At 39.9% G+C, this 144,179-nt stretch overlaps 7 protein-coding genes across 10 annotated transcripts in view; 2 read left to right on the top strand and 5 right to left on the bottom strand.

Moving 5' to 3' along the window:
* Positions 1–13,154: 13,154 nt before the first annotated feature.
* On the bottom strand, positions 13,155–20,656 carry LOC131281697 (hormone receptor 4-like). Its single transcript, XM_058311044.1, has 9 exons — positions 20,467–20,656; positions 18,767–20,112; positions 17,421–18,652; positions 16,829–17,246; positions 16,188–16,443; positions 15,259–16,106; positions 14,620–14,812; positions 14,384–14,499; positions 13,155–14,303 (listed from the first exon to the last, which is right to left on the bottom strand). The coding sequence occupies exons 1-9, from the start codon at positions 20,636–20,638 to the stop codon at positions 14,223–14,225; spliced, it is 4,662 nt and encodes a 1,553-aa protein (XP_058167027.1). The 5' UTR covers positions 20,639–20,656; the 3' UTR covers positions 13,155–14,222.
* Positions 20,657–72,802: 52,146 nt separating this feature from the next.
* LOC131293696 (O-acyltransferase like protein-like) lies at positions 72,803–78,898 on the bottom strand. Its single transcript, XM_058321771.1, has 11 exons — positions 78,880–78,898; positions 78,684–78,835; positions 75,226–75,457; positions 75,056–75,158; positions 74,609–74,986; positions 74,027–74,183; positions 73,873–73,949; positions 73,658–73,774; positions 73,426–73,576; positions 73,020–73,349; positions 72,803–72,937 (listed from the first exon to the last, which is right to left on the bottom strand). The coding sequence occupies exons 1-11, from the start codon at positions 78,896–78,898 to the stop codon at positions 72,803–72,805; spliced, it is 1,851 nt and encodes a 616-aa protein (XP_058177754.1).
* Positions 78,899–79,558: 660 nt separating this feature from the next.
* Positions 79,559–84,267, top strand: LOC131293695 (regulator of hypoxia-inducible factor 1-like). The gene is made up of 9 exons (XM_058321770.1): positions 79,559–79,595; positions 80,166–80,308; positions 82,156–82,366; positions 82,440–82,714; positions 82,790–82,962; positions 83,031–83,187; positions 83,250–83,443; positions 83,512–83,995; positions 84,085–84,267. Exons 1-9 carry the CDS (start codon positions 79,559–79,561, stop codon positions 84,265–84,267), a joined length of 1,857 nt encoding a protein of 618 aa, XP_058177753.1.
* A 2,181-nt stretch (positions 84,268–86,448) lies between these two features.
* Positions 86,449–87,602, bottom strand: LOC131281306 (multivesicular body subunit 12B). The gene is made up of 4 exons (XM_058310584.1): positions 87,145–87,602; positions 86,920–87,065; positions 86,686–86,852; positions 86,449–86,601 (listed from the first exon to the last, which is right to left on the bottom strand). Exons 1-4 carry the CDS (start codon positions 87,600–87,602, stop codon positions 86,482–86,484), a joined length of 891 nt encoding a protein of 296 aa, XP_058166567.1. The 3' UTR covers positions 86,449–86,481.
* A 1,606-nt stretch (positions 87,603–89,208) lies between these two features.
* LOC131293694 (adenylate kinase 8) lies at positions 89,209–90,418 on the top strand. Its single transcript, XM_058321769.1, has 5 exons — positions 89,209–89,316; positions 89,380–89,506; positions 89,782–89,964; positions 90,019–90,258; positions 90,366–90,418. The coding sequence occupies exons 1-5, from the start codon at positions 89,209–89,211 to the stop codon at positions 90,416–90,418; spliced, it is 711 nt and encodes a 236-aa protein (XP_058177752.1).
* Positions 90,419–95,808: 5,390 nt separating this feature from the next.
* On the bottom strand, positions 95,809–137,319 carry LOC131282617 (homeobox protein extradenticle). 3 transcript variants are annotated; one of them, XM_058312124.1, is made up of 8 exons: positions 137,112–137,319; positions 135,825–135,959; positions 118,792–119,075; positions 98,821–98,973; positions 98,519–98,699; positions 98,342–98,452; positions 97,231–97,378; positions 95,809–97,161 (listed from the first exon to the last, which is right to left on the bottom strand). In XM_058312124.1, the coding sequence occupies exons 3-8, from the start codon at positions 119,039–119,041 to the stop codon at positions 96,880–96,882; spliced, it is 1,125 nt and encodes a 374-aa protein (XP_058168107.1). In that variant the 5' UTR covers positions 119,042–119,075; positions 135,825–135,959; positions 137,112–137,319; the 3' UTR covers positions 95,809–96,879. The 3 variants fall into 3 exon arrangements, with proteins under 3 accessions (XP_058168107.1, XP_058168105.1, XP_058168106.1); XM_058312122.1 differs by lacking the exons at positions 135,825–135,959; positions 137,112–137,319 and adding an exon at positions 126,331–126,457; XM_058312123.1 differs by lacking the exons at positions 135,825–135,959; positions 137,112–137,319 and adding an exon at positions 126,331–126,456 and having other exon boundaries at positions 98,860–98,973.
* A 5,116-nt stretch (positions 137,320–142,435) lies between these two features.
* LOC131286614 (pre-mRNA-splicing factor 38B-like) overlaps positions 142,436–144,179 on the bottom strand; it is a 2,085-nt gene continuing 341 nt past the window's right edge. Inside the window, exons 2-7 of one of the 2 annotated variants that reach the window (XM_058315605.1) lie at positions 144,069–144,179; positions 143,886–144,010; positions 143,681–143,816; positions 143,506–143,612; positions 143,222–143,450; positions 142,436–143,155 (exon numbers count right to left, since the gene is read on the bottom strand). The exon at positions 144,069–144,179 is cut by the window's right edge and continues 111 nt beyond it. In XM_058315605.1, coding sequence (XP_058171588.1) covers positions 142,794–143,155; positions 143,222–143,450; positions 143,506–143,612; positions 143,681–143,816; positions 143,886–144,010; positions 144,069–144,179 — 1,070 coding nt within the window. In that variant the 3' untranslated portion in view covers positions 142,436–142,793. Of the gene's footprint in view, positions 143,451–143,505; positions 143,613–143,680; positions 143,817–143,885; positions 144,011–144,068 lie in introns of both variants that reach the window. The other variant, XM_058315596.1, reaches the window with a different exon arrangement.

The following is a 144,179-nucleotide window of genomic DNA, read 5'->3' as shown; positions in this document are numbered from 1 at the left end:
GGCCGACGTGGAAATATGGCCAACAACGCTAACGCCGGCGGAGGAAACCGTTTTCATAACGCGCATGCCGGCAATGGGAAGAAGAAGAATGGGGGCAGTGCGTTGGTTCGGGATGAAGTCGAAGGAGAGAGTCAGTCGAATTCGTACTACAATACAGGCAAAGAGCAAGGGCCATATTTCAACGACAGAAGAATAAACTACTGATACAAACAATATTGAACGACTTGTTTCTATGAAGAAGAAACATAAAGCCTTTTCCAATTAGAGATTCAAATCGCAATCAAGGATGCAAAACTTAATCAGGAATTCGAATCTCAAATAGGAAATCAAAAAGGGCTAATAAACTTGAGGGAAGGTGTGTTGCTTTTGAATATTGTTTCTTTTCAATGCAATTCAATTCAATTTCTTTCAATTCAATAATAATAAATATTCACTTATGCGTCATGCATTTCTTTCATATTCGTTGTTTTAGAATACCTAGAATTCTCGTTGTAGTGAGTACAGCCTTTGCCTCGACACACGGGATGGTATGCCTTGATTATTGCAATCTGTGCCGTTGAAGCCCTAACTGCGGCCTGTAATGCGGTAATAGCTGCCTTTTTTCCGCAAACGTGGCTTTAGAAATGCGATTCGATGCTCTCTTTCTAACACTGCATATCTTCAGCCATTTGCAGGCATATCGGAATACTCCCAAACGTATGTAATTAATCGAACACTGGTATCTTGTGAACTGGGAAAAGACCAAAATTATCCAGTGCTCGATCAATTGCATACTTTTGGGGGTGTTCCGTATGCTTACCAAATGTCTTAGAAAACGGTGTGTTAGAAAGAATGTATTGAATCGCTTCTAAAGCCGCGTTTGACGAAAAGAGACAGCTATTACCGCATTACCGGCCGCAGTTAGGGCTTCAACGGCAAAGATCCCCATAATCAATGAAGATCTTCCCATGTGCCGAGGCAAAGGCTGGGTAAGACGGTAAATGAGGCCCCGGCCTGGATCCCCGTCTTCCTGCTGGTTCACATTTGCGCCTGAAGCTATGCAACATGCGAAACATTATGGTAAAAGAGTCTGTGACGACAGCATGAATGAAGCTGAACTATATTGTTACAATCTTTCCACTAGCGAGCAGCATTCTTATTTTCGTTAGCAAATTCCATTGATATGGGCCTACAAAACCGATTGCTTTGTGTAGCACTGTTAAACCAAACCGGGTTCTACTTACTATTACATACTTTCAACAATACAAAGAAGTAGTGGAGAAAGTGCTGTTATGAAAACTATACTGTCGTCGTGTCTTCTAAACTGTATCACTTCTTCTAAACTGTATTTGTTCAACTTCGTTCTGGGGCGCTTCTGAGGTTTGCAAACATCGTTCAATGACTTCTGTGTTTTACTTGGCCTTAATTAATTAATTCTGTGTTTTACTTGGCCTAAACATTATCAATAATGTCATCATCAGAACAATTGATGTTGTCTTTAAAAACATCCAATATGTTTAACTCAGACCGCATCCATCCTACAGTAGTACGATCAAACTTAATTGTAACTTGGTGAACTTACACCTAAAGCTGTTTTAGTTTTAGCGAGGATTGACCGGATACGAGTAATTAGTGCTTGCTGAAAAATGTCTGCAGACTGCATCCGAGACTGCTTCAAATTTTGGAGAACAAAATTCATTGCACTTTCATAACGTCGTTAACTGATCGGTCACACCCGAAGAGCTCAACAAATTCTTGGTTCTTGATCACTACCATAGTAACTGTCCGCCAAAACAATTGTAAACTCACTGAGAAGAACAAAACGTTTACACTCTGTTGACAAATGTGATAAACGACTGATAAGCGTGTTTATCACGGTAGAATAAAGAACTTATCTGTTTAGATTATGTTGTTTTCAATTAGTTTTCAATATTTTATTGATAGAGACCAGGAACGTCTAGTAGAAGTTTTTTTTTTTAAACCGATGGAATTGATCCGGGTACATGTCGAAACTAAAACATTGCTGAATACTTTAAAATAAGATATATTTTGTTTCTCAACACTTACGAGGGTTGCCTTTTAAGTTTCGGGATTTGGAAAAACTGGTGATGCAATCTGTTTATTAACAATTTTATCGTAAAGTTTGACTTTTTTGAGGTTATTCGTTCTCAGAACGTTTTGACATAGGAGAGCTATTTGTGTTGTTAAAAAAATGTTTAAAGTTGCAATCGACACTAGTCTTTTTTGAGAGATTGACCAATTGCGTGGGATCCAACGCGGACAAATTTTTTTGACAGTTAAATGTCCATGCAATATTAAGTATATGCTGGTCCCAGTAATACCTAAGGTTGTCTCTATCTCCGATAAGTGACATGACGATCTTGCAATATCCGTTCAAGCACAGCATCAATGTTTTTCAGAACAACAACTGATTTTGGACGACCTTCACGAAATTCATCTTGGAGTGAACTCCGACCACGATTTAATTCTCCAAACCATCGATAAATACTGATCATTGATGGAGCTTCATCGCCAAAAGATGAATTAAGTTCATTCATACACTACTGCTGTGACAATTCACGTCGAAAGTAGCAAAAAATAATCGCACGAAAATGTCCACGACCAAATTCTACAATTTGGCGGACATTGACACTTTTAACATTTTTTTAACAACACAAATGGCTCTCCTATGTCAAAACGTTCTGAGTACGTATAACCTCAAAAACGTCAAACTTTACGATAAAATTGTTAGTTGGTAGATTGCATCACCAGTTTTTTCAAATCCCGAAACTTAAAAGGCATCCTACGTATTAGAGCATAACATCTTGAAACATTTGTTTGCTGCATCACCAAAGATGAAAAAGTGTATTTTTCTCATAATGCCACACAGTTTTCCCTGGCAAAAGCGAGCAAGACATGGTAAAGTACATTTTTTATTTTTCATGAAAGCTGAATTACCCTTTCCAACAGTGGCGTCTCGTCCACCTGAACAACTTGTGCACTGCACAGTCATGCATTTTTAAAACGAATCACAAAATTAATTGTTTAATTATGGTATTGTTATTTCCACCTGCCACAGTTGCGTTCAAAATCTACTTAACGCTTTACAATGCTGCGCTGGGCACTACTGCTGGTGCACCGCTGCTACAAACATGCATCTTTAATCAAATAAGAACAGTTCCCCTAACCACATTCTCATTACCGACGGTGAAGAAGCGTTAGTTTTCTTATTAGCAAGAGTCGAAATCCAGTTGGAAAGTCGATCAGTTTTGTTTACGGGAGGAGTCTTCTGCAAGGTGGGCTCACTAGCCAATCGTTGATTCACAGACATTAACTAACCGCGGATATATTTATCGAGTGGATATTGACATTCGTGAAGTAAATTTGGAAGAAAATGAAAGTTTGGAATAAAATCAAGGAAACAAACGCGCAAATATAGCCAACAATTTAAAGCTAATTAAAAAATGTCCAAGCAGGCACGCTGGACTGGGCAATACTGCTGGCGCACACAGTTTTATTCGAAAGATTTTTCATGCAATTGTTCTATTTAGCGTGAAATTACCAGTCAATTTGTATATCGACATTGAGCAGGCATTGTAGATGAGCTTTTAAACTTCTTTTTAAGGTAGATTTATTTAGTAGCAATTAAAGGTTGCAGAACTAAATAGACCATTCATGGTTCCTTAAACTATTTACTTTTCTCTACATCATATTCTACTCAACATCTTGACAAAATTCGTTGTCGTGTTTGTATTCTGGTTCTAAGAAACCACGTTATATGGTTCACCTAAGTTAGTATTACTTTTTATGTAGGTGCACAACCATCTAATTTCCTCACGAGACGCCACTGCTTTCCAATGATGTATAATACATTAGAATAATAGTTTAAATACTCTTAACACGTTGACTGCCATGGCTATCATTTTTGATAGCCAGCTGTCATTAGTTCTAAAAAGTTTTTGTCCCATAAATAAATGAAAATGAAACATAAAGAATATAGTAATATTAAAAATAAATTCTTTGGGAAGCTAAGTTTTGGTTTAGGCTTCGAAAATCGTTGGTTTAATAAATGTTATATACAAATTTTATCATAAAAGATTGTACAAAGAAAGTGTGCTAAAAACGCTTGGCAGTCAAGGTGTTAAAGCAATGGCCATCAGGTAATCAATAAAAGTTTGACTTTGACAGATTATTGATCGAAATCTACTCGAGCTAAAATGCTAAAATCGGTCTATTGATAAATCGCCACCAGCAATCGAGTCTGTTAAACGTCAGAACTTATAGAGGGGTCTACATCGACTCTGATCATTGAATCGGATTTCTATAGCCACGTTTGCCGAAAAGAGGCAGCTATTACCGCATTACCGGCCGCAGTTGGGTTTCAACGGCACGGATTCCCATAATCATGGCACACCTTCCCGTGTGTCGAGGCAAACGTTGCTGGTGGTTGCTGGTACTGGGCAACGGGAGAAAAGATGTAGTTTGAACAGCCTGGGAGCCACAAGAATCTGTTCGTCGTGGTGCTGATATACGAATCGTGGAAGGAAGATACATTCATGCAGTATACGCGCAAGGAGTGGGTCGAGAAGAAGCATCTGGACAATTTTCCGCTGGACGGCTCCATCGGAGCAGTCAAACGGTTCATCGTGATGCACGGCTTGAAATGCGTTCAATTATAGATCACTTTGACACACAAGTTACCAGAGTCCCGAAGAACTTGCTCGTTCGCGCAATCATAAATGAATTAATTTTGTACAAGAACGCAAATTCGATGACTCTATGTCGACACTGGGATACAATGAGAAAAGGAAACCGTTCATGAGGAAATCAACGGAAAAACTGAATTGATAATTCAAAATGCGAAACATTTGAAACGGTTTTAGACATATTTCGCGAACTGTTTCAATGACTCTCTCTCAGAATGTTTCATTGAGTCAATAAACTGAATGAGCACTCTCTAGCTCCAAACTTTGAAAGTATGTGCATTCAGCTAGAGGGCGCTAATTGTTGAAATATTAAAATAAACGTAAAAATTGAATTGAAAATTTTAAAGAAGAAATATTTCAAACGGTTTTAGAAATATTTCGTGAACTGTTTCAATGACTCTCTCAATGAATGTTTCATTGAGTCAATGAACTGAATGAGCACTCTCTAGCTCCAAACTTTGAAAGTATGTGCATTCAGCTAGAGGGCGCTAATTGTTGACATATTAAAATAAATGTAAAAATTGAATTGAAAATTTTAAAGAAGAAATATTTCAAACGGTTTTAGAAATATTTCATGAACTGTTTCAAAGACCAGCGCTCTCTAGCTAACAACTTTGAAAGTATTTATATACATACATGGAGCTAGAGGGCGCTGATCGTTGAAATATTGAAATAAACGGAAAAAAAATTGAAAATTCAACAAAAGAAACATTTCAAAGGGGTTTAGACATTTGTCGCAAACCGTTTCAATAATCAGTGCCCTCTAGCTTCATGAAATATAAATTTTGGTGCGGTAAACATGGTTACTAAAGCAGAGCTGTGCCACACAATCTGCAGCGCCATCTAGCGCAGAAATTTATGATTTTTCCAAAACAATTTCACTTAGCAAAGACACATGGTAATTCACATCGATAAGTTCATTATGAATCACGATAAGTTCATTCAAATCTTCACACAATTTATTAGATACAATTTAAACGTTTTCAAAAATAAACTGAACAACAGTTTTTACATGCGGTACGTTTTCCCGTCCTTGTCGGTACACGTGTATTTACTGCAACACGCTGGATAATCTTTGCTAAAATCTTGACCTGTTAGGACACATTCCGGTGACTCAACATGAGATACTCCGCACCTACAACGTAATACATCAAACATTCACATTAGCACAACACCTTAGGAGACGGCGAAAAGTACTTACGAGTAGAAGGAAATGGTAAATTGCGAGTCGCACGACATCTCTGCGCATTCACCTTTGAGTTGAACCGTTTCGTTCGGTTTCAGGCTAAGTTCCCGGTGCGAATCGTAGCATGCCCCTGGGTAATCTGAAGAATTGAAATACAAAAACGTTGCTAGTACCTCGTGCTAGAGAGGTTTATAGGTTTATATTTTACGGCTTCACGTACCAGGATGTGTCGCATTTGCCATTAGGTATGCTGCTGCCTCCGTTTGCCCTATCGCCATGCTAGCCACCGTCACTCCAATGAACAACACAAGCTGACACAACTTGACCATGATGCTGCCAAAGAGATTACCAACCGCCACAAAACGCAACAGACGCTCGAATGGCCGTGAGACTCGGGCGGAGGTGATAGAAGAGCCAAACAACCTGTTTTTCCTGATTCTGCGTCAAACGCCTTCGTCTTCGATACAGGGTAATTCCAAAACGGTCCGACAAGTACACAATTTTTGCAAGTGTGTAACAAAAAGCAAAGTAAGCTAAGCTGTCACACAGGCGTTTGTATAGAAAGCGCTAGAGCATGTCGTACGTTTCACCGAGCGGAAAATATAATCGACCCATTCGAGAATCATTTCCTTTTCGTCCCGGAAATTTCTAATTTTAATTTTCATTTCTTTAATTTAAATACTGAAAACTAACATTCGACCAAACACCCTCTGCGTGGTTGCATTAACACTTGACGTGCGTTGTTCCCACAAAAACCTGGGATCAGGGGGGGCGTGTGGCGATTCACTATGTGGACACAGATAACCTCGCTGACCGCACTCATATTTTGATGCTCGTATGTTTGAAGAAAACATTGATTCACAACCACTTCTCCAGCAGCTAGACACCTCTATCAGAAATGTAGATCGTATAGACAATGTGTTCAAAAAACTTCTCAACAGTCTCGGAGATTGAGCTATTATGATTGTGATATAAACAGGTAGCTGAAATAACCCAAAATGAGCCAAAGGCGAGCGCCAGTTTTGTTTCACATGTTAGCAAATTTATTTATCATATTTTGACGTTCATACTTCCTATATGCTCGACAAACGTTCATATTCGGTACCAATTGCTTTCTATTCTCCTTATCTTAATTTAATTCGTTTGATTTTTACACAAAATTTGAGTTTTAGTTTTCTTAACGCAAGTTCTACTACTCGGTCTCCATTTCCATCAGTCATTATTACAGTGTTTTATTAATTAATTTACGATTTTATTTACTTTTTATGCTTACCATTACACTTTAGAGTATAGCAGTTGTGTGTGTTTTTTTTAAATAATTCAGTATGCTGTTCTTTGCGCTTGTATGTATGTGTGTTTTGTATGCATGCGTTCGTTAACTGCGCTGATATAAGCGGGCGCCTTTTTTCCTTTTCAGACAACCCGCCTATTGTGTCCCTAGTTTCCCACAATGGAATTCTAATGTTTGCAACGCATTTTGGTTTATCTACCTTTACAATGCGTATCGAAGCATTTTCGACACCGACATAATTTCGCTCATACATAATTGTCAACAATCAAACTGCTAACAAAACTGGTGTTAGTTTTCTCATCTTTTCTTTTCTTTTCTCTATTTTTTTTCGGTGTACGGCTTTTGTTACGGCGTACTCTAAGTTTCCCATAAATTATCGAGCATATCGTGTTTAAGTGGCAGTCTTTCATCCAAAATGATGCACTCTTATTTCCTGTTTACTTGCTATCGTTAATGTATCTTTACGATCTTGCCAGCCTATTGTTGCTGGCTCGTCTCTCACGTTTCAGCTCTCTAGCGACTTTATCACTTATCGTTATCCAGTTCTTTGCAATATTTATGTTGAATGTTTTTTTTTGTTTAATATTTTGGTTCGTTCAGCTACATCAAGTATGAAATAGCATGCTTTATCGAATACTCATTATAACATTTGTCCACGCGTTCCGAATGTGACATGTATTTTGTGAATGTGAATTTGTTTTTGATGTATTTGTAACAGTTCCCAGTGTTTGCTTCGATAAAGAAAAGAATTAAAATTAAAGACGGCTAAACAACATGTCACTAGGTAAGAACTTTAAAATGGAAAACTCAACATCTGTCTCTCGAGTGGCTATGATTTCGTTACTCTATTTGTATTCTAAATGTTTGTCGTGTTTCCTATTTTAAAACAAAACACACTTACTTGTACATTTAAGTGAGTTTTCCTCACATGCCATAGGGACTACGTAAAAGCGACCAGTTCAAAGGTTCAAAAGAATATAGCAGCAACATATGGATTGTTTCAAACCGTTTATTACATCTATAAGTTTACTTCTCTATAGCGAAAGCCATAATACTACCACAGAAAAACTGTACTGGTGGTGTGTTTTGCTGCTGTTTTTCTTCTACAAGTGGCCTTACTGTTGCTGATAAATGGCAGTTCTGGTTAACATTTTGTTGGGCAGTATTCGGCGTTTTCTTTTTATACAATGGTGAATAATTAAGTGCAGTTGTGTTTATGAGTCTTGCGGAGAGGCGCGGTGACACTAAACAATGAAATGTATTTACTTTATAGGTATAACACTAGGAGAAGAAATTAGCCGAAGAATGTACAAAAGTGATACTACTAAAGCTGAGCTTTATATGAACGAGAAATGTGCTCGGTTTGGGAGATGATTTTAACTCTGCGAGTAGTAAATCATAAAATCAGCTCAATTTATTGCTACTCCAAACAATAACTAGACGAACGAAGCAAATGGTAAGCAAAGCTTTCGGCTTTTCCGATGATGTGCTTTCGGCTTTTCCGACTATATTCACATTCACAACTCTGCTGCCCGCTTCTCTAATGCTCTGTTGTTCTGTCTTCTCCAACTTGTCCTGGTAACTTTGAACCACCTTTCGCGCTCCGTTTTACAACAATTTACCCTAAAGGCGAACCAAAGTATCACTTTATTCGCGATTACAAAATAATAAGCACCTGCATATAATGTGTTGTGTGGTGTATAGTATCGGCATGGTATGTTTACTTGTGTCTCTAGTCGCTATCCTCTAGAAGGATGGTGTATTTTTCAGTTTTTGGCTTACTCTACAGTCGTTTTAATCCATCGGAAGAAACAGCGAGCACAACTAACGAGATACGGATTGAGAGGCAACTTTTAATTCGCAATCGAAAAAAGCCGAAAACACTTATTCTAAAGCCAATACAAAACTTTTCTGAACAAGATGGGAGAACATTTTCATCCGCAGTAGCTTGCGTCATTTTCGATTATTGCTATTTTATTTTTTACCATTTATTGAAAGTTCGTTCAGTCCAGTTCAGTTCGGGAGCATGCATCCCTACATGCCGTTTTACTCGTTTGACCTGATAACCTAATTCTGCATGATGGAAGCATTTTTTTTCAAATTCTCAGCATATTCATTGTCAGATTCGTTACTAACATGGCCTATCAAATGACACGTAAACACAAAGTAGGAGGAACAATTTATTGATGAAAACTATTGAAATTTTATTTTATAAGTGGATGTGTTCATTGTGGGTTATATCGAGTGTGGCCCGTAGATAAAGATACGTTGGTTGTGTTATGGTGTCGCTGGTAACAATGGTTTCTTTCGCTAGGATTCGGTGTGATAGTGCTTAACAACAATAATGATGCTTTGTTTGTGTGGGTGCGCTTTGTCTTTGCAATGGGATGTTTATGAAATGACTGCAATATGCTGCGGATCATTACAATACTCTATATAAGAAAAAAATCTATGTCTCTTAAGCATTCAAGTGTGTTTATATGAATAGTCGCTGACATCTGTAAACCCTGTTTCTTTCATGCCTTTTTTGCAGTTATAGAAACATTCTGTTACTGCTACTTTACATGTTGAGCGGATTATAAGATCAGCAGTGGCAATACACGCCATCAGCTTTTCTTCTATTGATCAGAGAAATGTATGCATTAGCTGTTCTAAGTACGAGCAGCTCCTCATACTCTATGTCACACACCACTTCTATGCAGTGTATGTCTATGTCTGATTTTGTGTGTGCTTTCATCATGCTTTACCCCAAACCGCAAAACATGGCTTTTGTTTTACTGCGCGTTGAAATCCATATGGTTTGTATATTCTTAAAACGTCTATGGGTTTCCTTAGGGCAAGCCATCAAACCTTTTATGTCGTATTAGTCAGCTTATCGATGTACACACACACGCGAACACACAAACATACACACACATACACACACACAAAGACAAACACACCATTAAAACGTAAAAACAACTAAACAAACAAACAAAAACAATTCTATGATCTAAATATTTGGTTCTCTTGTTGTCTGCGTTTAACTTTTTCCTGCCTATCTTTGTTACTTTTCTTCTAATGTAAACACAATTGGGTTGCGACTCAAAATGGCCAGTATTGTATGAAATTCTTAAAAATATGTTTTCTATATTTTCGCTATATACTTTGTGAACGATAGCTTGTGATCATAACAGCATTAATTCACTAGTGAAAGTATACTGCTATCGAAACGTTTAGCTCATATAAACAAAAACAGTATGAACGCTCAGGACGATACTAAACAACGTTCAGATCTAAGAATATGTAAGTGATAAAATACGTTTCATGTAGTGTTACCAACAAAAAATGTGGTACTAATCATATGCAGGATTTATGTTTTGTTTGATTTCAAACGACTATAAATAATTTATCTAAAACTGAGAGATAAAAACGAAGACATCCTCACTTTCTAGGAATAATTCTATAAGTAACGCTTAACATAAACTTACTTTAACTAATGATAAATCTACTGCAGCAGATAACGCATCGTGTCGCTTTAATCTAATATAGAATGCGAAATAAAAACTAAAAACTCATTATCTTTCATACGTAGAGTGTACTTATGCTCGCCTAGGATTAACTGGTATTCTTCTTCTCAGTACACCTGGAACCTAAACGTTTTTGACTATGATCGTATGTCGAAATGAGGTGTATGAAAACTGTAGAAACATAATCTTAAACTGTATCTTCGCTTACTATCGCCTTCGATCTCACCCCAATCAAGAGCATCACTCCTTACGCCTCGGTTTGGTTGTTTTTTTTATACTGTGTATAGTTTAGTGATGATGATTTAAACCATGATCAATAAATACGAAACAAAATAAAAGCATCGCTGTGAAGACAATTGAACGCAGTTTAAAATTTATGATCGGAAACAACATATATTTGTAAAAAAGTTCGTTTCCAGGACACATTCAATTACGGAATTGTCGGTGGATATTGCCTGCCATGTAACTTTTTCTTCGTTTTTAGTTCAACTAATTTAGTTCGCATATGTAAATCGTGAATTCAATTATTGAAGAAAGCACTCCCAACTTCTTGCAAATTATCTACACAGTATCCAACAAAATGTTGAACAATAATGGGTGCACAGAAACATCTTGAATTATTTAATAAACATCGGCTAAACCCATTTTCCATGCTAGCGACAAAACGAATTTTAGGAAAATAATAATTTTACTTTTTCTTTTGTTATTTTTCTTCAATATTTCATACTTTTATTTAAAAGGTTGTATAGCAGTACGTTGTGCGTCTAACCATTTCAAAATGTTCCATTATCTTGCGTTCGCTTTTAAAAAGCGATGAAGGAAATAAAACAGAAAGAGAGAGAGAGAGAGAGACAGAGAGTGAGAGATTGGATAAAACACAAATCATGGTTTGTTAAGTTCATCTAAAATCGTTGTCCTACAAAGGCAAGGAATTGACTATTGCCTTTTGCAATTTTCCTCGAAAGATACATTCATTGTTGAAAACAAGGAGAAAGTTGATTTTTTTATAAGATTGTCCTTATAGACGACCTCTCTGACCCTTTGTGCCCATCCCGCATCTACACCAATAAGGTAGGGCTAGGATGGGAGGGTTTCGGAAGGACAAAAAAGTAGATAGTTGGTTTAAGCCTTACATCCGTTTTGATGCTGTCGTTTGAATAAACAAGTAACAAAACATTAGATTACCTAAGTGCAATTCTATGGTTGGTAAATACTGTTCGCCTCTAACTGTGTGACAAATTAATAGCATTCGAATGCACTCTCCATACTCTGGCAGTATACACACGCACAAAGGGCAGGGTGCTGGTAGCTGTTCTTCAACTATTTATTGGCAGTGGAGTTGCGACAAATAAAGCACCCTACAATTTCTTTCTATGTTTGGACTGGCTACAACCACTTTAAATTTGCTTACGGTGTACTCATTTTTCGTGTGTAACATTTGTATTGTTTTTTGTTTGTTTGCTGTTTGTTCGCATTTTACTGCGTCTAGCTACGTATAAATAACGTGTTTCATCAGGGTGGTTTCTTTTGGTTTTTTTGCGCATTTCTTTCACGATTTTTCTTACTTATGTATCTCTCCTACTCCATGTGGCTGCAATTGCTGTCCCAGTACCACGCGTACTAATTAATTATGTCAATATAGAAGGCATTCTTTTTCAGACTTCCTAGTACTGGAAAATTTATTTCCTTGAATGTTTAAATGTTCCGTTTTATAAATGTTTTACAATGTGCCTATGTGTGTATATAGGCATATATATATATATATGAACTATATACATATCCTGACAACATGTAATGGGTGCATTTATCGGTAAGGATGGTGTGGTTAAATTTTGCATTACAATTATTTCCGATTCTTCTACTTTCTTTCCTTCTTGTCAGCTACAATTTGCTGTTTGCTGATCATAAGAAAATCCCTTTCCGATGTCCATTAGTTATGAAGAAATTAGAAGAAATTCGTTTCTATACAATTATATTCAAACGTCTGCTATATTGTATCAGCTTCGTCCAATCGCCTTTTGTAATCCTGCTGTTCCTCTGTTCATATAATCCAGGGCCTGCTTCGTTTTGCAACATTCACCAACAAATGCTACATCAATTTTCCTCAATATGCCATTCCAATGGACCATCATCCACGTGGATCTGCCAAATATATGTTCGATCCATTGAGCTTTTATGCTATTCAAAGAATGCAAATGTTTATGCTCTAACCTTTTGGTAGAACTGAAAATCGCTTTCATCCCCTATGCTCCATTCTTACATGAAACCCTGCGACAAGGCAACTGATAGCATTCATCGATGCAGAGAAAACTAAAACAGGTTACAAAAAAAGAAAAAAAAATGAACACACAACTAAAACACAGTCTCGATCCATTTCTCTCCATTGCATTGTCCACTCAAATAAATGCATCACACACACAGACACACACACACATACACACACACACACACACACACACACACACACTCATTGTGCCTTTCAATAGATAACAAAAGGCATACGTTCGAAACAATAGTTTTTTTCTTTTCCTTGTTTTTCTTTGACTAAAGCTGGATGCATAGGCTTTTTCAGTCATTTGACATCTTCTCAGGGAACTATCACTGAATCGTTGCGAGCGGCACAACGAGATCTAGCTCGCATAGGACGGAAAATTACGGGCAGAGAAAGAAGAATCATTAACGCATTTGGATGCAAGTATCCACATGTGGTTGGTCAGAATACCAACCTCCACCCGCACCTCTTCCCTATTGGAACGGTTAGTCTGAGTACAGATCCGATCCGAGCCTCGTACCTTGTACTCTATACCAGAGATGGCAGATAATCACCACCGATAGAGCAGTAAGGGTTTCGGCAGACGGCTGCCAATCAGTGGCTGCCTTCTTCGCATTACTATGGCCTCGAATATCCTCGAAGATTATTCATCAGGTAACACTGTTTTAATAACAAATATTGTTACGGCATTGGTATTGTTGCTATCGACCACAATGCCACTATTACTATTATGATTATTTCTATTACAATTACTGTTATTTATATTGGCAGTGGGTGTGCCCTTCGCGCCGTTGTTGCTATCGGTGCTACTGTTGCTGCTTGTTCCGTCGTTACTACGAGTACTACTGTTACCGACCGCCGACACACTGGGCACAAGCATGGATGATTCCGATGCTCGTACGCGCGAGTTTGTTGTGGAAACCAAACCGAGAGTATCAAGATGTTGCAGGGGCTCACTTATATTTACCTTCGCCGGCGTGAAGCCGCTAGCGCCAGCGCCGATTTGCGTCGGTGCGGGATTGCCATTGCCGTCAACAGCGGTATGAGTTTGCGAGCGGTTTGTTGAACCACCCCGTTGTTGTTGGGTCGACCAATTTGGGGGGCTGCAGGTGGAATTTTTCTGACTATCAAATGTTTCACCACCAACTGCACTCCGATCGGCCAGCTCGGAAACTGCCAGTTGCACGTTCGTGCCTAAACTGCATTCGGCATTCGGCTGGGATGACGGTTGTCTCAGAGCTGCGATTGCTGGTCGCATCATCCCACGCTCGATCATCTGCTACCTGATGTTGGCCGAGTTGAGGACGAAGGGCACGTAAAACATTTTGCTCTCCAGGAGCAAGCTAGCTGCAGTTTGTATCTGAAACAATAACAAACGATCCATTTTATGACTTTCTTTTATGACGTCCGACCCGGCATACTCCGGTCTAATAAATTTACCTCTGGGATATGGGCCAGCAGATCGCCCAGTCGATTGGGATTATGTGGCATGGTGTGCTGTAGATAGCTTCTAAGTACTTGGATGTAGCGTTCTTGAATGCTTTCTAGCTCCACCTCTGCGTACCGAGGAGCACACACCATAGGAAAAAAGGATTGAATAAGACATATGAAAAAAAGATTGTTTTAGGATTAATAACCTGATGCGTTTTTTTTTTAATTAGGCGGTTTTTCATTACCTTTGTTAAGTAGAATGTATACTTTCAGACAAACATACTCCTCCATTTTTAGCTTTATCCTACGAAACATGATCGTAATTTGCGTCATTTTCTCCACCATCTGGCCAACATCAATCTTTAGCTGCTCGATTGAAATCGGATGTCCCATGAGGGTGGTAAGGCATGATTGCAACGTATGCAGGTGGGAAGTTATCTTAAGAAGGAACACAAAATAGAAAAATTAGTACTCACAGATTCCACCATATAAATCCAGCTCTTATCATTATAGATATTCATTTTAATGTGAATATGGTATTGTTAATATTGAACTCGATATTATGAACCTATTTAGCAGTAAAATTATATAAAGAGTATTCTTATGGTCTGTACGGATGAGTTAAGAACAAATTTGAAAGTATGTATTAAATGAATCGTCGGCTAGTGATAATGGCTCACTAACAACATCAGTCACGGTTCATGTAGAAATTCACCAAAAAGTAAGTTTTCTGAACATTAATGAGGTTGCAATTTTTTGACTCGTTAAAAATGGTATCGAAAAGCAACACCTTAGACCAAGAGTTTGTAGCTGTGTGTTAGATAAGAGTGCCAGCTAAGCCATTTTTTGCTTTGATGATAGAAAGTAAAAAAATAACACCCTACCTCTTCCGTAAATTCTGGATCATTCTTGTCCGGCGCCAATACAACATTGCTAGGTTGCGTTTGCACCGGATTAATGCTTTTCTTGCCGTGCATCGCCTGGTAGGCAGCAGTCGTCAGGACCAGGATCTCGTGCCACTTGTCAGTCAGCAGCTTGGTGTGAATCTCTACCGGTATATCGGTGTAGAATGGTAGTTTGCGCGTCCACGACACCAGCTTATGCACGATCGAGTCACCAATGTTGCATAGCTTGTCGCCAATCTCCGACTTGTCAGCGAGGAATTCACTAAAATGCGGTAGGGTAGCTATGTCTTCCATAGCATCACAGTCTATAAGGGTATGTATCATGTTCAAGGCTTGCTCGTATGAGATCGACCGATCCTTGGACGAGCTGACGGCATTATCTAGCCGATGGCGTAAATGCACTATCTCGCTTGGATTGGTAAGGGCCGTTTTCAGGATGGTGCCATTCACCAGATGCGACGACAAGTGATTCAATCCTTCCGACTTTACCATCGCTGGCGACGTCGTCGAGGGCAGATGCTGCTGCGGGTGGGAAGGATGCTGTTGGTTCTGCTGTTGATAAAGGCCCGTCGACTTCGTGCTGTCTCCATCGGAGCCTACCCCACCGCCACTGTCATGGGGGCCGCCACCAGCACCTACACCGATACCTAGACCGCCGGCACCACCACCAAAGCCTGTAACAGTACTTCCCAGCCCGCCGGCACCTTGCATCAGTTTTGCGTTGGTTGCCTTCTGGTTATTTTTCTTATGTTTCTTATATTTAACTTTGTACAGATTATAAACCGCACCACTGTTACGTCCACCGGGCATCCGATCCTCTCGTACCGCTAGCCAAAGGAAAACAAGTGAAATAGAAGGAAAACATTACAATTTTGCGTACGGGAATACCGCATTGCATCGCGACTCACCTTGCAGCACCATTCCTTGCTCGATGCACTTTTTAAACCTACAATACTGGCAGCGGTTCCTCTGGGCTTTAGTGATCTCGCAAGTTCCATCGGCCACACACGTGTACACTCTGCGGTTCTGCACGGTCCGTTTGAAAAAGCCCTTGCATCCTTCACACGTTATAATACCGTAATGTAGTCCCGTCGCCTTATCCTCACAGATCATGCACACCAGCGGTTGGTCGTCCTCGTCTGGAGGCATGTCGTCCAGAAGCTCCTGCAAAAAACAAAATGAATAGGTTTGAAAGTGGTGGTTGAGATAGGTGGCACTTACGCCAAAATTTGGACAATATTTTCGCTTTTTTCGGTCCCTACGCTCTTTTCGCTACATTGCGTTCTTGTAACTCGTTTGCGAGGAAAACTTGAGGAAAAAATTGAGAAACATATAAATAAAGGAGTGAAAGGAACGAAAAGAAGCAAATGCAGTGGAAGGAGAGAATGAGTTTAAACGAGCAAGAAGAGCAAAAAGAGCTAAAAGAGCTAAAGGAGCGAAAAGGAGCAAAAGAGGCGAGAGTCGCGAAAGGAGCTCTGCTCCACTCGAAAAGCGTTATATGCCCGCTCCGCTCTTCAAAAAGAGCTGGTTTTTACAACACTTTGCTTACCTTCTTGGGCCCCCCGGGAGCTCCACCGAGGTTCCAGCCTAAACTTTGCTGCTGTTGAGCTGTGAGATTGAGGGCCTGCTGCTGCTGCTGTGTCTGATGCGGTCCGGTCGGGAATTGGCCATAGTCACCGGCCCAAAGACGCTCCATATTGAGGGGTAACCCAGTACGGTGGTGATTGGTGTTTTGCCACTGCGTGTGCCCAACCACAACGGCCGCCGCCGCGGCTGCAACAGCTGCTGCTGCTGCCGCTGACGTTGTAGGCACCACGGATTGCCCTAAGCTCAACAGCAGATGGGCCGCTTCTTCGTTGTTACTGCTGGGGGACACGTTGCTTTGGGAATTGCTGCCATTGCTGCTGTTGCTATTGTTACTACTGGTACTGATACTACCGATACCATTGTTTCCCGCTCCACCATTGCTTTGATTGTGTTGTTGCTGTGCTCCAAGATGGTGTCCAGCCGTCGTTACTGTATGCTGCTGTTGTTGATGTTGATGTTGATGTTGTTGTTGCGGTTGTTGCGGTTGTTGTTGTTGTTGTTGTTGTTGTTGTTGTTGTTGTTGTTGTTGTTGTTGTTGTTGATGATGTTGTTGCTGTTGTTGTTGAAGTTGTTGTTGTTGCTGCTGGTGCTGCTGCTGTTGCTGCTGATGATGATGATGATGCTGCTGCTGTTGCTGATGATGATGTTGCTGTTGATGTTGCAAGAGCTGATGGTGGTGGTTCGTTTGATGTTGCTGGGTACTCCCACTATTACTTCCAACGGTTGAGGATCCTTGGGACGATCCTGCTGACCCGTTACCAGTGGAACTCCCATTATTGGATAACGAAGGGTTATGCACGTGTACGGGAGCATCGTAACTCCACACCATCGTACGAACCCCACAAGATTCGCCCATAATGACCGTCGGTGTGACACGTGGCGGTGTCTGTGACGCATTCGGGCCCGGGCTGGTATGGTGTTGCGGCGACTGCTGCGATTGATGCGGATGATGTGGTGAATGTTGCTGCTGCTGCTGATGGTGTGGAGATGATATTTGGCTTCTTATAGGTGGTAGCGGTCCACCGATCACTTCTGGCTTAACCCCGTTTATACGGTGCGCTGTAGCTCCTTGTGTTACAGCTTGGACAGCGGCGGAGCCCGGCCAAACCATTCGATGGTGTTGCTGCTGATGCTGTTGCTGGGCAGCAAGCAAGTTAGCAGCAGTCGTCGCAGCCGGCAAGGAACTGGCTTCATTTTTAACACGAAACAGTATCGCGGCATCACGAATAGGATGCCGGAGTTGCAGAGCGGCAGCGGCCGCCGCTGCCGCAGCCGCTGCAGCCGTGGACGAGGGTGTTACAGCAGTCGTACTGCTTGCCGTGGGACTGCCAATCGGACCCGATCCTGTGCCATTCCCCCCGCTGGAGGAGCCGGTTGTCCCCATAGATGCGGACTGATGCTGCTGAAGCTGCTGCTGATGGATGGCCAAACCGCGCTCACGCTTTATGATCACATGCGTTTGAGGTGCATGTTGTTGATGGTGTTGCTGCGAACCGGCACTGGATGATGCGACCTGTAGCGGGCTGCTAGGTGGCCGATGTGGCTGCTGCTGTTGCGGAGACATTGGGGGCTGCATATGTGAGGTGCTACTATTAATCATCGACACTGGACTAGCAGATTGCCGCACCACGGTCGCATGTGAAGATACAGGTGTTCCCGGAGGGTGCGGCATACGCTCACGCTTGATGAACAACTGCTGTTGTGCATGCTGGGCAGCAAAGTTGTGGCTGTTCATCTGCCGATTGTTATTGAGCATTGTTGAACTAGCAATTACCATTTGATGCTGATGCTGGTGTTGATGTTGCGCGTGTTGTTGCTGATGCAGTTGATGCAGCTGTTGCTCCTGGTGCTCCTGGTCTAGCTGCTGCTGTTGTTTGTGTTGCTGTTGTTGAGACTGATGCTGGCGCTCTTTCTTTATTCTTATCTGCTGCTGCATCGCCTGTAGCATCTGTTGTTGCGTTATCAAGACATGCTGTTGCTGGCTAGAGCCGCCACCACCAACAGCAGGCATCGTTGATTCAACAATCTGACTAGATGCAATCTTTGGAGACATCGGAACACCCCCCGCCATCGACTGATGAGTGAAGATTGCAGACTGGGAGGATGACGTTGTCGAGGTCGTTGTCGAGGACGTGGACAAGGAACATGCAACTAATGCTGCGGAGGAGTTGTTGCTGCGGTGCCTGCTAGGCTCGCTATCACTCCCGTGCGCATTGAGGCCTTCGCGATTGGATACACCGTTTGGTGCAGTGTCGCTGCCGGCATTACGATCGACTGTCGCCTCGGCATCACCCGAGGCCGGTAAGACTGGTGGTGCCGCACCGGTCAGGTCGGATGAGGGAGACCGAGCGGTGGATGGGAGGACCGACACTGACGAGCATGATGATGATGTCAAAGAAGCTGTTGCAGTGGAGGAGGAGGAAGTGGGAGGAGGCGGTGGAGGTGGCGGAAGAGGCAGCGACTGCTGCTTCCGCATTCCCAGCGTCACTAGTGTCGTTGCCGCAGCCGCCACGGCTGCAGCGGCCGCAGCTGCATTCGTCACACCTCCGCCTTCCGTGCCACCGCCGCCACTTGACGGCGCACCTTTGATACGTGACGACGGTGGGGTAACAAGGACCGTCACATGTGGCCTTTCACCGGGTCCAACAGTGTGAGCATTCGTAACGTGCCCATCATCCTTACGATCGTCGTCTGCTTCGCAGCTTCTCTGCTGTGACTGCTGTTGATGCAGCAACTGATGCGAGTTTTTAATAGTTACGTTATTGTTGTTATTACTATTGTTACTGCTACTACTTCTACTACTGCCACTACTACTGGTACTATGGCCGGTGTAGAGCTTGCCGCCAGCGAGCCGTGCAGCAGTGTTGTTGGTTCCGTTGTCATTAGTAGTACTCGCGGTGCTACTACTATTGCCGTTGCCAGCTGCACTATCACTAATGTTGGTGCTCGTGAGGCCCGCAGTAGTAGTAGTCGGTGGACTCACCGAACGGCATTGCCGTTCATCGGCCACCGAACGTATCACACTTGCTCCGCTACTGCTCCCGAGGCTCGTAGCACCGGTATTCCTGGACGGTCGCCCTTCTACGGACACTGCGGGCGATGAATCGGGCGACGTTCGGTTGCTGTTGTACACGTCGTCCTTCAGAGCGGCGTCGCCATCGCCAGAGCAGCCGGCAGCAGCCGCGTTTGTTGCAGTCCCGTTATCGTACATCGGTGGCTTTGTTGGTGGTAACGAGGACGCTGCATTATTGACGCAACAAACGCTGCGACGCTCGTCGCCGTCCTCCGGTCCGTTTCCATTGTCCAATCGGCTTTGATGATGGCCTGTTCGGATCCTGCCGTTACTGCCAACTTCGGCAATCGACGTGGTATCGTGAGGCTCCTCAGTCGTGGATGGTGCTACCGGGGAAGGTGTGACATCAGCTCCGCTTCCAGCAGATTGTTGTGACAGCGGATGCGGATGCGAAAGCGGAAGCTGTTGCTGATGAGGTTGCTGTTGCTGTTGCTGTTGCTGTTGCTGTTGCTGTTGCTGTTGCTGTTGCTGTTGCTGTTGCTGTTGCTGTTGCTGTTGCTGTTGCTGTTGCTGCTGCGGCTGCTGATCACACATCTTGGGTGACAGAGGCTGCAGAAGATCTGGCGAAGATGTGCTCGTGTCGGCTATCGATTCACCGTCGCTGCTACATCGTGAGTCGACTTTTCTTCGCTTTAATTTCAAATCTTGAAAAAGGCTCATTTTATCGAGCTCGCTGTATGGTCCACGGCTCAGTGTCATAATTCCTGCGAAGGCCAAAGAAAGGATAAAATAAATTAATTAATTTTGCTCTTTGCACTAATTATTGCAACAGGTTGAGTGTGGTCATAGGCTGGTACCTTTAAAAATGACATGACCAAACAAACAATAATATCCTACACCATATAATCTATCTAACTTTAAAGCATATCCACTATTTAGGTATGACACGAATCAACTCTTTTTTTTTCTTTTTTTTATGATCTGGTACATTATAATTCATTATCGTTTTATAATGCGTCTGCTTAAGATGCTGTTGAACGATTGCGAACAGTACACCCAACACTTTGCGCCTGGCAAATGCATCAACAATGCAACGCCCTGAGAATACCAGAACAACGTCGACAACAATCCAGTCATTTGTATTTCCGCAATTGATAACAAGACAGCGTGAAAGGTTAAAGTCACCGGGAAAGATAGAGAAACACTTGTCCGTCGATAACCGATGCCTCTCATAGCCCCCTTAAGGTTATGGTCGGGATTGTAATATGAACGCAACGCTATATTTGCACTACGTCGGTAACTACATACATCACTCGTGAACCATGTTTCATGAGTTTATATAACTTCATTTAAATTTAAATAGCTATATTTAAAAGTTTATTTTGAAGATCAAACACAAAAATCATTACAAACATTGAAACGAACATATTTTTTTTAAATCAACACAGAAGTAGACAGCAGAAACATACTAAAGTGTGTGCCAGAGCTGTTTACTGTCACAATCGACAGTCGTGAGTAATGTAACGACCGACTAGGTATGCTTTTATAATCAATAAACCAAATAGTTAATGCTTGCATTTCATTGTACATTTATTGGCTTACCAAGAACTTATGGGTGGACTTGTATAAACATTAATTTTGATATATTTAATAAATTTCACGTTATACATTCTTGTTAAACGATTGCTTAAGGCGTTGACGGTCATTTCATAACTACTACGTATCCATAGGAGTATCAATATTATTGCTTTAAATCGGACGAACGCTCACTGATGCACTAGCCAAGCCATCGCCGCCAATCGCATGGGAAGTGTCGTAGTAAACCGTTAGTACAAACTTCCGCGATCGCAAGTCGCCTTGAACGCGATGCACTCTCGATTTACATTTGTAACTTGTTTGCATGAGCACGACCGAAGAGGCAAGCTGAACCGTAACTGGTCGACAATGACTGTTAGGTTAAAGTAAATGAACGAGAGCCATGATCGCCATTACCATTGAACTCTCACTTGGTCGTCTCTGGGAGGAATGCGATTGTGACATGTGCAAAAACAGAGCATACGGTAAAATTTTACTACCTTGAGGCCAGCGCAAGAGCAGAAATTGTGGAAACAAAGCTGCACTGGGCTCAATATATGGAATATCAGGAATACTTGTACGCACAACTAATAGGCCCCACGAGAGTTAGGGCTGTGGGTTCGAATCTCGCTTAAGACAGTTCGATAAGAACAAGTAAAAACAGCTTTTAATATGGTAAGAATAGCAAAAGAAGGTTAGTATTACGAATACCATTTCCAATCCCATTACAATTTCGCAATTCGTTTTACGACGGCACATTGTAATATGATTGTAGATCAATTGTAGTATCATCATTGGAGGTAGATTGTAGTATCAACAGTCAGCCTTTCGAAATATTGTGGGTTTGAACTAGTGTGAGTAAAATTAATCAATTCAGAGGGAGTGAGTTGGAATGGGGAGTCAATTCTTTATCTCACTCAGAATGATTCATTTCTTTTTTGTGTTCCAAGAATCATGACTGATGATTCACGTGCATAGAACCTGCGACAAAAAACGGAGCCTTAACACCCTTCTACCCGACACTTTGGGCTTGGCTGAGCAACAAATCATTCCTTGGGATTCTGAGAGAGCCAAATCTTTCTGTGTCAGTTAACTCACAAATAAGCCAAAAGAAATAATGGTAATTTGAATTAGTTCACTCATTAAGAAGAAAGATCAACTCATTCACTCACTCTGGCTCAGTTTGCACATGACTAGTTTAAACCCATGACTTCAAGCGCAATCTGGAAAATGAACTGAAACCAATCCGACAGAATATATATAAAAAATCCTTAATCCTACTGCACATTCTCTAGCATTATCCGAGGCATTCTAGATGCGAAAGGCGAAGAGGAGCATTTTGTATGGTTCAGGCAAATGATAATTTGCCTTACAAAGCGTTTTTGGTCCTTCCGATTGTTTAGGTTATGGTAAAGTTGTGAAGGAAGTTAGTAAATTTTTTTACCGAGATAATGTTTTTTTGCATGATTGGTTATTGGAAACGTAGTAAAGTACCTCGTTCATACAATAAAAAAGGAATAAGATATTAAAAGAAAAAGCTAATTTGTTGATTTGATAGTGTGAAGACTGGCTTTCTTAATTCACTGTATATATCGCACTGCACTGAAGTAAATAAGTCAGTTTAATGCAAATGTTTGAAAATCAGCCCACCGCCGAAAATACCGGCAAATTATGTGAAGCATGGAAAACTATCAGTTGTCATAAATATTCCGCAATGAAGAGAATGTTCGTTGGTCTAAATCTTTGGAAGTAGGTTTGGTACGATTATCGAATAGATCCTGGTATTAAAATGAGTCATAGTTTTGGTGGGACTTCAATGCCATGGGCAGCTCTATATTGCGACGGAAGTTTAAATTGACATAGATCTCAAAAAGGATTCCAAAATTCTAGAAATAAACTTAATTGAACAAGACCCTATGATGGGCCTTAACTTTTTTTTTGGTACAGCAGGATAACAATTAGACTACGATATCGTGGTGGATCAAAGATTTTACGTAATAGGCCCGGAAAGTACCGAAAAGTTGTGAAACTGGTTGAAATAAAATTCCAAACTAGAAAAAGTACAATTGAAATGGAAATTCTGAAAATTATTAATTTAAATAATTTATTTAACCCGAAATTCAACCGATTACGAAAGAAAACATGTTGTTGATTTACTTCTTTTTACTTCGCTTAGTGCACATAGCATACATAAAAAAAATATTACAAAACTTATCATATGTGTAATAAGGTAGTCCACCTCATACTTGTACTAGTAATGCAACAAACTGACCTACGATGCTCACCAAGAAAAATCAACAAGTACTTGTCTGATGTATCAGTACCTCCCGATTCGCGATAGAACTAACCTACCGCAAAATTCAACCCCCACCAGTCACACAAATTGCAACGGAATGTTCAATCGCTGATAGTCTTACATATACTACAGACAGCACAACCCTCAGCACACAGTGTGTGTATATGTAATTTGTACGATCCCGCGTTCAGAGCAATCAACTTCTTAGACTAGCAAAGTGCTTGCATAAAAAACATGCGGTAGGTCATCAGATTCATTAGTTACAGAATTATATTTCCTTTAAAAACGATTTAATAGTAAAAATAGTTGAAGAGTGATCATGTTAAACATTTATTACCGCAAAACCTTTTCTATAAATAGGTACAAAAAATGTTTGTAATCTTCATTTTCTATTCTGATTTACTTTTTTCTATTCCTAATAACTGCATTCATCTGCATTTACATGTTTAAAATGGCGTATTCCCGAAAAAAACCAAACAAAATACACTAAGAAAGAAACAGAGCATTATGTTTGGTATTTCGTAATTTCACGAACATTATGAGATTAGCTTTTATAGACTAGAAGTCATACTATGAACTGCCATACATATCTATGGCCTTTATCCTATAGATGTCTTTGTCAACATGAGAATGAGGAAACCGAATCTAACGTCGCTGAAATCAACCATTCAAGTTGTAACATTGACCGTTTCAAACGCCACTTCACTGACGATATGGAACAGCACATTACAAAAATGCATCACAACTAGTTGCCCTTTCTAAATGCAACCAGCCTCTCACACACCGAACTCGCCACTCAGGAAAAGGCCTTGGTGTCTAACGCTATAACTAAGTTCAACGAACCCTGTACTAGGCGGCACTCGTTCATGCGCATGTAATCGTACGTTAGACATCAATCCCCCCTCCAATATTCACTGCAGTAAGCAGAGCTCCACCGAATGCACCGCCAGACGGCGCTCACGATGTTGCATCGACGATGGTGGCCCCGATTTAGGCACCGATGAGTGCGTCTAATGGGGAAGTTCCGAGCATCGCGGGAGGAAAATGAGCTCTACTATGTGTTTCAATTAGACGAGACGAGCTAGGCGGCACGAACGAATCGCTTTGGAGCGAATGCCGAGCACGAAAACGTGTCATAAGCGATTCCAACGAAAGAACCAATCGAAACGAAAGCGCTAAGCGACGAACTCCCATCAATGTTCACGTAAGCTTTAAGTTATTTTGATCCAAGCGTATGTACTAGCTTGGGTAAATAAAATGCAATATGACATTTTTATCTCGAGATTAGCGCTTATTTAATACACATGTACATTAAAAACTAATTTTACCTAAAGATGTCATTTTCGTCCGCGTTGCACTGCCTTGTAGAGTCTCTATCGAAAACGAATGTGTCGCCAAAGCTCAATAAAGTTTGTTAGGTTGTTGGGTTCAACGCATATATTTCCTTGTTGACATGTTCGTGTTATCCTTTTCACAAGCGACGCATCCTTGCCGAGCACGTTTAAAGAAGAGAACGCTTAATTCCATTTAAATCACTTTTTCACAGGAACTTTGTTTCCGTATTCACTGTTGGAAAACAATTTTTCTGCAGTTGCGGAAAAGTTCCAGTTGTTTAAAAAGCGTTTGCCCTTTTTTCTAGGTGGACATTGCAATGCTTCATGTAAAACTAATTACATATTTGAACACTGTAGATTCCAGCACACGGTTGATTTCTTTGATAGTTTCACCAATCAAAAACGGTAGACATCTTTTTATGGTTCGGCAGTATCTCTCCGCATTGCACTTTGACTTTTAAAATTAATAACGATTCGTTATTACGGTACAGTGAAACTTTTTGTGCCACGCGCAATCATCAAACTGCCATTTAGGAAATTTAAATTTTGTAAAACGACAGGATCACATCACTGCATTTTGCACTGAATGTTTTGATGTGTTATTTACAACTTTTGATCACTCGGATTAACGCTGTTCATCATCTTGAAACACGCAGTGAGGGAGTAGATATGAACCACGTGCAACTACAATTTTTAAACGTTTTCATTCTGAAGTGGGGAAAATCAGCCATAATGTGTCACTTCCGACTGGTTATCCAAGATACACGCGTTTTTTTGCTAGCATTGTTATGGCTTTGCCAACTGCCTGGCCTGCTTCCGCACGGACGATTCATATTAGGGCAAAAGATAATTCCCGTATACCGTATGAGATCGCTTTTTGGGAGCGAATGCAGTTTCACAGCTAGCAGCAAAATGAATTCCGCATTCTTAGCGACACTATTATGCACAGCACTCACTTTCTTCACACCAAACCGACGTACTGCCGAGTAGACACAACCGTTGCGAATCAAAATGACTGTTGGTGTTTTTACAAGAGTTTAAGGTCAAAATCGTAAATAAAAACCCACAACAACGACGTCGGCGCGGGTTGTGATAAAAATTAAATGAAATGGCAAGCAATATCGTCTCGCCACCTACACAAGCGCCATACTCGATCGTTCAACAAGACGGAGGAACAGTGGGACGGCTGCTGCTTGATGTCGCAGAAATGAAGAAAGCGGGACTTTTGCTTTCTTTGTGTCGCGAGAAAGTAAACATTGTTTCACCTTGATTCACCAACATTTCCGACAGATCGCACGCTGCATCTTGCGGCGATAAAGTCAGGGTCAAAAGTGCACCAGCATGCAGGTAAAGACAGTTGCCACTTTTTGCCACTTTGTGATCACTGTACGCATCCTTGATGAAGTAGCTCGAACCACCATAACAACTTTTTCAGGGGCAGCAGCACCATGGGCAAGGTCCAGCAAATTTCCCCCCCGATACTTGAGCAACAGAACACACCGTAATATAGCCAAAAACTGTATCAACAAATGCCGACTTTTCACAATTTCCACAAAAGGCACATTTTCGAAAAGTGGGAAAAAGGAGTAACCAAAGTTTTCACTTTCGACAGTCGTAACGGTTGTCGTTGTGGTTGCACAAACGGTCAAACCATCGCAGCATAAGAAACTGTTTCATCGGCGGCATTTCTGCAGGCGCCGGGCGAAACTGAAAAACGTGTACGGATCGAAGCAAAGTAGGTTACCGACTGAATCGTCCGAACCGTGCTGCCTGTTCTCGGCGTGAGCCGCGCGAGTGGCGAATGAAAACGAAACACGCTTCCGTCAGTCAGCTGCTGCTGCCCCGCAAGGGTGCTGCCCCCCATCGCAGTCCCTCCCCCCAAACTATCCCCACCAGCCCTAGGGCTCCCTCCGAAGAGTAGACCCGACCCGAGGCGACCAGGAAAAATCGCGCGCGCGTTCAACGAAGCAACCAACTCGCCTCGCGGATCGCCCAGCGAACCGGGCATCTGAGCAACGGAACGTTTCTCACGCACACAGCCACTACCACCGGCCAGCGGCCCAAGTGGCACGAGGCAAGAGACGTCGATGGGGCATCTGCATTCAGCATCTCGCATCAGCAGCACTTTGCCAGCGAAAGGGATCCCACCAAGCTTCGGCGCTGAGAGTGAAACAGCGCAGCTAGCGAGAAAGTGAGAGTGGTGAGAGCGCACGGACCGATAGGGTAACGGATTCAGTGTTCGGAGTGCGTACGGCGACGGAGGGCGGATGGTGGGGCATAGTTGGGTCGTACCGCTATTTTTATTTTTCCCTTTTAAATGGCTACCAGCGCCGGCTAGCGCGTCACCCACCATCGTCGAGCGAGCCCCTTTCCACCCGGTGCGGAAGCCGGAAGTGAGAGAAACCGCGAGTAAAATGAGGAAGTAAGTTTAACTTTCCAGTCGGGGCGCGCAACAAAAGCGATGACAAGTGCAAACAATTCGCCAGCCACAAGAAATGTGTGTCTCAAAATCAAGTGCACCATGGCTTAGCTGTTAAGAACTCGCAGAGTTCCGACGGACGCTTTTTGGAACAGTCAATTTATCTTAATGCCTAGAAGTAGAGATAATCCATCACCTGCCTAACCTATATGTATGAAAAAAGTATTCTGAAGTGGGGCGTTGAAGCCTTTTGTATCTGCCATCTACATTGAGAACTTTTAACATGGTTTACGTATTTTCTAACCAAACAGTTTCACTTCACCGCACGGAAAACCACCACTGTGTGACCCACTTGACCGTCTTTAGCAGGAACAATGTTGTTTGTTAATATAACCCTCGCAGCTGCCTTCACTGCTTCCACTTCGTTTTAGGGTCGCCGGTTTATTTTTACAATACATAAAAGCAATTGGCAAACACCTACAGTCTAAAGGGCCCCGTTTTGCAGGAAAGCAGCAAAATAAAAACAATATCAACGTGCATAAATAGCCGTTGTGCCCATTTTCTAGCATTGCTTACGTCCATTTTTTTAAATGAACTTCTCTATCAATTGGTAAAACCCAACAGGGGCTTATTATTACAAACATCAACAATTTTTTCGATGTGTGTTCCTAATAAGCAACACGATATTGTTATAGAGAAAAGAAACAAAACCAGTTTAAAGCTAAACTGTCAGCTTGACTTCAACTTATTGATCAGATGAAATAGAATGAATTTATCGTCAAACCTATTCCAGAACAGCTCATCTGAAATCTTCAAACAGCTGCTCAGTGTTAGGCAACCACAAATAACTAACAGTGCAACGAACAGGGGAACCGATGATCGGTTTACATAATGCTCTTCAATTGCGTCTAACGCTACGTGGCGTTTACTCTTACAATTACCGTTGAAAAAGCCATGAAAAGAAAGGAAAACCGACCGCGGAAAAGGTAGTGAAAATGGTCGCTCTTGGGAATGGCGGGTTGTTGCCCAGAAAAGGCTTCCAGTTGTCGTAATGATCAACTGGGAAAAAGGAAAAAGAAAGAAATTACCGTACCTGAGATGGAGATACAATTGCACTAGAGCGTGGTCGTGGGAAGAGAAAAATGAAACAAAATCAATGGACACGGAAGAGATCTTCAGCTTGATCGCACCACAACGCGGATGGCTCTCGCGGTTGAGGTTAAGCTTGCCTCCCCCGCCAAAGCTCGGCCCACCCCACCTCTCGGTGTAATGAGGAAACGAAAATCGAGATCAAAAGGGAATCGAAATAATCAACCCGGAGATACCTCATTTCCAACAGAGCTGACTGGAGCGACTTCCTCTTGAAGGATGGAGAAGGTGTGCCAACTCGAGAGAAAGTGTGGATGAGTAAACGGTAACGTGTACAGCTTTCGAAGGTGAACGCTCTGTAGGAAAAGGTGAGCGAAAATTCTGCTTTCGTGGCACCAAGCCGAACTTTAAATAAACTATAGGTTAAAGTTACTAATAGTTACAGAAGGTTACCTTCGATATTAAGCAAACAATATTGGAGCATAGATAAGCGTTGTATAACAAACCATTTACGGTTCACAAATTTAGTGCAACAACAATTTGAAGTAAAAATATGAGAAAAACTAAGCTCGATTTCCTGGTCACGTTACGTAACTCGCTAAACGAGATTGTCGCGCGCAGAGATGAACCGAGTGCGAAAGAAAGTGTAGGATATAGGAAAAAAGGAAATTCAGGTTTCCGCGCCTTCCTAGCCTGGCTCACATACATCCATTTCCCTCTGGTTGTATGTCTCGTTGTGCATTTCTTATGCGAACCGTACAAAACTGTGGTCTAGAGGCAAGATACGAGATTGAATGTCTCTAGACGATTGCATAGGAAAAACATTGATCTCTTCCGCGTTCGTGACGGGGACTTTTCCAGGACCAGGTGTTACGAGGTTACAACCTGCTTGAGCGATTGTCGTAGTTGACATTTCTCCGTTCAACAACAAACGGGTATCCATACACATCAACTCCGGTCGTGAATCTGATTATGTTACCAAATCTTGCTTCCGTCGAGCAGAGTTGTAGTTTGCGGAACAAAATCAGAAAGTTAAGTTCTTTCTCATGAAGCTTCCGTACCGTACAGTTCCAACATTCCTTTCGTTAGTTTTAACGTAAAATACAGTTTTTTTTATTCAAAACATTTTTTTCACGCATCTTAACATTGACATTTTTGCTACTTCAACACTATTTTCACTTCCACCATTTTCATTTCACGCATACTTATGTTAAATAAATGATCAATTATTTCACATAAGTATGCTTGAAAATAGCGTTAAAGTAGCGCCTTTTTAGCATCATACGCATACGTTGTCTAGTTATGAACGAGATTAAAACAACATAGTTTTTCCTCCTTTTGAATTGAATTTTTAGTTATACTCTCTGTTTACAGATTGCTGTTCTCTAAAAAGTATAAAATAACACAGTGAAATGTCAACGTGAGACATTTACAATTAAAGCTTTATTAAACAAAATAAAATCCCTCTAAGTATAAGCAGGTTGCATTTAAATTCCATACCTTTGCGAGTGTGTTAATTGTTAATCTTTCTGCGAAGAAAGTTAAGTCTAGTAACTTAAGTGTAGCTTAAACGTGCTAAGAAAATGTAGCTTAAGCGAAGATGGAATAATTTGGACTGAGCTGAAGAAAGCAAAGCGTAAGGAAAACCGTGCCTAGCGAGGGGCAATGTCTGGCCGAAGCAGAAAAGCGAAAAGTTGAAACCATGCTTTACGTAACTGATCGTTGACTTCACTTTCAACTTCCTCAACTGCCAACTTCTGCTATTCGTATTTTTACTTCCTAGTGCTTCCTCGCCCGGGTTGCTCAGTTTCGCTCGAGGGCAGGGATAGATCCCTTTTCCTGCTTTCCGTTCATATAACCATGGCCAAGCAGCTCTCTGGAGCTTTCCTGAAGCGGGGAGCCGCCGCTTAGCGGTCGCACCACACTTTCCTTTTCGCTCATGGACACAATCCGTTACCGAGCGTTTACCACCTCTTCTCCGCGGAAAACCTCTCTTTTCTTTTCCCTCTTACATTAATGTGCATCGCACTTCGATCATGATATTTGCGCGGCCAGTTCTTTTAGCTACCTCTGTACCAGTGGCTGAGATTTGCCGAGAAGAGAAAGCCTTTCTTTTCGGAAGGCATAACCTGGCCTTTTGTCCGCGGTTGGATGTCGTAAAAAGTTTCACTTTTCATTCATGCTGTTACTGCTACAAAAAAATCATAACCCGTGGCTTTTTCGAAGGTAGTTTTATAAATTACTCATTCCTTGCACGTGCTGCAGACAAGAACACCTCTATGAAATGAAGAGTTCAGAAGTCAAATGTTAAGTGCTTTGTTTTGAAAAAAAAAAAAAAAATACGATTATAACACTATCCCAACTTCTAACATTTTTTAAATTTTAAAAATTTAAATGACAACTTTCTTTATCTAAACATGAAAATAATATTATTCAATAAAAGACTAATTTGAATGCGTTCGCTGTAATCCTTTTGTGTTGCCGCGATTGCATGAGCAAGGAAGGCACGTTTGGAGAGTTTCGAGGAAGATTAAACTTGACTTTCTCAAAAAACCTCCTCCAATGCAGGCAACGCAAGTTCAAACACATACACATATGGTTGTAGCACGTTGTTATAGTCAAAGTTTTGCATGTGTTTCCCCTATGCTATGGTATTCCGTTCGCTTTGGAAGGGTACGTACATTTTAGCTTTAACAGCTTAAGCTGCGGATAGACGGATGCAATATTTCACTGCAATGAAATAAAATTTGACATTTCTACCAAAAATGACAGTGAATGCAATATTCCGATGCTTAACCACCCCGTTTGGATCTTTGCAACATTGCAATGAAATACGGATAGCAATATTGCAATGACTGTCATTTTAGGTAGAAATGTCAAATTTTATTTGATTTTTAATATTGTATTCGTCTATCCGCAGCTTTACAGAAATCCTGCACCTTAGCAATGGAAATAAAAAATTAAAAATACAGAAACGAAAGTAACGCTGTGAAATATAGTATGCGCCGAAACGAAAAAGGATGGGCTAGTAATATTGTGAATATTGTGCGTAATGTGTGTTAACTTCGACTGATTCACCTCTGTTTACTATCCTTCGTGCTAAATATAATTAAGCACATTTGAATATAGGATCATGAAGCCTTCATCTAGCGACTACTTCGGCTGGAACAACTTCGAGGCCTCTAAACTTAACCAGAGTTAAAGTATTCAAGTGTGTATCATGCGGCACACCCCACCATTTGTTCAATAGTGATAAAATGCTTTTGCGACTCATCTACAAGCAAACATATTTTTTCCCTCCCTCCTCTGTTAACATGACTTGATCGAGACTTTATCCCCAGCATAACAGTTGAGATATTACATAACTATACCTAACGATCCGACGGATCGGTTGGTTAGGTATCATTCTCTTACCCTTTCTCTAACTCTATTCCGGCATTTGTTTTTACTACACATCTTGTACTACTCTTTTATGTATGTTGAATTTGATAAAGAATGCCTCAATTGCATCTTATTGGCATTTTTTATTATCTAGAAATAATAATTTACCTAGAAGATATCTATCTTTTTATTGTTATACGACATTGCCTTTAAAAGTACTACACTTCAAATTGTGAGCAACTTACAATTCCAATATAAATATAAAATATTTATATATAAGGTGGTATATATATAAGGTGGTATATATATTATATTATATATAAGGTGGTATATTCAAGGTATATAAATCCAATTCCTTGCCAAGTTGTATATAAAGCCCATTGGTGTTAGTATATTTATTGATTTCCGCATTTTTCTAATCCTTGCTAACTATTGTTCAGTATCCGATGTTTACAAATGTTCTAAAACATCTTGATAAAATTATCATAACACGGATATGTTCATCGATCATGCTGAAAATTAAGTAACAACAACCGTTCAGCAAAGTTTCACTTTTATTAAAGCAGTTTTACGCGGTTTGTAGGTAAAGTATTCTACCATATTTCATAAATGCAATGCTGTAATAGCCAGACTTATCATTAGCCTTCCCTAATAAGCAGGTTAGTTGGTTTTTGACAGCAAACTAATTAAACCAAGTTCATGGCTGATTTGTCTATTCCAAAATTATTAGCTTACACGTTGCATATCTTTGGTACTTTCATTCATTTATAATTGTACAAGCTTACCCAACGAACTTCGCCTCGTCCAATATTAATAACTCGTTAATATGTTGTTATAACGCTATAACGCTAATAAATGTTATAAAATTCTGCTAAACGATTCTTGACTTCGTCTTCATCGACTTACAACACGATCAAACAATTTATATGAGTGCAATGGGGCAATGGCATTTTTAAAGGCAGCTAAAATTGCACGTGCACTCAACCAATCGTAGTTTCGATACTATGCGCCAAATTTCAGATAAAAATTTGTAATGAGTTCAATTTTCAATGAAGTGTATTGCAAAATAGGTGGGGGAATTTGTTCATTTCTAATTGCTAGGTGTCCTAGTGCAGGAACACTCACGTTACAATTCACGATCCAGTACAGATCTAACTCGATAATTCTGATTTTCATTTGTAATTTTCGAATTTTTCGTTTTCCCTAAATTTTGTTTGTCCCAAAAGGAACAATTTAGGAAGGTTTTTACAATTTTTCCCATTTTCTGGATTTTCCTTAGGGAATTTCCCATTCCCCAACTCTTCCTTGGTTAAAAAGGAACATCATCCCAAGACATCTTCAAGATTGGCTCAGCCGATTATGAGTATTAGCGTCAAAAACTAACACACATTGGATTTTATATGATTTTTCGCATGGAAAAAGCTTTATTTATGTTTTCTGGTTTTCTTTCTTTTGCTTGGAAGTTTTTAAAAACATTCATTCTTATAAATCCATCATTGAGTCAAACGAAAGCAACCACCTGAAGACTTCGTACTTTTTTTTAAAAGGAAAAAGCCGTTTTTACAACTTTTTGAATTTTCCGGCTTTTTCTTGGGTAAAAAGGAACAAATCATACGAAGACGTCATCAAGATACTGTACCTTGGAAATTTTCAAACTTTTTATTTTTCTAAAACCTTAATTGGACCAAAAGGAATAAACCATCAGAAGACTTCGTTGGGATTAGTCCAGCCGTTTTGTAGTTTTCGTTAGGGAGGTAAATTTAATATTTTAATATGGAAAAAAGCCGTTTTTACTGAATTTTTGGGTAAAAAGGAACAAATCACACGAAGACGTCATCAAGATTGGTCCTGCCGATTTTGAGTTTTAGCATCACGAACAAACAAACATATATTTTTATAGATATAGAGATTTTATTGTACAACAATATTCACCTGTCGCCAACATCAAAAATAATGTTCTGCTTCATCATAAAATTTCGACACAACAAAAATAAATGTTTGATTATTAATCTTTAACTTGCCAATCTTGTGAAATAATTTAACTTTTGCCATACCATAAGAACAAAAACATTAAATTAAAAAAACATCATACCTACAACATTGTTTATTTTAAGCAAACTCCCTAAAACAAACGTTTTGGATATAGTTAACAAAACATTGCTTTACTTTGAAACTATTATCATTGAAAAAGTTGCTATACGAAGTGGCGAAGAGCACCAAACCACACCCTTGGATTCGTTTCTTTACTAAAAAAATAGTATTTAAATCGCGATGCCCGTCAAACAACACGACGTCGCTTCGGACGACTCGACGAGACGGCTTTGCAATTAATACGATTTCGTAGCAACACTGGCAAAGCGAACCACCATCGGCATCGGCACACGGTAGCGGGAGAATCGCAGCGATGCTCTGACTAACCTAGTTTCGTACTTTAGGTCAAAGACCTAGCATGAGGTCGACACCGTGGCAACGTTCGTGTAGTGGAATTCTACAAACAACAGCCTCGCCTGCTTATTTTCAGTGCAGTTTGCTTGCGAGCTTTTCTGGTTTTACAATAAGCTACCCTAGATGTTGGGCCCCCCCTGGGAAGAGTTAAAAACCTGGTAGAATGCAATGTTACTCAATTCCATACGAAACAATTTACAAAGGTAGAAAGTAGTACATTAAAAGATCGAACTCATCGAAATAATGCAAAGCAAACATCGGCAGCAGATGAGCTTCCATAATTTGAGCTACAACGAACAATATAAACACACCAATGCGAGAGCTAAATATGACGAAACTCAAAGTACATTTCGCACCCAAACCAGGTAACCAGCGAGTAGTGAGCACGATTCCTAGTGTTTATACCGAATAGGCCCGCCACGTTTGGACGCGTGGAGAGATGGGGAGGGGGGGGGGGGGCATAAACGAAACAAACAAAAAAGTGAAATCAACCCAGTTCAATGAACTTTTCCTTACTATATAACCTCTAACGATGGCGGTGGCGGTAGTGAAATGTCGCGCTTTTCTCAGGGCACTTCGTGATGATGATCATGCGCCTCCACAGGGGTGGGAAAAAAACGACAATTGTAACCGCACGCTTTTATTCAGAAGCAGCAACAATAACAGTAAGAGTAACGGCAACAGCAACAACACAGACACACACAGTTTGCTCGAGATTGCGGAAACGGTGGAGCAGGAATTCATGCAACACTTTTGAGACGGCTTACATGAAACGAATTCATTGGCAGGGTCGGCTAAAAAAGAAAGCTACATTTGCAATAATGTGAACGAACCTTGCAATAGCTTATTGAAACATTAAAAATTTTCACTAGAACGTTTTGAACCACATCAAGCATTTTAAGAAACGTCGGAAAAGAAAACAAAATCAGTCTACGAAATGTGTCCGCAAATTTGAAACAGAAAAGTGCACATACAGCTCTCTTACGTTGCAAATAAGGTAAAATTTTAAGAAAACAATCCTCATTTAGCTCATTATTTTTCCCCATTTTGTAATGGCGTCTGTCATGACTTTTGAGCGACATATAAAACAAATATTCTTTTGCGATACACATTGATTACATATTCCCCAAATTACAAACAAGAACTTTCAAACATGTCTGGCCTTTGGTTGGATTGAATAACAACAATGACAGGTGCTCACTTTGATAAATCATCGGCGGTCACTTCATGATTATAAAAATTCAAAAGAGAAGGCGCAACGTGTGCTATGTGTGTATTTTTGTTTTTTTAGGCGACATCGAATATGCTAAACATCTTGCACTTTCACTTTACCAGAAACGTGAGCAAACTCCCTCCTACAGCAGCCAAACAAGTAAACAACGGGCTTACCAGTTTATTCACTGAGCCATGAGCTCTCCTAGTGTGCGTGATTTGCAGCGCCAGGTCAAGCGATGCAAGTTTTTCAGTGAATTTTCAGATTGCTTGCAACGATGGGTTCGCGGCGTCGGTGGAAAGAGCAGGATGGAAAGCCAAAACTGTTCCCCACCAAATCGCTGGGGCGTTACGAAGATACTTCCTAGCTCTCAGCTTTATATAACAAAACACTTCAATGGCAAGAAGGACCACTAAGGTTGTGGCGTCTCAGGTCATTGACACAGCGTAACGGTGACGATGCGTTGGTTAGGCTTAAAAGTCACGGTTTGCTGGTTAAAAACATTAAACATAAAATAACACCCTTATTTGCGCTGTGTAGGGACTCCAATACAACATATCATGAGGGAAAAGAATATTTTAAACAAAACAAATGAGTTTAATCTTAAAATTTAAACAAACGTATGTCTAAACAAATTGAACTTATATACTGCTTAGGAGCTGAACCTAAAAGATAACACTTTGCTTGAATATCTTTTTGTGAATAGTGGATAATTCCAAACTATAAAAAGAAAAGAGCAACCTTAAAAACAGAAACAAAAGGTAACAACGAGGAAATATTTAAATGTTAAGTGAGAGTGGCGAAAAAAACATCGAGCTCGGCTTGCGAAGCTGACACATTCACATGAACAGCGCGGGGGGACTGGAAGAGATAACAATCTTCAACTTTCACTTCCAGGTACATGCACCAAAGCGGAACCAGAAAGCTAATGTGGACAGGTGAGACGAACAACGTTAAAACAGGCGGAAGTTTCAATGTCTAGTTTAATGTATTTCCTATATTTGCACTGGAAACATCGAAACGAATTACAATATCCATGAAATTAATTCAAAGTTTGTTTTTTTTTTGGAAACTACGCAAACAAGATATGTTTCATAGTGGGTGAGAAAATGTACAGACATTTTGAATTCAATCCACGTCCCGTTATCGCATGGTTCGTAGAAAAGAACAAAAATAGAAATCTGTGCAAAATAAAAGCAATCAAGAGTAGTTATAATTTGCCATTTTGACATTTCTTGTTGCGACCCTTTCGAATGGGACTAAATATCGAGTTCAAGGAAAAATAAAAACAAAATACTGTCATGGGAGGCCAACGAAATGAGCTCTTTAGCAAAGCAAAAACCTCTTTTTGTTCTTAAGGATCTTAAGGGTCTCATTTAGGCCAGGGAGAAATTGAAGTCTCCGCATTAGGAAGTCAAGGATATAGTCGGTTTATTTATTGAAAATCCCAATCCTACTCACAATTTTATTACCTAGAACATAGGTTTTATAGTGCCCATCAGAAAACCATCCCTGGAATTTGAACCATCCACTTCTATTTTCAACTTTTCATGCATGTTTTGCTCAATCATTGATAATTGACATTGACTCGTTCATGTTGTAGGGTGACGTGATGAAGGAAGGTACTCTTTCTTCAATGATGTTTAATGTTAATATTAAATAATAAAAACTCCAGCTGAACTTAATTATAGCTACTTCTTTATAGCATTTACAACCAGTGAACAATCATCAGTCTGCACTCAGCTTTAAATTAAGGTCCAGTGGATGTCTGAAAAGGGTATGAAAAAGTATAACATAAATAGTTTTATGTTGTGTGATCGTCAACATTTTCGCCAGACAAGTTCATCAATGGCAACGTGGCATTCACCACTCAAACAGTGCGCTTCGTAACAATTCATTGCACTTTTGCGCCTCGTGGTGTGTATCATTCCTCTTGCGTCTACGATTTTGCTAGGCGAGAGCACTACAACCGCACCCTCCCATAATGTGGACGGTCTATGATGGTTTTGTCAACTTAAGCTTAACTGCACACCCAACCACCATGGTAAAAGCGAGTCGACTAAGTTGCCATCACACTAAGTATCACACCAGCACTTACACTGTCCCAAGAATCAAGTACCAAAGCTTTTTCACCGTCTCCCTCGTCCTACGCTGCCCTAAAGTATGTGCCTAGATGCGAACGACAGCGTCGAGGCACCATACTTACACACGTATAGGTACCGTACTAACACACAGCGTTTGGCCAGTTGTGTTAGTGCTTGTGTTCGTGCCCCCTAGAGAAAACTATCAGTAGTAGTAGTCGTCCAACGTGCACTAGCATTTTTATTGTAGTAGTTTTGAGATAGGGTGTTGAGAATTGAGGTCGGTTCAATAACACCTTAATGAAATGAAACGAAACGTTCGGACGTCGCTTTCCGTGCGCTCGCGAACCAGGCGCGAGCTGTGTTACATCACTCTCTTTCTCGTCGCTCGTCCGACGCCTTTCATCATGTTCCTCCGCCTTCTGCAACCACCTGCATACTTTAGGTTTGTTTCCTCCAATTGAACGACGCCGCTCGAACCTCATCGGCAACACCCACGGAGACTGTTCGGGACGAATGCATGTGCATCACCCAACAAATGAAGCAGTTTGAGTAAGTTAAATCACCATACATTTTGGGAAAACTCAAGTGTCTGTAACAATTGCGTGAAAGTTCAATGAAGCTACAAACCCTTGCAGCAATGGCGGGGTTAACATCACAGCGCTGAGTGAAGCTAGGATCTAAATGTCGATTCTTGGATTTCTTGGATACGTTTGTCTCCAATTTTCTGCACAGCTTACGAACTTTTAGTTTACAGTGCACAACTGTGTTGTGGAAAGCATCGAATGTGTATTTCTGGCCATCTACAAAACAGGCAGTTTGCTTTCCATTTCCTTCTACACGCTAAACGAACTTTACTTTCACGTCGCCATTGACTTTTCATTGTCGGCCATGAAATTCGGGGTTCGCAATCGCTGCGTTCATATTAAACCCAACAACATTATGCTGCCGAAGCGACGCAATATACAACGAATACCGCTGGATAGCGGAACCGACAATCTTAGCGCAACGGTGAAAAAACAATCCCTTTCCATCCAACCGTATATGTTGTGCGTGCGTGTGTGAGAGAGATAGAGTATTTGTGTGTGTGCGCGAGTGTAGCTGGAGAAACCGGTTATTCCACTTTTACTATCGTTTCGAGCGTCCACCATCAGCCATAAGGAACAGAAAAGGGGGAACACGGTGTAGTTGGCGACCGCCATTTTAGTCAGATTGTCATTTTTCGTCCACTAGCAGCAGCTTGGCGAATCCCAGCTCCTTGCGGCGTAATCGCATAACCATGACCACGATAGGGTGATGACGCGCTCCGGTCATTCGAAGAAAACAGGAAAGGACAGGGATCGTTTTATCGGTGTAAAGAGAGGACAAAGTCATGTGTAGTTCGAATTGGTATTGCTTGTGGCTTTCTCCCTGCAAAATGAGCTTTTTCCTTCTTCCGGTTGGTTACACGGGTCTGTTCGTTCGATGCGCTGGATCGGTAGAAAAGATGAATGTCAAAATTTGAAGTATGAAATATTGAGGCATTGGGTTTGCAACGGCTATGCATACTGCGCTATAATCGCTATTATCGTTGCCACTATCTGTCAATAACTCACCCATGACTGTACTAGCACATCAACTTTTGTCTCTAATGCATCCGTTTGTCTCTAATTCAACAACTTTTGGCTTGTGTTGCTTTCGTACTGATTTTAATGTTGTCCCTATTTAAAAATATGGTTAATTCAAATAAATGTAAACATGAAGATAATTTTTTGTACTAAAAGTTTCCTAAAGTTTTCCTAAAGCTAAAATAAAATGAGTCAAATGAAATGTTTGATACTGAGCAACTATTGAGAAAATACAGCATATTTATGGCAGCGATTATAAACAAACAAATGTTTACCAGATATAAAAATATGTTCTGTGCAGATTTCGAAATGGGATAGACAAAACTGTACTCGAAAAGTAGACCAAAAATATATGTTAATGCATGACACGAGTTGCTTTTAAAGTATGAAGTAATTGATGTTTATTATTGTTACAGCGTATTTATATACGAAAGCCACACTAACACTTTTTTATTGTAATGTTTTCGGACAGTGACAGAAACTGATGAATTAGAGACATACTCAGATGCGATGCGAGACAAAAGATGACGATCTATTTCAAAACATGGTACACCTTTGAGACAACACCACTTGTTTTTGAGATAAAGTTTAGTGATACAAACAGCACTGCTGTGCAGTATGTTGTACCGTACTTCTGCTGTAGTTTCTAGAAGTTTTAACATACAAACGAAACAAGCAAGAGCTTCGACTACGAAAGAAATAAGGAATTCGACTTTGACGCAGTGCATCTACGAAATCTACACGCACTTACTTTGAAGAAACTCAAAGTAACAACAACCATGCAGCGAACCCAAGCTATGGAACATGTCAAAAAAAAAACTATCAATGGTGTGAAAGGTTTAACTAAACTCACCCGAAAAAGAGAAAGTGCACGAATGACTGAGTATTTCGTCCAACTTCACCTACACACTCGTTAGCGTACTTTCGATTCATCGTGTTATGCCAAACATAAAACGGGGAAAGGCCAATACCCTCCAATAGGGTCGGTCATTTTACCTTTTTTTCGTTTTTGCAGTACCTCAACTCGTTCGTCGAGCAGCGGAAGAGAACATCCAAACGTAATATTGAAAATTTTGCGTAACGAAAGCATGGAAAGCAACGGTAATGTTAAAAAAATCCTACACAGAGCCACACACACGCAACCCTTCTTGTAGTATGGGTTTTAGAGTTTAGTTGCTTGCATCGACTTGAACCCCACGATCATGGCCAAAGCCAAGTCCGGCAAGACCGTCATGAAAACTGCCCGTGTGTTTCCGACAACGCCCCGTGATCCGTTTCGTTTCTCTTACCGATCGTGCATTAGCCGGGCATTCAGCTACTTTCTCTTTTTCGGGGCAAAGCTGCGGACAACTTCGTAAAAAAAAATATTAACCACTCTCAACTTTAAAAAGCTTTCAAAGGGCACGTATTGCTCGACCGATGAATCGTACATTCCCGCTCCTTTTTCGCAGCTTCTAATTGCGCTGTTCCGAAAGTTTTTTACCAAATTTAATCTTCGAATGGATTGAACATGGTGAATATCTTGCTATAGTTCTGTCCGGAACTGCGAACACTACCAAAGCATTTCACAATTCTTTCAAAAATGATCTAGGAATTGTGTTGTTGCAATGTTAACATAGGAATTGACAGAAAAACGTTAAACAATCAATTGTTCGTAATATAAAAGTATTTATATTACCATTAATTTTGTTCTGTGGGAAACACAGTTCCACTGCCAACCACTAGAAGTCGATTGTACTTGTAACGCATTGCTTAGTCGATAGAGCACTTTCTGTTTACGTAATTACTACAAATTGAGAAAACTTAAACGTAATATTGACGAAATTATTTATAAACATTCTGTTTAAAACCATAATGTACTGTAAGGAAATGTAGTGTAATTCATGCTGAAGCTTCTTAAAAGCTTAATTTGCAGTTAAAACGATTAATTTACCAACCAGAATCCAATTTAACGATGCAGGTTGGATAAATTAATTACTTTCGAAAGATGTAACCTCATGTTCTGCTTTAGACCACAATGTCACTCGCGTTTACATAAGGAAGGATAATCACATCAACTCAATCATTAATTAGTTATTCATTAATTAGACCTTTTTAGACCAATCATTAATTAGACCTTTTAAGCAGAAAACTTTCAAATAATATGGACCTGTTAAGTAGAAACATATCTTGCAATCCATTCCAGAAAAATAATTCAAATCCTCTTAGTCCGATTCTTCAACTCCTCTTCTACTCCCAAAACATAATAAAGCCACAGCAAAAATCTTAGATTATTGTCAAAACAATTATTTTAGAGAGCACTTTTACCTCGTGTAATTTAACAAAGTGCGGGAATTCGACATCGATAATGAATCATTTGTGTGTTATGGATCCAGAATATGTACAACCTTCAGTTCATTTAGCTGGAGCAGTGTCATACTAAATAAGTAAAGAAAACATGATCGTTTCGCCTAACACATACAGTAGTGCGTTTCGCCCTACATATGAGGATGTTTTCATTTGTATTTCCACAACCAGAATGTAGGGTTTATCCAATTCATTCCAGTATTCTTTGAGTTACATATTGAGGTACTTGATGAATGTCTGTTTGACTGCAATATATGCTTGCAATATAACACTTGTTATGGCTTAAACTGTCGTAGAGAATTCTTACATGATTTTAGGCATGATTAGCATTATCCTATATTCTCAGTTGAATCTTATTCTAGAATAAGATGTGAAACTCACATAGAATGTATTAGACACGCCAATGTACATCTTCTATTACTTCATTTTGTGTGCTTTTCCCGCTAATTTCCCTAGTGATCAAAGGCAACATTTAACAGTTATTTGATTAGCACTCAAGGTGGCCTAAGGGATTTTAAGGTATTTTTCGCATCATTTCAAAATAGTTCAACGATGCCAAGCAATGCGTTGTCCGCCAATCAAAAACGCAGGAGGAAGTCGGCACTATTTTAAGAAAGCGTGCGGTTCACAGTGTAAAATGACCGAAACATGCATACACCTACACGCTATGTTCCCGTTTTGAAGCATACTCGCTGAACAGGAAAGGGAAAAACAGGTTTCTTTAAGAAGCGCACTCTCACTTTGGCTTCTACTGAATCGCACAGAACCCGCAGCGATGAGTAGAACAGCGCGTCTGTGCTAGAGGGGCGTCGTAGGTCCCAATGCAATCGACAGGCAATGATAAAACGGAAAGAAAAGGGGCAGGGAACGGCACGCAACGGCAGACGCTTGAATGAGGAGAGCGAACAACATAAAAAAAGAAGAAAAATCGAAAACAACCAGACGTTTCGCGAGACTCGCGAGAGCGGCTTGGCCCACGAACACGCGAGAGCCGCGAGACAGCGAGATGAAGACGGAGCTACGAAGGAAACAGAGAGTGCAGAGTAACATGGCGCTCTGTCGTTTGTACAACGATTCCCGTTCGTCGGAAAATAGGTCAGCCATTGAACCCGGACCCCATTGCTGGTCGAGCGCGAGTACGGAGCGACGTTGTTGGGGAGTCGTTATTTATACTTTTATGTTAGCTATGTGCACCTACACACACTCGCGTAGCGCTCATAGCGCTACGACAGCGTTATTTCGAGTTCAAGCGAACCATGTTTCAACATTCAACTGCCTCCTATGTTTTACGGAAAGAAAACTTCATAAACTAATGCAATGTGTGTTGTTGTCACGTCGGTTCGGCAAGTTCAACGCCGTAAACTGAAAACTTGAGATATTACGAAGCACGGAGCTTTTCGATTGTAATCCGTCTTCTTGCATATTTCCATCGCTGCTTCCACACACAATAGCGTAAATTGCATGCCTATGATGCATAAGCCTATATTGTGCAAGCACACGCTAAAAAAATGCAACAAAAACATAAAATAAAACAAAATTTTAAAACACTCAATAAAATTTTAAACAGCAACAGTGCTAAATAGAAGGGATGAAAACCAACACCGGTCTAACAACAAACGCATTTCCAATGTACAATCGATTTTGTTTCTGTTTTATGTCCCGACTTTCAGAGAATAGACATTTACAGTTGGTAAGTAACGAATTGTATCCGTTTTTCGTACCTTTGAATAAAATGTTTTGATACAAAGTTGGTTGCATTGATACAAAAAAAATGTAACGTTGACTAAAAATTTAAATGAGAAAACATTACACAAACCACCTCAACCAATTAAGATTCACAGCTTATGGCTAAGAATAGCAAAAACCAGTTTTATGGACTGTTTTATAACCACCTCGACGGCGCGGGTTCGAATCCCAACCGAGACCGGGACCCTCCCCTGTACGAGAGGACTGACTATCCAGGTACAACAGGGAAACAAGTCTCGTAAGCCCTTAAACGGGCAGGCATGACCAAGAGGTCGTTACGCCAAGATGAAGAAGAAGACTGTTTCATAAACGTGTGTCATAACAAAATTTAATTGTTATTTTGGCTAGCAATGCGGGGAGTAGTTCTTATGTGTATATTATTTCAAAAGGATCGCCGTTGGAGTTACCGAAACTCTTCAAAAACTTTCTAAAAGACCCAGCAGTACGTGAAAAGTTTCTCATATGCCACCTATTTTTCGGAGATTTATTTCATTTACTCCATTGATATTTATAAAAAAATATTTAACAAAATTAAAATGCAGACTGAATGCAAGGAAACAAGAAACGTGCATTAAACATGAAAGACATCACAAAATAATTAAAATTCCATTCTTTACAAGTCCTGTACAATGTTTGAAAATAAAGCTGTGCCCGCAAGGGTTAACTGCTTCGCGCACCATGCACTCCTCCTGCTCAATCTTCTAACTTCTAACCCAGTGGAAAGGGTGGACGTCCATGGAGACGCATGGTACTTCGTGGGCTATGCAGGGACCATATCTACGAGTCTGTTACGAAATTTTACCCTCTTGCCAAATGCCATTAAACTTGAAGACCTTTGCTCACCACTGTGCGCTCACTAAGGTGTGCAACCTCGCATTTAACTAGCTCCACGCCACACACAGCTGCGACTCCGTACATTCACTACCATCTGTGATGAATACCGTGTCGTGGTAGCGAAACGGCCGTGAACCACAGCTGCACACGTCTCTCTAAGAATCTATCTACTGCTACCACGGTTTATCTTTGAGAAAAAAAAAGCAACAACTATTGCATCAGCAACGGAAGGTTTGGTGACCATATGATTTTATGAAGAAAATCCATCTACTGAGGTTGAGGAAATTGTGGAAATGTTCTCTTGCACGCTGACCGATCAGTGGAAGGTTCTAAAAAAATTCAAGTGATACATCACACGATGGTTATGATAACAGAAGCCATGAAAAAAATCATTTGATTTTAAAGACTTCGGAAGAAAACAAAACCAAACCTTGGCAACGAGTAAAGATACCAAATGTATGGAAATCTTTGCCTTTAACCCCTTTATAAAATACCAGCATTACTTTACACAGTAGTATTTATTTAGAAAAATAACTGTCTCGGGTTCCTACGGGCTTTGGCAGAGATTGAGGATATTACAAGCGAAAATATTGACTTAGCATTAAATCAGTTAGAATTTGTATATTTCTTCATTTTCGGCAACATTAACAACTCATTGAATAGTCAGTAGTTTTTCTAAAAATTCTAACTACATATTCTTCGTGACTGAAAATGGGAACGAAAAGAACTCTAATATGCAAAATGAAGGTTTCTTTCTTCGTTCGTAGTTAAAGTCTCCGTGGGTCGTTGCAAGGGAAATTCAGGACCACCAAACGCTACAGACGTTGCATACAAACACCAATCTGGATGCGATGCATTCGTCAAACGCCGTGCTAGTGTTAGTGTCACGACACCACCACTTAAGAAGACATCGAGTGGTATGAATGATATGCGTTATGTAACGGACATACAACGTTTACTGGTAGCTACGCTACCGAAGCATGGTTATTTAGTGCAAGATCATACGATGGCCCGCAACGTTGATCATACACTCAATGAAACACACTTGGTATGTCGCTTCTCTACCGGTTATCCAGGTGGTTAGGTGTACGATAACTGACCGGATGGATACAGCTAATTCGAAGCATTTGGCAAACAAACATAGAAGCAAAAGAAACATGCGTATTACCGTTTAAAGACTAACGCTGTTTGACAAGCAAAACGGATTCCAATGTTAAAGAAAAAAACCAGTAATCGATTGAAACATCTTAGAACCAAGAAAAATTCGACTCAGTTTATCTACTCTTTTTACAGCGTCTTATAGCCATGACATCACCTAGATGACCATCAATCGAATGGCGTTGAGGTCGTTAACCCTTTTCTGGGAAAGCGTACTCGAGACCCATCAACTGAAACGTAACCAGCTTTCTTTTCGGCACATTACTCTCACTTTTCTACCGTTTAACTTCCAGCTTCTGTCAGTCCTCCCTAATAATGCCACTGCATATTCCGAGCATGTTTCTGTTTAAAACGGTTCTGTACAAGTTCGCGTGTGTTGTACCAGCGATCTTGAATTTAAAATTAACTCAATAATATTCTCAGATACGGAACCATTTTCTTCTTCTTCTTCTTGGCGTAACGACCTCTTGGTCATGCCTACCCGTAAAGGGCTTACGAGACTTTTTACCCTATGTGTACGTGGATAGTCAGTCCTCTCGTATAGGGGAGGGTCCGGTCTCGGTTGGGATTCGAACCCACGCCGTCGAGGTTGTGAGCCCCGGCGCTCATGGGCCGATTTTTCTAACCGGCGCTACCAACCATTTTGTACAGACTGGAACCATTTTGTACAGACTGAACTTGACATACCTATTCAGCGATCCTCAAACTGTTAGCATCTTGATCAACCTACCTGTAAAGAAAAGGAAAAAGAAAATTTAATAATAATGTACGAAAATCGCAAACTTGTAGGAATATCTTAAACATTGTTATACATCGAATAATACAATTTGTAAGATTAATTAATCGAAACCTTATAGATATCTAACATATTTTATTAAAAGTTGTTCCTTAAAATGAATATAATTTTTAATCATTGAAATTAAGTAGATACGAGCGAAGAATGTTTTACCAAATACATAAAAAAGCTAATTGGATACCCTGTGGGAAGCCAATGGAATCACCCGGCAAAGGATACGTTGACTTCTGTATTGAGGGCAAGTGTTACGTAGGAAAAGTTCGGAATAACCATGAAAGCTGTAGCATGATAAAGCGTACCGTTTCGTGGTCGCCCCGCCAATCGCTCTCTGAACGTTGCCTCACGCATGTAGAAAGTGGCAGATGTGCGAAATAGAGACAGGCAATACGAAACCAGTCGGCGAAACAGAGTGGACCAACTGTGCTCCGCGTAAACAGTGATGGATGAACATTTCGTCTACGGATTCCATGATTTTACACTGTTTTCGAGCGCAAGTAAAACCAACGGACACTTTCCTCTAAACAACCGGCAACCGTTAGTGAACTTTTGACGTTTAACTGAATACACGAGACCGAACTAAATGTATGCTAAACGTTATTAACCCCTTCACAGTTTTGACCGAGCCTGACTCGGGCAAGCGGATGGAATTTGAACTGCTTTGCCATAAAAAGTTTGGGCAGTTTTTTGTCGCACGATTGTTTAGAGGAATGTGAGAGTTGTTTAATTCGTGCGGTTCGAAAATGGTGTAAGTTCCAACTTGCCAATGCACTACAGTGAAATTTGAAACGTGTCCGGTTTGATAGGAAAGAAAATAATCTAAACTGCATTTCTGATTGACACGGGCACACACATTTCGGCGAATGATGTACACTACACTGTCAAAGTTACGCATACATAATAATGACCCTCGCGGAACCACACCTCCACTGGCCTTTTCTTACTGAGCTGTTCCAAGCCACGATCGTGTCCTACATGGGCCGTAAAAGCTAGACGGGGACGCTACACACGGGCGAAACAAGCAGCATCTGTGTGTGTCGTACATGCGGTGCGCGAACGAGTGTGAGTCTGAATAAAAAAATACATAGCTGCGAAAGGGCAATGCCCGCTTCGAATTTGACCTACTAAGAACACACTGTCATTGCCGTCATGTTTTTCTGCTGCTGCTGGTTCGGTTGCGTCGCCACGTCGCGTTTCGTTCGTTTATGTGACCGCACAATACATTACCGTCACCTCCACACTATCGTAGGTCCCGCGTGGCGTGTTTAGCCGTGCTCTAGGAGGCAACAGCATAGGAGGTGTTTGGCTGATGGGGAACTAATTGTTCCTTCTTGTACACCCGCGTAACCGTGTGGTGTGGTTAAATAGACGTCGATGCGTGGCGTTTCCCAGCTACGGTTTCAAGTTTGCACTTTTGTACTCATTCATATTTCGAACGGAAACGAAACAAAGCGCCACACAAGGAAAAGTGTGACTCGCAGTCCAATCTATCTTATTTTAATTATCGATGGCTGTGTAATTGGCTGCAGTTTCCAACACCGTTTCGTTACGAAGTCAACTGTTGTCATTTGCTAACAGTATCTTAACCAACTTCAATGCGATAACAGCCGAATGTAGAATTAGGCTGAAAAAATTGTGTATTCCTTGTGGTTTACAACTGGTTTCCTTCAGAATTGCTCACGTACTACTCCATCGTGCAGGTTGTATTCACAATCTTCTCTAGATTTTTCCAATTATTTCATTGTACGTTTGCTCCACGACATTTCCATTTACTTACTTTGAGCAATGATTTGCACTACCTATATTTCCTAACTGAACATCTTTGATTATACGTTCGTTATCATTTCTAATTCCATGACTTCAAATCTCGTTCTTAACAACAGATAGGAAATTAAATGCAAAATCGCGTCAACAGTGAAATGTGCACGAAACGGTTCGCTTTGCGAGCATGTAACCGTGGCATATCTTTTGTTTTACGCAACCAACTTTTCACAACCATTGACCTACAAATTTGCTTGCAGGTACGCTTGTGCGCGACCGGTTCCCAATCCTTCTACTTTCTTTTTCTTGTTGGACGCGTTCGATCTTTTTTTAGTACACGAAAATGCATCGTTTGTTCTAGTGCGCTTAAAGGGCCAACATACACTCCCGCATCAACGTTTCGGCATGGTGACCATGCGCATGCTACCTAAGCAGCACACAGGACAGGAACTTATTGAATGTTTAGACCTGAAAAGCTTACTTTTTTTAGAATGGCAGCAGACCTAACATAAAATGGATTTCAATATCTCGTGTTTTTAAATGTCTGTAGTTTTAAGATATTTTGTTAAAATTCGATTTCTAACCGAGTAAATTGATTTTTTACAAAAATCCTCACATTAGTTCGGGAGTATTAGTTAGTATATTTCATTCCATTCGGTTCGAATAGAAAATTTATCAATTATCACAAAAAATTAATTATATTGTAATCATGGAAGTATTATAATTACATTTTTTTATTAAAATAAAAAAAATGGAAGCGGTCGACCCAACTATTTTTCGAAATTGTTTTTTAAATCTGAAATGTCACATTTTCGATCCAAATATTTGCTATAGCGTAACCATATAGTTTACCCAATATTGATAAATAATCAATCATTAATAAAATTGCCTAATAGAGATTCCGAACCATGCATCTGAAACACTCTCTGCTTCGATTTAGAGATTCATAATTATCAGAAGATAAATGGAGCCCAAAACGTAGCTGAAATGGGAAGGGTGGTCTTTTCCTTCCCCTTTTTATGGATGCATAACCCACACCCATCAAAGAATCAGACTCACTAAAGATTCGTCAAAGATTCATTCACTGTTCGGGTGTCTCCCTGTTTGTATTATTCGAATAAATGCACATCGAAAATTGCTTCGATGGTTTGGTGGATGGTCCTTATGGTTCTGTGTTATGTTATGTTATCATGTAAAATATGGTTTTTACTGTTACTCAATTAAAATTACTTAAATAATATATGATTCTGCCACCGGGGTCGTTTCAATTATTTCTTCTTTTCTGACGTAACGATCGTATGTAGATTAAAATTAGTACGTAGACCTGGTCTTAGTTTAGATTTGATCCTGATCGATCGAAATATAAAGATATATGCATGGTTATCCCGCACTACTTTCTTGGTGCATTATCATAACTGGAACCTAACCCTAACACACCTAACACAAAGGTCCCAAGAAAATGTTGAACAACAATGTGCACCAAACTCTGCCTGATTTACTTAATATGACAATCAAGGCAAAGCTTATAATAATTACAAATTTATTTTAACTCGCTTTGTTGTGCTTACGTACATATAGGTTGATTACACCCTAAGGTGGAAATCTATCGGAAAAGAATCATGTCGTTCAATATATTATGTGGGCATATTCATGTAGGAAACCTAATTGAGAGTAAAATTCTCAACAGATTTTATAGTAATTGAATTGTAGATTGACACCTCATAGCCGTTAATTGTCGATAGTTTCACGTGAATGTAGGCAGGTATATGAATAAGAATGAACCAATATCATACTGAGGAATCTTTTTTATCAAGTTTATCATAGGCATAGGGTCCTGAATTAAAGATTTTCTATCGACATCCATCTGCAGCAGGAAGTTCCGTAGATGGACATTAAATCCATAATGCCAAATATTACACGTTGGAAGGACAAGAAGACCGCGAAAAATAACAAACATGTATTTGCAGAAAAGGCAGTGAGAAAATGCGCCGTCCAAAAGTTGAATGCGCTCGACATTAGCCCAGATGGGAAATTAGCTACAGAAAAAAAATCCCTATGAATGAAAGATTTAAAAGCTGGTTTATTATTTTGACAAAAAACTCGGATCAAATTCGAATCGTAACTAAACACTAAAATTTGTGCGGTTCAGTTCCGTGAAATAAAACCTTGTGGTTCCATTACAATCTCCCCACCTTCATATCGCTCCGTATCGTAAATCGTAACTATGCAATTGGTTCAAAATCTGTAAATGTATTTGTGTCATCGAACCGGTTAAAACAAAACGGTTTTTCCAGATATTTAAAGCTCGCTGGTGACCAAGGTTCCTACAGTTGCGAGGAATCTCCTTGAGTTACCGTTTCGATGACCCGCACGAACAAACCCTTAAAGCTCTTTTAAATTTTACAAAGCGTTATCTTTAAAATTTTGACAATTTTACAAACGTGGCAAAAACATTAAGTTTTAGGCAGCATAAATACAAACTGTATTGGTTTATCTGATGCTCGTGCCCGGCAAAGAGTGTAGAAGCTTTCATTTGAACCGGTTCGGCTCACCTGTCAGACCACTCCGTTCCGTGTGTTGGAAACGCAAAAGCACAGACGCACAGTTCCTCCCCAATGTCGCGATACATCTCGCGAAACGCTCAAAATGCCTACTTATCGAGAAGTAAAACTCGCTCAATGTTTAGAAATTACCGGTAAACCTTTTTACTTCACAGACTGCTAATTATTTTCTAATCGGTAGAACTGTCCCACATTTTGAATACGAAACATAATTTCATAACACCATACAGAAAATGTATATAATCTATTTCATTACACCACGAAAAACTGTTTTTAATTTATAAGATCTAAGAACGATAACTCATTAGATCTGATAAGCAATACAGTTTTTCTGCGGAAGTTATACAAATATTTCTCGAAAATTAGTTTTTTTCCAACCCGATCTTGTTTTTAGGACCAAAAAAACAACATCATTTGAAAGAGTGTAAATGTACCTTTCCAGTCCTGTTTGAAAAATGAAAAAATCTTCATTTGATTAGGTATGCACATTGTTTCGGTAGAACTAGTGTTGATTAAATTGAAAATTATTATAATCTCAATATGACTTACTTTACCAATTTGTCTCATTTTATAAGTTTATTCTTTTATAAGAATGACTTTCATTTAATCCACTCTTCGAATCATGGTATATTCCGCAAAGTCAATAGATGAAAAATGCCTTTGTTCCCAAAAGTTTCAAAAATTTTAAACATTGTTTAAAACAAAACACAAACAACAAAATTACAATCATCCAAATCTCAATGGGCATAAATTGTTCAATTCTATCACACAAAAATATTTCTTGTTATTATCCTTACAGTTTAGATTTCAGAGCCGTCCGCCAAAGGTATTGCTGTATAAATTGCAGGGCTGCTTGAAGAGTAGAAATTTCCTCGAAAATCCAAGCCTCAATACGCCTGGCACGAAGATACCGCTTGTTCACAGACAACGATGCGCCTCCTAGTGGTATGCTTGTGTATGTGTGTATATGTATGTGTCACGATGCGCGAAAATAAAGGGTATTCGAGTTCAACGACCGAACACGACCCTGAAGCGAGGTCACCAACCTTACGGGATATCGATTTTGTTCCCATTTTCCTCGAATCCTCTCGCATCATCATATCTGCGGTTCCAGAAATCCCTTTATATCCCCGAATCCTTTTCAACTGTATGCAGTACACAAGACACGAAGACCTACTCAAGCATACACACACATGCATACAAACACAAACCCGACATTGACGGGTGTTTCGAGTCGGACAGACACATGCTGCTTGATCCCAATATTTGGAATATGGTAGGATGTCCCGGGATGTGCCAGGGAGGCATTGTTCTTTGGGTGTTTATATTTTCCCTGTTTATTTAGCTAGACGAAATCACCACCGTATCCCACATGCTCATGCTAAAGATCCGAGAGCGCGGTAGAGGCGCATGCAAAGGCTGTGAAACTGCAACATAGGTTTTCATTGGCTTCGCCTTGTCAGTTGTTAAAAATAGAATCCCCTTCAGCCCGATCTCCACATACAAAAAGCCGACTGCGTTCATTCACGTGTCATTCTAATTTGCCTTCACTTTGGTTAAATCCAAATCTGTTCCCTCTGTTGCCCACTAGTCTATTCCGATGCGTCCTGGCGGTTACAATGTCGCTGCATTCTTTCAGGAAAATTATCAAACTAATGAGAATGATGTTCCTACGTCGTACAGATTTTGGAGACCACATACTAGCTAACAGAGTTTTGTTCCAATGATGATTCCAGAACGTAACCTGTTCACCTGTTCCTCGAGTTCTTCAACCGTCCGTGCAAGCAAACCGTGCAAATCCCCGGAAGTATTTGCAACCCGTAAAACGCATCCGCCTTACCCCAGCAATGACCTAACCCAACACGAAATGTGAAATTCAAAAACCCCACACCACCATTGGCGCCTTGCCGGCACTCCATCATCCGGCTAGCTGGCGACTATTTGTGGCATTAGAAGTGTTTCGCAAGCGACGTCGTCGTCCGGTGCACTGGAGGAAGGGACTCTGGCTAGGAGAGGCCGGGGGCAGTCTGGTCGGCTAGAGTTGCACCGGTTGGCATCGCGAATTTGCACACATGCAGTGCCAAGGACCGCTCGCTCCCCCTACGAATATGCATAGGGAGGGCAGAGCATGTGCACTGCACACAAGATTTGCGCTCATATAATTTTTAATGCCGCATTTGCACCACACTACTCAGCCGCACACCAGTGTGGGCATAGGCGGATTTCTGCACTTGCGGCCAACTCCGCCACGCGAACCCCGTCCTCCCCTTTTATCCGGGCACACGGACGACCGTTCCGAAGCCGTTGGCTTTCTAACAAGCGACAACGACCTACCCTAACACGTTCCATATCGTACAGTCGCTCTTGCCCGCCTTTGATGCAAACTGCAAACAGACACACACACCCGACCGTGCAGACGGGTGGGTCGGAGTGAGTCGCATCCCGCCACAACCCCTCTTCCGCACCAACCAAACGCTAGAACCGCCAAATAGCGGCATTGCACTTCACCCGGGTTGGCTCTGCAAAACACTGCAACCAGACATAGGCCGTCGCCATCGCACGGTACATAATGTACAGTGCGACGCAAACTCTCCACCCCGACGGCGGTGAATTATTTTGAGCTGGTCGCCATTTCACTTCCTTATGTTCTTCCCAACCCGGGGCGGCGGACACCTTTTCTACCGGCTTCAGATAGTCTCCGCCAAGCGGCTCGCTTATCACGTCGACGAAGACGAGCAGCAGGAGCAGAGCACTGCAATCGGGCCCGATGCGGGTTGACGATGTCGACAGTTTGGACGACCAGCAACAACAACGGGGCGAACGGGTACAACCGACGTAAAACCCCAAGCCTGCCCAGCCAGGATTACGTAACTGCACTTCCGTTGCCGTGTCGTGCTTTCCCGCTGACTGGCTGTGTGACATAAACCAAGGCTAGAGTGTGACGAACAATATTGGTTACATTTATTACTAGAGTAGATTTTTATTTCCGTCAGTCTTAACGACGATGCATTTACATTGACCGTTGATTTAAAGGAACTCAGAAGCCGCCCATTAGCTGTTTAAGGACTTTGCTGAGGGCTGCAAATAATCCGACAACAACAGCTAATGGCAAGAATCGACCATGCCTTTTTTTTTTGCTATCTTTTCAGGTCAGGTACTTGCCAAAGCATTTCCTACTGGAAAAGCTATTTATCGATTTAACAAGTACGCGCGGCGTGTAAAACGATGGAAGACGACTCTGTTCCGCAAGCGTGTGTGTCCACCGTTATGCATTTGTCAAACACGCACCACAGCGCAAAAGGGCGAATGCGAGAGTGTACGACGCTATCGTCGTAGCACAATTCTGTGCGAGTTCGCATACGCATGATGAAATTCTCATTGTACGCCTCTCCGATGACGAATCCGCCCGCCGTCCTTCCCATCCGTCCACCCTGCCGGGCATTCGCACAATGATGGCGCACAGCTGCTTCGGCTAGGTCGTTCAGCGTTCGTTGACCTCGGCGAATAGGAGTGGAAGCGAAGTAGAGAAAAATTTGACAACCCGAAAAAATGACACGGAAACGTAATACATTTCTCTCTCTCTCTCTCTCTCTCTCTCTCTCTCGCCATCCCTCCTGATTTCTCTCACTTTCTCTCTCCGTTTTTACTCTCTACTTCCTCTCGGCGTTACCACTACCATCACGCGGCGGGCTCTGTAAAATCCGCTGGTTTCGACGGTTTTACGTCGAATGCAGTTGTGTGCAAGAAATCGAAGGGGAAAAAAGGCTGTTAGCCGGCGACAGGATAGATTTTTTTCCTGTACAGTTCCCTCAAAGATTACCAGTATACGAGCATTGCACGAGATGCAGCTAAATCTAAACAAGATGTTTTTATTACTGTCATGCAAACTGGTTAGCGTATGTTAAACTATCTTAACCATCTTTGAGCAGAACATTGTTTTTTAACATAAATGTGACGCATAGCTAGACATAAGCTAGACATTTTCCTTTTGTTAAAGTAAATTAGGTGTACACATTCGTTGAAAGTTTCATAAAACACCGAAGTGATGAATTCAATGTCGAATAATCAATTCATTCGATTGAGGTAGATTAATATGCCACGCATAAAGACATATCAAAGGATGACTGGCCAAAGCGCAATACCAATGCTCTTCTTCTGAACGCACACCACTGAACGGAGCCTCAAACTCAATGTCGTAACAACAAACCAACACCTATCTTTTGACCCTTTTTCTAACTTATGCCATCGAGGCGCGATTGTGGATCGACGTACCGTTGCATTGTTCCGTCACAAATGCCGGTAGAACGAGGAAGCAGATGCTAAGGTACATTGTTGACGAAGGTATTGGGGAACGCAGACTGCATTGAAGCCGGTAGTTCTGTTCTAAATTTACAGTCGACTTAGTCAAGACCGTTAAGCCATTTTAAGTCATTTTCACCTGAATTATTATTAAACGAAATTAATTTCGAATCCAAATTGATCTTTGTAAATAATAAAAATTCAATGATGGGAAGTTCGATCAGCCTGTCATCAGCTTGACCGGGGGGATTCAATTTAGTATTTATGTTTTATTACGTTTTATTTTCACGTTTTGTTCAAAATTTCATTAACTTTGAACTATTCCGTTCTACATTATTGTTGTTTTCATCTAAAAATAATATTCCACCTAACCCGGTTTAAGTGTGTTTTGTGCTTATTTTTGTTAGCCTTGAAATGTTTTCACACTGTTTTCATTTTTATTCTTACTATCCCGAATAAGAATAGCCTTTGTAATAAGAGAATTTACTTTCTAGAATGATCTAGCTTTTATGATTTGTAATTGTTTTTAACGTTTCCTAATCACAATGAAATATGCCCAAATTGTATAATTTAAACTTGTAGGTAATCCTTTTCTTAATCAAACATTTCTGAAGCAAAAATTAAAAACAAATTATTAGAGACATTACAGATGAGGAGACAAAAATTGAAGATCAAAATTTTTTAAATTATGCCGATTAGTGATTTAAAATTTTTTGTTTTTTTTTGCTAGATCCATAGAAACCAAGTTTCAGCAAATGTAAAACCGGTAGAATTTTATTAACAAAATTTGACCAAATCCTCCATTCTAACGAACATGGGACCTCTTCTATGTACTAGAGATGCCGTCGTTCTTGGAGACCAGTCTGCGCATCCCATACGAGTGCGTGACGACACGAAACAACAGTGCGCGAGCGACGGGGTTTTTGTTGCCGGGATTATTTTTTGGAGGTCATTGCCCTTGACGTTTATATTCTCTCTCTTGCGACATCGCGGGTATACCCGGCGGGTACCCGTTTCTCACAACCGCCGCTTCAGAACAGCGAGGAGCGGCCGACTGGAGAGAGTAAACGGTAAAATAAACAACCAGCGGCTGCACGAGAGAATCAAAAATACCAAGAAAAGCGAGCGCGCCAAAAAGTTTCGCTCTTTTTCTTGAATGCCGGGTACTTGTTCTCCTTCATCTTACATCCCTTTTCACACCAATATCACTGGCTGTACTTGGTGTCATACGCTCCCGGCGTGATGAGTTTTGGAAAAAAAATTTAATAATACTGCGTCTCATTTATCTTTTACGATCTAATGTATCCGAAACCGTTCACACCCACTCGCTTTAACCGTTTCCCTTTAAACAGATGATTTTTCCAACCAAATCCCATGTCGACAATCCTTTGAAGTGCGACACATACAGAGCAATTAGACTAACAGATGAGTATGATTTGATTAGAATAAGTTAACGCCAGCATCGCGCACGCCATACACATCCTTCGTTCACGCAACGGCGGAAGTCGCTACCTTAAATCCCGGCCATGAAACCGAACGGTAGACAGCCGATGACCGGCGAATTAACGAAACGGTTTATGCATTCAATGGCACATATTTCATGCAGATAAATACCGACCAACCGAGTGGTACTAAATAGAGAAATTTCCAACGCATTAACAAACCGACAGAGAGATGCGCCTTTCCGATGAATAGTGACTTTCCGGTCAATGAAGTGTACGATGGAAGATGTACTTGAAGGGCCGACGGCGACCTGCGTGATCATGAATCAATCGAAGGAATAACATTTGGTTTGGTAGATAGTACCACGAAATACCTATGGCCAGACGCTAAACTAGATAAGTAGCGTAGATATCTGTCAGGACCGGGGAAGATGGTATTGCCGGGTTGCTTCAGTTTGTGCTTATTTTCGTCGTTTAAGCAGCTTCAAAAATGGTTAATTTTTTCTATAGAAGTGCCCCGTCTGAGTGATGGCGAAAATTAAATGAAAGATGAAAAGTCTCATTTAGATTCTACACATGAAAGCGAAATAAAAGCAACGAATTCATAACGTTGAGAGTAAAAGAAAGTAGTCGAAGAAAGTAAGACGCAGTAAGGGTGCAGCAAGGGAGAAAGAGAACACCAACACGGAAGAGGCAATCTTTTTGTCTATGAAAGAGAGAGATAACACGAAAGGTAACTGTAAGGAAAGAAGAAAGGAGGAAAGAGAGTCAGAAACACAGAGAGCGAGAGATAGGGAGAGAGTAACGGCGAGAGAGAGTGCAGAACGCATCAGAGAAAGTATGGAAAAAGAAAACACCACCGGGTCGTTGACCTTCATTCACGGGCATGTCAACAAATGTCCTCCTGTTTCTTTCTTCCCAGCGAATTAAGTCTACGCTCTGTTTCAAATCTCTTTCCTGTCAATTCCTGCTTCACGTGCATCGTGTACTGTGTAATGAAATACACGTGTGAAGTGAGTTTGCGTGTGGTGGTGTGTAACCTTGCGCACAAGCGTTTCATCGCTGCAATATCAAACACATCCGCTGTCGTCCCTTGATGAGGCGATTAGTTTTCCAGTACAAATTTCTCTGGAGGGAATCATATAAACTTGCTAGTTTTCTACATCAAAAGCTCCAACATTCAAGAATTGATGTATGTTCGTAGCCCTTTTCCACGCAACGTACATTCATGAGTGGAGAAAAGGCAGATCAAATTTAACACCATGCCCTTTGCTTTCCACCTTTTGCAAGCGGCGCAGCTGAGTCGAAAACAACAAGTGTGCGAAAAAGGACTTCCTCGGAGAACCGTGAAGAACGCCACGGTTCTCTCTTAACTTCCGAGTTTCGCTCTTGTGTCGGGATGTGCGCTTCATGCTGGGCAAAGGTCAATGACCGGCATGCCGCAACCCATTACTCTAGTACCGCCACCCGCTGTAGGTAAGAGACTTCACTAAACACCGAGGCTCCTGGATAAGCAGGGTTAATATATTAATGATTTCACTGTACTTTCTAAACGTAAGGAAACAACATGAAATTCTACACGGAAGAAATAAAACTAAAGCTGTAACGAATGCACTTTATGAAATATTGCATCATATGACATACCAACTTAATTTCGTACAAAAACATACACAGCACTGTTATGTCTTAGCATTTTGAGCACATAGATTTCCCATGTTTCGTGCGCAGTAAAAGTTTTGCAGATAATTTCCAAAGATTAAACGGCTAGTGGAAGTATTTGAGTTCTTGCTTCGTTTTTTTTTTTTTTTTTGATACTCAACTCAATACTTAACTAGCAGATAGTATTTAAGGGAATTGCGCCTTTTCTGATCGGTGTCGGATCCATTCCGAGACATGTCTTACACGCTACAGTGTTTATTATAAATGGTCTCACCTACATGGCATCCGTCGATGAAAGCAGTGTGGTTTTGGGAGAAAATCAACAAAGATATTATATTTCTGTTTGACGAAAATTATTATTATGATATCACTGAATTTTTTCGTAGGATTAGGATTATGTATAATAAAATTAAGGTGAAAAATAGTGATCCAACGTAATTTTGAACAGTTTGCAAGACCCCCAGTGCAGAGTACGTGACACAAGTCGTTTTCTCAACAAAATCATTATCTACGTTTTTATACTTTTTAATATTTATGGTTTTAGTATTTATACCTCAAACATATTGATCTTCTTATTGGCTACTTGACTTATGCTGATATCAGAAATCCCATAACAATAAAAAATTTTGAATAAAGAATGCACACGAATGACATCATTCGGGAAGTTTGTGTTTGCCGAAACAATGTAACATTCATGGAAGGTAGATAAATCAGTATGTTGCATTATCCTAGTGATTAGATAGCTTTATTTTAACTAATCCATTGCACTTGAAAAATGCGCACGAGAGTCAATTAAAATGCATAACAATAAATTTGTTTATGGGTGAACGAAGCGTTTTACTGGAAGCAGTAAAACATGCAGCAGTGTTATATGAGTTTAAAGCTAAAATAAATATTGTTTGTTTGTTTGTTTGTTTGTTTGTTTGTTTGTATTGTATTGTTGTGTTTGTAAAATAAATATTATAACTTATTTTTATTTGTTTCAGACCGTTTGTTTCTACTCCAACTAACAAGACGCAAACAAAGTTTGGTTCCTATAGTTTGAACCACAAAATTTGAGCAATTAGACTTCAGAGCAATCAGAATCAGAAGTGATTCAATGATTCATGGTCACTCATCTGAAGGTTAATACAATGTAATATACAATACACAATTTCACAGCTTCCAAAGCAAAACAGTACTAAGTTTACTTGTGAAATGAGAAAATAAATGGGATGTTACAACTGCCACCCACGACAACAGTCTGGAGGTCGACCGTTTAACCATACCGTCCTGTAGGCGATGGTAAAGCATTCTTTAGAAGAATACAAGGGTTTTTATCCCTCGAGACAGCCAACACACTGGATCTGCATCTTAAACTTTTCACGGCAATAACGAATCGTTTATTTTTATCCTGCATGCACGCCCTAAAATGCTACGTTTTCGAAACATCTTGACATTCTAAAGGAAAGGTATCATCATCGAGGACCAAACCGCTTCAGAAAAATCCATTCTACGACACATCATTAAGCTTTTTGTTTATACGGGTCAATGACATCACAAACATATTATGCACACGATACAAAATGGTTATTTAGGTGCATGATAAATTAAAAGGTTCAACGTGTATGTTTTATAGGCCGGGAAAACGCATGCTATAAGAAATTAACATTTTTACACAAGCTAGTAAATTTTGTTAAACTAAAGCATACTTGGATTTGAGAGCATGCGCGAATGCTTTGGAGTGGTTATTTTGAAAACAATACAACTTCGTCATTTTTTATTTTTTTTATCTGTAAACGGCTGCTATTAGGACAATTCTAGTCTTGACACGATGTTAAGATAGAGTTGGATTTTTTATTATTTACAAATGTTTGCCCTGCCAAGAAAAAATGGTGGGCTATAAAGAAAATACAAAAACGTATTATTAAACAATAGCTTTATACTTATGCAAAATAAAGCTGCTTATTGACCTTCGTCTAGAACCATATAAATATAAAAAATATCTTCTAAAATTATGAAGTTATTGCCTTTGTCGTTTCAGAAAGATTAAAGACACATTCTCTTGTAGTACACATGTAGTATAATATTCTAAGTAAAGTTTTTTTTTAAATATTCAGCCGTTTTATAAAATTTCTAAAAAGAAAATCAAACTCACGACCATTAATTCTATTGTTAACGAATGTGCTAAAATAAAACCCACTTTTTCTTACTCATGACATGAGGAACGAACTTCTCCGGAAAAACCAGGTCCTGACTGAATCGAAAAACATTGTAGGCTGGGCTTTTGCATATTGATTTTTCATTAATAAAAACAAAAATAGTAACATTTGCTAAGATACGGTGCCATTAAACTTGCTTTATGTTTGATACCCCGGCACCTCACACATACATTCTCCACAATCGCCATTCTCTAATAACGCCTGTAAAATAAAAGGATGGGGTCGCATATGATGGAGATAAGGGACCGTTTCGTATCGATTGATAAATAAGTTACTTTTGCACTTCATCCAATCTCGAAAAGCACAAGACAATCAAATATTTTATGTCATTTGGTACAAACAATATTGTAATGTTTTAAACATCAGATCGTGATATTATTGGTACTTGCGAGAAACACTTTGCTTCTAACGCCAGCTGTCAACTTGGCTAAGAAAAGACAGCCCGATGGAAAATGATAAGCTAAAAGGGAACGTCATCGATCAGCTAGCGGGTCAGCAGGATCGATGATCGCAGCTGGGAAGCTTTTTATTTTTTTGTTTCCGCACCACACAGCAGTTCCTAATCAATTTCTTTTTTTCTTTGTCCTCGCACATATAAGAACGGTTTTTAACATTGCAAATTTGAGAATAACAATAGTTTAAATGGTTTGCTGTTATACTGACATTAATTGGTAACAATCTAAAACGTCAAGCTAGATGTTAAAAATATGTAAAAGGTCACAAAGCAAAACATTTGATTTTAACTTTTAGTAATACGTTCTCTTTGATCACAAACCTTACTACTTAAGGAGACCAGCACATACAAGAAATCAGCCGAACCGAAAGCAAAAAGCAACTGTTGTTGATGCAAATGGAAAACGCACATGCGAGTCGACAACACCGGGAATGTTCGCAAAACATACGCACCCACGACCGTATCGGACTCGAATCTATCGAACCGGGTTCGTTGACCCCGTCGACGCTATCTGAGTCGTGCTCTCGCTCTATCTCCTGGTAGAAATCTCTTCTCATTAGTGTGCACCAGGCCGCTGATACACACGCTGGTTGATAGCAAATCGCGTCAAAGCCAAACTGAGGCCCCGCCACCAAAAGTTGCTGATGTGGGTTTTGTGTGATGACGGCTGAAATGATTGTCCCTATCCCTCGGAATACTCTCTCCCTACACTGGCCATTTTCAGTTTGACCGATAAAATATCGCAAGTGCGCAAGGCGGCAACAGCAGAGGAACCGTTATCAAGGTTGATAAACGAAGGTCACCCTTATTTGGGGACGTGTGATTCGCCTGCTCTTCCGCGTCGAACGGTCGCTCGTTTACGGCCTGTCGTTTGCTTCCTGCGTGAAATTTGGCGAAAGAGAAGCCGGAGTAGAACAGCATCAACGTGTGCTCACTTTGTCCCGCTTCTCGTAGACCTTTATGGTTTGATGGCGGCCATGTTGAATCTGATCTTTTTCTCTCCCAATTTATGGCCGCATCTTCAACGTTACTTTCGGTATCTATTTTTACTAACCTTGGCATTGGGTATAAATAACAGCCTGCAATCAGTTGATCTGTTTTGCTTGCCTTTTGCAAACGCCACCTAAATATACAACATTTGTAAAGTTATGAATGGATATTAAAGATGAAACATTTAAACACTCCATGCCCATTTCACGTTTTAATGTATTATCCGACTGAAACAACCAGCTTTTCGAACGATTTTTTGGTAAAGCGAAATAACCAGACTGAACTGTTAAAGAGTGTCTGACAGCCGTACCCCATAATAAGTGTCCCGAAACAACGTTGTGTATAAATTGAAATAAAAGATTTCATAGCAAGCAAAATGAAAAAAAAATATATATTATATAGTTAGCCTTGCATTTTCCAGGGGCAAGAAAAGAAAACAAATGGCCATGCGGGGTATCAGATTTGTCAGTTTGTATTTATTATTACCGATAGAACCAAAACAACACGAAGGATAGCAATGACTGCCGTTCAATAGTTAAATGCAAGTTTTGTATATTTTGATTTGCCCATCTATTAAAAAATTTAATAACGGTAAACAAATGTTTGATAAGCTATATGACACTCTTTACACCTATGAATACTTCCAGTATGACCAACTGAACCACGACGAAGGATGGAATGTTGTCACCCTTTTGTTTCAATGCTCATTTTAACTCCAACACGTGGATAATTAACTTTAAGCTCATCATAAAGGACCATCTTGGTCATGCCTGCCCCCGTGAAGGGCTTGCTACACTTTTTCCCTTTTATACGTGAGAATCAAAGGAACGTCCGGTTTCGGTTGGGATGCGAACCCTCACATTCGGGGTGTGGGATTTTTTAATCGGCGCTACCGCTCGGTTATGATAACGCTTGATTTTCGCCACAAAGAAATAGTGTAGTGGCCAAGTCTGGCAAATTGGTCTTGTAAAAAAAGAGTCGTAAAACACCAGATGTGTTATAATCTGGACTGGGAAAAATATCTCCTTTCCACAAGTCTTTATAAACCTGCGCTGTGTTATGTGCCATACGCTCCTCCTAGATTAAACTTTTCCTTTTAACATGTACATTACTATCGATTAAAGTATAACAACTCCAATATCAAACGAGTAGCACTGTTAAACTTACCTTAAACCGTCGTAGCTAACCATTATCGTCTGCCATGGCGCTATTTGTTGCATTCAGAGAATCAGCTGCACTCAACCTGCTCACTTTTTTCTTCGCTAGAATTTATTTTCGAATATCTCCAATTCATTCGACAACACAATTGTGCTCATTCATTTCACTTTAAAACTCATTCTTCGGTCTTACCTTCACTTTTTATTTTATACGTTCTACGGAAAAAAACTTGTTTGGACTTGCAATAGATCAACACTTACTACTCAAATGCTCACATTGTTCTCTCGTTCATATTTGGTTGTTATTGATTCAAATGATTGAAAACTAAGCAAACGAGGTAAAATTTTAAAACTTCTGTCATAGTTAAATTCAATAGTTCTAATTTATGTTGTTATTATTCAGTGCGTTTACAAGAAATGTAGAAGTTATGTCTTTGATTTCTTCCGTTTCCCAGCACCATCACCAGCACACAGGACCCAATGAAATAACATAAACTGAAACCCTGTAATGAAACCCTCAATCCCTACCACTTCAAATAAAATACCGTAGTGGAAGTCGTTAAAAAATGCGATCTTCAGCATCTCGGGACTTTCCTGTATATTGGGTCGAATTCCTAAGACAGCACAAAAATAAGCGACTGACGGTCTCAACAAATTGAAGAAACTCGTCAATTCCAATGCACCAACCTCCAAGCGCACTTTACACAATCCGTTCGCCTACTCTATGCGAAGTAAAGAATAGTACCATCAAACTGCAAATCCAGTGCATGAGAAAGCGTAGGCTCCGGCAACAAAAACAGGAGAGACTGGGTATGGTCAAAAGCGTCGGAAGACGTGCAAAATGTCGTGAGCAGAACGTAACAACAAGAAAAAACCAACTAAGTGAAGAACAAAACAAAAAAACAGCGAATGCTAAGGAAGTCCGCGACCGACCGCGCTCAATTCTCTCACGCTCGCTGTCATTTTCGCTCCCACTATCGCTCTCTCGCTTCCCCTCACGCGTTCTCTCTCTCTTCCGCTCTCAGTGAAGCGTCGCTAGTGCGACGAGAATCGAGGGCAACATCCTCGAGCAACCTTAAAACGGCGTGGAGAAAAGGCTATTGCTCTTTTGACACATATTTAATTATAAAACGTTGGATCCGGTCAGGCGCGGCCGGCCTGCGGGAAGCGACGGGCGACGCACTGCGAAACGGACGAGAACAGGCAGCAAGCCAAACTCACTCAAACAATCCGAGCGAACCGCGCTGGAGCTGGAGAGCGCCCGTGTGTTGGTGAGCGTTCCGTGTGTTGGACGATAATTCGAATGATTGAACGCGCGTTCGTCGACTCCATTCTATTCCACACACAGTGTGTAACAACACAGGCGGAATTGAAGGATGTGGTCGGTAAAACTACTACCACTTCTCCACCGTCGCCTCCAACGCAAACCGGACCGTATAGTAACGGGGATGGAAACTTACATAGAGCAAGGTACCGTGCGATCAATTCGATCGAAACCCCCCGGCAGGTAGTCATTTTCTGCGCCAATTTTGACGATTTGTCAATGAAAGCAAACACCGGCATGGTTAACAGGTAAATTTTAATCTTGTACAAAAATCCAAATGTTAGAATTGAAATTGTGGCACCAAAGCAACGAACGATAAGGTTCTAATGAAAATATTTACCATTCGAAAGCCACAAAATGGCCTAACTTTGCAATCAATTGGAATTTTAATTACAAATTTCGATATTATTTGAGGCCGTCGTATATTCGTGACATATAGGTTTCAATCGGAACACTTTGGACATTCGTTTCTATTGTAACGCTCCGGACATATGAATTATATTATTTTAAACGGATGTTTCTGATGGAGGGGAGGAATTTACTCAAGTAAGTCAGGTGAAGTAAAGGAAAAAGTAGTATTCATAGTTAGTCTAAACTGCACAATACAAATCCTTACGTAATAATAAATTCTTCTTCTTCTTCTTGGCGTAACGACCTCTTGGTCATGCCTGCCCTTTAAGGGCTTACGAGACTTGTTTCCCTGTTGTACGTGGATAGTCAGTCCTCTCGTACAGGGGAGGTCTCAATTGGGATTCGAACCTACGCCGTCGAGGTGGTGAGCCCCGGCGCTCATGGGCCGATTTTCTAACCGGCGCTACCGCTAGGCTGTCGCGGACCCCAACAATAAATTATTGTGAATGAATGAATGCTTCCCACGAAAATGACAATAATTCCAAATTTTCCGTCAAACTTAGAAACCCGCCAAACTAACGGGTCTCGCAAACCTAGTATTAAAACGAAGCCAATCTGATGTTCTGCATCTTTTGGCAATTTCTCTTCGAACTCGAAAAGATACTTGTGATTGTTCAACCCACAAAATAACAAAGAAAAGGTTTAGATTTATAAAGAAACTTTCAAAATTTGCATCTTGTGTTATGCTTATCTTCCTTCTTGTCCACATGAAAACTACATCCGTTCTGTTTTAATCAAATTATATTGAAATAAGTTGAAAGGCCGGTATGAGCCTCTGGCAGTGTCAGGTCGCACCAGCTGAAGTGCAAATTTGGATATGCTTTGGGGCTGGAGCCTAGAACGGTTGCATGTCCCGGTTAAGGTTTGCATTTTGCTGGAATCAGCCACTACCACATTTTCCGACCCTCGGGGCCATTTATCTATCTCAACTGCATGTAGCTCACTGAAACTGCGGCCCAAAGTCAATGCCTAATAACGGGATCGTTTGTATTTTCTCCGCGTGACGATGGTGGCAAGCTAGAAACCAGGTGTCGAATACCTGCCAAACGGAGGGGCGAAGCAAATCGGCAGCACCGATGGAAAAGAGAATGGCATCAGTTGAAAGTGAGTATGCGTTTCTATCATATACACACAGCCTCATAAACGAAACGGCCAACAACTCAGTGCAGTCCACCGACTGGTCATGAAAACTATCGTTAGTACCACCGTCATCGTGAGACTGCGTTTCAGCAGTTGATAGCAAGAGAAAGCATCGAAGAAACGCGCATTGGCTTGGCATGTATAGCAGAGAAAAGGGCAATTGCGAGCGAGCGAGCCTATCGCACCGTGTGTACTACGGTGAAATGATACAGATAGAGCGGTCTCTAGAGAGGAAAACTGATAGTTTTGCTTTCACCGAGCCAGTATGTACAAGTGCGAGAGGAAACGAGACATCCATGACAACATTAAATAGGATTGCCCGGAAGTGATGCTGAAGCTGGTCACTAACCTTTTCAGCACATTCCATTATGTACATGCTTCAATTCATGCAGTTTGACCGCATACACATACACACACGCACATCTACAAGCGTACACACAAACATTCAAAAGCACACACACGCACACACACAAACGACACATAGACGGCTCTCGGTGATTATCGAAAGTGATAGACAGAGAGCTGATCAAAAACCATTTGCGATCAGCAAATTTTGCTTTCGACTTCACAACAATTCCTTGCAGCGAGTACGCACGAGATGGAAACCATTCGGAAAACTTCTAATTTGCAGCTGAAACACTTGAGCAAGACGAAATCTTAGTAACATTTTAAATTACAGAGAGCACGAGTAAATTTCTTCCGTTCTAACGGTTCAGCACAGTTCAAAACATTTTTCTTCGATGATTTTGTGATCTGGCCATGAACAAGGATAGAAACGTGTACCATATTTACTAGAAACCGAGTATCAAACGCTGCCTTCGTCATAAAAAATGGTTCCTCTAACGGAATTTTTACTTTCTTCACCCGCATTTGTCACTGCCAGCTCGAACCTTTTTTCATTCCGCTCCCGGGTTGAATGAACTGTGAATCAATAAACACTGTCAACAATCATCACACACACTTGCTTCATCATTATGACACAAATTTTTCACCATTTTTTTCTCCGTTTTGCTGGATATGCTTTTCAAACCATCGCCGCGGAAGGCCAACCCATTTGTTGGAGGGGCCGAATTCACCGATGCTTACACGAACTGTTTAGCAGCCGGTATTGCACTGTTTGCGCTTAAACATACAAAACACGACACTTTGAACGAGCCCGCGTTGATGCTGCTCGATGCACCACTATTGTACGTTCTCAGCAGCCGCCGGCACTCGGGGCTAAGGGATTTCGAAAACGGTGTATTCCTCTCGAAAACCGTTGGTGCACACACGGGCGACGAACTGCACCTCGCGCTGTTATTGTGGGCGCGAAATCAAACCGGCAGTTGCAGCACTAGGTTGCTCATCGTCGGTTGTTGGGCAGAAACAGAGAAAACGCCGTGTAATCATCAGCCGATCACCAATCGACCAAACCGTAACCGCGCGATACACAACAAAAAGCACTCGCGTCCCGTCGGCTGGCACTGGGAAAACTAAAAGATTTTTTCAAAGACCGTATCCGTACCACGGCCGATTACGGACCGGCGTCGCACATACCCACACGACTAACAACGCGCGACTAGGCGGGTGCTACTTGCTCTCTCCAAGGAACCCCTCGCAAGGGCGACAGTGCGGTGCGTTTGCACGTTGAACCGACAGTCGACAGGATAAAGGGTGCATCGGAGGAGCGGAGGGGTACGGTAGCGCGAGGGTGCGCGATTTTATTCTGAAACATTTTTCAAAGAGCGGAGAGAGGATCTCTACTGTCGATTCTCCACGTTTTTGGGAGAGAAGCAAGCGTGTGTGGCAAAGGCAACTGCTTTCTCGCTCGCACCCCACGGTGCGGCAAGCCGCTATCTCGTTCCCGCAAGTGAAGTAGAGCTGTTCGCGGAGTTTGTTTTCTTGTAAGGAGCGGGAGGAACTGGTAGTCGAGAGAAGACTAGAACCTGAACCTCCTAGCCCCTAGCCGTTACAATAGCCCTTGCAGTACAATGCAAACGGGATATTTTGTACCATTTTGCCTCAAACGTTTCTATCGCCTGTAACTAGGTGATAATTTAAAAAAACGTTTTTCAATACCACACCCGATTTTTTCTACCATCTCAAATGTTACTTCATCGTTTCCTGCACTCCATGGTCCCACGTGGAATTGAAAAATCAGGGAGTCTCCGAATGACCATTTCTTGAAACGTGCAATCCATTGCATATTTTGCACCGACGTCACACCGCGGAGGCTGAGTATGAGTAATGAAGAAATGCGTCTTTGCGGCTTCTGATAAGCTGTGAGTGAGAGTGTTAGCGAGTATACGAAGCCATTTGGCCGAGGCAACAAAGGATTGTTGTATGCAGCCACTAAATCGGGGGTCGGCAAAGTGCGGCCCGCGGACCAAATCCAAATGGCCCGCCAAATGATTTTATCCGGCCCGTAAGAATATTTTAGTGCTTGTTTGTTTGTTTTCTTCCTAAAAGTGAGCATGAAAATTGTTTAACGTGGTGTTCCTGTTATATGTTTATCGATAACATTTGAAATAGTTTATCTTTTCCCACTTTTTATGTAACTTTGCTATTCAGAAAGTTTCTCTCTCCATTACAAAGGGTTTGAAAACATTAAATCATCGTTTAAAGTAACCGGCCCGCGCCTTCGGTTTTTCTTAAATCATCTGGCCCTTTTATCATCTGGCACTTAAATCATCTGGCACTAAATACATTAAAATACCTTCGGCTAGCACAAGCCGAATTAGTATGGTCGAAAGATACTAATACCCATTCAAGCTGGCCGAGTAAAATGAGGGAAAGTGTAGTGCTCCGCGCGAAAAATTAAAAAATTAGCAAGAACATAAAAATCAAACACAACACAGCAAAACAAAATAACAATAAAGATGCTGACGCTGTTGTGAAGAATGGGGAGAGAGGAAGGATGATGCGATTTAATCATATGGATATTACTCTACATTCCATCGTTGTTTGAATGTACTTTCAATGGCTCGATCCAAAACAACAAGCTTCAAGGACACTCACAATACGAAATACTGGCTGACATAATTTACTGACAACCCACTAGTCAATTTAGCCGTTACCATACAAGTTTTCCCACCCCTGACCCCTCTTGGCCCATACTTTGGTCTTTGCACACAAGATGTCGAGTATGCCATCTCTTTTTATCGTGTAGCTCGTCATTGTCTGTCCCGCTCATCTGTATAAATCAACGTTCTGTCGGATCCAACCCGGGTGGTATAAACGTAACTTCCCGTGTCTGGACACAGCGATTCAAAAATTTGTCTGTGTTAGTGGAACCGTGCGTTGAAATTCAGTGAAAAAATGACAAGTTCGAGAAGCCGGATCAGTATCACAACAAGAAGTGAGTTGAACACACGCGGAAGCAAAGCTAATCGTGGTAATTGTTTTAGTTTCTGCGGATATGTAATTTCTTTTATAGTTATTCGTATCCAGAACATTGTTATCTACGGCTCGATGGATGGACACTCAACAGAAAAAGTAAGGAAAAAAACAGCATCTCAGGAAGCCAACAAGCGACCGGGGAAACTACATCCGAAGCAGCAAAGTCGGAGTCGGAAGATCCGACGCAATCGGTGTCGCCAATCCTGGCCTTGTTAAAAAGGGTAAGCAAAAGCATGCCGATGTTCATTTCGTACCAGATGCAGCGTAATGAAATTCCTCTCCATTTTTAGGCGATTAAAACTAAAGCGAACCGCCGGATAGACGAGTGCTTGTTTATGATGACTTATTGTGTCCGGAAGTTTCATACACCCGAAACGATAAGCAGTTCCCGTGGATTCTTCTACTTCCTAGAGTATTATACGTGAGTATTTGTAAAAAGTGTTGCAAACATTTTTGAGTGTTAAATAAATGTTTCATAATTTTACAATTTGAGTCTGACATTTTTTTTGAGGCATCAACCGAAAGAAACCATTTATCACTACTACATACATAAATCCCATGGTCCTCACCAACACATGCATAGATCTGAGCTGCACGTTCTCACTCACACACGCTCATAAGCCCGTGGCTCAAACTCCTCAAAACTCCTCAAAACTCCTCAATTTTGTATGGGCAAAATCGAGGTGACACAAAATTAGGAGTTAGCATGCAAGTTTTTGCCTAGTGGGAAGAACAAACGACCCCTTAATGAAAGGTCTTTTTAAAACCAAGAAAGTTTGGTTAACGTATGGTTTGACCATCTTTTCTAGTTTTTTGAAAACATTCAATGAGCCACTAACCCATTCACATGGTGGTACCACTACATTCATTTTTCCATCCAACATACTGGATGGATTTAACCGGTAATTTAAACGATAGTTGAACAGGCTTACGGTAAGCCTAGCCAATTTTAGCGCCAGACCCCTCAAATGAAAGGTCTTTTAAATACTGATAACTCTGTGCAGCAAAGACGCAATTCTTAGTTTATGAAATTCTGAGGCGTAGGTGCAGAAACCTTGGTTGGTATTATCTACTGAAATGACAAATTTATTAATAACTTTACAATTGCTGACCCGATTTGTACAGGTGACCCCTTAAATGAACGGTCTGCTCAAGACACACAACTTTGTGTAACAATAGATCATTCTATATTTTCTTGTTTTTAAGAAAGTTTATTTTTCGAAAAGCTTCGGAATTCTACCGGTTCCACCGGAACAAGGTACTCAATACTTCGAATAGCCATTTAGGCAAAAATTTGCCAATTTGCCAATAATTTTTGAATCTTTGGACCGATTTTTACGACAGACCTCTCAAACGGAAGGGTTTTGCTGACCAACAACTTTGTGGAAGTAAAGACTTATCCATACTTTCCAGTTTTTGGAGAAATTAACGCTGCATTGAAAATTGCATGCAATGTCGCATTGGCCGGTCGACATAGTCGACATATCGCTTCAAAATGTCATTTTCATGTCACTTCCAAGATGACTAGAACTAGAGGTTGGGTCGTCACAGCTTTTCATGTCTCTTTACCTTGTTGGTACTGATGACCAAAATGAACCAATTTTGAGGTTAGAATTGCCGGGTGCTGTAGACACACAGATAGGTGTTTGCCTTAAAGTTTCAATAAAATAGATTTCCTGATAAGGGAATCACATGGTTGATAGCAGTCGATCAGTATAAATGTGTTTTACATCCTGGTTTAGCTGTTTTTTGTTACAGAATTGAGTTCAAACGTTCATTATAAATGTTTGTTTTGGGTATCATAAATTCCAAGATGGCGCTATGTTTACCTGTCAAATCACTTAAGATACAGGCTTTGCCAGCCAACTTTACCTCGAAAGCGGGTGATATTGCCTCTAACGCACGTTATTTTGAAATAGCTCATCAACTGTTGTCTCTAAAGCAACTGGTATTGAAATAGCTCATTGACAGTTGTCTCTAACGCATCTCATTTTGTCTCTAACTCATCCGACTATGTCTCTAACGCGTCTGGGTCAAGCCGAAAAATAAGGAAAAACCAAAGTAATTGTGGTTTTGATACATTGTACGACTCCAAGAACAATAAAAATTGTTATTTGGTATTCTTTAAATCTATTCTTATGTATTTTTGAACAATTTGTCAACGTATGTCAACTCGGAAGTCTACATTGTGGTGTTCAACTCGGCGGCATAAACGTACTTGCTTGGATTAATGTATGTAACTTGACAGTTAAAATAGTGGGTTTATGCCACCGAGTTGAGCACCACAATGCATGCTTCTTAGTTGACATACGTAGGAAGGCACGTATAAAAATTAAACATAAAATTGTTCAAAAATACATAAGAATTGCTTTAAAGTATACCAAAATAATAATGTTTATTGTTCTTGGCGTCTAACAATGAATCAAAACCACAATTACTTTGGTTTTTCCTTATATTTCGGCTTGAGGCAACCCAAACGCGTTACACGCTTTCCAGACTGCACCGTCGCGTAACGCGACGTCGCCTGACAGGCGCTGAACTCCATGCAAAAAAAATCTAGTTTTTTTTATATGGAGTTGAGCTCCTGTCAGGCGACGTCGCGCTGTAGTGTGGACCCCGAGTTAGAGACATAGTCGGATGAGTTAGAGACAAAATGAGATGTGTTAGAGGCAACTGTCAATGAGCTATTTCAATACCACATGCTTTAGAGACAACAGTTGATGAGCTATTTCAATCATCGGTGGGTTAGAGCTGAACATAGGTGGTAAACCCCTTAAACCAACCTTGGGAGTAACCTTGATCACTCCAGGAAAACCATGTTCGAAAGTCCTCGATTCGTGATTCTCTCTTCGAAAAAGAGATTTTGCGATTTTGCGAGAGAATTCTCAATTCTCTTTTCTCTCTCAAATTGGCGCATATTTTTGGGTAGTTCCTAGGGAACTGAAATGAAACTGCTCCCCCAGGGAGCGGATAGCGATAGCGATTCTGTTGGTCCTGGGGAGCATTCACAGAAGGATGGATTCAATACAACCATTGATTGTCTAATTGTTACTTTAACAAATGATATGAAAAATCGGTAAGTTTGGTAAGCACGCATCATATGACGGATTGGGATTCGGATTCGGAAGTTCCGGATCTCAGAATGAATTTGAATCGAAAGATTCGAATCCCAATAGAGATTCAGTTTCCCCATCACTAGTTTCGATGACTACAGCGCAAAGAAAAACCCTGCAGGTTGAGTTGAAGTTGTATATCTTCAACAATATCAAACTGGTTTGAAATAATTCGTTTGAAATGAGCTTGACTTTTTTGCGGTTGCTGCTTTGTTCGATTTATCTTGGTTTAACATTATTTAAACCTTCTTATTAATTATATATGATCAGCACTTTTCCTATGTATTATAACAGTAATTGTACAGATAGGTTTAATAACTATGATGCAGCTGTTTCTAATCGCAATCTGGAAAAAGCCTGTAAAAAGACACATCAAATAACATAAATAAAAAAACAATTTCAGTTTTCCTTGGTAACCTGAACACCAAATAATTTGAGTTCAATTCATTTCCATTTTACCTTAGAAATAAGCCATAAGAATATTACAAATAGCATATTAATTTTCTGGTAAATCGAATGAAAAATACTTCGAAAATTTATAAATACCAAATGAAAAATAATAATAATGATCGCTTTTGACATTGTAGGCCATACCAAGCTTACATTTTTGATGAGGGACTAACAGTTTTCTAAACCGTTACAACTGAAGAGTTAAAAAAAGATCACCCAATGATGTCCAATAATTTTGCTTTCAAGTTAGTTGCTCGACATAATACTTAACCGTCTTGCTTCTTCCTTGTAGGCTTGTAGAATCTATGTTTAAGCATTGTATGGAACGGAACTTCGATGACTAGGTACAGAAAAAAAGCGATTAAAAAAGTTATAGTAACAATTGCAGCAGTAAAAGTCATCTGGAAGAAAGAAGAAAAGGAAAATGGCGCTTGTACGACTTGCAAAAAATTGTAACATAAAAACGGTCAATATATATCTTACGATTGTATATCCATCGTACATTAACGGATATGTAATGTGTTTGTAGATTGCATAGATTATTCCGTATTGGGTTAGGTAAACAGCGTAGCTCAGTTTGGCGGCAACTAACAGGACCGGGTGCTGTAGCACCGATACCAATATCGAAGGTGTACTACGAAACGCTAAGTGCAGCAGCACGATGGATGGAAATATCCCCCATGCGCTTTTCAGCAGCGATCCGAAGAAAGCCAACCACACAGAAGCGTGGGGCAGATGATCCGACGGCAGCAATGGGGTGAATCCGTTCATAGCCACAAAAAAAGCAGCACTTCCCGGAAGCAAATATTTAAGCTGAACTCAAGACATAAGAAAGTGTTTATTGACGTGACGCAAATCAAGCTCCATAAAATCCACTTAAAATAAGTACCTTCAAAATTTCTGCTGCCATCGGATTTTCCTTCAACTTGTAGTAGGACACTCCAGCAACCATGCCGAAGAAGTAATTACCAGCATTTGTCTCGAACGGGATGTACACTGATTTATAGTAGGGCAAGGTTCTTATTTCCAGAAGAACATATCTGAAACAAATGAAAAGAAAGGAAAAAATTGCAAAGTGCAATCAAAGCGTGTAGAATATAAATGGTATAAAAAAATCCTACCTCAGAATCATCATAACGGTAGCATCAAGATGGTGCACATAAATAATCACGAAGGGTACTACAAATGCGATCAATACCATAATCAACGCAACATGTTTGGTCAGCTTTGGTCGGTTCCTTTGAAAAAAAAAAAAAAAATATATATATATATATATATATATATCTATATAATAACAGAAATTAAACAGCAAAAATGAACAAACTTGTTTGCTTACCGTATCAGTATCATTATGGCAGTTCCAATTAGATAAAGTTGAAAATCGGCACCAAGATACCAACTGAATTGTATGCACTGGAAAAAGGTAGAAAGATGGGAAGTTACATCAAATCAGCCGTGCATGTTGCTGCCTCATTTTAACATCTACCTACCGGTTCACTAGGATGAATGTAGTTATTGATAAATAGCAAATTGGTCCACCAATTGGTCGTGCAGTGATCTTTAAATCGATCGCCTATGGGTCCATCGTGTAGACTGGGGTACCATGATGCGTGAAATAGGACCACGAACAGATAGGTTGGTAGTATTCTGCAAAATGAACCCCATAAATAAAATAAATTTGAACTGAAATCAATCCTCCATCTATCTTTTCTCGTTGCACCACGATATGGTTCATTGAAATTCTTCTTTAATCATGGGTCTACATACAAGAAAGCTATGGTGTTCGGTTAAAAAAATGTCAGTCTCGTTTGAACAATGAGTCCCGACATAAGTGCAGAGCAAATAAAAACCACTTACATCTCCGTGTTGTAACAATTCACATTGCGTTTCGTTGTGTACTTCTTGCCTTATGCAGTGTAATGTAAATAGGGACAAAACTTCGAATTGGTAGAACAAACATTGGCGAAGGGCTCAAAAAGCAGAAACGACTAGACGTAATGCGAAATAAGAATTGAAGTTGTACCTACACCGTAACGGATGAATTGTGATAGAGGCAGTATTGCAGACGTTACCTGATCAGACGATTTTTGACTCGATCGATAAAATAAGCCACGCCAACCGTAGCACTATCCTTGGTCTGTTGTAGAACGTTCACCGCCAGCAAAAGTCCGCCAATTACGAAAAACAGCTGCACCGTATAGGTGTTGCCTGCCATTGCAATCGGAAACCAGCTTCGATCGAACTGTCCCTCAAGCTTGTGGACATTCTTCAGAGGCATTTTTATCAACGGGATCGATGCGTGTGACAACAGGATGATCATCATCGTTAGCGCGCGGAACCCATCTACGTGCTGCAGGTTTAACTTTGATCTTTTTTCCGACCGGATAAGACTCGGTAGATTCCGGCGTAGGGAGAACGATTGGACTATTACGGACGGTGGAGTGTTTAACCTATGCAAGAAATAAAAAATTACTGAAGGCAGATTACGGCAACGACACCATGGCAGAAGTGGTACCAACTTTTCGGATGCTCGTGAACTGCTTCCGGTGTCAAGCAGTGTGGCCCAGGAGACTAGGAACAGGGCTCCTACAGCCCAACAGACGAACGTCACTTTTGCTGCAGCTAGAGCCAAACGAAGTGCAGTTATTAGGGAATAAGAGATAATCTCATGTGAACCGATTTCTACTACCGATCTTCCAGCCATCCTCATGCTCTGCGTTCGATTTCACTGCGCCACTGCAAGACGCTCGCTCGATAGTAGAGTTCAGTTTATACAGGGACCATACTTTGGTGCGTAAACAAACGTCAAGTAGTGTTGTAATATGTTCTGAATTCCTTTCGAATGGCGGATGGCATTCCTGCAAGCACGATCCAACTTCGACCGATCGACGGTCGAAGTGACGAGGGGAAGATGAATAATTCTATACGGAAGAAACAAACAGGTATTGACATTTGTATTTTTCCTGTACAGTATTCAATATAAAAAATTAGTCTAGTTTGCAAACGTAAAAGGGCTATATATGCATGTTATTTTACTAAATTAACTTACTGTCATATGGCCCAGGTCAAAGTTATACCACGAATGAATTTATTTGAATCACTATTACACGATTATTCACCCCTAAGGGCTGCATAACGGTAAACTTGAAAATTAGTTCGTTACAAATGTAGATGATGGTTAACCCTTTCACGACCAAAGGAAATATTTTTCCCATCTACAAAACTCGTTACTGTTTGTTCAACTATTATCAAAACGATACTTTTGAAACGAAACATCAAAGAAAACATTATGTTAAAGGAGGCAAATGTCTTTCTGAACGAATAAGCAAAAAAGAACTAGCAACATTAATTGCTCCAAAACCAAACCATTCGTGCGTTTAACCAACAACAAAAACTTAGTATTTGGCACGTTGATGAATTTATAATTTTTTTTATAGAAATGGGTAAGATCTTTTTTTCAGAATTTTTATTATGTAATTTGTAGTGGAAAGCAAATAAAAGAAATTCCGTTATCATAACTATACTGGTCATTTATTTACTTGTATGGTTTATAGGGAAAAATATTTCCCATGAAATTATAAATCACCTACACATACCGCTACGTTTTTCTGGTGATATTCTCTTATTTTACACCCCAAATAGCAAAAGTTTTGTGTTGTATAGCCAATTTTAGTCTTGAATAGCTTATGGTCCTGAAAGGGTTAAAAAAGACTCTCGAGGGTTGGAAAGTGATAGCCTGTCTTTAAAGGACGGCAAAGCAACAAAGAAAATTGAATGTTTGGAGAAAGACGGCAGATAGGGCATGTAGGTGATAGAGGAGATGATGATGGTGACAAATTACTGCGAGTGTTGTCCAGCTAGCTGCCAAAATCTTTGCCTGGTTTCGCTACATCCTAACAAAATTTTAGTTTAAATGCATATGTTATGCGAGTAAATGGTAAGGAGCAATTAACAAAAACGTTGCACATCGAGACTCTTTCAGTTTACTCCCAGTTTATAAAAGTTCTAAATCTTAAGTAATTAAGTAATATTCTCACTGTCCTGTAGCGATAGAGTCAAAAAAGGGAATCTTTATAGGAAATCATTGTAGATCATTCATTTTACGATTCGAAATTTCCTTTTTAAATGTGTTATGAAATACTTTCGACGATGTTATTTTTATACGTATCTCATAATTGACGGGACATTTTAATGCTGACATATCGAAATGATCATTTTGTAGAAACTTTTCGTTCATCGAACAGTTGTAGAACAGTTCGTTCATCGATTCCAGTGATTATCATGTTACAGCAACATGCTTCTGGAAAAGTTGCACATGCCATACCCGTCACAGTCCGCAATGGCTCAAACAAAATGAAGGTAGTGGTTTTGGGTGGATTGTGTAAATACATGTACTGTGTAACCCTGTTTTGCATAACCATTTCTCCGATGATGCATTCAATGTATAACATCGAAGTAACTGCGAATAAAGCAAAGATCTCGGAATCGAATCGCTACCGCAAGTGGAAAAAAATCATCATTCTCGTTACTTATGGTTTTCGCTTGCTGTGCATTTTTTACCAGTCTCCAAATAAAATGATAACTGAAATTAAAAAATATAAACTGCGGGATGCACAGCTATGTATCGGCACATTTGCTACTGTCTTATCTCATCTTCTTTGATGCAAAAAACCCCCACATCGTTTCCGGCGATGTAATTTTCGCAATTTGATCTGATGGAATCTTTTAACACATTTCATAGGAACATGTGTGCGAGCAGCAAACCTCCTTTCTGCCATTCAACTGAATGTATCCAACATCTACCAGCACCAAATATACATGATATAAAGGGTGTCCCAGAAAGTATAAGCACGATTTCAAAATTAGGTAAAAAATAAAACCTGTTCCAGAAACTGAATTTTTGTTTCATAAATTGTGTTTGGGTTCTGTTCTGGGCTATTTGCGAAAAATTAAAAATTTAAAAATTTAATCGTATGCTAATGACCGCACTTTTGATCTGTCGCCTCCGATATGGCTCAGCACAGTGTGCCTTCGTTAGAGCCCAAAATATCTCAATTGGTCTGGTCTTGGTCGACTCTTCGTCGAACTGATGCATGAGGGTTGACCACACAGCAGCTTGTCGTACAGCTTCCGGGCCCGATGTTTAATGCATGCAGCCTAATTTGCACTCCGTTTCGATTTCTTTTGGATTTCGTACGATTTTAAATTCAATCTTGCCTTGTCTCATTGGACGTTACTTTTTGACGTACCCATTTGTTGAGTCACATCGCGAATGGAACTTTCCTATTTTTGCTTGAATGCTTTTGCTCTTTCCCGGTTCAACTGTTGGTCGATAGGACCAGGTTTTTGACCAGTTTTCGGCGTATTCTCGAAGCTGGACTCCTCCCGAAACTTTTGGATGGCGGTTCGTACGGCTCCGATACTTACACCTACCGATTTCGCCAATTTCCTTAGCGAATTGTAAGGAGTCGAACACCATTTGTGTAGAACGCATTTGCACTTTTTGACGACAATGCCTCGCATTTTAACAGAAACGGTTGAAAAAAAAAGGTTTGAATGTAAACAATCAAACACCCGAAGAATCAACTGTTTGGCGTCATCTGTTTTCCAGAAACGTAATTTAGAAATCGTGCTTATACTTTCTGGGACACCCTTTAGGCGATCGCTTGTTGATTAACCGAGTTGTAATAATGCAATCATGTCAATTCGGATTCATGATTTGTTACAATTTTAAACGCTTTGGGATAAAACAATGTGATGGTGGAAGTTATAGTCGTAGTAATGTTTTAGATTTTTTTGTAGAGGGCCGTGGAACTCACGGGCAAAAGGATATAAAGGGGGGCCACAGATGTGGCACACTCAGTGTGAAAAAATAGCCCAATAAAGGACTAATTTTTTAGTTTTTCCCACAAAAGAAACTCTCAAAGAATTCCTTTATTTCACACCCACGTTGCGTTTGCAACAATGCCACTGATAGCACAGAAAAAGTACGAAAATCTCCAATTTAAACTCAATCTATGTTCAATGTTATGCACAACAGAAAATAACACGCATGATGGTAAACAACTTATAGTTTTATGTACACATTCACACTTGATTTGCGTCATTTTACATTTGCTAGTACAAATCAAACATACAAATATTTACCTGTATGCTATTCCAGATGACAGATGTCGGATCTGGCTGTAGACGCAATTGCACAATGCAGTAGACAAAATCGGGATGCGATCTGCGGCAATCGTCGTAATCATCATACTCATAGATTTGCATCGTTTTCACTACGAAACCAACATTATCGGCTGAAAGAGGTATCGGCAAAACAACAAACTTAATCACCACAAACACCTTACTCCAACATGCATTCTGCACTTGAATTTACACTGCACGTTACTTGAGGCGTCAGCTACGATCGCCAGAAGGGTGGCCACCGAAACGAAGGACCAGACAGCATGATGACACTGAAAAGAGCCCATTTCAAACGCATGGGATGAACATGTGCGTGCGATAGGACGTCCAGTCAACGAGGTACTGAACAGTGGGCCCTCTCCAGCAGCATCTCGCCAAACCCCCGCCAAACCTCTTCTCGCTAAGGGTGGGTCGGTGCGTTGTTCAAGCCGTTCGGAACGGGCCTTAGTGAGCGAGACGGGGGGTACCTAATTTTTCAACATAATGCCCCATCCCGGAGGCGAAATTTCGATGATCCCTAATGTATTTGTAGTACATTAAATGAGGCGCTAACTAAGGGCTTGTGGGTGAATGGATATCAGCTAAGAATATCAGATAGTAAAATGTTTTCTCTGAGTCACACTCGACCCTACTTGAGCTCGCCAATGATTGGGTGCTACGTCAAAGTGGTGTGAATTTTCACACCGTGTTTATTGAACCATGTTTCAATGCCAGGACAGTTGCTACTTACTCTTCGGGGAAGGGATGAATTCTATTTGAAGTAGGAGCAGTGTGATGCCATCGAGTACTTAGATGATCCTATTTCTGTCAAAAGTTAAGCATTGTTGTCGACCGTTATGTCTACATTGATTGTGATTAATTTGATAGTCAAACGTTAGTCTAACCTGTTACTAAACAACATCCAAAGTTAATAACACAGGTTGTCCCTTGGCACGGGTGTGATGTCTAAATTTTGTCCCATGAACAGGGTTTAGATGAGATACATCTCTCATCGCGGAGAGCGTCGAATTAAGTAATAGAAAAACGGAATTTTCGATATGCAAATCAAATGTCACGTGCCTTCAAAAACACCAATCAATCAGTACGATCCAGGCGGTATTGACTAGCCGAAGTCGCATGTTTGTAAGGCGCGTGGTTGATTTATGGGCATGCGTTTTCTTTCCAACCAGGTGGAAGTGGGAGGTCAGGCCCTGTAGTGTAGTGCTGATCGCTGAAGATGTGCGTATACAATCAGTCGAAGGAGTGCGGTTGGCTCGATGCGGTCATGCTGGAACGATGGGTTTTCTGTGGTCCCTTGGAATAGCGCTTCTCGTGGCGCAAATTGTTTCGTGCGTTCGGCTGAGTTGTGCGTGTAGAGATTTGTGCAGAAGCTTCCTTTCGAAGTCGAAGTGGAAAGTGTTTAATTTGACCGCGTTTTCTCGTCTCTCTATCTCTCTGCAATAGTTACGCATTACCGGAAACTTCCTCAAATATATCAGTATGATGATTTCAGTGCATGCCGAACGAGATATACCGATTTTGTGTACTGTGTTGCCACCACGAAGCTCCTACCAGACGAAACCAATGAGTTGTGGAACAATATAAGTGTAATATGCCGCAATATTGTTCGTTTATTGTGAAAATAATGTTTAGTAACTACCATTATTTAGAAATATGTAAAATGCTGAAAAGCAATAAATCATATCTGCATGTGTTAATTACAGATCACCACGTCCAAGATCTCTTCGTTTGATCGATGAAATTTCAATTTCTCTTAAATAACCCCAATAAGGTTGTCCATTCCATTGGTGTACACAGTCGTCTGTGCATAAGCAGTTTTTCTACACTCACCACGTGATTTGAGCCGCTTGAACCAACTGGTGCTCGGTATTATGAAAGCAATTCCGAACACAAAAGATCGAAAAAAAAACCCTTCCCGGAGAGGAGCTTGTTTAAAAAGCACTCGAAATAAGTGTGTCAATATGCTTAAGCTAGGATGACTAGCCCTGCGGTTGATCCTTCATGCAAAAGACATAACTGAATGCTCTACGCAAACCGTGGCAAAGCTGTTGCGACACCCACCTGTACGGTTTGGTTGAAAACGATTCATCATTTGGTGAAAGGTTTTGCATAAAGGAACATTTTTCTTTTTCGACCAATGGAGGTGCATTGAAAATGGATGGTCGAACCATCCATTGTCAACATGATCATTGTACACGGGATGACAGAAGCGATGTTCGATAACATAGTTATTTTCCGAAACATACTTAACCAACAAAAAATAATTGTAAATTAGGCTTTTGGAACAAACGATTTTCAGGGTTGTTTACGGTAAATGATGCAACTAAAATCTTAAAAAGAATAGACGATAAAATGGCCAAAGAAAATAGTGTTAAAGTTTACCAAAATATCTTGAAAATGTTCAAGATAAAGTCTCAGATTCGTCTACATGAGTATGAGTGCGTAAAGATGTTTTGTCTACTGAGGTATGTTCATGAAACAAAAAACGTAAACTTAGTTTTTGGAGAATAGAGGAGTTAAAATAATCGTGAGATACATTAATTTGATTTTGAAACCGAACAGTTGCCTGGATGAAATTCTAAATAATTTATAACCACCTTAAATGCTGGGCAATATTTTACGCAACATTAAATCAACTTGTTGCAGTTTAAGGCGCAAAGTCTCTTGAATAAAAAAAAAAATCTACTTGTTGTTGAAGTTGTTGTGTTTGCAAGGTATAAAAAATAGGACCAGCGTCAGGGAAAACAATTTAATTGCAAATGCAGTTTGAGAAATTTTGAAAATTGACCTAGGTAAAACTTCTTCTTCTTGGCGTAACGACCTCTTGGTCATGCCTGCCCGTTAAGGGTTTACCAGACTTGTTGTCCTGTTGTACGTGGATAGTCAGTCCTCTCGTACAGGGGAGGGTCCGGTCTCGGTTGGGATTCGAACCTACGCCGTCGAAGTGGTGAGCCCCGGCGCTCATGGGCCGATTTTCTAACCGGCGCTACCGCTCGGCTGTCGCGGACCCCTAGGTAAAACTAGGTTTGTTTATGGTTGGAAAACTGATGTTAAAATCTATAAATTTAAGTGACTTTTACCGAAACTATACTACAATTCACTAGATATGTACGTGTCGTTTTCGTTCTAAGTACTGCCTATCTTTATAAGGTTGTGGTTCCTAGTTTACTAAATTGAACAGAGGCGTGTTTTGGGTATCGCGAGCAAAATATTTAAAGAAACTGTATGCTTGATCCGTTGGGAATTGCTTATAAAATATGTTCTCACTAACAAATATTGCTTGGAATGAATAAATAATAACATTTTATGGTCAAGAAAAGTCTACCTAATTAAAAACAATTTGCTTACAGCACAAAAAACTACGAATACGTAAATAACACCGCGTTGGCAAATTTAAATTTGTTTCAGGGTCTTTCTTTTCTCTCTTTTTCAGTTCCTGTCTTCAAATCGAAGAAATTTTCCACATGATAAACTGGAAAATGGAATATGCGTTAACGACCACCATGTCGGAGCCATAGACGATACCAAACTGGGAAAAATCGTTGGAGCACATGTTAGTATCACGATCTACAACAAATATGGTTTGCAGAGTCATACGGATATAGAATCCTGTTGGAGGAACTCAAGCATGAATCAGGAACTAGGTATGTAGCAGTACGATAAGAGTAATATTTTAACCACACAACTTCTTTGCATTCGCTGTACGTTAACTTTTAGCAACAAGTGAAAAGGTTTTCCTGTATATCTCGTTGTCCTTGTTCCTCATATCGATCTATGCTACCTGGAAGGATTACAAAGGTGTCATCAGTGGCGATTTGATAGCGGCATTTTCCATCCGGCAGAACTTTCATCGCCTAACCAAAACAAACAGTACCAACGCATTGCCATTTCTGGAGGGCTTACGAGTGATTGGAACGATGACTATACTGGTCGTGCATTCGCAACTTCCAATGATTCGAATGCCGATCAAGAACACTGAGGACTTGGAAGCGGTATAGCTAGGTCGGCTTGTAGAATGATTGGCGAGATATGACAATAGCTTTTTCCCTATCTTCTGTACATTTCAGCAAGCGAATCACTTTGTTTTCCCGTTCATCAATTCGGCTAATACACATATGATACAATTTTTCTTTGCCCTGGGTGGCATGGTCTTTGGATTGAGCTGCCTTAATCACTTTGACAGTTGTTCCGCTTTCCACGGCTTGTACTTCGTCGAGAAATTGGTGCGTCGATTGATTAGGTTAGACATATTGGTGTTATCGATTCTGCCTTTTCAGTAATACATTTCTCATTACCGTTCGACGCAAGGATTTTGCCGGTGTACAGCTTTGTTATTTTCTACCATGCAACATGGTACAAACGTGTTAAGCGGGGTCCGTTGGAGTTTAAATTCTACGACTATTGCTCGGAACACTGGTGGACTAACGTGTTGTTCATTAACAACTACGTACTTCCCACGAAACCGGTAAAATAGAAACCTACAATACCGGGGTTCAATAACCACTTACGATTAGTCATTCTTTGCAGTGTTTACAGTATGGATGGTACCTTGGAGCGGATTTGCATCTATTTCTCATCAGTTCTTCGTTGCTCATGTTGGTGTGGCGATTTCCACGCACGAAACAAACGATTGCGGCCATCATGGCCATTGTCGCATTCGCAGTTCCTGCGTTCGTTATCTACAACAACTCCACGGCGGCAACAATGACGTTCGACATGCGGTATGGACTATATACCGATCCAGTGGAATTCCTCACGGTAACTCATAGAAAAATCTTCGCTATTTTAGGCACGCTTTGGCTGAACTTCGGACGTACAAGCACTTTATAGAGTACTATCTACCATCGCACACCAACGTAAGCGGTTATTTCTTCGGAGTAATAGCTGCGATGACATACAAGGGCGCTGTTGCTGGTGACCACCAAAATCGTGTCCAAACCGTACTTCAAAGAGCATTTGCCACCTGCACTATTGCACTAGTGGGATTGAACGCATTCACTACGGTGCTACCCTTACTGGACCTTAACCCACATTTGTCCATTTTCCATGCTGTGTATGGAAGTCTGTTGAAAGCCTCCTGGGGTCTTAGTTACGGCCTCCTGTTTTTGGTGCTTGGATTGAAAAGGGAATCATTGCTGGTCGATTTTCTGTCTCATCCGCTTATGCACTGTCTAGCTAAACTAAGCTATTGCATTTATATCGCACAGTACTCAGTTATATACGGCGTGTACACAAACTTCCCAATTCCGTTGATTTACGGGACGTTTAATCTGGTAAGCCTGAAAACTAAAATTATACTCAAACATCGAGTGTTGAAAAGCGTGATAGCGCTGTTTTTTATTTGTTATTTCACATCTTTCAGATAATTCTGACGTCAGCCACAGTTTTTCTCTCGCTTGTCAGTGCATTTCTGCTTTACATGGCTGTGGAAGCCCCATTTGGATATTTGGGAAATAAATGCCTCTCTTTGTTTATCGAAAAAGGAACTATTGTCAATAGTGAGTATTATTTAACACATTCAACTCAATTCTACGTAAAACTATAAACTCTAGATTATGTTGAACAGAATGCGTTCAATTGCTTTTATTTACTTGTTTTAATAATATTAATTCGCTAAATATACTGTAACACACTATAACGCATTGACTTTTTTAAATAATTTTAAATCAGCATATTTACTCGTATTTTCTTACAGCCCAACAAAATAAACATAAAAAACGACAGTAAAGGCGTTTTTATGAACGCAAATGACAACATCTAACGGGAACTGATCCCTCGTAAAACAAATGGTAACAAAACTATTACAAAAACAATAAAACAAATCATTTGAATAAATGGTCGACCCTGTGTATTGTAATAAAGTCCATACACAGTTTCCGTGATAAGAAATTATGTTGCATGTCAAATTTTGCCATTTGCCTTCGACAATTAAAAAGGATAAACTTATACAAAGCCGTAAAAACCCAAGAGTTCAACATGACTACCAATACTAATTTAGTTCCATTTGAAAAGAAAATCTTGATAACGAAGGTAAGTATTAAATTTAAATAAAATCAAAGACTACTAGAATGAGCAATAGAAGTAAGGTAATTTTAGGCAAAATACAACTTTAAGCGAACAACATTAATCTCTTGTAGTCCATCCAAGAAAAATATCTCAAATTTTCACAAATCAAAACTCTCCCTTCTCTTCTTTAATAAAACGGCATTAAAACTTTTAAATAATAATCAAAACGAAGATTTTTAACAGCACTTTTTTCCTGGCATCATTTTAATATGTGCGCTTATTTCGACAAAAAACGAGCCAGTGCATTTAGCCCCGCTGAAAAAATGAGATATAAAAATGTATCCACAGCACATTTTGTACTATTTCATAAAAGATGATAAATCTGAGGTCATCATATTAATTATAGCCAAAACCGGGTTATTATATGAATTTGCTCCACACACTTCGTACATCAATACTGCTTAAATACTGAGGAGGTTGCATTGTCCATGGGATATAAAGGCTGATTCGCACGTCGGCAAGTGGCAAGTGCAAGTGGCAAGTTGCCGGGTACCTACCCCGTGCGAATCAGGACCTAGCAAGTAGCAAGTGGCAAGTAGCTACTTGCCACTGGAATAGAACCGAGTCTATTTTTCGGGCAAGTAGCTGGATGTATTGGTTGACAACTCGTGTAAATACAAGATGTCAAACAAAAACTGTTTCATTTTCGTGATTTTTTTAGGATAATTTTCGACTAATGTTCAAGAAATATTATTTGATCGTATCGTTGATCGATCTTTTCATTTATTGATGATGAAATAATGGTAAAATAAAATTTATTCGTTATTGTGTACTTGTGTGAGTGATCAAGTTACCGGCAAGTACTTGCCTGCAGTGCGAACGGCTACTTGCCACTTGCCTGCTTACTTGCCACTTGCACTTGTCGACGTGCGAATCAGCCTTAAGTGTAAGTGTAAGAATAATCGATATGTGATAATAATTTGAAGATATGAAGATTGGAAAAATATACGGAAAAGGTGTTAAGTTTTTAGCTATCGTTTATATAGTTAAAATATGTTGAAATTGAGCTTAACGGTTAGAACCAATTTCTTTTGAGAAAGTTATTTCGAAAGAAAAAGTAGTAATTTCAACTATTTGAATTATATTTCGATATTTTTCTAAAATACATTGTTTCATGATCACTGCATTCGCATTATCAAAACAGGCTACAGGAAGAACTCAATAGAATATATATGTATGACTAAGTGTTTTGTTTCGCCTTTTTGTGGTTACAAATATTTGAGAGCATTTGATTTTCCAAACCGGTGTGCTAATACTTGTGTTTGTGTAAATTCCTGCTTGCCTACGGGGTATGTATTGTTATTATAACTTTTTGTTCACAATTGATTTCCTTCTTCAACTTTACCGGTTTAACTAAACAAAAGCCTTTGAATATGTACAATTTTCATAGTTCCAGTTACAATAGAAGGCAAGCTACAATGGCATTTTGTTGTCACTACGAGCGACTGTAATGGAGTTTCATTATTCGATAGAAAGATTTGTTTGTCGTGCTGGACTTATCACCTCGACAGCATGGGTTTGAGAAGAAGGGAAACAAATCTATTAAGCCCTCAATCGGACAGACAGGACCGAAGATAGTATTTACGGCAACAAAGAAGAACATTTGTTTGTAAAGTAAATATGCTGAAAGCAGCTTGTTGTTCGGGAGTGTAAAGCAAACTAACAGAACTTATTGTGTTGAGCACGACAGGAATCACTGGAAGAACGGGTTTGTGTTTTGAGCATTTGAGGTTTTTGTTGTGCATAGCACCTGTCTCTCTAAATGAAAGTCATATTCCATGTTCACACTGATTGCTTTGTAAAATACGGGCAGCTACAAAGAAAAAACGAACAAACCATATTAGTATGTGAATTGATAAGTATGTGAATTGATGATAAATAGTACTTCAATACTTACTGCCGCGGTATTATGCTTCAAAGCCGGATTAAGGACGAATGGAACACCTTCCACATCAGTATGTATATTGAGAGTTCCGGTCGAATACATAGGGTGTCTTGGTGCAGCTCGTTTTGGTGAAAGCTGATACGAAGGACGTAATTGGACGTATTCGTAGTCCTGAGATTCTGAATTCTATATACAAATTAAAAAATCAAGAATTGACAAGCGAAAGGTATAACATTTAAATAATACGTACGTTGTTAGTTGGGTTTGCTTGAAGCTTTAAATTCTCTATAGTTTTTTCAAGCTCTGTTATAGCTTGCTTAGACGGCACGCTCGGCGGAGGTCTGTGCGGCACAGGGCATGTTTTAAAGCACACCAAAATGCCATTTAAATCGCTACAAGATGACAAATTACGATTAATTGACTCTTATTATTGATTGGCTGTCCTTATCAATTTATGCAACTAAGACTTACCCGGCCAAAGTAAACCCTTCCGGCGCTTGACGTAGCCTTGAACATAAAATGATGTCCGTAACGGCTTGCTTGGCAGAGCCTTTTTTAGTTAGTCGATACACGATTTGCTTCTTGCGCCATGCTTTCTGTTCCGTATCAGCTGTTCGCGTAAGCTGCGAGAATCCGTCTGGAGTAACTTCTTTGTCATTTATGATGCGTAATGTCTCTACGATGTAGTCCGGGAGACCTTCAGTCTTTGATTGGCAAAGGTAGCGTGTCGTTCGCTTTCCAATAAGCATTTTCTCGCGCCATAAGTCTGCATCCTGATCTTGATCATAAGTTTTGTTGATAGGTTGGAAGTTTGGAGGACATTTTTCAAACTCTTCCACTAGCTGAAGCGATGTTATTGGCCGATTATCGGGCAATGCACCGATCACAGTGTTGAGAATATTTTTCTGCTGTTGTGTGGTCGACTTCATTGTGCTTATTATTGTTGATTAGCGATTATTGCTGGATATAGAAACACCTCGAACCTGTGGCGCACGTATACGATGTTTATATATTAAATCACTTATTACAATCTACTTACAGCTTACAGTACTGCTACTTACAAACTGTCTTTTCTTGTGTTTCTGTTTGCCACGTTTACAGCATGGAGAGAATCGATATAGAATGAAATTCGTATTTTAAATGGGCATAACCCGCATCTGCTGCATACGATAATAGAATCTGGAATTCCCCATCAAGAGCCCAACAAATTGGTTCTTACCGATCAATGTGTGATGATTCATTATCAACAATAATGACAAATTTGAGTTAACACCACTCTATAAAAGGACTCCAGTTAAAAATTCTTTATTAAAAGAGGAATGAACTACGCCAATGCAGTCGCCTAATAATGATTCTCATTTTATGTTAAAAGCGAGTTATTCTTGTTTTTTTGAAAATAAAATAACAAAGAAAGAATGAAAACAACACCGCAGATGTTGTTAGAAACTTTGTTACAACTGGTGTTGACAGAATCGGGATTCGGAAGACCCAAAGATTTGATCCCTACACGGATTCCAAAGATTCGAATCCCATTTGACGAAATAAAAGATTTGATTCGAATGGGACTCGACTCACACGCTTTTCACTCGGGGTCTACACTACAGCGCGACGTCGCCTGGCAGGAGCTGAACTCCATATAAAAAAAACCTTGCGTGATGTCGCGCGAATCGCGCTATGTTTTTTTTGCATGGAGTTCAGCGCCTGTCAGGCGACGCCGCGTTACGCGACGGTGCAGTCTAGAAAGCGTGTCAGACTGCACCGTCTCGTAACGCGACGTCGCCTGACAGGCGCTGAACTCCGTGTAAAAAAAATCTAGCGCGATTCGCGCGACATCGCGCAAGGTTTTTTTTATATGGAGTTCAGCTACTGTCAGGCAACGTCGCGCTGTAGTGTGGACCTCGAGTAAGAGGGAGCGCGATGAAAAGAGCGCATCGAGCGAAAGGAGCGAATGGAGTGGAAAGAGCCAAAGGAGCCAAAGGAGCGAAAGGAGCGAAAGGAGCGAAAGGAGCGAAAGGAGCGAAAGGAGCGATGTTGTCACTCCTTTTGAGGAGCGGAGCGAGGTTGCCAGCTCTTCCGATCCTTTCTCAACACTAATCCAGAGGTGCATGAAGAATAGAAAATAACATACGCTTATAGACGCGGTGCGTGGGGACGCAGCGTGTGTGTGGGACGCGGTGCAAGTTCTACGCGTTGAAACGCACTCGCTCTCAGCTCACCGTGCACCGCCCACACTCTCATCGCGTGTTGTCTACCCACGTACGAGTGGAAGCAAGAGCGAATGCGAGATTAGAGCGAGAGATCCGAGCACTGGCCGACAATTTTAGACTGGGTAGTACCAACAAGGTAAAGAGACATGAAAAGCTGTGACGACCCAAACAAAAAATAAGTTTGAGGCAAGTACCCTTGCAGCATTAAATATGTGGCATGTGCGAGCTCAATTTTGCATGCGATTTTATTCAATTCGTCTAGTAGTCCTTTCCACAATTCTTTTCCGGGCAAACGCTACCCGCTAATCTTTATCAGGTTGTGAACAAAATGGACGTTCAGTCTTACAATTTTCTTGAAATCGAATCTCGTCTAGCGTTCTATCCAACTGAAGTGATGGTGTATTTTGAAAAACATCATATTTTCCAAATTGTATTTGTAAGAAGAATTAACTCCCGCTCTTTCTATGAAATGAGAATTTTATGATCGTTCGCATTCCAGGATTTAATGCTGCTGTTAAACAAAAATCGTCCGCAGTGTATTGAGCAATTTGTCGCGGATAACATTGAATCCATCGCTAAGAAGTACACCTGTACCAATGCTTTCATCAACGCTTCGGATAATATCGGTAAGCGTTAGAAGATTGATTATTTCAATGGTATTATTTGTCAATGTTTCATATTTTCACTTGCAATGTGTTTGCAGGCATGGACAGAATTAGGCATACGTTCAAACGCAGTCTAATTATTGCAGTGCAAGACGTGTATAATATGGAAAAATCAATCCGTAAACTTAATGAAATTTTGATGTATTTAAATTTAGACGGCAAAGATAAAGTTTTTGTTGGAAACAATAGAATGTTGTGGGCAATTGAAAAACACTTTCATATAAATACGAAAATAGACGCATCTGTGTCGAATCTTGACGATGTACACAAGAAAATCGTGGAACGCTCAAACTTTATAAAAATAATCTCACCACACGCAGTGGTACGACATTTCCAGCGGATTGTGATTATTGGACGACCCGGCAGCGGAAAACATCGTATTGGACGCTGGTTATCTGAACGGTTGGGCGTTACCCTAGGTAAGGTATCCTGTTATACAAATTATGCTCGATCATTGCAGCGTTTTGTTCCAGTTTCTATGACAGATTTATTAGCAGAGCATTCAAAAAGCCATGATGGCTTCGGAATGGCCCTGAAGATAGGATCACAAAAGAACTCGTACAGTTCCGAATTATTAGCAGCAATTACTCAACGTAGACTGCTCCAACCGGACTGCCTTACGAAGGGTTGGATATTAACCGATTTTCCAAATACTGCTCATGATGTGGCAAGCTTTTTTAGAATGCTAATTACACCAAACATGTATGCGATGTGTAAGATAAATGAAGAACGTTTCGAGTATAATCTTCTTATTTGTTACTTGTATTTCAGAGTGCTTTTTTTGAATACGGATGAAACGGTATGTTTTCGACGAAAACAGCTTCAAAGAAAATTCAAACCAGCGTGTTGGAAAAACATGATTCTTCAAGCTGAGGTAATTGCCTCTCAATTCTGTATGATAAATTGCATTGCATATAATTTTTTTTTAGATGAGTTTTTACAATTTTCATCAACAATCTATCCGTGACGCTCTGGCACAACAAATGGATTGTGCATTACTACAAATTGATGGGAATCTGTCGTATTCGCATATACAGAAAACCATTCTTGAAAAACTTATGATTCGGTAAAATGTACAAAAATTGTGAATCTGTATAAAAAGGAAACACCAACGCCTTCTTCTTCTTATTTGATGTATATAGAGCGTATTCGGTCATGACTGCACGATTAGCGCTTACTAGAATTTTTCCTTTGGTGTACGTGGATAGTCAAGCCCCTCGTAAAGAGAACAGTGTGGTCTCGGTTGGGATTCGCACTCACGCTGCCGAAACACACAAATACAAAACATCATTTACATGTATGATGTAGCCTTAGTACTACCCTGTGATAGTTTTTCAATGTATACCGACAACTTCAAAATGTTTCTCTCAGTGAGTAGTGATTAGGACTGTGATTTTTTACAACATAGAGTTAACTTGTTTGTCGAACGGTCCAATCGTATCTTCCTGGTCATCTGTTTTGAGAAATGTGCGGTAGTATCTTTCACAGAGATCCACTTCAGAATTCATACAACATAAACGGCTTAAGAATTTGTGAACTAGGAAACCTTTTGAACAGTTAGTACACTTTTAGACATCAATATGACGTTATGATTAGAAGAGTCAATAAGACTTTCGGATTAGTTTGTAACGTGCGAATTCAACGATACTTTATACATAAAAACTTTATTTTTCAGTCTAGTTCGGTCCATTTTAGAATTTGGATCGGTTGTGTGTTGACTCTAGGTAAGCAGTTAGACTTTAAAGGTGGCTCCGAGGTACCGTATCCGACGAGATACCTCTTATGAAAATTCGAAACTTTAGAAAATTCTCGAGAGAAGGCTACAGTGATGTTGATAGATAAGATACTAAAAGCTGAACCCGATGCACCCCATCTTCTGTCCAAGTTACATTTTCATGATCCAGATCCAACAGTTTACAACAAACTTAGCAATACATTAGTGACTACGCAGCTAATGAGCCGATGTCTGCCATATAATCTAGAATGTAAGAAATATTTGTATTACTTGTACTTCTTTTCTCGTCTTGTGATGCCCAGAATGGTGGACAAGTATAAAATAATAAATAAATAAATAAATAAATAAATAAATAAATAAATCATCTATAGTTTTCCATCTTTTCGTTTCCATTTTATTTTATATCATTATAATTAAGTACACATAAAATTTAAATTTAATAGATAGATTTTTAAATCGTTTTCGTATACATACTTTCGTTTCTTTCTTCCAACAGGTTTTGCTGGTTTTGTTTACTTTTCTTCTTGTGTTATTTTTCATACTGTAATTTGATCTCTCTCCTTCTTTGTCTCTTTCTCTGTTTGAATGTCTATTGCCATTCTAATAAACATATCGTATCGAGTGTTTCACCAATTCACTGTGCATTGCTCCTTTTCTAGTGTTGAGGACGTTATTGACAATTTTCCGTTGTTTGCGTAGACTATGGTTTGTGTGGGTGTGTTTTGGTTGCAAAATATGCCATCGTTACGTTTGAGATACATTTTTGAAACTCATGTTCAAAAACTATCACTACGACACTAAAAGTGGACATACTTTTTTAATTTTATTCGAATGAATAAGAATGTATTGTCATGTATTAAAAAAATCTAGAGAAACAATATTGTAACAAGCTCCAATTTGAGTGAACATAGGTGATGGAAGAGTGAACAGTTTGAATTGTTCATTTTTTTTCAAAAATTCACATAAATGTTTGCAAGAGTTTGGAAATTATACATATCTATTGATTTTTTATAGAAACTCATAGGAATACACAAAATCAGAAAAGATCAAAATGTACCTTATCATATACAGCAGTATACTATAATATGACCTAACCGTGTACTCAACCAATCGATGATATTGTGGCATGTTTGTACATGTTAGCTTTTTGATTGCAAACTGCGATGTGGTGGTATATTTTTCGCGTCTATATGGAAACAATGCATTTGTGGAAGGAGGATGTGCATTTGTGAAACTCGACCGTATTTCGACGATGGTTGTAACTTTGAAACGTTTCACAATACACTCGTTTTAATTTTGTTCGCTCAGCACTCAAAAGCCATGTTTCCTCACGTTTCGTTTATTCACAATTTTCTTTATCATTTAATATAATCGGTAGTTTTCTTATTATTCTCTTTATAGTTCGTATACAAATGATTTGTTTGCTTCATATGCATTCCCCGTTTTGTTATTCTTGCTGTTTACTTTTGTTAGCGTTGTGCAATTTTGATCAATGCTACGTTCGTTCACTGCCTTTTATCCCTTTGCCTTAGGTTAGCCCTTCGAGGCGGTTCGCGAGTTGAAGACAACCGAGCACAAGAAATACTTTTCTGTACGTATATTGTCTTGAACGTGTTTGACGTTTGTAATCTTGTTTTTCATATGTTCGTGGCACTAGACTGGTGGCTAAAGGAAGGTTAAGAAGGTCTGACAGATTTTATTTTCTCGCACTTCATAATTGCAGCCGTGAGTATTTGCGCATGAATGCTCCCGATACGGTGGTGAGCATCTTTATTGTTGTTAGTAGCTTGTGTATGAACATCTGAACAAGCATTGCTTCCTGTGTGTCAGAGACAGACCAGTTTTACATCGCAGCGTTGATCGTACGCAGTGGAGACATGGAAAAAAACGGCTACCGCCATTGTCTCCCGTGATCAACATCAAGTAGAGCTCAGTAGGAATTGTTCTATGTTTCAACCGGTTTTTTTGCCTTGCGAATTTTATCCCGAATCAAAACGTATCGTATAGCGAAATCGTATAACTGAGTTTCTTTTTTTATATTTTTGAAGTTTTTCTTCTATTACATTGTCTCTTAGATTTTTGCGTCATAGGGTTTCCTTTTCGTTATATTTTATTATTAGTTCCAAATGGGATAATTTAGGTCCAATTCAATGCAATCCGTTATAGTTTGCGTTTCGAAAAATTTTCCAGGTTTGTCAGAGTTAATAATGTGAAGAAGATTTTTTTTAATATAACAGAGAGAAAAGAAACGAAATATGATAAATGCGCGACAGTGCCTTTTCTGTCGTTGTGTGGAAAAAACTATTCAAAATATATACTTGCATACAAATACTATTCAATTCGTAACATATAATCATTGCCAATGTGTGCAACAGTGAATAAACAAAACTTTTAAATTTCACAACACAAAGTATGACTGACAAATGGAAACTTATCGTCAAATGATGTCTAATTAAGAAAATGGATGTTATCCATTTTTGTAACCTTTACATTATCTACCGTCCATTCGGACGCCATTGCTCATTGCTACTACTTTTCATACGGATTTTAAATAATGTTTCTATTACACATTCATCGTCGTGATTGTATCCAAAAAATCCAAACTATAAAGAATTAGAAACATAAAAATATTACCATGTTCAATGCGATGGTTGTACACTCGACTGCTACATATGAGTAGAAGAATTTTTTAAACTTTACTTCTCTTAGTGTTTTGTCGTTGTCGGTGACTCTTCTGCCTGGCCTTACCGACGATATTCTTTTAGTGTTTGATGAACACTGTGTGATGGTTTATAATTCGCATACACGGTTCTTTTCTTATACCGCAGACTCCACTGCTGCTGCATTTACATAGTTTGTTTGTTCTTTTTGTTTCGCTAGTCCTTAAATATTTTCTCAAGTCCTCACTTAATATTAAATGCCCTATCTTTGCATTACGTTGTGTTTTTCTAAGGATTTCTCGTTTTGTTAATTCCTTCATTCATTAAATTTAAATTACGTATATAATTTGAATGTTTCTGCACCCCACCTATAGTGGCTAGTGCCGAGCTGCCGATTGCGCTAACCTTTGCGCTCGCCAGTATGTGGGGTCGATTTTGCATATAGTGGCATGACACGCAGGAAATGCTCTACTGGTTGTTGTTGCTCACCTTTCTCACAAATGCACACCCAAGCAGCAGACACCCTCTCCGGTCACCTCCGGCATATAATACATATTACCGATGACCCAGTCAAATAAAGTATCCACGTTACGTGGTAACGCACGCGTACCTTGAAGTTCATTGTTCGATTTCGTTAATATTCGTCTAAAATGAAACGCTAATAAATAGTTTCATCCACTTATGGCTCTTCTGGTATGGGTGTTGTTCTTGTTTTGTCTTGATACGTGTAATTTCCTCTTCATCTTTTGACTCGGTCAACTTGTACACAGACGCGTATCGGGGGCCGGAAGTTACCGAGTAAAGAAAAGCAGCATAAAGTGCACGTTGTGAAGGGAGCTACGCAAATGGTTTTATTGGGGTGGTTGAGAGGTATGGTTTATCAAAGCGTTCTTATCATACAATCTGTTCAAAAGACAGTTTAGATGTGACCTGTTGAACGGTACCCGGGGCCGCTTCATCCATTCCTATTGTTGGCGTTTATCCTAATCTGCTGCTGCTTCCCACGTGCTATCCTATCATCTAATGGTATACACAGTAGTTTTGTTTTCTTGCTACTTAATTTATCCATTCATTCTGGTTGTTTGTTGCTTGGTTTCCTCCCTTCTTACCCTAAAGCTATCCTTTCAAAACTATTTTATCCTCACTCCGGTTCGTTTGCCTGTCGTAAGTCCACACTCTTTAAACTATCATTTACTCTTAACTAACTTTCTGAAGTTGGTATATCGTATAATTCACTGCAAGTACCCTTTGGAAGCAAATAACAACGTGCTCCCCCGTCCCTTCGTCCATCAGCAGTCACACAGACGCTCAATCATTCTCAATTTGGTTCGGGACAAACAATATCTTTTAAGTGCAGTTTCCCATGTGTATGCGCATGACAGAATCGACAAAGAAGGTTCGATTTGTCAGAGGTTTTGAAACTGTTTCGTATGAGATTCAGAAAGCCAAAATGCCATAATTTTTTAGCAAATCACAGCAAAGAGAGTTTACGCAAACAATGGGACCAAAACTGAATCCATCACTTACAAGTAGTAAACTATTAAGCTTAAATCATTCTTGGTAAATGTTATACGAAGATTGATGTAATGATCAAGCCGAGTGATTTGTTTGGAGGAAATGTTCATTTTCCACTCTACATCGATGCACACAAGTTGTTAAATAAACAAACATTTTAATGATAGCTAAGGTGCAAGGTTCTTTCCCTTCTCTGCATACATAGAGTTTGTTTATATTGAACGCATCAGCTTGAAACGTTTGAAAGGTGCGTTTGGTTGCGTAACACCAAACGGTTGGTTGGGCTACCATTGAGATGCAATATAGGAGTAGAAAAATATCCATCTCGATCAAATGTTTCCTAAAACCGCACTTGTTTCTATGTATCAAAATAACATTATTTTTTATTTATTTGAATGATGCGCCACAGAATTTGTTGATCCCCAGAGTTTGGGTAATCTACAATGCCAGTGAAATTTGATTTTGGTTCAATAATTTGAGATAACTATCATCTCATTAGTGCTGCGGTCTTGGACATGTGATGTTTGGAAGGATGCTGAAATGTTATTAAACATGTATTAAACGTTTTTGAACCCCTTGTCCCGAACTCTCCGGATGTAACATACTGCATTCATTCATCACCATCCATTCATCGAGGCCGCATCTCAATTTCGTGCAGTTCGTTATCATGTTACGATCGATATTACCAAACAGTACTCGGCTGGTGCTTGCTTGCAATAATAAACTTTTGCAGTGTACTGTTTTTAGCAATTTGTCTGTACGTCGTTGAGGATTTCTATTGTGTGTTGGTTTCACTATCCATTTGTTTGTCCTTCTTTAGCTAACTCACATTAGTTAATTCTTATGAACCAGTATGCTGGGGTGCTGCGGGGACCCCATATTGCCGATCGGTTATCGCTGCATTCTCTTATATTTACTTATCTTTCTTTAAATATATTTACCTGCCACAGAACCTTTGTCTGGCTTTTTACTGCTATTCTGCTTATGTACTCTACGATCCGTATACTTTCCGTGATTTTTGTTGTTTTATTTTATTACGTTTTGTTTTGTGTTACTGTTGTGTGTTAGTGAGCATTTCACTATTTGCACTTGCTTACGCATCAATGGAGGCTACACACAATTTATTCTTTGTTTATCTCCTGTGAAACTCGGTGGCGCTTGTGTTGATTGATTGCGACATTTTTGAAAAGAACCAAAAATATCAAAGAAACCCCTTCTGTACCAGTTATGTCCTTTACGTTTCATTCAGAACTGGAGCTTAGCGTTTAAAACACGGGTCCGTTATTGAAGCATCTGTTATCAGTGTATGGGTTGATGTGTGGGTGTATGTGTGTGGTATGGTGTTGAATAATCGTATTTTATGTTTCGGTATGAAGTTGGTCTACATCCATCCTCGCCACGCTGCTTTAGTATTCTCCAATCACTCAAGGACTAAGATCCTGATGTAGCTGATCGTATCCCATACTTCCATCGTAGGGCTGCTGCTGATCGTAGCCACCAGACCCAAGTGAGTAGCCCATCGAATCCTGTGCAGGAGCAGGAGACATCATTGGCGTGGCTGCACCGCTCGGTGGCCCACCCATCGAGTAAGGAGATGCACCAGCGGCCTTCTTTGCAGCGTACAGATTTGCTTCTTCTTGCGCTTTGCCAATATTCTTCTTATAGCGAATGCGTTTATTGCCGAACCAATTCGACACTTGTGATACCTAGTAGCGAGAAAACATGATTAGTTTAGGCTGGTAGGTTTACTTCAGCACTACATTTTTAATACAAACCGTAATGCCGCATTTCCTTGCCAGTTCTTCCTTGGCTTCTTCCGAGGGGTATGGATTGCTTAGGTGGCTATAAAAGTATTCATTGAGGATTTCTGATGCTTGCTTACTAAAATTACGTCTCTTCCTTCGTGCATCTAGGAATCGTGAACTAAAATAGAAGAGAAAAAAATGTATGAAAATAAGGATGTGAACAATATTGTTCAACTAGTTTTTTCAGCTTCTTAGACGTAATACGACCCTTCTGGACCCTTTCATTGTTCACCTGTTTTTCGACTGCATCGATGCGTAGTAGCATATTTGGATAAATATTGATGTTGTAATGAAATATTGTCCTAATACCATCTGTCCCTTAGTTCTTTTACCTTAATCATTCAAAACGAACTTATTTGAAAATAGTCCATTGTTGAAATTGAACAACATTTGAAACTGAAGATGACTGAAGCTCTTTTCGTTATTGTCGTCTCTCTTCGCTTATAGTTATGGACTGTTGTTTACGCAACGACCCAAGGTTAACTGATAAGCAATGATATCGTTGAAACGTGTAACAATGAAATCAACACAAAAATATAACACCAAATACTAAAGGGTGAAAATTGCTGCTAAAAATTGATATTGTACTTGAGGGATCTTTGTCAAGATGTCAAAAAGGTGTCAATTGTCTTATACACGTGTGGCGTAACAATATTTTTTATCTCTACTGGGACAAGTTGATTCCCGAAGCTCATGGGCTTTACGTCTCTCAGTAATATACACAATGCACATTATTCTGTTTAATTACACTACATAAAAAAAAAATCGGAAAACAACAGGCCGAAGCAGAATCATAGGTCATTTGCTTAAAGAGGAACAATTATTTAACAAAAGTAAAAATAAGCAATTGTGCTTTCCACTTCTCTCTTAATATAGATGCACATTTAGACACGATATGGGTTTGGGTTCCCGAGATATCCTCAAATTTATCCTTATACTTTTGTTTTGGAGGATAATTTAGGATTTATTACGTATATTGCGGAAGTTTATTCAGCTCAACCGTTGTTGTCCAAGGGCATGAAAAAAAAATGGGCAGAAAAGAAAATTGCATTTCATATTTGTTGAAAGAAAAAAAACTTACCGCAGGATCATAACGGCTTCACAGGTGGATTGTTTGAGCTGCATCTGGATGGAGCTAAACTTCCGATGAATGATTTGCACCATTCGTTCAATCTCTTTCGGCGTGATGGGTCTGCAATTAAACAAATACTGTGTATCTAGCGTGGTTCCGATGAGCCAGTGCAGCAACAAATCTCACCTTGTACGACTCTGTTCTCTGAGGAGGTTCATGACGTGTGTGGTGAACTCGCTGCAAGCCTGTTCATATTTTTCCAATTCTTGATGATAGATCTGTCGGATTTGAGCCAACTTTGCCCGATAATCCGAATGCTCGATCGCGTTGTCTTGGCCACCGGTTAGATCAGACTGTGACAGGAAATCTGAGCAGTCAGAAGATGCCAACGAGGACGGATATCCGAAACGAAGGTCGGAAACGAGAAAGAAAAAAGAAAAACAAAACATCAATTAATAACAACCGCCCGGTCCTGCCAGCTCTCTTACCGTTGGCAGCGGCCATTGCTGCCGCGGCACTGTCCGCACCTGCACCACCACCCTTCTCTGGGCCAGCCACCCCCTCAGCGATCAGCATATTGTCCAACCGCATCAGCTGGGGATCTGGAGGTTCCTCTTCTTGGGTGTTTCGCAGCGATAAAACTGAAAGCATAAAGCAAGAAAATAAAGATCATGTAAACTACCAATCAAAACAATATATTCTACCATATATTCTACTCATCATTGATGAGCTGCATGAGGAAAACTTTACAAAATTTTGTATTCATTGAAAAAGCTGGTTTCATTGAAACTCATTTCATTGAAGTTCTTTTAAGTTACTTCGAGGATACAACACAATTTGAAGCTACCGAATTAACTTTTTTAAAATTTGATATCGAAACCAAAACGATGGATTTTACTGTAGATAGCTAAATTATTAAAAATCTTGTCCCGATGAGTCGATAAATTGAAATGTTTAATGCGTTCTGAAATGCAATATTGAAACCGTCAAAGCAACAAACATGGCGATAAATGTCACAATATACGTTAAACCTACATTAGACTAGGTAATCTTCAAGGATCGTTGTTTTTTTAAGAATAAAAACGATTGGTACATTTCCGAATCGTCCATGTTTAAGATATGTTCATGGTCTAAGACCGCTTCCACGAAAGAAATTAAACTTAACATTCAAAACTGAAATAAAATCTTGCGATTTGCACTTGAACTTGTTTCGCACTGATGGGCAAGACTAGAATCTGCTTGTGTTTGCATAATGTGTTTTTTTTTTTTATATTTTTAGTTTGATAAAAGAAGTAAACTATACGAAAAAGGTTCCAACTAATGATTAACATAACAGTGCTTGTAAAAGTATTTTGTTTGTTTTAACTAAAGGGTGCAAAATGAGTGCTAGTTTGGGCGAAGATAAGCGTTATGGAATACTAGAGAAAATGGGCATAGACTAAATGCTCTTATTTTGATCATGATCAGATAAGATTTAACATAGCCGACAGTCCTTAAGGGTTAAGGAACGAAAAGTTTCTACTTTCGCAGATGAACTCTCTCGATACTGTACTATCTTAACCAAACCACTCGTGAATGACGCTCTTCTGTTATTTGATCTGAAACCACGCCCACTGCTTGTTTCGAAACTGTGCGATGGGGGAGATGACATGTAAAATATCAAGAATAAATGTTAGAGATCAGATCGTATGATCGTCCTAATTCATATCCAACATGTGTGCCTCAAATCAATTGTTCCTAAATTGAAATTGAAATATTGTAATTGTACTTCAAATTTATGAGCACTTTTTGTTGAGTAGCGTTGATTTGGAAAATTTGAAAGTTTGTTTCGTTTATGAACCAGTTGTAAGCCGAAACTATACGTTGTATGTTGGATTATTTATAGTGTCGTAATCCAAGTCATATGTAAATAGTACTCTTTCGAATGTTAAATTATGATTATCTTCTTCTTCTTCTTCTTCTTGGCGTAACGACCTCTTGGTCATGCCTGCCCATCAAAGGCTTACGAGACTTGTTTCCCTGTTGTACGTGGATAGTCAGTCCTCTCGTACAGGGGAGGGTCCGGTCTCGGTTGGGATTCGAACCCACGCCGTTGAGGTGGTGAGCCCCGGCGCTCATGGGCCGAATTTCTAACCGGCGCTACCGCTCGGCCGTCGCGGACCCCGATGGTTATCATTAATCACTATTATTAAAAACTCTACATTTCTAGAAGTTTCTGCACCAATTTCAATTTCCACCTTACCAACCAATCCTAGTAACACAAATTACAAAACAGTTTCATCTTGAAAGTAGTTGAAAAAATCCGCTCACGGTTTAATTAACCTTATTATAAACATTTTCTAGTTAAATGTCCGTTCATAGCGCAGGTCGGCTGACAATTCATATATATAAACCTAGACTGTGTAATAAAATAGGCAATTTTGATCGAAACAATCTACACATTACTTAACATGGTTAATAAGTAAATAATAAATAATATTTGAAAATATTTCAGACCGTTACTTGTAACTGGAAATTAAAACTTTGTGATTCCGGTCAACATTTTTTCCGACAGGATAAGGTCGATGATCGGTATTTGTTATTTGTTTTAAGTGACTGAAGTTATACGTGTTTGGCTTGTTTAACAAATATGGTATCAGCGATTGTACACCGTTAAACAATACTCATCCACATGTTAGACAAATATGAGGAAAGAATCATTTAACAAAAATTATAATGAAGTAACGCATAGCTCTATTAGACCCTCCGCTATCATGAAAAGAAACTCCAATAAAGAAATACAGTTTTAGGTTGACTTCCATGCTTTGTACGTCTTTAGAATAACAGCTCGAAAAAGAAACACCGATTGTAACACGGCAATGCAGCTTTTGTTTCGAACGCAAGCCGCGCTTGGTAAACCGTAAGATTTCAGAGACTTGAACGAGATTAAATCGAGCCCGCACATAGTGACAAGAACGTCTATTTCATGAAAGAGGAGGAAAACGTTGGCAGTTGTAACTTTGGGGAGTGTATAGAGATGGTGATGTCGAAAAGAGAAGGCGGTTCATATCTTTTCGCTGCCAGGCCAAAAAGTATTCAAATTAATGCTAATGAATAAACGACTACGCAAACGATCCATAAAGTGTGAGGACGAAGGGATTTTCCCATCCCATGTTTCCTTTAACATCAAGTCACTCAATGCAATGACGTTCAACAACGGGATTGGCATTAACCTTCATTTTCCAGTAGAAGAAAATTTTGGAAAGTTTAATATGAGAAGTGTTACTATAAAAATATCACGATCAAAGATAGCATTTTAATAAAACTCTTAAGTCTACATAAGTTTGATAAAACTAAATTAAAAAAAAATCAGCAATCAACTATTTTTCACCAATATGTATAGTACCAAAAGGTATCAAAAATTAGTAATGGCTATAGAAATTCAGAGTTAGATGGTAAAAAAACCATCTAATTATTTATTCTTTTCTAATCATGACAGAAACTTCACCAATGACGAAAACTTCTTCTTCTTGGCGCAATGACCTTGTTGGTCATGCCTACCCCGTTTAGGGCTTACGAGTCTTTTTACTCTATGTGTACGTTGATAGTCAGTCCTCTCGTAAAGGGGAGGGTCCGGTCTCGGTTGGGATTCGAACCCACGCCGTCGAGGTGGTGAGCTCCGGTGCTCAAGGGCCGACTTTCTAACCGAACGAAAACTCAGACGTAAATATCGTAGTTCTTCTTATACAAAACATGTTTTTTGACACACATGTTTCTTTTAGCAAGGGAACAATAAATTGAAGAACATCATTATTCATATTTTTTTAATTTTTTTGCAAACTTATTTAGGGTTGCAGTGAAAATGGTTGTTTTAACCGTATGATCATTGTGTGTATTAAAGATTGAACTTAATTGTGCACGAAAATTTGCTCCAAACATAACGATTTCCCTGACGTAGAAGAAAATTTATTACACACTAACGGTTCTTATTTTCCAGTCGCAATTCCGTGCCACGGAAAGCTTACGGTTGCTATTATTTCATTTCCACCTCTCCAGCACTTGGAAAAGGCAGAAGAATCTAATTAAAATGTTGCAAGCTCTTTAAAGTACGAGTAGTCGGAGGAAAATTTGAACAGGTTTTACGTTATTTATACGTTGCTTTTGCTCTCTTGAAGAATTCCATTTACAACGTTTTTGGCTTAATACGAATTTTTGACCTAAGAATGCGCAATTTTCGAGGTGTTGCATATGCCCAACGCGCGTAGGATGGAAAAGAGGCAAATTCGATGAAAATGAAGCTATTCGCCAATTACCATTTCAGTCATCGTTAATTGTCAAACGCCTTCTGAAGCTTAACACGTTAAGCGCTACATCGGTCCCGTGGGGCCGACAGTATTCTGTAAGCCGGCGTCGGTCTGCTCGGACCGACAGAACCCGTTAGGTAGGCCTGCGTTTCTACAAATCGCCTTCAGAACGGGAAGTAGTACAATTTGCGCGTAGCGCTTAACGTGTTAAACCAGCACTTGTAAACTCAAATTACCATATCGGTACCTTAGTAATATAAGTTCATAAATCCTTCATTGAGGTTCAGCAACTGTTTTAGATTGAACAACGACTGCAATCGTTTAAATCGCCTTTGAAATACTGCCCCATGATGATTATGTTTGATGATATTTTTATATTATATTATTTTAAACATATGCAAGGTCATTGAGTAAAGTAATGTTTTGTAATTTTCAATTACATTAGATTAAATATTATGGAATAGATACATATTATTGGGATTTCGTGTATAAAATTTACTATATTTAAACCGCTTGCCGTGTTATTTATCTGGAATTTTACTTTCATGAAAAACTTCTATATTTTACACATAAATTGTATTTGATCTAAAAGCATAAAATCTTTGAATCATTTATAGCAAAAGTAAAATTTCGTTGTGATGATTAAGCTATTTTTTATGCAATGTTCCCATTAACCCAGTTTCCAACTACATACATGCACATTATTGCTTCTTACCAGTTGCAAAAATAAAGAATTAAAGAAAACTTATCAATTTATTCTACTTTAGCTTTACCAGCGATTTTCTAGTTAAAAAATACTCAACAGGACCCAAACGCAGCGATAACGAAGCCCATAACAAAGAAGTGATAAATTAAAAACAAGATGCATTTCATCGTACTGTTCATTAGCATTTCACTGTTCATAAATCTTGTTTGTCCATAAATTATGCTTCTTCGTACGCCACCCTCTTCGTCCGGACAGTCTGGATCGTAAGCATACGCTCAAACATGGCTCATACACCTTACATATGGATAGTCAGTGAAGAGTGTAGACCGCAAAAATACCCTTACACTTGCAGGCGGCAGAGCCCTCGCGCTTTCGTCGTATGCACACGAATAAAGTTTTCTAGTAGAGCTAATTAGCTAATTGATAAATTGAATTAAAACCTTCATGCATATAGAACAACACATCACTTTGCACACCAATTTATGTCCGTACAAATCATATCTTCACACTTGATTAGTTTTTTGTCGTGCAATATTAATATGTGCTACCCAGTGAAGTGTTAATCAATAATTTGATACGGTAATTTTATAGTGTGGTGATGCGTGTTAAATAAAATAAATATAAGTGAATTGTCAACCTCAAGACGAGATTTTTTCGGTTATAGATTTATCTGATACGAGACATTTTGATGGTGCTTCAAATAATTTGGTAACATGCATGTTTTTATCAAGAAATTCAGCTTTTTCCATGGTACCATAAAAAACCATTAACCGTACTGTATTAATTATAATCGCTTTTTCTATACAAATTTGGCTGGGTGGAGTGGTGTTTAGAAGCTAAACAGAGCTTATTTGCATAATGATATCATATCCATTGCGGAACGCAGTCTTTATCCGGGAAAGAGAATGGTAAACCTCAAAGAGCCATGATGAAAAAAATAAATAGAAAGAAAGCTACAAGCGATCCCATAAGTAAGAAACCGTTACGAGATTCATAAATAAACAATACTGTACGGAAAAATACACCCCAGCAGTCTGAATGGCCAAGGACGGAGAAATATCGAAAAACAACGATGGCAGCTGTTGTCGTGACTCTTGCTCACTGCTATTGGTTTTCTCTGTTGGAAAACAAACTTCCATTTTGTTTTTGCTTAATTCTGCATAGATTCCCAAGCTGTGAAATTGTTTGCTTGTTTGTACAAGCAAAGCCGCTTGCCGGTATGTTGTTTAATTCATGCTTGCTGCTTGCTTTCAAACCGCTGTTAACCGATTGCTGTGGCAGATGGTGTCGTCACTGATACGTGCTATTGTCTGAACCAACAGCGCGAAAGTGTGTGTTATCTTCCGTTATATGCCCGAGTGTGCATCATGTTGCAAACTGCCTTGCGTGGTGGATGGCTGATAAAATTTTAAATTTAAGCATCAAGCTCATGGAGTTCGGCACTGGAAATGCTCAGTAATGTTACTTTTTATTTCTAAAGGGGAAGGTAGCAGTATAATGTAGCTCGCGAAAAAACTACGATTTTCTGCAGCTTAAAAACTACTCGCTTGGCGATTTCGAGCATATCGTCCTATAAAACGTCCTAAGTTAAACAAACAAACGAGTTTTGTATGGTAAGTAAGACGATTGGTCGAAGACGCCCTACATTTGTTTCACCCCCAAACAAAGTTCTAATACCATTTTGCTTTCCTCTGTGACTTTGTTCCTTATCTATTGCTTACTCAGGATAAAACCAGACACCAACTGTTGTGTTTTCAATCACTTCTGTTGATAAAATCTTCATTGAAAAAATACTTTTTAAATCCAAATGAACTATGTTTATATTTGGTCACTTTTAAAAATGGAGAAAACTTTGTTGGTTGGATAAGTTATTAGAGAAAAGACTATAACATTGCATTAGTTTTTTCTCACGATTTGAATTGAAGATGAATTTCGAGGACTGCATAAGCGGCGCTTTCGATCAAGTCCTTTTAGACCATTTTAACAGCAAGACAAAAGGTAACCATTCGCCGTAAAGTCCTTTTTGGTTGTTCCAAACGACTTAAGAGAAGTGCAAGGCCTAGGCTAATGTGGAAGGATGTCGTAGAATTCTGTAGCGCCATTACGTTTTGCCCGTTTGGACATTTTCACCTCTTCGAAGGTTCAAATCCCAACCGAGACCTCTATTTCATAGGGTCAAACTCACACATATCACAAGTCGTACAACTGTACAACATAAATATAATCACACGTCGTAGATTTAAATAGGGATGGGCTTATCTTAAATCTTAAGGTTCTTTAAAATAGGCTACATAAAACAAAAACATGTTATGAGGGGTAATGTTAGTTTGAATCAATATGCAACGATTGTAGCCAAATCAATCAATGGAATTCGAAAGTATACTGGCGGTTTTTTAGAAAATCATTGTATTTCTGCCTTGTGCCATACACTTAATCATAAATCCAGTGCTTTCTAAGTGGAAACGTGAGCTAGTCTAACATCTGACAGTGCAATTAACGAGCGGACTCAATTTTCAAATCTCCTCACATTTGGTTTGGAAAATTCAGACGAGATTATATGCTTCTGTGCGACTGAACCTTCACTCTCAATAATTAGAGGACTGAAATTAGACACTACGTGGGGGTTGTCAGTTCATGTAGAATAATCTCTTAAGCACGATATGGTAGAGAAATTTAAACTTGTTGTACATAAAAAAGATCTAATTTTCTACTCACTGCAGTTTTTAATTCAGTGCTTTGTCAAATCAATGAATTTCATAATTCATAATAATTTCATAGAGAAATTTAAACTTGTTGTACATAAAAAAAATCTAATTTTCTATACACTGCAGTTTTTAATTCAATGCTTTGTCAAATCAAAAAATTTCATAATCAAAAACATAAGGCTATTCTGACTCACAAACGCTGGACTTTGCGGACTTTGCGGAAAAGCAGGACGCACGCTCCAAACGATAAACTCAATGCTGGTAAGTTTCGACCACGAATCAAGCACGGCGTTCGACTAGTGTTCAGACAAATGGCAAAGACCATTCTTATGGAAATGCATTTTCACTTAATTATACAATAAGTCTCTCCCTGACAGATCTCCTGCGTACATATAATGAGCGCGAATGAAACCGTTATACTGCAAGACGAGTATGAACATGACAAACCGAAAGCGGATTGCACGGTGGGGTTATTAAGCTGCTATTATCACCCTTTACACTGATGCACACCCCGCAACGGTAAACCCGCCAACACTTAACCGCCATTATACGAGGAATGCCGAAACGGTGCCACTTTCCTCAGTACGAAACGTCTGTAGGCAGGCAATGGAAATAATGCAATCGAAAATTCTCATCTGTCGCTCATTCAAAGATTTTCTGCATTCTGGCAAACGGAATAGCTACTGTACATGTTCAGACATTGGTTCGAGTATATGATTATGTATTAAGTTTGATAATTTTGATTCATCTCGTTGTGAATCGAAAGTTACTTCAATTTCATGTTCGCGTACTAGTATCTGCTTTGCTACGTAATGTTATCACATAATTAATCTCAATCTTACGTAAAACTTCAAAATAATAACCTTCACAGACTGACGAAGTTACTGAACACCGATTTTTAAATTAATGTTGAAAAAAATATTATCAAAAAGGAAGGCAATAAACCAGATTGATTGTGCTGTTAGATTCATCGTTTCATTAAATCAAAATCAAATACTAAGTCAAACAAGATCCCACCTAACCAGCATATTCCATAAAAAGGGGAAACATAACGATAACATTGCTATTTAGTATTAACCATAGTATTGAGTACGCTATCAAGAGTAGTTATCACGTTCTTTACTAAATAATTCAAGCGAACTCAACCGTACTTATTCTTCTATCGCATTAACACTGACCCTCCTTCGTGGGATATGCATGGTTAATTTAAGTCATTGCCTGTTTCGATGTTCCTATTTTTATTTTGTTGGCATTGCTGTGTTTAAGTGTTATTTGTTATATGGCAATTCATATAGCAATTAAAACTTTCTGAAACGTTACGTGGACACTGTGTGAAACGTTTGGTTATTTTGTTAACACCTTGTGTTTTCACTTGGTAAGTTATCATGTCATAGTTTTAATCTACTACCCTTCGGAATCATTCGTTTATATTGATAACACAATGTCTGCGTTATTGATTAAATGTTAACCCCAGTAAGCAGCAAGAAAATAATATAAACACGTTCCGGAAAACCTATAGTAAACGTCTTTTATCTATTCTTTCTTTGGTGGTTTAAAAAACGGGGAAGAAGAATAAAAACACATAGAACGTTATAAATGTGAAATCCACACATACAATTAATTTTGGTTCGTTATTTTTCTGGATTCGCTTTATCCCGTTTGCTCCAGCGTCCCCCAATTCCCCCCGACCTATTCCATTCTGTTCCTGCAAATTCAGCGATTTTCGCATACCGTTAACGTTCCACTTAAATATCATTCGTCGTTCCACATGGCTTCCAATAAGCTGCTGTTGGGATGTTCCGAAAGTTTTCCACTATAATGCTGGCTGGAGCTGTTGAAACGCGCGTCAGTCCTCTTCTCTCTGCTCCCATGGCTTCACCGCCGCCTGTGAAATGTGCGCCCGTGCGATTGTGTTTCATTTTGGTCGCTTTTCCGGTGCACGTTTTCCATCACATCGCAACCAGCGAATGTGATACTACCTTCGGCTCTAGCTATCGACCTGTCTCGCTTTGTCACTTTCATTTGCTCACTACTCTCGCCTTCCACAGTCTATCTTCGTTTGTGATTTAGTGAGGGGTAAAACATCCACCAAATCGCAATACCAGTCTTGCACAGAGACCGGAGTCGTATCGGATGCCAAAATACGACAGCGTGTGACGCATTCCCAAGGACGTAGGATGCGGAACACCGCGGGAGTAGAAAACCAGCTGAAGCCGGAGTTGGAAGCCTGGGGTTAAATTTATTGATTATTTTCCTCCACATTTAGCTTTTGATCCCCTTCCCGCATCGCTTCTCCCCTGCCGAGATTATACCCTACTGCTTTCGGATGGCGTAGCTTCGCACCGTGCATCCATGCAGACTTGTGACATAGTTCTGCAATATACCATCTCAGCACCTCGTTCGCAAGCCTTCTTTTGCTGATCAGAATACCATGGGTTCTCTTTCTTTATCTCATTTTTCCCTACCACCGCCCACAATCGAGGTGCTCACCGACGAGGTAGATGTTTGATTTCACCAACATCTATATTTATATATTAGAGCGCCACATGCACAGAATGTTTGATACCGTTTAAGTGTTTTAATATTCTTCCATTTCGCCTGTAATCTTTATATATCTTCGACATGATGACGTTTGGTTGGAAGCGGTAAGCTTTATTCCGATCTAAGTTAAATTTACTATCCTGTTAACGTGGTAGCCTCGCTATGGAGTATGAACCTAACAAAACTATGCTGCCGAAATCTGCCGTTTTCTCGACGCAGGTGGTTTACGCTCACTTTTATCCTGTACCGTATCTTGAATGGAAAAAAGAAGCACCATTTTCCTTTACGTCAATTCACAAATAACCATAGACTACGCAGGGTTTCCTCAGGTGGTAAGCAAAAGAACAGAATGAAATGGGTTGGTTTGTAAAACGACCGCACCGTGCAATATGGTGATGTCTAATGTTTTATTTTTCTGGCATAAACGGTGGAAGAACGAAAAGACATCTTGATCTTTTATGAAAAAATGAATATGGTTTTTTTTGAAAACATATTTTCATGCGTTTTGCAATGAGCACAAAATGGAAAATTTATCTTAATCAATTTTGCAGAAAAGAGATATTACGATGGAGTTGCCTGGTGGTTACAAAAGTGTGGAAGTTCTGTCATTAGCACTTCAAGAATCGATGTATTACTAATATTTCAATTTTATTTTGAAAATCTTACGAACATACGCTGCTGCAAACTGCAAAATATTGCACGACTGCTTGAAAATAATTCCTGTTTAATCAAAGTGTTCACGAAGGGTGGACCAAACCCTGACCCTTTTTATTGCATTACCACATCGTTTTCCCATTGCTGACTTCGGCTGGATATCAGCTCCTGAAGTAACACCTACAGCGAACTATATATCTCTGAACAAGGCGTAGGCGGAGTACGACGCTAGAGTTCCCAAACAAGATTGGCACAGTAAACCAGGAAAACCACCCTTGGTCTGGCAAAACATGATTCCTAATTTAATCATATTAGAGAGGCATGGTTAGGAAAAAATGAAACAAAAAGGGGCAATTTATAAGTGTGCCCGTGTTTTGCCCTACACATTCGACATTGCTGGGATACATATTTATTTATGTATATTTATACCCAAAGCAAGACATGACCCTATCGGCCTGCGCAATTCCGATCTTATGAATTCCCAAAGGTATTGGGCTTGATAAGCTTAGAAAAGTGCCGTTCTTTGGGGAATTTATTTGGTACATTTCTCGTCTACTGGCAGCATTCGCTATATAACATTAGACGATACTTTCTCAAAAATCGTAATTTTTTGTTAAGACAAGTTACGATAAAAACGACTTGACTTAGTTTTTTTAAATATTAAATACAAAGAAAATACGATAAAAGTAGGAAAGAAAATATAAAGTACGAAAAAGTTATGAAATATTTTATGAATTTGCTTGTTTTCTTATTATCAAATGGAAACATAACCAATTGTACTGACCTATGAATATGTTTTTTATTCTATACCGTATTTCATGCACATCCGAAAAAATTAGCGCATTCCAATCTTAAATGTCGAATGCAAGAAGAAAATAATAAGTCATATTCAGATTATTTGATGATAAATCACATATGAACACATGGAAGAAACCACTTATTACTTCGTACTTCAAAATTCATTTGAGAAAAAAAAAATCCTAATTTTAAGTATCAGAATAAGAATCCTGTCTCCTTGATTTTTTATTTTTATTTTTAGTCTTATCGTATACTCTATCATCCACTCATTCACAACACCATTTAGAATGTTGGACTCGACTTAAAGCTAAATTTTCAACAAGAAATAAATATTTTAATAAGCAGTATGTTTTACCATATTTCTTATCAAACATGCTACATTCAGGTTTCAAAAACGATCATTTTAAGACAACAATAAAAAATAAAATAAAGCATCATTTGGGTTTTTTTACGTCAAAACTTTCTAACCTTTTCAAGTTTTCGTTTGTTGTTGTCTTTCAAAAGTAATTCTTTTTTCCTCTCTCCACCAGGTTGGAACATTGCTGGAGTATAAATGTACCCGTAAAGTATTTAATTATACATTTGTTGATTTGGTACAACATATTTACAACACAACCTAATCACACTTCAAACGCTATGATCAAAATGACATGTGCTCATAACCACTTAAATAAATTAGTTAGAATAGAATAGCCAAGTGTAAGTTGAAATTTATTTATTATTCTACACGATGAGCTTTAATTCTGCTATTTAAATGTTTCCTCAAAAGGCAGCTTAATATATGTTTTACTTGAAAAGGAAATATTCTTTAACATTTTTTTTATTTGCCACCTGCAATACATTGCACCAACGAAGATGCGTGGCTTCATGCGCATATTCCGTGCCTTCTATTTATTTATTTTATGTTTTCTTTTGCTTACACCCTGGCTTGGGCTCGTGTCTGACAAACGGACACAAGATGAGAATAAGAATTGTGCTCAACTTCGTTCCCTCCATTATCCGCCAGCAAGCCGGTCGGGGCTCATTAGCATACTTAATTATGCATAGCCATGGGAAGGCGGCTGTTCCATTACTTCGTCCGGTTGTCCATCTGACCACGGTTATATTTAAATTTAAGCTTCGAAGCACAGGGACATTTTTTCTCTATCTCATCCTTTCATCCGCTCCCCCGCAACATTACCTTTTGCGCCGTTTCTCTACGACTCTTTTCTCATAATTCTTCTCTCTGACTTTTTCCCTACTTCAAGTAAACGACTTTTCAAGTGAACGACTTTTCAAGTGAACACAAATTTCATCAAACTATTGAAATTTATTTTCTTGTCGAATACCAATGTACCAAATTCGGCCAACAAACAATAATAAACTCAGCTGTACACTTATGAATGTCACGATAAACGGCATAAACAAAATTAACTATCAAACCAATGCAGGAACATTATCACTTGACACCTACAGAAAATCAGTCAGTCAGACCAAATTATGTTTTCCAAAATATCTTATCAGTTTTTGTTAAGTAATAGAAATTCTTTCGGAGGCAAGTTACTACAGAACGGTATAAGTAGAGAGAAAGGTCAAATTTGATATCGTTGTGTACGAGTCAACCTGTTTTAATTTCTATTTATTAACCCTAGCGATGCATGTTCAAAAAGAAGTTTAATTTTTCAAATCCATTTTTCTTCTCAGAGAACCTACCAACATTCTCTATAATCGTCATCTACCAACCTTTTCTATGCGGCTTTCGCCCACACAACTCCAAAATGTGGCACCAGCACCAAAAGAAAACAAAAACCGACGAACTGTAGGAGCGTGAAAAGGGAGGAAAATGAAAAGTTCAACCGACGTGAGCAGAAGAAAGTTTCAGGGGTCCCCTATTAGAAAGGAGATGGTTGCTCTTGCGAAGCGAAAGAAAGATTCGCCGGAATGATAATTATAATGCGTAGAGATTCTTTTCGATTATCTGAACCCGAGGATAAAATAGTGATTTTTTTTCTCTCGAATTCCTCCATCGTCTATCTGGTACGTTGTATTTTGAGGTATTTCAAGGAACCGTCACTGAGTGTTGGAATTGGAAATTGGATAAAACCTGATTAGATCCTACTTTTGGAGGAAGCCAAGTTGAAAAAGTTAAAGAAGATAGAAATTTTCAGAGTCCTGTCTAGGAATGGAAACTCAAGAATAAACAATGTATATACTTTAGCGTGTATGTAGGATATGAGTGTTGCTAATGTTAGATCAATTCATTCATAGTCTGTTGAACCAAGACAATTTACCGCCGTCTAACGCGACATTAAAGATATATTATTTAAAATTAGTAGTTTTTTTAAACAATTTATTTTACATTAGTAAACATACCTAAATGTTTGTCAATCTCAGGGAGGAAGGAGTTTGTCAATCTCAGGGAGGAAAAGGAGTTTCATATCTCAATTATATATTTTGCAAATCAATTACAAAAAAAGCTGCATAAATTAACAAACTCAGACTGGAGTAGCATTGAAGTAATCGTATATTGTGTTTCAGAATAACATTCATACAATATTATTTTCTACGTCCATCATTTCTATATAATGCGCATGTTCCGGAAGAACAAATTTCAAACGAGACTTCACAATAAAAAATTGAAAGTAATTATGAAAATGTGTGTATAGTAAATCGAACCAGGCAACCGATCCGTTACGCATTAGATGGATGAGTTTACTGTTGACTTCAGTATTTATACGAAAACTTGTAATGTTTAATTTGACAAGCAGTGGCAATAGCACTAGCATAACAAATTAAAATTAAATTCTTGGTTTACTACCCGCTCATTGGAAGGGGTGGATAACTTGTGTCCCGATATTAAATAACTCATTTCGAACACCTTCGAGCGTTGATAAACTATGGAAATTGGAAACCGGTTTTGAAAAAGCTTACACATCGCCAAGGGTAGAGAGTACGAGAATGAATCGTATACATATTTAACACGACAATGACGCTGTAGAAAGAAAATCGATAACGAAAGTCCCTCGGGATATTTGGGAAGCGTACATCCCAGGACTTAAGAAACAGCGCGCTCCGTGCACCCTCGCCTACGCTCTTGCCCTTTCTCGCTCTCTCGCTTTTCATCTCTATTTTTCCCTTTTTTCAAAGCGCTCTCTGAAAAGTTTGTCCGCTTGCACCGAGTGTCCTAGCATGAGCTCTATCGTTCCATGTTCGACCGTAACACAGCAGACTGGCTGGCTACCAAGCAAGTGGGACTGACTGACTGTTGAGAAAACCCCAAAGGCGCAGAACATGGGAACACTTTTATCCATCGAGCCATTTTCATTCCCTATTCTTAGCTTTGACTGAATTTCGTTCTCTTTCGGAAAATATATTTTTTCCTTTCTTCACTATCGCTAGGCTAGCTTAGTAGAAAATCCTGTTCTGCGATACCGATGCAATCCCGGGGCTCGCGATGAACCGGAAGAACACGGATAGAACAGAACGGCGGAGGAGAGTATCAAGCCCTTCAGGCTGTACCGGAGCTAGCGGCAAGCTGTATAGTAAGCCCCAGCATTAGAGGAAAATGCAAAAAAGGCAGTGAAGGGGAAAACGAAATGACAGTTTGCTTGCCTTTCCTCCAACTCGCCTTGTTTCTCGCCTTTCCCCCGTACGGTCGAATTATAATACTTTCCTTCCATTTTTTTTCTCATTTACGCGTAAGTCTGCTATGCTCCATGTAGCACAGAAAAGCACTAGGGAATTTTCTGACGGCCTGCTCTCAACTTCTGAATGCTCGCAGATCACCCAGCCAAGCGATAGTACAACTCGTTTCATTGTGCAAGTCCTACTATGAACGAATGAGCTGGGGTGTTGACTGGTTCATTCGCTTGAAACAATTTTGCTGGAACGCTAAAGTTGCTGTTATTGTATCAACTACGTTTCTTTTACGATAGGGGTTTAACATCAACATCACTTGTATTATTTAACCATTATATCGAGTCAAATATATTACATTCCGGAAGCTTTGAGTTTTTGAGGAATAAATGGAATAAATTTCATTCTTGACAAAACTCGAAAAACTTACTAAAACTTACTACTTACTACTTTAAACTGCGTTTAAATAGAAGTTGAATTTTAGTGTCTTTGCATGATACAGGGTTTACTATTTGATAGGACAAAATAATCAGAGGATACCACAAACTCAGTAGATGATTCCACAAACGTGACAGATGACAAGCCAAATGAGGCATGTATACCACAATCGTGGCAGTTGATATCACAATTGTGGGAGATGATCAAGGTGTATAAATTAGAAGGTGAAGTCGTCCAATGTAAAATGACATTTCATGACTTGACATAACACTTCTATGGTATTCATATGGGTTTTGAGGGGGGGAATCGGAAAAGAATTGGGCTTTTGACATAACTCTTCTCAAATATGGCACCCCTTCCAAAGCGACATAAAGTCACCTTCTATATTTATACACCTTGGGAGATGATAGCACAAGCCAGTACGATGGTGTCAGTGAAGTACAAAATCGCGCGTATAAACGAAAGTCAACGTGGGTCACCAAGTCTGTCGAATCGCTGTGGATTCGTTTATACGCGCGATTGACAGACCATCCGTACCGGCTTGTGCTATCATCTCCTACAATTGTGATATCATCTGCCACGATTGTTGTATACATGCCTCACTTGGCTTATCATCTGTCACGTTTATGGAATCATCTACTGCGTTTGTGGTATCATCTGATTATTTTGTCCTATCAAATGGAAAACCCTGTAATATGTCTTCTTCTATTTTCATTTACCTGACGTACTCTTTAATATGACCTCTATCTATAAGACTATCCTCAACATAACTTAATTTTTTGCTAATGTTCCCACGTGGTTGAACAAATAATTTAGAAAAATGTATTTGCTCCAAGCTAGTTGTCTATCGGACACTTCAAAAGTTGAGATTGATTACAAAAAAACAAATCATGAATATTCTCTCTACTGAGCTACGATACGAATGTAGGTAGTTTATTTAAGGAAAGAACGAAACATGCACAAGCTAGTTTCTCTTAAAAATAAATTTGCTGATATGAGATATTAGCTAAGAAAGTACAAGTTTATCTAACATTTTCATCTATATGGTTAGGGTTTTTACTTTTTACTTGAGAGTTACGTTTTAATTTAATTGTTACAGTAACAGCATATTTAAAACCCCCCTGCTTTTGATGAATCTTCTTCTTGTCGTAACGAGTGTCTTCGGTCATGCCTGCTCGTTAACGGCATACGAGACTTTTTCCCTATGTGTACGTTTTGTTTACCTTAGTAAAGTGAGTTTCAATTGTTTCGATTTAGATGATTTTATTAAAAAAAATAGTGATCAAACAAACCACCAACAACATCTGTAGTGCTTAAACTAAATGTGTTGAAAGTTTCACAATCGAAAGTTAAGTATTGAGCGAGTTTCTAGTGTATACCAAACTCCAAACAAAAAAAAATCTAAAATGTGTAACAGATTACGCTATTTTATATGGTATCCCTACCATCGGAAGTTATTCGAGATCTTTTAAGCTCACACTATCGTCGTAGACTTTTCATCAAGCTTATTGTCCTGTTGCATACGACGATGCATTCGTAAGTTATGCAAATGATAAGGACTTTGCAAATTGCATCTTCTACAAGAGGGAAACACATAAATGGTTGTGTCACTCATACGTATAAACCGGAATGTGCCCGGCACAAAGCCCAATGGACCCAGGATTTAGCAATATCATGGGAAAACTAGTCACCTGTTCGCACGCGATACCATTTCTTAGGTTCCCAAAACGCTATTCCATCTACGAGGACATGGAGCATACAGCACAGTGATAGCAACTACACAAGCTGTTACATAAATTATCAATCATCAAGCTTCATGTTGCTTTAGTCTTTACCCCAACTGTGTACACTGTGCATCTTCATCATTTGTTCCCAAAGCCTCGAGTCCCCAGGCCGTTCCATTCGGAGAGCGAAAATTTACCACGATGCACCATCGGCTGACGCCAACAACCCGGACAACAATTTGGAAATTCTCTAACCTAAAGGAAGCATGGTAGAAGATTAAGGTGAGGTCTTTTCTAGCTCTTCGCTCATCAGCTGCAATGGTAAACGTAATGCTCTAGATCTACGCTTAGCCATCAACACCTAATGTGAGTAGCAATCGGCCCAGAAGAGGCGCTACTATAAATAAAACAAATATGGTTCCAGACACTCTTCCTGTTTCACAACCAAGCATTTAATCAACAAACTGTGGCCGTTCGGTGCGCAGACAAGGGGTGTTAGTTTGGCCAGAAATGCGTTTCGGAATTCATCGCCACATAAACACACCACCACAGTCCGATTCTGCAGGAAAGTTGAGTGCATGTATCGTAAAGGCATGCACAAGACTGAAGCATTTTCTGAAACAGAAGAATACGAAAGACGTCCATGTTCACCTTATGGTAAACATTTGGTCTAGTAGGAATGAGAATCGTACCATTGTGGGATGGGAGCACCATTATTTAAAAGCAAGCAAATTAGAATTCATATCAACGTACACACTTCGATAAACTTAATGCGAAAATGACGTAAACCCAAACAAGGCGTAAGATATTATTTTATATGTTATCGCAAAATAAGGCGATACAATTTAAAGTTGAAATACGAAGAATAATATTTATTTTAATATTGCAGATGAAAAAAAAACACATTTCAGCATGTGTTGAACTACAACCCAAAAATAGTAGACACTCAAGCATTCGCGGCAATCCGAGTCTACTACATATTTAAGCTTTTTTTATGTATTGAGTTCTGTGTACACTACAAACTCGACGAATACTGAACCGTCGCTTCTGAAACTTTTCACACATTAATTTTAAGTACTGTAGATGTTGTTGAAGGTTTGTTTGATCTCTATTTTTGGATAAAATCATTTAAATTTTACAATTTAAACTCAGTTTTACTAACACAAACAAAACAAGCATGTAAACAAATGTCAAGGTGTATCCAACATAGTTACCCTAAGGTTTATACATTACGGTGAAATTGATGAAATTTTACCCCACATTTTAAATATGTCGTTATTGTAACTATTAAATTCAAACATTCCTTTCAAGTAACAGTTAAAACCATAATTCTTTTCTCAATCCCTTCACCACCGAGCAACGCCGGGGCGTCAAGCTAGTTACTAATAACGATGAAAAAAACATTAAAACAATCTGGATCAATCGCGAATATTTCACGCATGAACAGGATCGCAATGTGTTTGTAATTTTACACCCATTATATTTTTTATTTTGTTATTTATAGAACAAAAACAAACGAAAATTTTAAACATTATAGAGGAAGTCGAATATTGATAGAAAATTAAAACCAAAGACACAGTTTGTGTAGTGGTATCTGGAACCTACTTTACAATAGAATGATTCTTGGGAATTCAAACTAACTCTAACAAATTTTCTCATATCGATGGTCTTGTGTTAAAACTGTGTGTGAAAAATTCAAAATATCAATATGTTTTTCAATTTAAAAAACCCATTATATAATCCCATCCGAAACCGGATCCTCCCCTCCACGAGAGGACTGACTATTTACGTACAACAGGGAAATAAGTCTCGTAAGTCCTTAACGGGCAGGCATGACCAAGAGGTCGTTACCCCAAGAAGAAGAAGAATCCATACTATAAAAATATATGTTTTTAATTCAACAACTATGTGGACCAAAAACCAACTTTGTAAATAATAACACAAGAAATCTTGTTATGATTTATCTTGAAACCATTCCTGAGATAGTTTTATCCGTTACTAGTTGAAATTGGTTGAGAGGTTACCTTTTATAAAAGCCAAGATCGACAAAAAGAGATGTCGATGCAAGACTATTTTGTGCTACGTCATTGATTTGAAAGTTAGTTCAAAAAGTGTTAACAAACATGATAGTATTTTGTGCGTAACAATCTCTAAACGAAATAGGTCAATGCTGGATCACAATTTTCCAGCTATGAGCCTCGGAGTAATGGCAATACAATAATTTCCGGACTAGTTGAAAATGCTATTTTTTATGAATTCATGGGTTATCGATCCTGTTGGTCGCCAGGACATTACCGCAATCAAGCGTGATGGTCTTCCTCACGTGCAACCTTTGCCCAGAATATACATCGTACACCTCAATTGTTTGTAACTGTCAAAAATATCTTTAGTCCAAATTATCGAGCATTTAACACCAGTGTAAGTAAAACTCGACTCTCTGGAGGGGAGATTCAAAATGTGACTTCCTTAACACTAGAACTACCGCGGTTTTTACGCTTGAAACTTTAGCGCAAATTATTTTCATTTTTTAAAAGAAAATTTTATTGTTGAATACATAAAAATTAACATTCCATTGGATGTGTGAAAGTTATGCATTAACATTTGGTAGAATTGTTCAGCCTTTAGAAATAAATGTGATTGAAAAAGTACCTGACCAGTCAAAATGACTGGTTCTAGTGTTAAAAATCATTTTAGGAAAAAAATCTCAGAAAACTGTTGTCTAAATTTTACATGATGCATTAAAGGTACATGGTGCATCATTGAATGAACGTAAAACGAGTTCTGATCTTTTACAAAAGTATACAAAATACATAAAAGAAATTGTATTATAAACAAAGCAACAATCTACGTTGCACCCTGTGTTGTTAGATAAAATAAACTTCGACAGAGAGATTTTCTCGGCACGCAATAAACTTTGGTATGGTCGTGGTTAACAACAACTATAAACCTCGCGTTTTTGATCTGCAAGATCTCCAGAAACAAATTTGCTACTAACCTGTTTTTTCTTTGATTTCACACAGCACCGCGAACAGAACCGGTTTCATTCTGTGGCAGTTGAGTGTGTGCTTGCGGGCCTGTGCTTCGTCCAGAGATTGGTCGGTGATGTTCATGATCTGTTGTAGAATTTCACCAATGTCCTGCTTGCGCGGATCGTTGTCCACCCCGGTCTGGCCGTCGTTCGTGGGCATGCCGTAGTTCGGTGGCATAAGGCCACCGTGCCCCATCATCCGGTTGGGATCTTCCATTGTGGTGAGAATCGTGATGATCTTTGTTAAACGGCTGTTATATGAAGAAAAGAGAGAACGGGAAAATGTTGAATTGTTTTTCTTTTAAATTTGTATATCATGCTCATTAAATAGCACTAATTCAAAACTAATTCATTCAAATGATGACACTGATTCAATCTCATTTACCAACATCATGTAGCACTAAATAATCGTTTATAGTCGATACCAATAAAACTGTTCCTTAATAAGCACAAAGGATTCCCAAAGGGTGAAACTTATCACTTGTTCTGTGCTGTAAAAATGAAGAAACAAATAAAACGCTGCAACCTTTTAAAATATTTATAATTTAATGAAAACATTGTTGGTTACGATCGTTCTACTTTGGCTTATGCAATTCAGCATTGCAAGCAAGATAATGAGAACTATTATCATCCACATTTTAATCTGCCTAATCTGTTAGGTTCGTCGGTTGGAGGTTGCTGGCGGATTGGCTGGGCGCTGTGCATCGTCCGTTTAACCATCTTCCCTGGAGTTCCCTGGCATGATCCAACGACAGAGTAGTTTTCAGCCTGTCGATCACACGTCATACGGATCAAGGAAAAAAATTCCAAAAATACACTAAGTGCGATTCAAGAAACCGATCTATCCAAGTCCAACAGGTAGCCGAAAGTAAAACCCGAACAAAAGAGATTCAAAAATAAATAATCATAATGAAGAATTATAGATAGTGTACCTTTACTCTAATCCAAAAATTGCTTGCTAATGGTGGTGCAAAATCGGCAATGATTTAATAAATTGATGAAAATGATTCCTACCCATTTCACGTGCTTTTCAATTCATTAGACAGGGATTGAAATTACGCCTCACCAACCTTCGACCACTCGTGAAACCACTCTTCCGACGGGGAAGAAATGGAGCATTATCACATTTTACCTCCCTCTCTACTTCTGTCTTTTGGTTGGATACTCGATTTGCTCCTCTTTTATATGTAACCACACATTGTTCACGCCGTTTATTGTTCCTCTAAACCCCCGTTCAGTGTTCGTTTTTATGCGCATTCCTCTTCATGCCACGCGAGAATAACGGGCACAGCATCATCACCATCCACGATTGGAAACGAGAGAATTGCTTTTCCCTAGCAACAATACATCCTACGGTGGTTTTTCAACTGTGCACATTGCCTCTTTATTAGAAAGTGCTCTAAGCAATATTAAAAAGAAGAAAAAGAAAAAAACAGCAAACTGAAAACTACTGACTAAGCACAACTTAGTAACATCCGAATACATAAAACGTACGTGGGATAATAACGAGGATTGAGTGAATTCTCATTCTGTAACAAAAGGTTAAGCAGAGATAAGGAGCATGTAGTCAAATCCTTAAAAGTTAATTGATTAAAAAACCAAAAAGTCGAAACTTATCTTATTTGTTTGACATTTAAACTGATTAATAATTTAAATAGAAATATCATTTGACTGTTGTACCGAATTAAAACTTACGTTTCAATAGCACGGTAACTTAATGTTAAAGAAATGATTTTTTTAACGAACTCTATTGGTAAAACGACTTAAAAGTACAATTTTCTTAATTCTTTCCACATAGAAGCAAAATAAAGTTTATTTTTTCCTGTATATAATTATCACAGCCGTCATCACAGAAAAAAAAATCTAAATAATAAATTGCAGCTTAATATTGTTAGTGTAGAGATGTGGTGTAAAATAAGACCTAGAAGTAAAAAGTAACATAGAAGTAAAAAGTAAACTTATTTTTCATTCGTTTCAAAAAACGTTGAATAGATTAAAGTCGCTGACCAGGTTTGAATAATAACAAATATGAATACAATTCATACCCTTCATACTCATATCTCTCTCCTATCTTGCTTGGTGCTGGCTTTTAATGCCGTGATCTTCTTTGTTCCAATCAAATGAACAGAGAACTTGCAATTTTAATTATAACGTTTGTTTGCAAACTTCAAAACGAAACTCGCGTAATATCGCATATTTCGAGACGATATCAACGCTCCAAAGAACGGCAGAAAAACGGCAGAAAAAAGACCAATCATAATGTATAATTGCCTCTCTGGTGGAAACACGGAGCTAAACCGCAAAGGAATCGTTACTATCGTATAACTTTTAAAAGTACATCTACGTTTTGTATTTTTTTTTTTTTCTTATTTGGTGATTCTCTTCCCTACCTGCTACAGCAACAGGGTCACACAGCAGGTATTGTTGATCATGGTAGCGAAGCAGGGCAAGGACCAACGCTATCCCGCTGTTGATCTTCCGATCGCCCTTAGCAGCAGCCACCAGGGAACGAATGATCGGTTCAACTCATTTCAATCTTTCCGACTCCCTAAAGAGGCCTCTTGAGCCTCTGTTTCTGTAGCAGAGACAGACGAAACCACATCATTTGCCTTGAACCGTGAACCGGCCGGAACATTCAAATACGATGGAAGCAACTTGGTCAGCGTCCGACAAGCCCGATGTATGGTAGAGTGCGCTGCGAAAAGAAATACAATGGCCTAAAGCTAGCTGGAGTTGCATTGGTTAACACAGGAAAAGCGACAATTCTACGCTAACTCTCGCATGAAAGGTTGGTTCATTTTCGTTTCATCCGAAACCCCCATCCACCAACATGACAGCAACTTCTCTACAAAGCTCCACGCTTAAGAATGCGATACGATTTTACAAATGCGTTTGCTATAAAGCAAAATCTCGTTGATGATCCTCCCAAGAACTGAGCAGGAAAGTGCACCCCTATTCCACGATCGCTCGAGGCTTTCTGCATAAGCTTCCAGGACTGCCCTGGTTCCTTCCTTCCGTCTACCGTGGCGGCCGCTCACTACCGATCGCTTCCTTCCAGTATGTCATCATCATCATCATTTACATCCTTTATCCAATCGTTTACAATCATCAGCACCACTGTTGCTGCTACTGCTTCTTCTGCGATATCGTCGAATTCCTGTGCTCGCAATTTCCTTCTCTGCAGGATGCACACGAATCTGGGACGGGCGGCTCTCAGAGCAATGCATTTAGCTCCTCCATGCTTGCGAAACATTTAAAACCATGCGACCTGGGTTGTGCAAGCGGGGAGAAAACTCAACCAACACCACACAGAAGCTGCTCAAATCTGCAAGCATCCGCAGAGCAGTGTAGATTGTAACGATCGGATAGGCCGCATAATTCATCGCAATATTCACACTATTCAGTGCAACCCCTCAAAAGCCCGAGGTGGATGATTTCCACAACCTCTGAAAAAAAAGTTGGTTATCGTTGTTAGTATACTGGAGAGCAATCTGCAGCTCCGGATTGAAATCAATAACCCATGTTGCTTTTAAATCCGGTGCTTCAATGAAAGATCTCTGGGCTTCAGAAAATATAGAGACGAAAAGAAAGTCTGTGCAGTATCGACCATTTTTAAGGTCTTGTGAAAAATCTGAAAGCAAGACTTCATATTAACTTAGTCTTTAGCGCAAATTACCGAAGAAACTGATTTGATGCAGACCAAACATCTACCAAACAAACGAAAAAACGAGCGCGAAACAGTATTAGTTAAAGTTTTCTTTCCTTATTTCATAATTAACTCCTTACCCTACAAGTGCGGATATTTCATTCACATTCAATGGGTTCGACACCTTGGTCTTTCCTCAACGGATTCTGTTTTAGTAGCTGTCTAGTGAATTAATTTGACGTTTGATTTTCGATCGAACGGAATTTTCGAGGTAGAAACAAACCCTCAACGTACAAATGGTTTAAATATCAAAACTAAACCATACATTCCTTTTTAAAGAAGAACAAAAAGAAGAAAAAGAAAAAAACAGAAAAAACAGCCAGGACATTTCAATTTGTCAGCCAAAATGTGCCTTCCATGCATTCATCAAAGAATCAACCGCATTTGACTATCATAATTACTAAACCGTAAGGTGACATGGACAGATCTTGACGAACCATGGAGTTGATTTGATTTCAATTTGTCTAACAAAATACGGACTTACAGGCCTCCGATGGTCCATCTGATCAGGACGTTGTTATCAATCTTCAAATATTAATAAATCGTAAAAGCAAAACATTGGGCTTGAGCAGTGCATGAAAAACCAACAAATTTGTCAATGAACTGGTTTGTCAACACTACGTTTCATTGATATTATCAATGACAAATTGAGTTATAACGTCCAAGCGTATTGAGTAACGTACGTAAGGAAAATATGTTTGATAAAGTCCAGAGTTTGGTCCTCCGACCGATAAAACCACAAATTAAAAAAGTGGTTTCTTTATTACTTCCGAATTACTTTCAGTTAGATTTTGTTCTAGGTAAAATACGTCATTCATACAAAAAAATCAATGGTATGCTGAAGTGCTAAACCCGCAGATTTAAAATCAAACTACCAACTTACGAATGTGCGAACGGAAAAAAGAACGAGGGAAACACGACAAGTCGTTTCGTCGTAAAATTTTACGATGATGAATTCGTCTTGTTTATAGCCCTGTAAATTAATAAAATTAGATAATTTATATAAATTCACACGCTTCACCGTACACGCGATGATTTATTGCGCAATTGGGTGATAAAATCGGATTGACGCTATCAAGCGGTGTATGTTTTGGTCATTTTCCTTTGAGGATTTTGACGCGTCAGTAGGAATCGGTCGTGTGCGCATTTAAATGTTTATTTTAATTGTAAAGGCTAAAAAGTTGATGTGCTTTAAGATAAATGAGAAAATTCGGATTTTTTCCGATTATCGGAACACACTACGTGTCCCGTCCGTTTAGCACAACTGCCATCAACTGTCTTGCTTGTTATCAAAGGGATAGTCGAATAATTCCAATTCAAAATACTGTCAATAACTTATAGAGCTGTGTAATTCAGACTCAGATTCACGAATCTGAACAATTATTTGCGTTTTAGAGATTCATGAATCCCAAATGATGAAAAGTGATGAGTCAAAAATGGGTAGCGGGACCTCCTTTTTTTGGTCGCATGATCAACGCCAATGAAAGAATAGAGAACATTCATGAAGATTCATTAAGGTTTCGAAAGATTCATAAACGTTTGAAGATTCGAATCCCTAAAGATTCATGAATCCATCTGAATGAATCTTAGGTGAAAAATGCATATGAATGAATCGCGCAAAAAGATTCATAAAGCACAACACTACTTATGACATCTTGAATCGAATTCTTCATCCATTCATAATATATGTTTTTAAATACTATAAAATATGTCAGTGTTCATTTCACATTTTATATAAACCTTTTTTGCGCTGGGGTACACCTGAGTGAATATATACATTCTTTCCCCAAATTCTTTCAGGGTGTAGTTTTTGTCTTATGAGACGATTCGCGGCTCATATCTATGACTTGAATAATCGCAGTCGTAAAACAGCTATCGTGTAATCATAAAAAGGGCACAAAGAAGAAAAAAAGTCCGACAAGAGCGAGACTGAATTAGAAGTAGGGATAAACCTGAAAGGCATAAAAGGCAACCATAACTTTTCATTTAGACTACCCATTTAACTTTCAAACAGAAGCAGTGAAATATTAACATGCATTAAAAGCTGCTAATCTGAGAAACCGAATACGAAAAAGTAAAAAATCCCAAATCCCACGACCTTCTCTGCTTGGTCTACTTAGAATCATTATAGTTTAAGAGAAATTTTTTTATAAGGCTTAATAAAACTTTCTGGTTTGCTCAGTGATAGCGGAGTGAACGAATAAAGAGCATCCATAAATGCTTTCAAAATAATGATTTGCAAAATTTGAATATTCATTTGAAACAAATTATCCAACAGAGTACTGTTTGACTTTAACTATAATTTAGCTACAAAACTTAAGCTTATCATAAAACACTAAAGTTGCCCATGGGGATATTTTGTTTCCCACAAATTTCAGATAAGCAGTTTTACAACTCAATATTATAAGCGATCGGCAGATGCGCATTGATTCCCCGAGAAACTCACCCATTTGGGGTTGTACAGTCAATCGTTAGCTATTTTTTTATATGCGATAGCGGAAATTGATAAGCTTCCACATGGAAGTTGCTCCATCATTGACAAACGAAAACCAAATCCGTCACATTTGACCGACGAAATCAAACTGGGAAAATAGACTAGATAAACAACTCAATTTGATGATAAAGCGATTAATGATCTATTGCATACCAAGTGTCCCAAAAACTACGGATTTGGGTTTTTCTTACATTGCTCGAGAAGAGATAGATTTGCCGAAATTTGTCTTTTGTAAACTTGTTAGGATAACGACTCACGAGAAATTTTTTATCAATACCACGGTTTAGAAAAAAGTGTGCTAAGATGGTACAACAAGTACAAACATGTGATGGTGATAATAACATTTGAAACGATCAGTAGTTTCGAGGAAAACAGGTTGCATCAATGTCATAAAACAGCAGCAGCAATCTGATAGAGCAGGTAGTATGTGGATAGATAAAAGCTGTCATTTGACTGTCTTATAAACTCATAAAGATAGCAACGAATCAAAACCAAACCTCCGGCCGTCATATTTTTTATTTCGGCATCTCTTCACCAACTGCATAAATCGTCGGCGAGTAAATACGCGGTTGAAAAAGCCCCCTATTGTGCGAGATGAGACCTATAAATTTCTCGTACGGAACAATAATACTCCCATAAACCTATTCCGGCTTATTACGGGGTCCTTTACTTCGATATCGTTGCCGTTCACTTGAAACCACACACGTGTTGGTTGGGTTTCTCGGGGCGGAAAAAAAGGAGAATAATTAAAACCGAGTAAAATGGGGAACACATCATCATAAGGATTTTATTTTGTTCTAAAGAGACACGCACTGAATTGAAGAATTCCCTTTTTTTGTGTCGGATTTTGTTGATTTACTGAGCCATGATAGACACGTTTTTACTGTTTCTGCTAACGTTGTAACGAAGAACTAGAAAAAACACACATTTTGCGTACATTTTTCTAAGCGAACTTTTCAAAAATGACCATTGCATGGCACAATCACGCCTAATACACACAAATCCACACGTCGTTGCACCACAGTTAGCATCACTTTCGGCTTCGATGGAAACGATTCAGTGCCGACGGCTTTCTTCCCTTCGGTCCGGGCAGAAACGGAAGGGAAGCAAAGTTAGTCAACCGTTACGCACCAGAAAGAAACATTTCTTTTATCACTTCAAAAGCAACGCCGAGAAGCAGCATTCGTGAGAGAGACCTGACATGACTTCTCAAAATTACCATGAAACGTTCCTTCGAAAAACCAACATACACCAACGTCGTTATTGGCGCAACTCTCGTATTATGCCATAAGACGCTTTTACGCACCCACCCAATGGGGCCATAAAAAGCCGACGGCCTGCGGGTGGCCCCCGATCGTGCGTCCGTCGTTGTGGAACGCGTCCCGGTGCACTTTTACCGACGGCAGTCGGGACAGATTTCTCCCGATGACGGGACAGTTTTGCCTTTCGTTCGGCAGAGTACGCACACGCACACGCACCAGACGCACTGTTTGCTGGGAGGGGATGGTTTTTGGGTTGACCGAAAAACGTGCTGATTCATCAACCAACCCAAATATGCTGAATACACGACGCACATATCAACACACTGAACCGGGAATAGTGAGTGCAAAGGTTAAGTGCATCACTACTTCATTATGCACATGCACCACCCAAAAACCAAGCAACACGCACACAAATTTCGCTCTAGTGCAACTTCTATTCGCCAATTCTAATCGTCGATCAATTATAGCTCACTTTAATAATCACCGACGGCATGAAGCGAAATACATCACATTAACTCTTGCCATTGCAATTCATTCTCAGAGATTCGGAAAACACGGATCTTTGAACTCTTTTGCCATCTTTTTGTCATCTTTCTAAAGTTTACACATCTTTTTTCGGGATGGAACTTTTTCTGGAGTAGACGATAATTTATAGTTGGTAACATGCTCTTACAGCACCCATTCTGATGTCCATGTTTTTCTGGGTCGTAAGCGAGAAAACCGTAACCTGCTTAACACATTCAATTTTACAAACACTGATTTGTACATTTAAACGACGTCCGACTTCATTTTGCAAACATGTTTGCTCGGTCAAGTTCACTACACGCGGATACCGACGGCTCTTCCAATGCCGGGAGCAACACAACACAGGTTGGATACCATTTCGAACAATCAACGAAAATGGCCATTATTATTACATAACACGTTCGCACACGCTGTCTTCACACTAGACAATTATCACCAATTTCTCCAGTTGCTAAATTCGCGTACCGATGCTTTCCTTGCCCGAAGCACAGCCAAATTCCTTGGACGCAAAGGATAATCCTAAAAACACACACACAACCTATTTACACCGTCCACTAATATCACAGCACATGGTAGCACGGGCGCACGCACGCGTTCGCTAGAATGTCCATAAAACACGCACTAAAACTCACGGTAAACGGTAGAACGCGGAAAGTTAACACCAAAACACACACACAACACTGCGGTGTCCTTTTTGGAGGATCAAACGGTTCCAGGGCCATGCATGGCCATCGTCGTGTAACTGCACTTGCAGGCGCCGCATTTCGCTCACGTGCTTTTCGTCCCCGCCACAGGTTGGGGTTGAGGTCGGGAATGCGGCGTTGATGACTATCTGCACCTCCTCTCCTCGGCCGAAGCGATTCTTTGTTGTTTTGTTTTCTTTTCGATTTATTTGCATCGCTATTTGGAAAATAAATCTCCTTCGCCCTCACAGCCTCGTGTGCTGTGCTCCAAAACATCATCGTCGTCATCATTACTAACCGGCAATCCGGGGGCCAACATCGCATCCGGAAATGCTAAAATTCCCGAAAATTAGACTAGTTTTCAGTTTCCGAATCATTTGCACCGCATAATCACAAAACGAGCACCCGAGCCCAAATCTGGTCACCTCACTACCACCCAACCTGGCCATTGTTTTAAGGACCTTTAAGGTACCATAATTTCACGGGGAAACCCCCGTCTACCGACCGGAATGGGACGGCGCGCTGGTAGTCGCCGGCATGCCCGCGTAATTGATGACCGGACCATATATCAAAAGAACGGAGGCGCGCGCGCGCGTCCAACCTGACGCTCTTGACGTTGTTTTCGCCGGGTCCCAGGGAAACGCGGAAACGCGGACGAATTTTAAGTGGAAATTGTATGGCCAACCGGCAAATATGAGTGTTTGTGTGTGTGTGTTAGGGCCAATACGGCGTGCGTGAACCGTGTTTCTGGGCATGCCAGCCCGATGTTTTGTCCGATTTCGATCGTTTAACACCCGTCCCCCGTTCAAGGGTCGGCAACGGAAGGCTAGTTCTGCGGGGCATGCAAACCACTTCCGATCAGCACTGTTCGTTAATGGGAGAATGCCGGTATACCCCGCGAGTTAAGAGGGAAAAACTCCCTCGACGACAATGCGGTCCGTCGGAATCGACGGAATGAGCGATTCGTCGCTTTTCCGGATCGTCCTTGCACGGGACGCGCGTGTGGTGTATCATTTGTATGGTAATGATTGGAATGGATCCGGGTTTTAATTGAACCGTTGCCAACGAACGAGCGGAGGTGTGTGGCGTATGACGAGGTGGTTGTAATACAGGTTTAACTAATGCCACCACACAACCGAGCCTCTCCGAGGAGGCAGCGCGGCAGCACACGCACGCACATTAAAAGGAGAGAAGTAACCTTTTTTGCTGCGATGAGAGGTGAGAATTATGACTTCGATTATCCGAAAGGTTCTTCATTGCATCGTCGACCGATCGTAAATCACATAACAACGATGACCTCGAACGCTAACTCTAATTGTCGTCAATGCTGAATGATGCTAAACAAACCAGCTTGTCGTGAGTAAAACAGGGAAACTGATTTCATATGCTGGTATTACAAATATGCAGCGAAAGAAAAAAAGTTTAGATGTTGAAACAATAATATGCATGATAGAAGTATGCTACGGGACAACCATCGTCAAAATTAACAAATAGTTTATTATACACGGGATATTTGACTTTTATTTTGGTCACAGAGCAGTTTCAACGGAACAAAAACTATATATCTGACTGCATACTAAATGCATGTTTCCAAAGTTTCAAACATGAAATCAATGCTGAATAGAAATGCAACCCTCAGTGCTTCCCTCGGCAACTGTAGATCTGTCGAGGAAATCTGATTTGCGGATTACAACTGACGTCCACCATTACCAATTTGCAGCACAACAATTCCCCTTCCCTTCGGGAGAGATACTCGGTATCGGTTTAATCTGCACAAGATTTCCGAGATCAATAGGGCATTGTAATAGGATCGGAGCTTCCCCTTGGCAGGTAAAAGATTCCGACGAATCCCAGATAAGGTAAGGCAGCCTAATCCCTTTTCTCTCAACTTTGACTTTTGTCATCTGAAGCTCATCCGGGCTCGCATGCGGCAAGGCAAAACATGCCACCACAACGCGGTGTGCCGATCGATGGCCAGCAGAGCTTGGCCGCCTCCTTAGGGACGGGCAGCAGCAGCAGCAGCAGCAGCAGAATGTTTTGCCCGGTATAATATGGGAAGTGCTGATCGTGTCTGTTTATTATTACAACACCTTCTCCGGAGGCCGCTAATTCCATCACAATTCCTGACCTGCTTCTTGCATCCTGGTCGCTGGCGGATAGAAAACCATCCCACCTCACCAGCAAGCCATAAAGCGAAACCGTCCAGAGGATCGTCGAAACGTTGTGACCTGACTTGGCCCTTGTCTCTAGTAGCTTGTGACAGCGCCCCATCGCTGGTTTGCGCGCTGTGACATTACGGAGGGAGTTTATATAAAGTTCTGGGACCAAACCCCCATACACACACACACGTAGTTATATACACTCCAAGCACGACAGGTACATGGGCATCTCCTCCTACCCGCTGTTTGGGATGGTTGTTTGCTGAACAAATTGGATTACCTTTACCCTTGGTCGTTTTACGCCTACCCTACCCTTCTTCTTCCCAAGCTGACGGCGACAATCCTTTGCTTGCAATGTCGTACATACATTATAGATAGATACTTTTGGAAAAGGATCTCCGTCTTTGACACACCTAAACACCCGCCAACCCGTCCGCCCTGATGTGAACTCAGAGCACAATGTTGGCTTAGGAAGATGTGATCGGTATGAATTCCATTCGGCGAAATAACGTTCTATCAAATCGTTTCCATGTCACAGTATCACAGTATGCTGGCCAAATAACTACTCGTAGTTATGGGTGGTAACGGATTTCTCTCCAGCATTCGATTCATCCCTAGGACGCACACAAATTAGAAAAAGGCCCCGAAGGAAATGTTTATCATATTATGGTCAAATAAAGGGCACAATATGGAGCAACATGATTTGCTTCGCTTCTTAAAGAAAAAGTTTCCAAATAACTCACCCAAAACATACAAAGGGCCGACTAACACGTTTTGAATAATACAATACATTTGTAATTACAAGCCCCGTAGAAAAATCGGTTCTAGCAGTTAAGAGTTGTCAAACTGCCCTAGGTTGTAGTCATCTAGAACTAACGTAATATTACTGAAATATGTTTATTAATTTTGACTTCTCTACACCCTGCATCTTTTACATTGGAGCTCGACGGGGCCCGACGAAAGAGCGTGGTTTAATCATCCTTTGTGAAACATGGAACCAAGCCACTTTCTCGGTGACAAACAAACGCACGGAGGAAATACGCAAGCGTTGTACCGAGAACGGAAAATGCGAGCTAACGTTCCCCCGATGGGTTGCCGGCGAAAACTTTCTGCTCGTAAGACCTTTTCCGTGGACTCGACTCGGTCGAGAGATCCTCGTCCTCCGCTCGCCTTGCAGGAGTCGGGGTGCGACTGGACTTGTACAGCATAAACAAATAAAATATGCTACTTTATGACGCTGAACCTCTTCTGTCGATAAAATTGAACAGTTTACGAGTGCCTTGGCGATTCCTGCCATCCTGCTGCCAGCCATTCCCTTCTGTACCGGCCTTACGCACCAGCTCCTATTTTCCACAAAGCTCAGCCAGAAGGGAACGGTGCTGCGCGCACCTTTGTGGGTAAAACGTAATACCAAAAATATGTAAGTGAGTTTCCACATCCATACTCAAATTTTGTGAAACCACAGGCTGGGAAAGCTCACCATGGGAGCCACCGCCGCCCGTTGGTAGATGGTGGCAAGGGATGCCCGAGATAATGACGGTAGAACTTTGATATCTGTAACACGGGCTAGAGCAGACTTTGATCGGATATCCGAGAACGTCCCCGCTGCCTGCTTAAGTGGAGGAGTGTGCCACCATTTGCGAGTTGCCAGATATTGCACCATTTCCACCCACCGCCAGCACACAAACAAGCTGCCCCAAATGGCATGTGTCGAAAAGAAATTTATTTGTATAAACATACGCCGTAGCGTTTAACACTAACGGAACGCTGTAGCTGTCCAACTTCGTCCTTTTCCCGTTGCCTGCTGATCCGCGTTTTTAACCAGCAACTATTAGAGCAGAGTACGAGGACCGAATGAAAATCAAACAAAACAAAAAAGTCCCAACGAATGGACACTGTGTGACATCGATTTTTTGCTCTTAATAATTTATTCATTCATTTTTTTTTTGTAGTTCCCATCCACTCTCGCTGCCTTTCGGACGGGAAACTGACTTCATTCGAATCAGCGCTATATGCCGGTGAGGTTGTAAATGGAAATGTGGGGTATCTTACTTGCTTATTCTTTTCCTACTGTTTTTCCGACACGAAAATGAGTTTTCTTTTGCTTCTATGAAGGAAAGACCATGCTTTTATTTATAACATTAACTTGCATTACTTGTTTTGACGCCTGTGGCGTTAGGAGATAGAAATAACGTAGAATGTAATATTGTGAGTGAATTGACAAACCAGTGCTCAATTCTAGAGTTGCTTAATTTTTCAATGCATTTGCATTTTCCTTTGCTAGTACAGTACCCCACAAGGGAAATAATCCGATATGAATCACGTTAGTCGATAACCGTCTTGTAAGATATATACGTAAGTAACAACGAAATATCTTCAGCTTCGACAAGCTACATATAGGTATTTAATTGGGAACCCACTCTGGGGTTGTGATGCAAACTAATTTAAGATAAACTACAAAAAATTTCTTAGCTATTGCCAAAAGGATTGAGAGACGGATAAGGCGATTTGATTTCATACAGTTTATGAATACGATAACACTCTAGAAAATCGTGATATTCGTAGCTTTAAGTGGCTTAGATTGGGTTTGCTAGTTGTTAGCTGATTCTGTTTGTTTTGCAAATAAAACAACAAACAACATTCGAAAATCAGCAATGTTGCGAAACAGTGGAACAAAATGCATCTTCAGCCTAGTTATGCAGATATAAAATGTACATTTGAAATTTTTAAATTCATTTTCGTGTTTACTTTACAGATCTATGATCAAATCACTCGTAGGGTCTGGCCATCCTGTCTGAAAAAAAAAATCTATTTTCAAATTCAACATAGAAAACGAGACAAAACTTCTAGGGACGGAAAGCTTGTAAGATCTTGCATCGAGCTAACATTTGTTTGGAAATGCTATATTGTGACTATTTGACTACCCTAAAGTCAATTAAATAAACAATGCGGAAGCGAATTAGTGTTCGTACTAAAACGAAAACTATTTTTAATCTTTTTATTTATTAAATAGGAGCATGTATGTTTCCTGATCGACTTTGGCCGCCGAATACTACATCTATCCGATCTACGATCGCCTCGATTAGGCGTAAAGGTAGAAAACAGATATATTTGTCAAACGCTAAAACTATGAAACTATGTTTACTTTTGTTTTACAAAAGATTTTTTTGTGTATCAGTGATTGAGCTTTGCAGCACAAAGACCTTATAATATAGCTGTTTAAAAATTTCAATTGTTTTTTTTTCTCTCACAAGAGCCACAACATAGGGGCGATCGTCATCGGGTTCCCGAAGAATCAGAAAAACAAACGATCTCGTACTTTCCACATGCTGCTGTCCTTTCGCCTATTCGTTTGCATTCATCCTCCTCTGGTGTAGTTCGAAACATACTCATCATCCGTAGCATTGGGCTGTTGTGTTACCATTTCGGATCTGGATTCTGCTCCATCACACAATTGCCACCATTGCTCTTGATCTCACGAGCATCTCAGCTCTTGAGACCGCCACCTCCCTTGCACCGATTTTCGCTTCATCCAGTAGTTTTTCTTCTTCGTCACTGCAAAGCCAGCTTTTGCCTCGGCCGTACAGCGGCTTGCAACACATGGGCCCCGTGTAGTTACACATTTTGAAATCCCGACTTTGCTGCTTCGCATTCCTTTTTGTGACGGAGACCTCAGTTGATTCTTCCCTCCATCCAACCGCCTCAGTCGTTCCCTCGCCCCCTTCCTCCTATCCGTCCATCCGTCGATTCTGTCGAGCGTCTGAGGTGAAGGCGTCCTTCGGGTCTTGTGTGTTTGCTAGAGCGTTTACTGATAAATCCAACGCCAGTCGCCTGCGCGTTCAAGACGCTTCCATCCAACGCAGCTCGACGGAACGAACGGTCGATTGGACAACCGAAACGATGATGCTGGCTTTCGTTCGCCAAGTCTCAGTCGGCCCCCCCAAAGATATGACTGAAGGAACGAAAGATTTGCTGCTTGCACACTATATGACACAGACAGAAAAGCTCATTACACCATGCAGAATGCAATAACATTTTGCAAAATTATTAATTTTTGGCGATTGTGTTTTCAAGCAAACCAGTACCGAAAAATGTTAGTGTGTTCATCTTCAAAAGATTGCATTCTAATATTTTATAGGAATTTGAAAAAAATAAACGCATAAGCGTAAAAGATGGAGGATGAGGATTAATTTTAGCAGCTTAACGGCCTTTTCGGAACACTTTAATCAATGCTCACTGAAACCGTAAGTCTTCTGGTCCACATACCGTTCAATTTAAACATTTCTTTCATATGCCTGAGTAATATGGTGCATTTCTTTACGTTTTTTGTATCAAAATTATCCACATCTTTCCCCACCATATTTCCTAGTCAATCGAGTATTTTTGTTATTTGAATTTTTTTAACTAACTAAAAAAGTTTACAAATAAAACCTATAAATTGACTCCATGACCCATGTGAGCATCTATTCAGTAGGAAATGTGCTTTCAGATTTGTGTTTTGAAGTATTTTTGTTATTTGATTTTTTTAAAGTAACTTTAAATTGACTCCATGACCCATGTGAACATGTATTCAGTAGGAAATGTGCTTTCAGCTTTGTGTTTTGAACCTTCGCTACGCGCGTCGGTGACAAAAACCTTCACCGGGTACTAAGGGCAAGACCGTGCTGCGATCGGTCGGGAGATGCCGACAACTCAGCATCGATGCGATCCCAAACTCGAATGCGTCTTTTTTCCTCGCGGCCCTGATGCTTCCTGCCAGCGCAGTCTTTCGAAAACTCAAAGCAACTAACAGCACACAGCGGGTGGTGGTACGCGACGTACCAAGTCCACCACACCGAGTCGGAAAGCATTTGTAGCTCGTATGTGTGGCTGCGCGCGGTGCTAGCCGTTAATGCCACAAACCCCATGGTGATGGCGTCGACTGTGTGGGCTTTAAGCATTTCATTCTAGGTGCTCTTATTATTATTTATTTTTATTTTCTTTTTCCAAAGGAACATGGTTTGTCTTTGGTGTTGTCGCACTGGGTGATACGTGCGTGCGCTCCTTGCTTCGGGTCATCGGAACACATAGCAGAAATCATTTCAATTCGGATTCCTGAAGCAGTACGGAGCGCGTTTCGACACAAGTGTGTGCGATCACCATTTACGTTGCCACACATTCTACACGCCGTTCATCCCAGCATCTCTCCCCCGCTGCCTTCTTCGCGTCTCATAACAAATAAGACTCAAAACCAGTATCGCCGCCACCATCACGCACCATTCGTCGCTCGAAATAAGACACTCGTGAATAACAACAGCAACAAGAAGGCAAGGCGATGTATACAAGACAGGCAGGAAAAAACTGAAAAATATCTAACGCGACATTCGGGAGAATTTTCCCAAAAAAAAACAAAAAAACAAGGAACAAAAACAAGAAGACACCTTCCATCAACCGTCCCAACATCGGCCACACCATGACGGGAATGGAACATATGTATGCGCCACATGACACAGAAGAGAATCCAACGTCTCGCAAGCCATGGTTCTTGGCAAGGACGATGATCTTGAAGTGAAGTGGAAAAATGTGTTAACGGGGACCGTTCGATCGTAGCGTTATTTTACGTTACTTCTTTCGTCGTATGCAACCGGCACAGGGTACGAACCGTGTTCTTTTTCCCTGCAATATTTTGTCCCTTCGCATAATGACCGCACATTGACTGAGTTTTTCCTCAGACGAAAACAGAACAATGCTGCTGAGCAAGTCTGAACAAGAACGAGATACATCCGGGCACCCTTTTCTTCCTCCAGCCAACGCCGCTGCTCCGGTGTAGGAGACACCAGAAAAGAGACAACAGCCAAAGAAAGTGAATATTATCGTCCTACTGTAACACTTCTGCGCTGGCGCACTCAGCATTCTCCTTTGCAATCCGCTTGGGCCATGGGATGGAAAATGCCAAATTCACACATAACATTTTTTACATCCACCGAGCGCAGGCAACTTTCATCGTTTGGATATGGACAGCAAAAAGGCAGCAAACGGCCAACGCAATCACTGGTGGCATTGTGCAGAAAGACTGCTGAAACGTTTTCCTGAGACAGTTATGATACTATTTTGGGAAAAAATGGTGCTATAGAATCAAACATCAATATCTGGCGGACGGTGCTGCCTGATAGGTAGTTGTGGTCCACTTACCTTTACGAAATTAAATATGTGATGCTCCTTATATTCTTTCTCCTACACGGCGAACTTGTTATCCTTGAAGTTGCTGCATTCGTATACTTCGATTACGGTGATGAACACGAAATAACACTGTTAACCACACTGGCACTACGAAGAAAGAAAAATACACACACTAAATTTCAGGCTGCGTCTCACACTTCCTGCTGTACTGTTGTAAATCCGTGGAGGGTAGGTTACAGGTTGCGATCTTCAAGTAATAATTCCCCTTTTTCCTATCAAGAAATCGCATACTAAATCACCGGATCATCTGCACCGGGAAACGTTGGAAGCATTAGGGCTTCATGATAACTTATGCTTTGTTTGAATCATTAGAACTATCCACCATCATCTTGCGAAATGCTTCAATTTACATTCAACCTGTGCTGATCGCGCCGTCTTAAGCGAAGAGTAAATTTATGCACGACACCACTGTGTTGACCAGCGAATGTTGCCACTGATGAACATCAAATTATTTGCCTAAGAAGAAAACTCAGATTGTATCTGGGAAAAGGTGGTTGACTGAGAGGTTCTGGTGTTAAAAAACAGTAACAGCAATAATTATAATAACATCGTTTACAACCCACACTGATTGCGGCACTTGGGATGTTTCACTGGCACGGCCCGTCGGCAATAGCGCGGGCGCAACAAGAAGCAAGAAAGCATTTACAAGGAATTTCTGCACAGTGCAAAATGAAGTCAACAAAACTATTAATGCTACAGTATATAACGGAGAAAATGAACAGATTTTTATAGGTTATAGATTAAAGTTGCAACCACAAGTGACATTCAAAATAGTAAACAAATCCATTACTCTTCTCTGAATCGAAGGTATCGACCACTTTTTGAACACAAAACATGCATCATAAAGAAAATAGGTTAAAAGTTTCCAAAAGATCTAGCTTTTAACTCTCACTCTTTTTCTTGCCAAATCTTTGCCAAGGAAAATTGTGTACAAAGTATCTGACTGATGTACACACACGCGCATTAGCCGCTTTACCATCACGAGAAACATCGCTTCATTTTACGACACATTTTTCCACCACGAAACTTCTGAACTGACTATTTATCAAGCAATGTTGCGTTCCTTTTTACGCAGATCACGAAGAAACAACTACACAAAGAATATTTTTAGTTGATAGTAACAAAACTGCAACAGCACCGAGTTCATAACAACCTCCATATTCTGACACTCGTCTCGTTTTAGAAACCAAAGCACATTGCTCTTTTCCACTACTAAAGATGACTCGTCATCTTATTTACCTTTATTAGTTCTGTCCCGCCGACAACGGTGTTGATGTTGAATGTTAAAAAACGAATCACAAAAACGGTACGGTCGCGGACGCAAATGTCTACTCGGAGTCGGACTCGCAAATGTCTATGATTAACACGGTTCTTTTCGATAGCACAACACACAGAACTTCAATTTTGATGCGCTTTGTTTTTCACCCTGCTCTATCTGCGACCATTTCGTATCGCCCCGTTTCGCCGCTATGCCGTGAATGTATCGTGCTCTTTCTTGCACGGCATCATCGCCATCTTTCATTTGAAGATGAAACGCATACTATATGAGTTTTTCATAATTCACGCACACATATAACGGTTGACCGTCACTTTATAGATCCTAGTCGATTGATCTCGCTCGCTCTGTTTCCCTTTCTTAGTCTTTCGCGTTCTCGCTAAGAAATGATTGAAATAGCAATCTTATTTGTAACTTCATAGCCCTTTTGCCGATTTGTATAAACGACCCCTTGGAAAAAAGGTATTATTGAGAGAAAAAAGTTTGGCAAGGAAACGATTTTTCCATAGACTCTAGTTTTTAAGAAAATTAATTGTTTAACAAACACTGCCACATCAGCTTTACACACATTCAAATACATATCCGTATTTCTCCTTTTGACCTCTTATTACCGCTTCAACGACCTTTACACTAGTGTTGGAAGAATCGGGATACGGAAAATCCGAACATTCGATCCCTAGACGGATTCTACAGATTCGAATCCCATCTGACGGATTCTAAAGATTTGATTCGTTTAGGATTCGAATCGGATTTGATTGATTTGGGACTCGATTTGATTCGATTCTGACTTGCTCCTAAACTGTTTGAATCAAGATAAATACACACTATATAAGGTAGCGGAATGTAGAGCATTTTGACGTCTACACTGCAAAAAATCGAAAAATAGCTTTTGACAGTATGCTGATACTCAAATTTGGCGGGAATCGCTCTTTGAAGATAAACAAACAACAACGCTCGAAAACCAAACAAACCGATTCTTCAATTGCTTTGGTTTTGTTCGCATGGAAAATGTTTAAGAAGCCGTCGGTCGAAGTGGGTCACCGATTTTTCGACGAAATGTATCGAAGTTTCACCTCACGTACCTTCTTGTTACTCTTCTTCTTCTTCTTCTTTCGTTATGCGAGTCGGGGTATATCCTCCTACGCTAAGTCGAACGTTTGTTCCCTTACTCGTAATCAGAGGCGTACCGACTCTGTCCGAACTCCTATAAAGGGGCTCGTCCTTTACGACCGGCTATAAACCGGGGGAGGGATAATTCCTTCCGTTGTCAGGACACAAAAACCTCGTGATCCGCTTGATTGACTCAAACAGCACGAGATGTGCGGCAGCTAGGATTTGTCTGACCTGAGCTCCAGCTCGGCGTGACCACGCGGTCGTGCCCTAAGCTAACCCTACTTTTCAGCTAACCACTTCAGGAAAACTTGTGCACTGCTAACATCCGCTCTGATGCACTACCGAACTGGAACTGATCTTGTTACTCGCATAGTTGTTTACATTCTATGCTGTTTATCACCATGCTGTCAAAAGCCACGGTTGCCATTTTCTAAAAAAATACCTCCTAAAAAGTCACCTATTCAATATTTAATCATCTTGATTTGAATCGTAATCACAATGATTTGAGTCGAATTAGTCACATAACTAGTCGATCTCGAGATAATGTAATTGATTTCAGTTTATTCAAATCAAACGCTGGGTAGAATGGGTTATTGGACATAGATTCTTAGTTTATGAAATTTTGAGGCGTAGATGCCGAAACCTTGGTTGGTATTGTCTGCTGAAATAAAGGCTGATTCGCACGTCGGCAAGTGGCAAGTGCAAGTGGCAAGTTGCCGCGTACCTACCCCGTGCGAATCAGGACCTAGCAAGTAGCAAGTGGCAAGTAGCTACTTGCCACTGGAATAGAACCGAGTCTATTTTTCAGGCAAGTAGGTGGATGTTTTGGTTGACAACTCGTGTAATTACAACCCGGTTGACAAAAATTCAAATTTTTTGCAGCTGTCATGTAGTACCAGCAAGTTTTTCCATGGCAGATTGCTGGGACTCTTGCTGGAACTACATAGTACCAGCAACAATCCCAGCCAGCAATATCTGTCAATTTTTGGTGACGGTTCGCACTCGGGTCTAACGGAAGCACGAAAGACCGTCAATCCAAGCCGATGGGTGCACGCACACATGTAAACACCTGCTTCACGCACACATAAGCAGTAGAGGCAGCCATTTTTTTATTTTATTATTATTCAATTTATGTCAATAATAAATTCATAATTTCAATGCACATATTCGTTTATTTCAATAAACATACATTGAATTTCAAATAACAACCATTACAATTACAATATTACTATTCGTAACGGTAACAATACGTTTACACTTAAGATGTCCATCCTGTCTCCGTGTAAAATCCGGGAGATGCCTTTTCCATCGACTGTACCGCTCTGCGTCCGGATCAGCTCAGCGTCAGAATGCCGAGAAGATTCGGGGTATGACTTCTTGGCTGCATCTGTTGAGAGGCCTCTTGCTCAGCACAGCGCCAGAATGCTGGGATGTCTGGTACGGACGATGCATTCTCTATCGGCTGCAGCGGTTGAGAGTCATCCGGGACAGCACAGCGCCAAAGAACAGCTACCGGCAGCTGCCTTCCAAAACACAAACAGCAAACGCGGCTGTTATATCATTATTTTATCTGTTTCACATATATAACACTACTGATCACGAAAAGAACACTAAATCACATATTTAAAATTGAAATTACTCAGAAACATGTTTGGTCGATCACAATTCACAACGCAAAGGTGGGCAAATATGGCGTCTCGTGTAATACCCATATCGAAAGCTCCTCTTGCACTGAATTCATCGCCGTCCCATGCACACATTCAAACATCGACAGTCCGCTTGCGGCGGGGATTTTCCTTCTACTCGCCCTCGCCTATGTTTTTGACAGATATTGCTGGCTGGGATGTCAATTTCTGTCAACCGGGAAGTTGCCAAACAAAAACTGTTTCATTTTCGTGATTTGTTTAGGATAATTTTCGACTAATGTTCGAGAAATATTATTTGATAATATCATTGATCGATCTTTTTATTTATTGATGATGAAATAATGGTAAATTAAAATTAATTCGTCATTGTGTACTTGTATGAGTGATCAAGTTACTGGCAAGTACTTGCCTGCAGTGCGAACGGCTACTTGCCACTTGCCTGCTTACTTGCCTCTTGCACTTGCCGACGTGCGAATCAGCCTTAACTATATAGCGGATAGCGATAACGATGCTGATGGTCCTGGGGACCATTCACAGAATCGATTTTGCCTTTGGATCAATTCAACCATTGATTGTATAATTGTTACTTTAACAAATAATATGAAAAATCGGTAAGTTTGGTAAGCACGCATGATATGACGGAGTGGGATTCGGTTTTGAAGATCAGGATCTCAGAATGGATTTGAATCGAAAGACTCGAATCCCTGTAGGGATTCAGTTTCCCCATCACTACATTTGATGTCGTTTCGCATCCCAAGGTTTTTAAAACGAGCGATGTGCAAGATAAACACATTTAAGTTACGTTTTCGAACATGCAATTTATAGTGTCTGCTGTACTTAAAAAAATCATTTTGCTAGGGAAGAAAATATATTCACGTATATTTAATTTTAATTTAAAATTTTAAGCAAATACATCGTATCAATTATTATAAAAGAAAAAAAAAAACGATGAAAAGAGAACGAGTATTTTTGTTTGTTACGGCTGGTTGGAACGACAGTTGCAGCGCATTATTTTCATCCATGGAGTAAAGTTGTCATGCTTCAACAATATTATGATACGGAAAAATAATAATAACAGTTTTAAACTCCATCATGATTCTAAAATATGCTATTATTTTCTATCAATTAACTTTTTGGGGATGCTCTTCACAAATTAACTGATAATTGCCCGACAAGTTCTTACCAATATGAAAAGTCGAGCACTTCATTGAGCTCTTTCGAGCACACCATCGTCAGCCAACCCAGAAATGCTGGGTTGTATTTTGTATGGTACGCTGGAGCTCGACCGTACCAAGTTTTTGGTATGGTACGCCTAATGTGGTCACGCGGTTACACACGCAAAGTACTGATGACACAATCCGTAACTTATTTTTTCTTGTAACGTTCTACAACGTAAAATTATAAACATGATAATTATTTTTCACTTTTTCATGGCCTACTAATCAAATATGCTTGATTCTTTACATGCTTTATTGTATCGTTCAGCATTATTCTATTCATTAAACAATTACAAATTCAAATCAAAGTAACAATAAGTCCAACTGAAAGGTTTTAAAAAGAAGAATGTCTTTTATTTTAAAAATCCACAATTGCAAACTACAACTTAAGTTCGTCAGTTCTGGTCAAGGTTCATGTGTAAGAACATTATAGTAGTTTAATGTTTTTAATCAGTAATAATAATTCCAGCCAACGTATTAGTTATCGTATCGAGCAGTTCACATTGGATGGTTGCCAGTTTGGGATTTTCAAATATTACATTTTATTACACAAACTAGCCTGAGTTCTTTGTCTAAGGTATGTGAATTTTTGATTAATTTATTAGCTAAAAAACTCATTTTAAATCTGACACCCCCGTTCGTAATTGATCGGTCACAGTAATTATGTTCGGAGAGAGCCTTAGTCCAATTAAAGGATATCGTACCTTTAATTTGTGAAACAAGAGTAAAAAATAGATAAGGCGATGGCATACCTTTCTTGTACACTTAAAAGCAAATTTATGGAACCATTTAGCAAAACATCGTTTGAATTTCGATTAAATGTTTGTTAATTTATAAGTAATAATGCTCAACGTCTACTTTTTCAGAACCAAAGTTTGTATCGCTCTTTAGTTTTTAGTGTCTAACATGGTTCAGTGTAGCTTATGTTTTGAGTAATTGAGGTAGTCGACGTCACTGAGTAACAAAGATCGTGCCAATTGTTTAGTTCGAGCTTAGGCTATGCTAAATCATTGTTATTTGTAAAAGTTTATGTTTAAGAGAACTGGTAGGAGTTATATGATTGAAGAAAAGAAATGACAGTAAAAAAGTAAACCATTTGTTTGTAGAGTAAAGAAGAACAGTGAATAGAGGTATATAGTTGTGAAGAAGAAATTCATGAGGTATGAGGTTGTAAGTAGGTGATAGATAAACAGTTGAAAAGAAAATAGAAATGGTGACAAACTCTAATTAGTTCTGGTTAGAACAACCTAGCGGCGATGCTAATTGAAACAGTTGTTTTGAGCAGTAGATAAATAAAAAAACAACGAATCGGTGAAAACTTTGGATAGTGGAAACGCCTGAATAGACTGTTTGATTTTCTGTGTATTGTGAACCCGTTTTGTCGTTTCATTGCTAAGCACAATTTAGGTTTTTAAATGTGCACTTTTCATACGCTATGTTTGTTCGTGACATTTACAATCGTAACATGTTTGTCTGTAGCTAATATTAATACTCTAGATTTTATGTGTGCCATCTACAAGTTTCACGTGTACTTGTGTAATGTTTTACATTGCTATTATCTACTTCAACTAATCAACCTAGAAACTGGCAAAAATATTGAAGCAATTTGTTCCTAAAAATAAAAAAGGATGATAAAATGAAGTTATATCGAATACGACAGCGTAATATGCTAACGCTTTCTCCGATCGCGGTCATACTCGCGGCGTTCGCGATTATCATGGCGTTCATGACTTCTCGACCTACGGTCGTTACGAATTCGATCCTTACGTTCGTAGTCACGGGATCTATCTCTATCGCGCTCTCGATGACGTTCCCTGTGTCGATCCTTATCTCGCTCGCGATCGCGTTCACGATCCCGCTCCCGCTCCCTCGTACGATCTCTGTCCCGATCGCGGTCACGGTCTCGATATTCTTTGTGGTCGCGTTCCCGATGGTCACGCCGTTGGGGGAAGTCCTCTTCAAATCGATCGTAACGTGACGGACGAGCATCTCGATCGCAATGATCAAACATTTCCCGTTTGGTAGATTTTTCTTTGAATGATTGTTCGTGGCGTGGTACATCTCTAGCATCTGCGAAACCTGTCGGTCCTCGGGTACCCCCAGAAGATCCTGAAGCTGCACCTCCACGGGCTTGTTTTCCGGAGGCAGGAGCCCCACCACCACGGTCCGGTTGAGTGTCGGCAAATGATACGTTATTTTCGCGAGCATATTGTTCGAGCTTAGCATCAATTTGTTTTTGAATTGGCACTGGTATGCGAGGAAAAAGTGTAGAAAACCAGTCAAGCTTGGTCAACCATTGCCGTATCATATGGCCAATTGTCAGAACCTGAAGATAATCACAGTTCAGCATAGAATCATATTCAGCATTCATACATTCTTACCTGTCCGCCACCAGCCTTTACGTCGATTACTTCCTCATCCAATAGATACGGTTCATACCAGTCGAACAAATCCCCGGGGGGCTGTGTATATCTCAAATACATAAAACCTGTAATTTGACATAGATTATGACTGGACCCCATTTAATTGCTTAGTTTTACAAAACGGCTCACTTACCTAATGCTCTAATGTAGGGTGAATCACCGTGTGTAAGCAGCCCATTTACTTGTTTCCGTGTTAGTCGTAATGTGTAGAGTTTGTACAACAAACAAAATGCCGTTGAAACTATACCTCCCGCACCGACACCGCGTACCTTTTGTAGCACGAAATTAACGTTCAGTCATTAATAAATGACAACATATTTCGCTATTTACAAACTTACCCCTCCGCACATTCCAGTTTGTCCAGCCGTCTTACGAGAGCCTCTTTCCCATGGTTCGAGGTGTTTGACTTGGTAATATATCTCATCCACGACTTCATGGTAAGTCTTTAGTTTGAACAAGGACACTAGAGCAGAAATAAACGAGCTATAGATAGTGGCAACTTATTGTTTGCGAATATTTACCTTTAAAATAACTCGATCCCTGAATGTTTGCTAAGATAAGCGGGTTCAGGTTCATCGAAGACTCATTACCCCACAGCGGTAAAGCATTGTTTTGCTTTGCAGATTTTTTCG

The sequence above is a fragment of the Anopheles ziemanni genome, chromosome 2, assembly GCF_943734765.1.
Source record: "Anopheles ziemanni chromosome 2, idAnoZiCoDA_A2_x.2, whole genome shotgun sequence".
In the NCBI taxonomy this organism is placed as follows: Eukaryota; Metazoa; Arthropoda; class Insecta; order Diptera; family Culicidae; genus Anopheles; species Anopheles ziemanni.
Note: the sequence above shows the minus strand (reverse complement) of the source record. Positions and strands in the feature narration are given on the sequence as shown.

Bases quoted from the DNA above. Each gene is read 5' to 3' on its own strand.
- LOC131293694 (XM_058321769.1), top strand. From the start codon at position 89,209: ATGGACGTTCAGTCTTACAATTTTCTTGAAATCGAATCTCGTCTAGCG. The intron at 89,317-89,379 runs GTAAGAAGAATT...TTCGCATTCCAG, and splicing joins ATATTTTCCAAATTGTATTT to GATTTAATGCTGCTGTTAAA. The intron at 90,259-90,365 runs GTAAGATAAATG...CGACGAAAACAG, and splicing joins ACCAAACATGTATGCGATGT to CTTCAAAGAAAATTCAAACC.
- LOC131282617 (XM_058312122.1), bottom strand. The intron at 98,974-118,791 runs GTTAGTAGCAAA...TTATGCTTTCAG, and splicing joins TGAAATCAAAGAAAAAACAG to TTTTATCGCTGCGAAACACC. The intron at 97,379-98,341 runs GTAAGTTTTTTT...CTTCTATTTTAG, and splicing joins GAAGCCGTTATGATCCTGCG to TTCACGATTCCTAGATGCAC.
- LOC131293695 (XM_058321770.1), top strand. From the start codon at position 79,559: ATGTCTACATTGATTGTGATTAATTTGATAGTCAAAC. The intron at 83,188-83,249 runs GTAAAATAGAAA...CATTCTTTGCAG, and splicing joins ACGTACTTCCCACGAAACCG to TGTTTACAGTATGGATGGTA. The intron at 83,996-84,084 runs GTAAGCCTGAAA...CACATCTTTCAG, and splicing joins TTTACGGGACGTTTAATCTG to ATAATTCTGACGTCAGCCAC.
- LOC131281306 (XM_058310584.1), bottom strand. From the start codon at position 87,602: ATGAAGTCGACCACACAACAGCAGAAAAATATTCTCAACACTGTGATC. The intron at 87,066-87,144 runs GTAAGTCTTAGT...GTCATCTTGTAG, and splicing joins GAAGGGTTTACTTTGGCCGG to CGATTTAAATGGCATTTTGG. The intron at 86,853-86,919 runs GTATTATTTAAA...TATAGAATTCAG, and splicing joins AAACCCAACTAACAACGTAC to AATCTCAGGACTACGAATAC.
- LOC131281697 (XM_058311044.1), bottom strand. From the start codon at position 20,638: ATGACACTGAGCCGTGGACCATACAGCGAGCTCGATAAAATGAGCCTT. The intron at 17,247-17,420 runs GCAACAACATCA...ACACAATCAAAG, and splicing joins CAACAACTTCAACAACAACA to CAATGGTGGAGCGGGAAACA. The intron at 14,500-14,619 runs GTAATGAAAAAC...CTCGGTACGCAG, and splicing joins ATACATTCTACTTAACAAAG to AGGTGGAGCTAGAAAGCATT.
- LOC131293696 (XM_058321771.1), bottom strand. The intron at 73,775-73,872 runs GTAAGCAAACAA...TTTTTTTCAAAG, and splicing joins GCCATAATGATACTGATACG to GAACCGACCAAAGCTGACCA. The intron at 73,350-73,425 runs GTACTTATTTTA...TCTTGAGTTCAG, and splicing joins TGGCAGCAGAAATTTTGAAG to CTTAAATATTTGCTTCCGGG.